General features: G+C 43.8%; 1 protein-coding gene across 3 annotated transcripts; it reads left to right on the top strand.

The window, feature by feature from the left end:
• The first annotated feature begins 48,923 nt into the window (after positions 1–48,923).
• Positions 48,924–120,852, top strand: col6a2 (collagen, type VI, alpha 2). 3 transcript variants are annotated; one of them, XM_048534026.2, is made up of 29 exons: positions 48,924–49,190; positions 56,967–57,113; positions 58,895–59,514; positions 67,778–67,798; positions 69,255–69,320; positions 72,167–72,220; positions 72,315–72,359; positions 76,194–76,220; positions 77,466–77,492; positions 78,053–78,097; positions 82,668–82,721; positions 86,124–86,186; positions 87,665–87,727; positions 91,332–91,385; positions 93,655–93,690; positions 94,031–94,093; positions 94,826–94,888; positions 95,782–95,844; positions 97,081–97,143; positions 98,314–98,364; positions 99,983–100,018; positions 100,720–100,782; positions 100,992–101,054; positions 102,436–102,471; positions 103,806–103,851; positions 104,837–104,989; positions 106,066–106,518; positions 106,831–106,869; positions 110,720–112,277. In XM_048534026.2, exons 2-29 carry the CDS (start codon positions 56,996–56,998, stop codon positions 111,007–111,009), a joined length of 2,775 nt encoding a protein of 924 aa, XP_048389983.1. In that variant the 5' UTR covers positions 48,924–49,190; positions 56,967–56,995; the 3' UTR covers positions 111,010–112,277. The 3 variants fall into 3 exon arrangements, with proteins under 3 accessions (XP_048389983.1, XP_048389981.1, XP_048389980.1); XM_048534024.2 differs by lacking the exon at positions 110,720–112,277 and adding an exon at positions 117,761–120,852 and having other exon boundaries at positions 48,925–49,103; XM_048534023.2 differs by lacking the exon at positions 110,720–112,277 and adding an exon at positions 117,761–120,852 and having other exon boundaries at positions 48,925–49,190.
• Positions 120,853–144,179: the final 23,327 nt, after the last annotated feature.

Raw genomic sequence — 144,179 nt, 5'->3', positions numbered from 1 at the left:
CCTCCGGGTGCTTTAGTTTCCTCCCACAGTCCAAAGGTGTGTAGGCTAGATGGATTGGCTATGCTAAATTGCCCATAGTGTTCAGGGGTGTGTAGATTGGGTGGGTTATAGGGGGATGGGCCTGGGTGGGATGCTCTCAGTGTCAGTGTGGACTTGTTGGCTGAAGGGCCTGTTTCCACACCATAAGGATGATGATGGTGATGATAAAGGGATGATGATGGTGATGATAATACTGTCAGTCTCTGAGGTTATTGAAGTCAATATTGGGACCTCTGAGGCTGGAAAAAATATTCCCTGTGTTAGTTACAAATTAGCCTCCTGATTCAACAAGGTTGCTGTATGGGTCCTTTGTCTTCTTCAGCTTTAATATGAGCTTGTGGTCTTCTGTGCCTAGATCACTTCATTTTGGAGATATCTGCCAATGTCTGGGCTGGGGTTGAGCTCAGGAGCTTTGTTAGAGAGAATTAATTCCACAAGCTGATGTTCTGCCCATGGAATCCCCCTGCCTCATTGAGAAAGCCATGAGGAGTCCAAGTGTGGCTGGGTTGGAAATCCCCTGCCATTGAATTGCCAGCTGTGGCTGGATGTAATTCAGGAGGCAACTCAACTGGGTGCTGTTCCACTGTCTGTTAAAAATCCCTTTTTATTCTGTTAATGATACATTTGTGACTACTTCCCGTAAAGAAAGTGACAAAAAAATGGGCATTTTATTAATGTCCCTGTGATGTTAATTTGCTCACCATAATGTCCGGGAGGTTAATCTTAATTCCTGGAAGTCCCAGTATCAATTTCATCTGGACATATGTTGTAAAATCATGTTGTCCCTAACATGGTTGGCTTATGAGCTCAATAGAATCCCTGTTACACCTAACTGATTTAAAGGACATAATTTAAAAATAATTAGATGACAAGCCATTCCACTAATCTATAGAAGTAGCAAGTAGGTCATTTTACACGGCTTATTACCTCTCATGCATTTGTGAAGGATGTTCTTAAACACCAGAAGTCAGTCACATTGTAAGGAGACAGCTGGCTCTTTCCTGCATGGCAACCAGTTCATCGTCTGTCACAGTTTCTGTGTTCGTTATTCAGAAATACTTAGAATCATAGAATTCCTACAGTGTGGAAGCAGGCCATTTGGCCCATCAAGTTCACTTCAATCCTTGAAAATCATCCCATCTAGACCCACCCCCCACCTCCCCTACCCTTGTATACCTGCATCCCTGGACAATATAGGCAATTTAGCAATGGCCAATCTACTGAGCTTGCACATCTCTGGACTATGGGAGGAAGCTGGAGTATAGAAAGATCAGCGTTAACATCACAGCATTACAGATCTTTCTAAGCAGGACAACTTCATGATGGGTGCAATAGACTGTCTTTACCATATATACTGCTTGTGTTTTGCACCCTGGTTGCAGTATTAACACAGTTTACTAAATCTAATGCCTGCAGATGTCTGCTCCAATGGCTAGATATTTACTGCTAGCAGTAAACAATGTTGTGAGATTTCTGTTCTTACACTAGTAAATGGGATTAGTTTAGTTTGGGAAATCTGGTCAACATGGATGAGTCGGACTGAAAGGTCTGTTTCCATGCTGTATGACGCTATAACTCTAGGTCTTTTTGGAACTCTTTGATAGGTGTTCAGGCAATCACTTACTCCATAATCCGCACTAGCAGCTCAACCTCTGAAATGTCATATTCATTGCTCATGTTATAGCATCTGCTGACAAACTGATGTATTGATTCCTGTGGCTTTTACCTACAGCACGTTAATTCTATGTAATGAATCCTAAAGGTGACTCCCAAATACAACCTGCCTTCTAGAGTATTCCACATACTTCTATAATCTTAATAAAACCTGAAAGAACTGTGGATGCTGTAAAGCAGAAACAAAAACAGAAATTGCTGGAAAAGCTCAGCAGGTCTGGTAGCATCTGTGGTGAGAAATCAAAATTAATGTTTTGGGTTGAGTGACCCTTCCTCAGAACTATAATCATCTGGTATTCTTCAGATATGCCTGAGGGATTGACTTTGTTCAACCCCCCGTTCATAACTTGCTTAACTGGTTCTTAAACATAACTGGATTCTTTGTTTAAACAGTTTAAACTTGGATAATAGATCCATGACTTTCTAGTTCAAGTTGGTGGGGGAAGGGTCAAAATCTATCCTTCTGCCTTCTCTTTTGTCTTTTCACGCTGTATTTAACTTTGTACACTCAGCACTACGCTTAAGGTTCTTTCTGTTATTGGCTAGCAATTTATTCTGTTGGATCTGCGCTGTTCCAGAAAGCAGCTCCCTTTTTTATCATGTTTAAATGTAGGTATGTTACCTATTTGTTCAAAGTAGAGCTGACTCCAAATAACTGTTCAAAATCAAAACAATCTTTAGATACGGTAGGTTTGATGTGATTGCATGAATTTGGCCAACTCAGAGGTACTCACAGTTTGCAAAGAATTCCCATTTCCTTCTATTTTCAAAATTTCTGAATTTCCATTATATTTTGAGTGCTGTTGTTTCCCTTAGCCTCCTAACTTGCAAGGCTGGTGTCTTCAATGTTTGGTTAAAATCCCAGCTGTGCACCATATAATAATAGTCTTGTGTTAGCTAATTGATTTATGTGGATCCTGTTTATTTGAAGATCTTTGGTGGTTTTATTTACAACTACACTAATAAAAACAGTATGGAGTAATCTCTAGATACAGTCTGTTTCAATGGTGGCAGTGCAGAGAGCCTGTGCTCATGTGACAACATCTGGTACTAGCTCTTTTACATATTGAGTTTTTAAAGGAATACCACTCCAAAGGTGATATCTATGTGGTGAGAAACCCTTTGAGGGATTTTAGTGTGAAACAGGTTGCATGATAGTAGGGATTATCATGTTTTACTTAGAGTGAAGAAAAATGTTGAATGTACCACTATGTTGACTACTTGAAGCTGGAGGTGTGTGGATTTGTCTGTTCAGATCAGCTCAGGCCTCAAGTTACTTCTTTAGTATTAACAGAATATACATGACCGTATTGCAGCAGAAATTTTCACCGTCAGCTCCTCTAGTTCCATCCTACTCTCAGATTCTCTCGCACATAACTACTGAGGGCACAGTTACATCACAGCATGTCTCAATGGTTCATCTGCATTTTTACAAAAACCCATCTCTACAATTAGATGATTTAAAGGGAAGCTACATGAATACAGATGAATGGAATACCATTCTGATAAGGTGAGGGAAATAAGGTTGGAGTTGGCTTACCTAGAGCAGAAATACTGGCTCAGAGCAGTTAATGGCCGTTTTTTTTCTATATATTTTATGTATGTCTATCTGGAAAACTAAGAATATCAACCATCAACTAGAAAGTGAGCTGGACTAGCAGTATGAATACAATGGCTATGAAAGCAGTCCAGAGGCTAGGAACTCTGTGGTGAGTAACTTAAGTCCTGTCTCACCAAAGCCTGCCCAACATTGACAAAGTACAAGTCAAGAGTAAGATGTAATACTCCCCACTTGTCTAGACAAGTGCAACTCCCAACAACACCCAATGAACTGAACACCACCAGGACACAAAATTTACTCCCTCTATCACTGATGCTCAGTGGCATCTGCAAGCGCACTGCAGCAATGCACTCATTCTCTTGCAACAGCATCCCTCCAAACCACACCCATTTACAAAGGCAAGGCAGCAGATACATGGGAACATAACCACCTGCAAGTTCCCTTCCAAGGCACTCACTGTCCAGATGTATGTTCCTTCAATGTCATAATCCTGGAATTCCCTCCCTAAAGGGCATTATGGGTCAACATACAGCACATGGATGCAGTGGTTTAAGGCAGCTCATCACCACCTTCTCAAGGGCAACTAGGGGCAGGCAATAAATACTGTCCAACCATTGACACCCATGTCCCACAAGTGAATTTTAAAAAATTCCTATGTGTGCTTGATCCCTTTGAAAAATGATGCAACAGTGACAAAATACTGCACTTCTATGTTTTTCAAAAGCTTTATATTACTTGTTTTGGTTGTTCATGAGTTAGAAAGAAGAAATTGAGAAAAAGTTACAATCTGTGCACAGCATATTTCCAAAACCAGCATTGTCATCACAGAATCCCCACAGTGTGGAAGCAAGCCATTTGGCCCATCGAATTCACACCAACCCTCCGAACAGCATATCACCTGAACCCACGCTCCTCCCTGTGACTCAGCATTTCCAGTGGCTAATCCACCTAGCCTGCACATCTCTGGATGCAATGCGCAATTTAACATAACCAATCCACCTTACCTGCACATTTTCAAGAAACCAGAGCACCCGGAGAAAACCCACACAGACATGGGGAGAATGTGTAGACTCCTCAAAGGCAGTTGCCCAAGGGTGGAGTTGAACCTAGGTCCACAGTGTTATGAGGCAGCAGCGCTAAACCACTGAGCCATTGTGCCTCGCTGAAGTCACAATAATCACCGGGATAAGGACCAGATAATCTGTTTGACCAACTTTGACAGAGGGAGAAATTTGGGGAGGTTGTACATTGTCCTCACCTGATACTTTGCAATGGAATGTTGTTGAAGAGGCAGTTTTCCCAGTGGGCGACTGGGGCTTACACAAAATAAAATCACAAACAACAATCTAACTTCTATCGGTGGCACTCCATCCTGATGGCTAAACAAGAGGACAGCATATGGATAATGAGAAAAGAAAATTTGGTCTATTTAGGAACCTTTATAATCTCAAAGGGCTTCACATCCAAAGGAGTACTTCTTTTAAACGTGAGCATCATTGTTGTACTGTAGGAAATGCAGCAGCCTGTTGGCACACAGCAAGCTTCCACAAACAGCAAGAAGATTAATTAGCAAATAATCTGATTCAGTGATGTTGACTGATGAATAAATGTTGGTCAAAACACCCAGACAGTCTCCTTGGAATCATATATGTTCCCCTGGGAGGGCAGACACAGCTTTGGTTTACTGGCCCTTCTGAAAGACCGTATTGCACTTCCTGCATTGAGAGTGCCAACCTAGATATGTCTTTGGAAAGAGATTTGAACCCATAGTCTTATAATGCAACAGTCAACAGGTTAAATTTATTCTGGCCTGACATTTGATTACTTTCTGAAAGTGGACTATGAGTTTCAAGAAATTGCCAATGTATGTCACACTCCTAACTGGCTATACTCTTTCCACTTGAGTTGTAGTCACATTGAAAATTGTCCATGATGGTTTTCCATATCATTTCAATCGCTGTGCTACAACAGACTACCCTGACTACTCTGCTTTGGAAACTTCCAAGTTTACAGGATACACTAATAGCAAACAGATGACAGTGTTGCATAAGCAGCTGACAGGAAATGAAAGGCTTGAATTTTCCAAATTTACTTTTGAAAGTACCAGCAGAAGTTGACTGATATCTGGCGCAGCAATTAGCCCAGAGTGGAAACAATGAAACAATACAAAGTTCACTTGTAGAGAGAGATCGACTTTGTGGCAATAGAAGGATGCTATTGGCTCAGTAAGCTTATACCAATTTCCTTTTGTGCAAATTTTGAAAGCCAAATATATCTACACTTGATGGATCAAATGGCTTCATCCTGTGAATGACTATATATGCTTGTTAATGCAATGATTAAAATCACTGAATCACCAGGCTATCAAAAAGTCTCAGAGTTAGGACACTGAGAGAACACTTCTTATTCTTCTTTTGGTTTGAAAAAGACTATAGAACACTGTCTAAATTAGATACAGCTATTCCCTGAGCCAACTTCCACAAAGAATGAGACAAGGCTCAATCTTTCAAACAAGTGATAGGCCTGATTTCCATGCCGAGAACCTGGCTGAAAGGACTTCACGAAAATACTTAACCAGCAAGGGTTGATGGGACATTGTATGCCCTGCCAGAAAAAGGATCAAATAGTTATGAAAAGGGGAATGGATCAATGTTTTGAGTGGAACCAATTACCTCAGTTGGTTAGATGGTCAATATGTATTTCAGAGCAATGCCATCAACACACACACTCAATTCCCATTCGGGCTGATATGGACTTGGAACCTGTTTCCTCATCCTGCCACAAAGAGTGTAATGCAATGGGAAACGAATCATTGACTAAAGTTGTCAAGGAAAATAATTAGAGTGGTGTTTTAACTAACAATGAGCCCAGAAACTACCTTTGAGTGGAGCACGTATGGAATGGAATAGAATACTTTGTAGAAGGTGGATAAAGGTTAACTGATCTTCCCAAGAATCAGAACAGGCTCAATGGATCAATATGATGTCCTGTAGTGCTGGGAAGTTTTACACCTCTTTTCTAAAGGTTACCAATATGCAGCTCATTTTTGATGTCTCCATTTAGTTTAACAAACCATGCTAAGCAACTTTAAAGAGTTGCAGGTGGCCTTTGATCACTTAAAAGTGTTTCCAAAAACTTCCATTCAGCAATATCATTCAACCTTATACACTTCTGTCTTCTTCCTTCCTCTCCTTATTCTTTCACCATTGCCCTTTTGGAGAAAAATTAATCTGCTGATACAGTGAATACCATTGATTCATCCCTGTTGTGTTGCAATGGAACTTCCTGAGGAATTCCCTGCATTGGCTGCAATAGAGGGGGAGATAGACAATGGGATTTCACACACTCATGTTCATTTTGTCTAACCAGAGATCATTCTGATGTGATTTGATTTACTATTGTCACATGTACCAAGATATAGTGATAAATATTGTTTGTGTGCTAACCAGACAAATCATACCTTACACGAGTACATCGGGGTAAGAGATCAGAATGCAGAATATAATGTTTTACATCTACAGAGAAAGTTCAGAGAAAGATCAACTAGAATACTTGAGAGTTCCATTCATAAGTGACCGCAGCAGGGAAGAAGCTATTCTTAAATCTCTCGAAACATGGTTTCAAACTTTGTATCTTCTGCCCGATGGAACAGGGTGGAAGAGAGTATAGAAAAGTATTAAACTCCAATAAAAATAATAATAGAACAGAAAATAAATTATGAAGACAAACTATTAAGTAATATAAAAACAGACAGTAAGAGTTTCTTAAATATATAAAAACAATGAGAAAAGCCAACAAACATAGGCCTACATGATAACAAACCTGGGGAATAAAAATGAGGAACTTGGAAACGGCAGAGGATTTGAAATAAATACTTAAGGGCAATCTTCACAATGGTAGACGCTATTAGCATTCCAAAATTACTAAATAATCATGAGCAAAAGGTGGAGATGAGATAAATACAATAACTATCACAAGAGACAAAGCACTAGGGAAACTAATGAGGTAAAATGTGGGTAAGTCCCCTGGACCCAGTGGGTTACACCTTAGGATATTAAAGGAAGTAACTACAGAGGTGGTGGATGCACTAGTAGCAATCTTATAAGAATTCTTTGATTCTGGAATAGTTCCAGAAGCTTAGAAAGCTGCCAATGAAACACCTTTAGTTTAAAAAGAGAGAGAGACAAAAATGAAGTAATGATAGGCCAGTTAGCTTAACATCTGTCATTTGGTAAACATTCCAGTTGCTTATAAAGGGTATGGTAACAGCGAATTTACAAATACATAAGATAATCAAACAGAATCTGCATGGCACTATGAAAGTGTAATCAAGCCCATCAAATTTATCAGAATTTTTTGCATAGGTTCCATGTAGGGTAGATAAAGAAGAAAGAATAAATGTAATATGTTTGGATTTCAAACAGGCTTTCAATAAGGTACCACGTATGAGTTTACTTCATACAATAAGTGTCCCTAGTGTTTGGGGTAATATATTCACGAGAATAGAGGGGTGGTTAACTAATGGAAAACAAAGATTTGGCAAAAGGGTCATTTTCAAGACAGCAACCTATAACTAGTGGTGTGACACAGGGATTAGTGCTGGAACACAATTAATTTACAACATACATTAATGAATGGATGAGGGAAATAAATGTATAATCACTAGCTTTATGGATGATAGAAAAATCTAGATATGCCTAATGCTGCTCTTGGCATCCATCTTCAGAGTGGCAAACTAACCCAATCGTTGGATGTGATTGCTATGACAGAAAACAATAATGCTTATTAAAGTCCATCCTGATCAAAGGCACCTAGTGAAGCACTCAGCTCCCCTTTCCTCCAGTATTCCTTCAATGTTTGGCCACATTAGCGGAAGTGGGATGATGACTACTCTTACATCACTGCAGTACCAGGCCAGAATAATCAATCTTAATATTCCATTGCATTATTCTCACCAATTTCATTCCTGGTCTTACACAATTTATGGATGTATTTGAATTCAAAATACCTTGATTTCAAGCCAAACATAATGAATTTCTCTTGTGCTTCTTGATTCACACTGCAGAATGTTAGTAATCCCGTTGAACATTGAACCAAGACTAACATTTTTTTCTCTTCCATTTCCCCTTGTTTTCCCCTTCTGTTTCCAAGCAACTGTGTTGTGTTGGGAGCAATGGGTGCATAGATGACGTGGCTGCAACTTTCTGATGAAATTATGATACACTTGGCATTGAGCTGGTGCAATACTTTCCCACATTTTGGTGGTTTTCCTTGCATTTGTGGTTGAATGGCCAATCAACAAGTCTACAAATGAGTCAAAATTATCATTCATTCCTGTAAGTGCCCCTTAGTTCTCTAAAACATTCAGCTCTGCACAAGGCTGAAGTTTTGCTATCCCCTTCAGCTTCTAACTTCATGCTCCTTTACTCGTTGTGACCTGTTGAATACACATTGGCTGTTGCACTCTTAACTTTCACCTCTTTCTTCAGTAATCACAAGCTTCTTGTGAAATGCCGACAGATTTTAGCTCATCCCCAGAGAGATGTTAACTGTGTCTTAAATAATTGCAGGCTTTATTGCTGTTTCAATTGGGTTCTAACAATATGTTTTGCATTTCAGTGCAGTTGTTAAAATTAAAGACATCCCTCATTAGCGCTGTTGCCTCTTTCTATTTTAAGGAAGTTACACAACCTGTTGCTCACTGCCTTCCTCTCCATATCCCCCAACTTGCCACCTCTTCTACTCACCTACCTACCTCCTCAATGCTGTTTCAGGACACCTACCTTCTCCATCACCACTGCCCTCCCCAAAACACTCATTCAGCAATCTTGCTCCCACCACCACCAAACCCCCCACCTTCTGTTAACTGATCCTCCCTTGTTTAACCAGCCACCGGAAGACCATCCCACTCCCTGCCACTCGCAGTCCCTCTCATTCACTCCGCCACTCCTTCTTGCCAGTCCCTCTCCAGATCTCTTGCTTATAACAAGGTTTGAGGAGAGAGTGCAGCAGAGGGAATGGTGAGTGGGAGGGCCAGCTTTCAGGAGAGGCAGTGAACAAGTGAGACAGCAGGTGGAAGGTAATGGGTGAGCATCAGAGACAAGGAATCAGAGAGCAGAAGGGGCAGAAATTGAAATAATTAGTACTTTTAAGTTGCGAAGAGTTTCCTGAGACTAAGCAACATGGTCATAATGAGACAGAGACAGAGTGACTTACTGGGAATTTGGGTCAAGTTGCAATCCAACCGGCAAATTTTTTCCAAGTTTAGTTTTACAGTGCAAGGCAGAATCAGACTGACAACGATTAGGCTTTAAGGAAGTTAGAATAGCCCAGTTAAAATTCAAGGATCTCCACATGGGGATTTGAGCTCACATTTCCTGGTTTATTAGTCAAAGTATCTACTTTGGTTGGTCAAGGTTCATATTTTACTCTGATTCTGTTTTAATTCAGGTAGCACCCTCAATTATTCACAGGTGGCTTTTGTCCAGGGAAGGTTAAGGAGGCAGGTCCCGAGACTGCCTCAGCCGGAGCATAGATTGAATCTCAAGCTGTTGGCATTATTCAAACTTCTATGCTAAAGTATTCATTAAACTTTAACAGAATTAGTCAGGAGCTTTCAGAAGTTGCTAAATAAAAACAGAAAGAACTGTGGATGTTGTAAATCAGGAAAACAAACAGAAGTTGCCAGAAAAGCTCAACAGATCTGCAGCAACTGTGAAGAAAAAAATCAGAGTGAACGTTTTGGGCCTGATGACCCTTCCCCAGTTCTGAGGAAGTGTCACTGGTCCCAAAACATTAAATCTGATTTTTTCTTCACTGATGTGGCCTGCTCTGCTCAGCTTTTCCAGAAACTTCTGTTTGTGTTCCTGCTTTCAGAAGTTGATTGGGAGAGACTATTCACAGGTAAAGAGACAACTGGGCAGTGGGAAACTTTTAAAAATGGGATAATGAGGCTTCAGAGGCAGTATGTTAGTGTGAAGGGCAAAGCTGGTAGGTACATGGAATGCTGGATGACTAGAGAAATTGAGGGCCTAGTCAAGAAAAAGAAGCAGTCTTATATCAGGTATGGACAGCTGGGATTGAGTGAATCCCTGTAAGATTATAAGGGCAGTATGAATTTACTTAATGAGGAAAGAAGGAAGGGACACGAAATAGCTTTCGGCAAACAGAGTTAAGGAGAAACCAAAGAGATTCTACGAGTGCATTAAGGGCAAAAGAGTAATTAGGGAGAGAATAGGGACTTTTAAAGTTCAATGAGGCCTTCTGTGTTGTGGAGCCACAGGAGATAGGTGAGATACTAAATGAATAACTCACATCAGTGTTTATTATGGAGAAGGACATGGAAGCTTGGGAACTTGGGCAATAAATAGAGATGTCTTGAAAAGGGTTCATATTACAGACAAGGAGGTGCTGGAGGCCTTAAAACACATAAAGGTCAATAAATACTGGTGGCCTGATCATGTGTTTCCTGAAATCTTGTGGGAAGCTAGGGAAGAGATAGCTGTGCAATTTGCTGAGATATTTGTATCATTGATAACCATGGGTGAGGTTCTGGAAGACTGAAGGTTGGTTTTCTAAGATTACAAACGGATCTTAACCAAATGGGTCAATGGGCTGAAAAATGGCAGATGGAGTTCAATTTGGATAATTGCAGGGTTTTGCATTTTGGTACAACAAACAAGGGCGGGGCTTATACAGTTAATGGTAGGGCCTTGGATAGTGTAGTTGAGCAGAGGGACCTAACGGTGCAGGTACACAATTCCTTGAAGTTTGTGCCAAATATATACAGGGTGGTTAAAAAGGTGTTTGGCATGCTTGCCTTCATTGCTCAGTCCTTTGAGTATATGGAATTGGGAAGTCACATTGAGGTTGTACAGGATATTAGGGAGGCCTCTTCTGGAGTACTGTGTCCAATTCTGGTCACCCAATCATAGGAAGGATATTATTAATCTGGAAAAAGTTCAGATATTTTCAGGTATGGAAGGTTTGAGTTACAAAGAAAGATTGGATAGGCCAGGACTTTTTTTCATTGCAGCGAAGAAGGTTAAGAGGTGACCTAATAGACATTTATAAAATAATGAGGGGTATAGATAGAGTTAATGGTGGCTGTCTTTTCCCTAGGAAGGGGGATTTCAAGACGAGGGGGCACATATTTAACGTAAGAAAAGAAAATGTAAAAAAGACCTGAAGGATAACATGTTCATACAGAGGCTGGTGTATGTATGCATCAAGTTGCCAGAGGAAGTGATGGAGGCAGGTGCAATTACAACATTTAAAAGGCATCTGAATGGGTATATGAATAAAAAGAGTTGAGAGGAATATGGGCCAAATGCTGGCAAATGGGACTAAGTCAGTTTAGGAGGTCTGGTCGGCATGGATGAGTTGGAAGGAAGGGTCTGTTTCCATGCTGTTTGAATCTATGATTCTATATGACTCTATAATGACCATTAACAACGGGCAACTGGCATTCAGTTGACTCAGTTGGAGATGAGTGCAGTGTATTGCCCCTCCAATGCATACTGATAGAGTTCTTATAGTTCAGTCAGTAGTGCCCCCTACCTCTGAATTAGACTACCTACAGGTTCAAATCCTACCCAAGCAATTATTGACCAAGGAAGTGCATTCATGACATAATTGAAACAGTTTGATTATCAGCCCACCAACCATTTTAACACTTTGCCACTACTCACCAAAGTAAAATATGTGCTTAAGGATACAAAATGCTTAAAAAGAGAAAACATCGATTGACTCTCAGTGTGAAAGACTCGGTTCTGAGAAAATGGAACCACTATTTCACTGAACCCTATGATAATGATTTCGGTCTTTGAAGCATCTCATATTGTACCCCTTTATTTTGATTTGCTTATGCTTGGTTATGATTTTAAAATTATGATTCATTAAGTTGCTGATGATGCACATTGGGACATTGGTAAACAATATGATCCATAGTCTATTTCCATAAGCAATGACGTTAATGGATTCAAACAAAGAAAAGTAGTGATTAGATTGGTGAATTCAATGTCAAGTCAAATTCAGAAAGAGAAATTATGAGTGGGATAGTAATTAATTAATTTGGATAGTAATTTAATTAGGAAAAAGGAATCAGATCAAAAAGGCAAAGAACAAGATGTAAAGTTTTGGAAGTCATAATTTTTAAAATGATAAAGCAAATTCACTACCTGAAGGAATGATAGCCAAGGCCTAGTATAGTTCACTTTCCAGGCAAGAGAAGTTGATTACCAATCATTAACAATTATTACACAGTCAAAAGGAGACTTACAATATTGTTTACTAGACACCATATTGTTGTGAATTTAGTGGAAAATTAATATGCAAATGCAGAAGCTTTATAAAAATTATAAGCGCGAACTAGAGATTTGGAAATTGGTCTGCAACTTAGTGATTCACATTTCATGGAATATTTAGAGTCATAGAGTCATACTGTACGAAAACAGATCCTTTGATCCAACTGATCAGCGCCAATCAGACATCCTAATCTGACCTAGTCTCATTTGCCAGTATTTGACTCATATCCCTCTTAACCATTCCCATTCATATACCCATCCAGATGCCTTTTAAATGTTGTAATTGTACCAGCCTCCACCAGCTCCTCTAGCAGCTCATTCCCAATGTGCACCATCCTATGCTTGGAAAAGTTACTCTTCAGGTCCTTTATAAACCTTTCCTCTCTCACCTCAAACCCCTATGACCTGCAGTTTTAGAATTCCTCACACGAGGAAAAAGACCTTGGCAATTTACCCCATTCATGCCTCTCATGATTTTATAAATCTCTATAAGGTCATCTGATTCTCCAGGGAAAATAGCCCCAGTCTGTGTAACCTCTCCCTATACCTCAAACTCTCCAGTACCGGCAACATCCTTGGAAATCTTTTTTGCACCTTCTCAAGTTTAACAACATCGTTCCTATTTAAGGCAACCAGAATTTCTCATGATAAGTTGCTAACTGATTCATACATTGATATCATGGAGTAGCTTTCAGATGTTAATAACTTATCAATTGTCTTTGTCAATGGATGAACCCTGAGGAGAAAATGATCAATTTTATGGTTCAATTCACTGACAAACTTGGAACTTGATAATTAAGACAGTTAGGATCTTGCAAATTTATCTTAATCCTTTCAGAATTGCTCAAACCAATCTGTCCATTTGAAACCAATTATTCCACTACATTTCATCCAACTGATGGGGCATCATCTGTCAGGCTGTGAGACAGCTTTCCAAAATAAAGAACAAGCTCAAAAAGAAAATAAAATTTAGGGAAAATCCTATCTGATGCCAAATCCAATTTAATGCGACACAGCATGCTGAGGCTATCTATCCAACCATTCATCACCATCCACTGGCTGGTTGAGGAACCTGTTAATATTCTTGCTTTGTTCCTCAGTAAATATGAGTGTGAGGGATGAATGATGATTTGGAGCTAGGGTTTGGAGGAGTTGGGGGTGTCATTTGATACTTTGTCTTAGCGTCGTTACAAATTGTTTTCCAGCCGCATTTTTCCCATTGACACAGCAAAATCCTCCTTACTGACATCTGGCACCTTGGGCCAAAATTGGGAAAACTGTAATACAACAGCCTGACATAGTCATCCTCACAGAATCATACCTTGCAGGGAATGTCCTCGACACCACCATCACCATTCCTAGATATGTGGTGTCCCACCAGCACGACAGACCCAGCAGAGGTGGTAGCACAACAATGGATCAGATCTGAGCTCTGGAGTCCTGCCACGTCCAGTTGTGAATGGCAATAGACAATTAAATAACTCACTGGAAGAGGGGGCTCTACAAATATCTCCATCCTCAATGATAGTGGAGCCTAGCATATCAGTGCAAAAGATGAGGCTTAGGCATTTGCAACAATTTCCAGCCAGAAGATCCATATCGGCCTCCTCCTCAGAACCCCAGCATCTCAAATGTTAGTCTTTGCCAATTCAATTCGCTCTATGTGATATCAAGAAATGATTGGAGGCACTGGATACTGCAAATACTGTGGGTCCTGACAACATTCTGGCAATAATACTGATGACTTGTGCTCCAGAACTCATTGCATGCATAGCCAAGCTGTTCCAATTTTGCTACAATATTGGCATCAACCCAATAATGTGGAAAATTGCCCAGGTATGTCTTCTACACAAAAAAGCAAGATAAATTCAATCTGGCTAATTAACACTCCATCAATACACTCTCGATTGTTGGTAAAGTGATGCTCTGTGGTGTCCATTTTGGGTCCGCCCGTGACCACTTGAATCCACAGGTGAGGTAGGAGTGAAAGTCCTTAACATCAAGGATGCATTCAACCAAATGTGGCATCAAGAAACCCTAGCAGAACGGGAATCAGTGGGAAACTCTCTGCTGAATGGAAATCGGTCATTGGAACAGGGCATCTCTGCAGCTGTTCATCAGGGTAGTGTCCATTTACACTACACAAATGCTAGACAATGATTATCACCAATAAGACTGAATCTAACCACTACCCTTTCATAGTGGGGTCACCACTGACCAGAAACTCAACTGGATTCACCATATAAGTACAGGTGAGAGACTCAAAATCCTACAGTGAGTGACCCACCTCGACTCCCAAAGACTGCCTGACATCTGAAGGCACAAGTCAGGAGTGTGATGGAATATTCCTCACTTCCTCACAAGAGACTTGACACCATCCAGGACAAAGCAGCCTGCTGTAGTGGCACTACATCCACAAGCATCCACTTTCTCCTCCACCGATGTTTAACAGCACTAGTGTGTACTATCTACAAGATGCCCTGCACAGCCTTAAACACTACCTTCCAAACCCACAACTAGTTCCAGCTAGAAGGACAAGGGCAGCAGATACATGAGAACACCACCATCTGAAGTTCCACGCCAAGCCACTCACCATCCTGACTTTGCCGTTCCTTCACTGTCACTGGGTCAAGATCCTGGACTTTACCTCCCTAATGATAGAACATAGAACATAGAACAGTACAGCACAGAACAGGCCCTTCAGCCCACAATGTTGTGCCGACCATTGATCCTCATGGATGCACCCTCAAATTTCTGTGACCATATGCATGTCCAGCAGTCTCTTAAATGACCCCAATGACCTTGCTTCCACAACTGCTGCTGGCAACGCATTCCATGCTCTCACAACTCTCTGCGTAAAGAACCTGCCTCTGACATCCCCTCTAGACTTTCCAGCAACCAGCTTAAAACTATGACCCCTCGTGCTAGCCATTTCTGCCCTGGGAAATAGTCTCTGGCTATCGACTCTATCTATGCCTCTCATTATCTTGTATACCTCAATTAGGTCCCCTCTCCTCCTCCTTTTCTCCAATGAAAAGAGACCGAGCTCAGTCAACCTCTCTTCATAAGATAAGCCCTCCAGTCCAGGCAGCATCCTGGTAAACCTCCTCTGAACCCTCTCCAAAGCATCCACATCTTTCGTATAATAGGGCGCCCAGAACTGGACGCAGTATTCCAAGTGCGGTCTAACCAAAGTTTTATAGAGCTGCAACAAGATCTCACGACTCTTAAACTCAATCCCCCTGTTAATGAAAGCCAAAACACCATATGCTTTCTTAACAACCCTGTCCACTTGGGTGGCCATTTTAAGGGATCTATGTATCTGCACACCAAGATCCCTCTGTTCCTCCACGCTGCCAAGAATCCTATCCTTAATCCTGTACTCAGCTTTCAAATTCGACCTTCCAAAATGCATCACCTCGCATTTATCCAGGTTGAACTCCATCTGCCACCTCTCAGCCCATCTCTGCATCCTGTCAATGTCCCGCTGCAGCCTACAACAGCCCTCTACACTGTCAACGACACCTCCGACCTTTGTGTCGTCTGCAAACTTGCTGACCCATCCTTCAATTCCCTCGTCCAAGTCATTAATAAAAATTACAAACAGTAGAGGCCCAAGGACAGAGCCCTGTGGAACCCCACTCACCACTGACTTCCAGGCAGAATATTTTCCTTCTACTACCACACGCTGTCTTCTGTTGGCCAGCCAATTCTGTATCCAAGCAGCTAAGTTCCCCTGTATCCCATTCCTCCTGACCTTCTGAATGAGCCTTCCATGGGGAACCTTATCAAATGCCTTACTGAAGTCCATATACACCACATCCACAGCTCGACCCTCATCAACCTTACTAGTCACATCCTCAAAAAACTCGATAAGGTTTGTAAGGCATGACCTACCCCTCACAAAGCCGTGTTGACTGTATTTGATCAAGCCATGCTCTTCCAGATGGTCATAAATCTTATCCCTCAGAATCCTTTCTAACACCTTGCAGACGACAGACGTGAGACTTACCGGTCTATAATTGCCGGGGATTTCCCTATTTCCTTTCTTGAAGAGAGGAATTACATTTGCCTCTCTCCAGTCCTCAGGTACGACTCCAGTGGAGAGCGAGGATGCAAAGATCTTCGCAAGTGGCGAAGCAATTGCATTTCTCGCTTCCCAAAGCAGCCGAGGACAAATCTGATCCGGGCCTGGCGACTTGTCAATCTTAATGTTTGACAAAATTTTCAGTACATCAGCTTCCTCTATCTCTATCCATTCCAGCATGCACACCTGCTCTTCAAAGGTTTCATTCACTACACAGTTCGATTCTTTCGTAAAGACAGAAGCAAAAAACTCATTTAGGGCTTCCCCTACCTCCTCAGGCTCCACACACAAGTTCCCTATGCTATCCCTGATCGGCCCTACTCTTTCTTTGACCATTCTCTTATTCCTCACGTAAGTGTAAAATGCCTTTGTGTTTTCCCGGATTCCTTCTGCCAAGCCTTTCTCGTGCCCCCTCCTGGCTCTCCTCAGACCATTTTTGAGCTCCTTCCTTGCCTGCATGTAATCCTCTCTAGCTGAACTTGACCCTAGCTTCCTCCACCTTATGTAAGCTACCTTCTTCCTTTTCACTAGAAGCTCCACCGCTCTCGTCATCCAAGGTTTCTTTATCTTACCCCTTCTTGCCTGTCTCAGAGGGACATATTTACTCATCACTCCCAACAACTGTTCCTTAAACCATCTCCACATGTCTATAGTTCCCTTACCATGGAACAACTGCTCCCAGTCCATGCTTCCTAACTCGTGTCTAATCGCATCATAGTTTCCTCTTCCCCAATTAAATATCCTCCCATTCTGCCTAATCCTCTCCTTCTCCATAGCTATGTAGAATGAGAGAGTGTTATGGTCACTATCACCAAAATGCTCTCCCACCACAAGATCTGATACCTGCCCCGGCTCGTTTCCGAGCACCAAGTCTAGAATGGCCTCTCCCCTCGTCGGCCTGTCAACGTACTGCGTTAGGAAACCCTCCTGAACACACCTTACAAAAACAGCTCCATTCAAATCTTCTGCTCGAAGGAGGTTCCAATCAATATTAGGAAAGTTAAAGTCACCCATTACAACAACCCTACTGCGTCCACACTTTTCCAAAATCTGTCGACCTATGCTTTCTACAATCTCCCTGCTGCTATTGGGGGGCCTGTAGTAAACCCCTAACGAGGTGACTACTCCCTTGCTGTTCCTAATTTCCACCCATACTGACTCAGTAGGCAGATCTTCCTCGACAATGGAAGCTTCTGTAGCTGTGATACTCTCTCTGATTAGTAGTGCTACACCCCCTCCTCTTTTTCCCCCCTCCCTATTCTTTTTAAATGTTCTAAACCCTGGAACATCCAGCAACCATTCCTGCCCATGAGAAACCCATGTCTCTGTTATGGCCACAACATCATAGCACCAGGTACTGATCCATGCTCTAAGTTCATCACTTTTATTCCTGATACTCCTTGCATTAAAGCAAACACACTTTAACCGATCCCTTGGTTCCTTCCCAGGAAAATCCTTCCCACTAGCTGGTCTACCTCTTGCTACTGCCTCACCTGCATCAACGCTCACCTCTGGTACACAGCTCAGGTTCCCACCCCCCTGCCATACTAGTTTAAACCCTCTCGAACTACTCGAGCAAACCTTCCACCCAGGACATTGGTCCCCTTCCAGTTCAGATGCAACCCGTCCTTCTTGTACAGGTCCCACCTTCCCCAGAAGGCATCCCAATTATCAACATATCTGAAGCCCTCCCTCCTACACCAGCTGCGTAGCCACGTGTTCAGCTGCGCCCGCTCCCTGTTCCTCACCTCGCTATCTCGTGGCACCGGTAGTAAACCAGAGAACACTACTCTGTTCGTCCTGCTCTGCAGCTTCCATCCTAACTCCCTGAAATCACTTTTTATATCCTCAAACCTATTTCTGGCTATATCATTTGTGCCAATATGTAACACGATTTCTGGCTGTTCACCCTCCCCTTTCAGAACTTTATACACCCGATCGGAGACGTCCCGGACCCTGGCACCAGGGAGGCAACATACCTTCCGGGAATCCCGATCTTGCCCACAAAATCTCCTGTCGATTCCCCTAACTATCGAGTCCCCTACCACGAGTACTTTTCTATTCTGCCCCCTTCCCTTCTTTGCCACAGTGTCAGGCTCAGTGCGAGAGAACTGACTACTATGGCTTTCCTCTGGTAGGTCAACCCCCCCAGCAGTATCCAAAACGGTATACTTATTGCTGAGGGGAATGCCCACAGGGGATCTCTGCACTGTCTGTCTGTCCCCTTTCCTCCCCCTAACTGTAACCCATCTATCCTCGTCCTGAGCCTTAGGAGTGACCAACTCCCGATAACTCCTCTCAATTACCCCCTCTGCCTCCCGAATGATCCGTAGTTCATCCAGCTCCAGCTCCATTTCCCTAACACGGTTTTCAAGGAGCTGTAGCTGGGTGCACTTCCCGCAGATGTAGCCAGCGGAGACGTGTGCCACATCTCCCAACTGCCACATTTTGCAGGAGGAGCAAGCAACTGCCCTAGCATCCATACCCCACTTATCTGAACACCCACTCAATACTAAAGCAGAAAGCTCACTTCAAGTAATAATAACAAATTAATAACAAACTTATGTTCAATAGAGAAAGTTTAGAATGAACCTTACCTTATTAACTAGGTTAGAGGAGGAGGATATTGTGGGTCTACCCACAGTACATGGACTGCAGCAGTTCAAGAAGGCAGCTCACCACCACCTTCTCAAAGGCAACAGATATTGTCCTAGCCCTTGATGCTCACCTCACAAGGTAAAAGGAATGACTTCAATTTTCAGTTTCCTTACCAAGCTTTGATAACTTCAGGATGTTCCAATCAACTTTATAGTTGGTAAAAAAAAACTTGTGAAGCACAGCTACCACCATCATGTAGGACACACAACAATCAATTTGCATGCAGCAATCTCCTCCCAACAGCATTGATAATAGCCAAAGTGTGAATGAATGAAAGCCAAACGATAAAATAGAAATTATCACAGAGCTTACCCTTACACATCTCCTGTCTCCTGAGTACATGCAATAGTGCAGTCCTATTTTGAAATTATCAAGTTAACCAGAAGGCAGAATCAAAGAGGCGCTGCACAAATAAAATTAAATCCTCTAAAAAAAGTGACATATTAAATCAAAGCATAATTTCAAAGCTCTCAGGTTCCAGAAGACCTCAAATGTGCCGTAGACATCACATTCCTCTTCACGGACATTTGGTATGGGCATAACCATGGAAAGAGAGTAAGGTAACCAGGTCTAACAATCCTTTCAAGGTCTAATGCCTGGACTTGTCAATATTCAGGTTGGCCATGAATCACAGAGTCATACAGCACAGAAACACAGTCTTCGGTCCAACTCATTCACGCTGACCAGACATCCCAAACTGACTGAATCCCATTTGCCAGCATTTGGCCAATATCCCTCTAAACTCTTTCAATTCATGAGCCCACCCAGCTGCCTTTTAAATGTTGTAATTGTACCAGCCTTCACCACTTTCTCTGCTAGCTTGTTCCATACATGCACCACCTCCTTTGTGAAAAGTTACAACTCAGGTCCTTTTAAAATCTTTCCCCTCCCACCTTAAAGCTATGCCCTCCAGATTTTGTCATCCCCCCGCCAAGGGAAAAAAAGACCTGGACTATTCGTCCTAACCTTTTAGATGGTCTCCTGAGAACCTATAAATTAGGGGAAATCAAAATTAACTCAGGACGTTCCCCTTTCTGGGCACTGCAACACAAATCAAAGCATGAAAGGAAACTTTAGCAAAGGTAAAATTTGATTTGGGGAGTGATGGCACTCTGCAGTCCCCTGCAGTGCTCATTGGTTGTGTCTGGCCTCCAGCATGCCAGTGGGCACCCACGTGCTCCCTTTCCATGGACAATCTGGCACAAATGGGAGACAATCAGGTCTCATGACCACCTCCAATGGTCAGCTTGGCTAGGCCCAGGAGCTAACCCATGATGCAGTGAAGTGGAAGTGCTGGTATTGGACTGGGGTGGACAAAGTCAGAAGTCACACAATACCAGGTTGTAGTCTAACAGGTTTATTTAAAATCACAAGCTTTCAGAGTGTTGTTCCTTTGTCAGGTGAAGTGGAAGGAAGCAAACAGGCATAGAATTTGTAGGCGGAGAGATCCTCACAAGATAATTCTAGTGAATTAAGTGTGTCAAAAGATACTACAAATGGTGTGAGTAAAGTTTCATCAGCTGAGTAGCAAGTGAAGGAATGCCCTATGATCTGAAGAATTGAGGCAGCGATAATTCCAAAAAGTCAAAAATAAGATGACGCTAGAGACAAACCAAATGGCTGGGATAAGAGTCACATTAGGGTCTAACCAAAGTAATGAGTAATCCAAAACCAAATGCAATTTAAGGTAGAGTGATCAGAACAAGTTATCAAGGTGATGGCATCAAAGCAGGACAGTAAGGAAGATTTTACAAACACAGTACAGTCTGTTGGGGTTACATGTAGCACAACATGAACCCAAGATCACTGGTGAGGTTATTTTCGTGGGTATGGTACTTGGCTATCAGTTTCTGCTTGGCGATTCTACGTTGTTGTGTGCCTTGAAGGCCGCCCTGGAGGACGCACACCCAAACATCAGAGGCTGAACATTCTTGATCACTGAAGTGTTCCCTGACTAGGAGGGCACACTCCTGCCTCGCGATCGTTGCGTGGTTTCCATTCATCCGTTGTCGTAGCATCTGCATGGTCTCGCCAAAATACAAACAGCCTCCTTCTTGACTTCAGCGGCAGGAGAGTTGAGAGCAGGAGCCAGGGCGCAGCCAGGAAGGTAATGTTTCCCTTCAAAAAACATGCCTCGTGAGTCAACAGCTTTCTTGATTTCAGTGATGGGAGAGGGTGAGCACAAATCAGGGGGCAGCCGGGAAGTGAACTAATATATTCAGGCATTGGCTAAACCAGAAACACTACATGTGTAGTGTCTCCCACCCATCCTCCTTCTCTAACCAAAAAAAAGACTGTGTTGAGGGTCAGAAAGGTAAACTTGCTTTTCTTTATTCTTTTGGCAATCTAGAGTAGAAGAAATGGAAGCTAGGGCATTTGCATGCTCCTTTAGAGGGCTGTGGGAGGTAAGGGTCACCACTAGTGTCCCTTCTGACTTCACCTGCGAGAAGTTCACCCAACTCCAGCTCCTCACACACCGTGTTAAGGAAGTGGAGCTGGATGAACTCCAGATCATTTGGGAGGCTGAGGGGGTGATAGATAAGAGTTTTGGGGAGGTTGTCACACCCAAGTTACAGGGTAAAGGTGACTGTCAGGAGAGGGAAAGGGAATAGGCAGATGGTGCAGGGATCCCCCTTGGCCATTTCCCTCAATAATAAGTATACTGCTTTAGATACTGTTGGGAGGTGAGCAACCTACCAGGGGAAAGCCATAGCGGTCAGGTCCCTGGCACTGATCCAGGCTCTATGGCTCAGCAGGAAAGGGGGGAGAATAGGACAGTGATATTCAATGGTTAGAGGAACAGACAGGAGATTCTGTGGTACCAAGCAAGACTCCCAGATGGTACGTTACCTCCCAGGTGCCAGGGTCAGGGATGTCTCGGATCGCGTCTCCAGGATTCTTAAGGGGGAGAGTGAGTAGCCAGAAGTTATGGTACACATTGGTACCAATGATGTAGCTACTTAAAAAGATGAGGGCCTGAAAAGTGAATATAGGGTGTTAAGAATGGAAGCTAAGAGCCAGGACGAGCAAAGTAATAATCTCAGAATTACTACCAGTGCCATGGACAAGCAAGTCCAGGAATAGACATCAAGTGCAGCTGAGCATGTAGCTACAGAGCTGGTATAGGAGGGAGGGCTTCAGATGTGTGGATCATTGGGATACCTTCTGCAGAAGGTGGGACATATACAGGAAGGATGGACTGCACCTGAACTGGGGGGGCACCAATATCCTGGGTGGGAGATTTGCTAGAGCTCTTTGGGAGGGTTTCAATTAGTTTGGCAGAGGGATGGGAACCGGAGCTACAGATCAGAGGATGAGGTAGTCAATGTACAGGCAGATACAGCATGCAGAGAGTCTGTGAGGAAGAATAAACAGTTGATAGGGCAAAGTTGCAGTCAGTACGATGGGTTGAAGTGTGTCTATTTTAACGCAAGAAGTGTCAGGAATAAGTGTGACAAACTGAGAGCATGGATCAGTAGTTTGAACTATAATGTTATGGCCATTACAGAGACTTGGAAGAACACAGGGGCAGGAATGGTTGTTGCATGTTCCCGAGTTTAGATGTTTCAAAAGAAATAAGGAAGGAGGTAAAAGAGGTGGGGAAGTGGAATTGCTAATCAGGGATGGTATCACAGCTGCAGAAAGGGAGGTTGTCGAGGAGAGTTTGTCTCTGAGTCAGTACGGGTAGAAGTCAGAAAGAGGAAAGGAGCAAGTCACTTTATTGGGAGTTTCCTATAGGGTCCCCAGTGGAACAGAGACGCTGAGGAACAGATTGGGAGGCAGACTGTGGAAAGGTGCAGACGTAATAGGGTTGTTGTCATAGGTGACTTCAACTTCCCTAATATAGAGTGGAACCTCCTAAGTACAAATAGTTTAGATGGAGCAAATTTTGTCAGGTGTCCAGGAAGGATTTCTGATTCAATATGTAGATAGGCTGACTAGAGGAGTCTGGGGGGATTTGGTGATTGGCCACGAACCGGGCCAGGTGTCAGAACTCTCGGTGAGAGTGATCACAACTCATTGACCTTTACTATAGCCATGGAGGCAATAGGAGTGGACGGAAGGGGAAAGTATTTAATTGAGGGAGGGGGAATTACAAAGTTATTAGGCAAGATTTGCGGAGCATAAATTAGGAACAGATGTTCTCAGGGAAATGCACATCAGAACTGTGGAGATTGTTTAGGGAGCAGTTTCCGCGAGTACTGGATAGGGTTGTCCCAATGAGGCGAGGAAGGGATGGTAAGGTAAAGGAACCTTGGATGACAAGACATGTGGAACACCTAGTCGAGAAGAAGAAGGAAGCTTACTTAAGGTTGAGGAAACAAAGATCGGACAGGGCTCTAGAGGTGTACAAGGTAGCCAGGAAAGAGTTGAAGAATGGATTTAGGAGAGCTCGAAGGGGTAGGAGAAAACCTTGGCGGGTAGGACAAAGAAAAACCCCAAGGCTTTCTATACTTATGTGAGGAACAAGCGGATGGCCAGATTGAGGGTAGGGCCAAGCAGGGATAGTGGAGGGAACTTGTGTGCGGAGTCAGAGGAGGTAGGGAGGTCCTTAATGAATACTTTGCTTCAATATTCACCAGTTAGAGGGACCTTAACATTTTTGAGGACAGAATGAAACAGGCAGATATGCTCAAACAGGATGTCAGGAAGGAGGATGTGCTAGAAATTTTGAAAAACATGAGGATAGATAAGTCCTCTGGGCCAGACAGGATATACCCAAGGTTTGTAGGGGAAGGGAGGGAATAGATTGCTGCCACTTTTGCAATGATCTTTGTGCCCTCACTGTCCATTGGAGTCATACCAAGATAATTGGAGGATGGCAAATGTTATTCACTTGTTCAAGAAAGGGAATAGGGATAATCCTGGGAATTACAGGCCAGTCAGTCTTATTTCTGTGGTGGGCAAATTATTGGAGAGGATTCTAAGAGATGGTATTTATGAGTATTTGGAAAAGCACAGTTTGATTAGAAATAGTCAGCATGGCTTTGTGGGGCAGGTCATGCCTCATAAGCCTTACTGAATTCTTTGAGGATGTGACAAAACACATTGACGAAGGCAGAGCAGCGGATGTGGTGTGTTTGGATTTTAGCAGGGCATTTGGAAAGGTGCCCCATGGTAGGCTCATTCAGAAAGTCAGGAGGCACAGGATTCAGGGAAATTTGGCTGTCTGGATACAGAACTAGCTGTCCAATAGAAGACAGAGAGCGGCAGTAGATTGAAAGTATTCAGCCTGGAGCTCGGTGGCCAGTGGTGTTCTGCAGGGATCTGTTCTGGGACCTCTGCTCTTTGTGATCTTTATTAAAGACTTGGATGAGGTAGTGGAAGGGTGGGTTAGTAAGTTTGCTAACGACACAAAGGTTGGTGGAGTTTTGGAGAGCATGGAGGGCTGTTGTAGGTTCCAACGGGACATAGACAGGATGCAGAGCTGGGCAAAGAAGTGGCAGATGGAATTCAACCCAGAAAAATATGAAGTGATTCATTTTGGAAAGTCGAATTTGAAGGCAGAATACAGGGTTAATGGCAGGAATCTTGGCAGTGTGGAGGAACAGAGGGGTCTTGGGGTCCATGTCCCTAGTTCCCTCAAAGTTGCTACCCAAGTTGATAGGACTGTAAAGAAGGCGTATGGTGTGTTGGCTTTCATTGGCAGGGGAATTGAGTTTAAGAGCCACAAGGTTATGCTGCAGCTCCATAAAACCCTGGTTAGACCACACAATGGAATATTGTGTTCAGTTCTGGTTGCTTCATTACAGGAAGGATGTGGAAGCTTTAGAGAGGGTGCAGAGGAAATTTACCAGGATGGTCCCGGACTGGAGGGCAGGTCTTAAGAGGAAAGGTTGAGGGAGCTAAGGAGGATGAGTGGTGACTTGATAGAGATGTACAAGATGATAACAGGCATAGATAGAATTGATAGCCAGACACGTTTTCCCAGGGTATAAATGACTATTATGAGGGGGCATAAGTTTAAGGTGATTGGAGGAAGGAATAGGGGAGATGTCAGAGGTAGGTTCTTTACACAGAGAGTGGTAGGCACGTGGAATGCGCTGCAGGCCGGCAGTGATAGTGGAGTCAGATACTTTAGAGACTTTTAAGCAACTCTTGGATAGGCACGTAGATGTTGGTGTAATGTAGGGTATGCAGGGTACTTTGTTCTTAGTAGGATAATAGGTCGGCACAACATTGTGGGCTGAAGGGCCTGTACTGTGCTTTACTGTTCTATGTTCTCTATATACATATGCTCCAAGATAATCAATCAACACCTGCCACCCAGTGACCCTTAACATTCATTAAACAATTCACATGACATAGCTATAGAATTAACACAGGCTTGTGATATTTGTCAGGTTATGTCAATCCGGTCACTGGGCAGAACATCCAAACCATCTTCAAAACATTGCTCGTGGATAATATACAGACTTTGTCTTTATTAACTCACCGGATGAGGGCTATACCAGCATTTATTGCCCATCCCTAAATGCCTAGAGGGCAGTTAAGAGTCAAGTGCATTGCTGTGGGTCTGGAACAATGTAGGCCAGACCAGGTAAGGATGGCAGATTCCTTCCCTAAAGGGCATTAGTGAACCAGATGGGCACAGTCGAAAAATGATCATCATTTGACTCCAGATTTTTTTTATTGGATTCAAATTCCAATTTCTGCCATGGCATGATTTGAACTCAGGTCCCCAGAATATTCCTGGGTCTCTGGATTAACAGTCCAACAATAGAGACCTCAACAATAATACCCACTGGGCTAACACCTCCCCTTAGAAAACAAACAAAGCCCCAGATTAATATTTCACCCTGAAAGGCAACACCTCTGACAGTGCAGCAGTATTCTCAGTGCTGCATTATGTTGCGTAAGGTAATGTTCTGAAGGGGTTAAATGTCCAAGTTAAACTGGCTTTACCCATTCTGTTGATGTCACACATCACACATGCTCTAAGTAGAGACTAGAAATTCATCTCGAGCTTTCAGAGGGAACACATATATCTACAACAGTTTCTTTAGGTCTTAGTGGTGATGCATGGCAAAATGCAGGTGTGCTTATTGCAATCATGCAATAAACCCTCTAGTTATTGAAGAACAGAGCCTCTTCTTTCGATACTCTGTGGTAATTTATCCCCTAACGCAGAGCGCTTGATGGGCCCAAGGGCAAAACAGCAACCAAAGAGGATTGGTGGTTGCTGCATGTGGAACTGACTGAAATCATGAGGAGAAGAAATGCAGAAGAAAAGAACGAAGGAAGAAAAATTCAAACAAGTGCATTTGCCACCTCGAGTTTATGAAGACTCAGGTGGTCAGGCAATAGCTGAAATGGAATTGTTGACAGAGATAACAGTAGCTGAGGTAGCAGCAACAAAGGCAAGCCCAGTGTTCCAAAGGCAAAACTTCATTTAGAAACTAGCAAAAAGCACTGAGGTGAAGAATGTGGATTGGAAAACAGAAAAAAAGCCATTCACACTTCGAAAATATAGAAACCTTAGCAAAAGAACCTCTGTGAGGGACAACAGAAGGTTGGTCTAACAGTTTAAAATGGAAATCTCCAAAGGAATTACTTCCTGAAAATTGCTGCAAAAACTAAAAGAAAGGCAAAGGAGTGTAAAATAGAGTTCTCATCTCTTAAAATGAGCACTGTCACCACTGACATTGAGATCAATGAGGCATAGCAGCAAAGAACAGTGAAAGGGCCAGACTGCAAATTTAGAACTAGAACTGCAGAGTCAGGAAGGTCTTAGAATTTATTTAAGGTAAAAATAAGCAAATGTAAACTAATCTAATGAGAGAATCTTATAGAAGTAGAAAAGTCAGGACAAGTAAACAATTTAACAGGGCTGAGACTCAACAATTAAGCCATGATTTTAGCAATAAGATTTAGGAAGACTGCATCCAGAGAGATTTAATTAAGAAAATTGTGTACAAGACAATGTTTAGTGTTTTAGGCTGTGATAAACAGGAAATCATGCATTTTACCTATGAAGAAACAAAAAACATCTTAGCTGCAGAAGGTAAGAGAACTCCAGAAGAAGTACACAGATACTGTATTATTAAGAAATAGATTTGAAAAACTTGAAAGCTATAAATTACTATAGTACAGTCTGTTAGTGCGATTTAAAGCTTTATTGAAAAAATTAATACAGAAATACAAAGTTTAAAAGGTGGACAAATACAGAAAATACTGCATAAGACCATAAAATATCACACCAGAAATAAGCCATTCAGTCCATCAAGTTCATTCTGCCTTCCAATATAATCAGAGTTGATTTGATAATCCTCAATTTCACTTTCCCGCCTTTGTCCCACAACCCGTGATTCCCTTAATGATTAAAAATTTGTCTATCTCAACCTCGAATGCATTTAATATACTGCAACATCACTGCAGTACTGTCCCAGGACTTTACAACAACAGCGAATACGCATTGACTGATATAAGAATACAAGAATAAAACCAACAGCTTCTATGAGACAGTGTCAATGCTACGGAACATTAAAATCGCACACATGTAATCAATAGCTAGCCAGGATTAAAGATTACAAAATCTGCTGAACTATAGGTCACTGTCACAGAATATGCAGAAACAGGACACTGTTTGAGGGCAGAAATAATTCAAAGTCATGTTTACGCAAAGATATCAATGTTGTAACAGTCAAGGAAAATGTGGAGCTGGAAAAGCACAGCAGGTCAGACAGCATCAGAGAAGCACGAAAGTCGACGTTTCTAGTCTGGACCCGTCATCAGGACTTGAAGCATCTGCAGTCCATACTATCTCCTAATGCTCTAACAGTCCCACTTTCAGCAACAATACTTAAAGGAAATCAACGATTCAGGTGATCTGGATTTCACGTAACTTATTAATGTCAGTGGACATTCTGTTAATTTAAAGCTTGACACAGGGGCATGTGTCAATGTCCTTTCACATCAAATTCCATTGAAAGAAGAGGTTACAGCCTACAGATATGCGGCTGAATGTGGTATGAGGAATGGGCCTCAACATTAAATGGATAATATAGACTACATTCAGTGTAATACGCTCAAATTGTGAAGAAGGCATAAGATAATCAAAGTCAAGAAGGCTACCTCTTGAATAGGAGCGTGTGTATGGTTCTACATATTATTTAACACATCAAAACGCAAGGATGACACAGCTATAGAAGTTACTTTGAAATACCCTAAATTGATACTCTACTTTGATACCCTAAATTGTTCAAAGGATTGGACAAATTCAATACTGAAAACAGCATAATGTTCAGTAAAAATATGAAGCCTTTACATCTCTACACTCCCAGGAGGTTTCTGCCCTCCTCATGAATCATGCTCAGGAAGAACTTGAGCAAATATTCAGAAAGGAAGTCATTTTCCTGTTGAGCAGACCAGTCGAGTGATGATTGGTTGAGTTACAGTACCCAAACCCAACTGGGACATTTGAACTGAGACCATTTAACAAAGTTACAGAAATTCATCCACTGTCTACAGTTGGCAAACTTTTAACCAAATTGTCTAAAAATAGAATGTAATCATGACTGCTTAGTCCATTTATCTCTCCTTTTAAGGGGTATTGTTTCAGCACAAGGGCTGCCATTAAGGATTGTCCAGGCCCAGAAATCTCTTGATGTACTTCAAACAATGGCAGAGGTCCCCTGCAGAACAACACTCATCAGCCTTAAAATGAATGATGTGGACTTCTTCGATAAGGTCAAATAACACATTCAGGTTAGCGTGATATGGTGGCCAAGAACCCAATACAAGATCAACCAAATACAACAGGAACAAAAGACGGATTGTAAATGTGTTGCCATTTGTCAGTAATTCATCAAAGTTTGGACAGGCCATGTGGGTTGGCCATGATGACCCATTTTGAGCATCACCAGCATTTCACTAGTATAGATGTCTTTTCAGGGTTTCATGAAAGTTCATGGCAGAAAGGCACCCTAGACAAAATACACCAGTGCACACATGGAAATTACCAATTGTAGAGCCAGACCTTGGTCACTAGCACAGTGCCTAGAAGTTTCAATTGAGATTGAGGATTTCATAGCTAACTGTGAATCTTGGGTTAGTCAGGAACCTGAACAGTGGGAGTCACTGAGCCCCATTACTCTCCACTCCAGACTATGGGAATGAGTGGGCACAGACTTCTTTCTGATGAACTCATTGCTGCCGATGGTTTTACTTGGTGGATAAAAATGAACCACAGCAGAGGCAGTTGTCAAGGTCTTACATGAAATATTTGCTGCACCATGGAATCCCAGATGTAGCCATACAAAATGATGGGCGCAGTTTGTTAACAAGCCTATTTGCAGCCAGTTCAGCATGTAACAAATTCACTCAGATTCCCCGTGGACAAATGGGAAGTCAGGTGTTGGGCTTCAGATGGTTGAATGCCATTTTGAAGAAAAATACTGATCGTTATAGCTTCATACAGCCTTGTTGCTGGTCCACCCAAACCCAGTGTAACTTATCACCATCAACTGGAATAAGTACCCCTGTGTACTACTAAAGACATCGACTGTACAGCTGAGCCCCCAGGTCTACAAAGACCAGTGTTAAAAAGAGTTGTCTTATCAGAGTCGCAGGCTACTCATTATTATAGACATAAGTTGGGCTAAGGGCCACAGATACGGATAAGGGATTTCTACAGAAATGGTACAGTCATCCAGGTGTGAACGGATCATCATTATTTCATAAAAGAAACCAGAAGAACTGTGGATACTGGAAATCTGAAACCAAAACAGAACCTTTTGGAAAATCTTGGCAGGTCTGGCAGCATCTGCACAGAGAAAGAGTTAAAGTTTTGTTCTTGAGAACATCACTTCATACGTTGTCTCCACAGTTGAGGGAGATGTTTGGAGGAGCCTCAGGAACACTCATTCATTGCCGAATAATTATCCACCTTAATTGGGACACATCCAATGAGAAATGTTAGAACAGTAACAGTTCACGGACTCAATCATGGTCAAGCTCCGAATCGAGGTTAACAGTTCTCAAGCAAAAGGCATATAATCTCCCAAGTCCAAGGATGACATGATCTGGAGGAACTGTGAAACATCCAAACTGCTTGCATATGTAAAGTCAGAGATTTGGGGGGGAGGGAGGTAGAGATGGCTGTGATATAACAACTGTTTAATGAGTTACCAATGACGAAGGCAAGAGATGTTAGGGGGCTGCAATGCTAGGGGCTGGGGTGGGGCCAGAAGATCTGGGCTAGGAGCACCATCAAGCCGTGTGGTTTCTGCCCCTGTTCCTTGATGAGACAATGAGCCCACACAACCATGCCTCAGAGGAGGATGCTGCCCACACATACATGTCTGATCCCTGGGTCCCAGCTCAATCAGGCAAGCAGAAAGTCTAAACTTGTCTCTTTGTGTTAACGGTATTACTTGAGGCAAAGCAATTAAGATTGGCTCAAGAGTTACTATGATTGGACAGGCTCGTGTTACATTGTCAGCTGGGATATGACAGATTTTTGCTTGGGGTGATTCAAGAGCGAGAATACCATCAGACAATTCACTTTTCCTTGAAGCAAATCAAGGTTAAATTATATTACATCAAATCAGCAAAGACCTCAAACAGAATCGTATAGTATTGCTTTGAGTATACTGCTAAGTAAGACCAGTTGCAGGCCAGCGTTGAAGGGAAATCTATTGACTTTCAAACTGCACATGTCTCTAATCAGAATGGTGCTTGCCCCAGATGGAAGGGGTGGCCTAGTCATATTGGGCCTGTGGTTTGGTTTGTGCTGACAATAAAACCCTCATTACATTAACCCTTCATTGGTCATATTAACATTCCCACATGAAGATGATATTTAGACTGTAACATCTTGTTTTACTTTCCTCTGAATTGAAGTCTGTACTTACTCTCTCCTCACCCACAGCTACCTCCCCCTCCCCATAAACTCAGCCACCCTCCCCTCCCCCACTCCACCAATTTGAGGGAAGCTGAAAATTATAGATTCCCATTGCTCAGCATTGCTTTGCTTTAAGATTTTTAGTGGTGTTTTATACTAATGACCATTAAAGGGATGGAAATGCCCTCCTAGTCTTCCTGGATTTCAACCAAAATTGTTGTGAAATTACAAGGACAGTGTTCCGGGGCTCAGTGTATATCATCCAGTCTACGTCTCTTTCTTCTCAATCCCAGCCAAATGCTATGGACTTCAGCCAAGTCTTTCGAAGGAAAGAGATATTATAGGTGGCATTAGCACCTAGACTTGTCACCAAATAAAGCACACCTCAATCCCCTTGAGTTGGACTTGAACCCATCAGCCACAAACAACAGATCCCTGTACACTGCCCATCCCTGCCTCTCACTTTCCAACAAAGCCTTTTTCCTCAGAAATTGGAAACTTAGCTTAATAGGATCATGCTACACCATAGAAAGAGGTCAATTATCCCACTACTCCTCTGCTGGCCAAGTTCCAATGCCACTGCCCTTTGTTGTGCAAATGTTTCTTTCTCAAGCATATATCCAGTTCCCTCTCAGACGTTACATTGGGCCTGGTTCCGCTAGTCTTTTCAATTGTCTGTTCTAGATCTCAACTCACTTTGTTAAAAATAATTCTCCTTTCTACCCTCTGGTCATCTTGATCTTCCCTACCCTCTCACAATGGAAACTGGTGCTCAGAATCCAAATATCAAAACCCTGGACAACACTCATTAAATCTTCCATTAAACCATTCAGTTCCAAGGGGAACAGTCAACCTTCATCTTTGTACATAATCTCATTTCTGGTACCATTAAAGTATGTCTAATTTGCCACATCAGTAAGAAACTGGTAAAGATGTTGGCAATGTTTGTCTGCTTCTCACACACTTTAGCTTCTTTTTTTAAACATTCATGGGTCACAGTGCACCACTGGCTCGACAACATTTATTGCTGGACCATTTCAGAGGGCAGTTGAGAATCAACCACATTGATGTGGGTCTGGAGTCCCATGTCGGCCAGACCAATTGAGAAATAGCAAATAACCTCCCTGAAGGACAATAGTGAACCAGATGGGGTTTGCTGACAACCAGCAATGGTTTCACAGTCATCATCAGACTCTTAATTCCAGATTATTCTTTCATTTATTGAATTCAAAATCTGTCATGACAGGATTTGAATCCAGGTCCCCAGAGCATTAGCTGAGTATCTGGATTAAGACTGAAGCGATTATACCATTAGGCCATTGTCTCCTCTTCTGCCAACATCATAAGTCACTGATCAGGCCTCTGCTTGCGCTCATTTCTGGTCACTGCATTTTGGGAAGGATGCTAAGGCCATTGAAAGGTTGAAGTGCTATTTGTTAGAATAATGGCAAGGGTTCTTGAATGGGAAAACTTTGTGCCTCTTTGGAAGAGCACAGTTAGGATCTCATGTGTAGTGGAACTTTGGATTGTTTTGTCAAGGGGGCAGTGGGACAGAACAGAAAGTGAACACCCATCTTGCTCCTGCTCCCCTCCCACCCACTGTTTGTCTGACCAAGTATTGGAGAGACCCAATGAACAGCCAGAGGTGACATGTGATGGAAGGCAGTACTCCTCGCCCAATCCAGAGTCCACACCAGGATGTCATGTGGATAGCAGGGTGAAGCTGTGAATAGACAGACGGTCATGGCTACAAGCTCATGGTGTCTGAATCTGTTTTGATTTCAGGGCACAAAAAAGTCAACACGCATACAGGTACTGCCACCTTCACCGATCACACACCGTCCAAATGTTTGAACCTTTACTTCTGCCAGTGTGCCACCTCATTTAATCATGCATGGTATGTGGCCATCCCTGGCTAGGCTAACATTTATTACCCACCCCAGTAGCTCAAGGGACAGCTAAGCGTGACCCACATTGACACGGGTCTGGAATCACAAGTAGGACAGATTAGGTAAGGATGGCAGATTTCCTTCCCTAAAGTATATGAGTGAACCAAATGGGACTTTCTACAACAATTGACAGTGGTCATAGTCACGATTAAGAATTGAATTCAAATTTCATTATCTGCCTTGGTGGGATTTGAACTCATGTCCAAGAGAACTGGCCTGGGGTATTGGATGGGTAGTCCAGTGATATTACTGCTACTCTATCATCTCCCCTTTGTAGCTACTATAAAGCACTCACAAACCTCTTTGATATCCATAGAATAGAGCAAGCTGTGAATAACTGCATACAGTGATGAATTAACTCTACTGTTTCTTTATTGGTCATGTCAAAATGACCTTCCGGCTCTTGAGCCTGCAGTTTCAGAGACTGGCACATTGGCACTGTCTTGCGCACCAGAGTCACTGTGTTCATGCATGTGAGGGTGACGATATCCAACCAATACGTGGCTCTAAAATCCTCTGATCCTCCATGATAATACACACCCTATCATTCTACCCACAACTAAGGCAATTGTACCAGACATTGGGAGAAGCCCCAAGTTACAAATAAACAAATGAAAAAGTACAGCGCAGGAACCAGTCCTTTGGCCCTCCAAACCTGTGCTAACTATTGTGCCCTAATTAATCTAAAAACAAACCTGCCATTTTTTGACCCGTATCCCTCTATTCCTTCCCTATTCATGTACCCATCTAGTTGCCTCTTAAATGTCTTCAATGTGCCCGCTTCCACCACCTGGTAGTGCATTCCAGGCTGCCACCACACTCTGCTTGAAAAAATTCCTTCACACACCTCCACTATTTCTCCCTCTGACCTTGAACCTGTGCCCCCTTGTAACTGAAACTTCAACCCTGGGAAAAAATCTCTGACTATCCTTCCTATCTGTGCCTTTCATAATTTTGTCGACGTCTATCAGGTCTCCTCTCAGTCGCCATCTTTCCAGTGAGAACAATCCTAGTCTTTTTAACCTTGCCTCATAGTCAATGCCCCCTGTGCCCTTACTACCAGCCTACATATGAGGCAAGTCCGGAATCTCCCAGCTGAACATCATCAGCCTTCTGAAACAAGGGCTGCCTGGAGTTTAGTCCAAGCTGGAATTACATTGCAGTTTCAACAGAGAATTTCCTCATGATTTTTCCCACAGGGCTCTGGAATCATCCAAAGTTAGTGAAAACTTGTGCTGCAGCTTTCATGAACTTTCATGAACTATTAAATAGGCTTCCAATGTGTCTGTTCTGTGAGTTAAACAGCGTCAGAATTGCTTGGACGCCATAAACAGCAACAGTTAAAATTTATATTGAAACTCTGGTGCCAACAGGTGATCATCCATTCAGCAGATACTCAGGAACAGTTGCTGCTTTTGTCATATTGCCAAGTTACAGTGTAACGTAAGCTGCAGAAAGGGTTGCCATTTCCCCCAACATCCTTGTGTTGTGGGATGAGGGGATTTCAGAAGTTAACTCCAGAGGGGCTTTACTTTCAACAATAAATCACGTTCAGATGGTCACTTGAATGCAGAAAAACATCAGAAGGCATTTTGCAGACATAGCAATTTTTATAAAAAATGCCAAAAGACAGCGATGTTGTCAAGGGTGATCAAAGCCTTGGTTTCCTAAAGGAGTCAGTAGGAGAGTTTAAGCATGGAATTACAGAGTTTTGACAAGAGACACAGTCGCCAACAGTGACGCCAAGGATCAGCAAACTTATAGGACCCACAGCTGGGGCTGGGAGGGTTGTGGAGGTCAAAATGGGCCAGAGTTATGGGGCTGGGGGCGATTCTAGAGATAAGGAGGGACAGAATTGAACACAAGGATAAGAATTTTAAAAACAAAGGAATTTGGTGGGCCAGGGATGAAGAGTGACAGATTCGCTAAGCAAAGGTTCAAGAGTTTTTGAGCATCCATCACAGCATTGTATGGTTTATTTTTGGTAGGAATGGTGTGCAGTGATATTGAAAGTAGCATGAGACTGGGAAAAGCCAAGAGATTGGCACTAGATAGCAGAGTCCAACCAGATGATACAGCCAGTACTGGCACTCTGGGCCAAATGGCCTCCTTCTGCACTATAAAATCTCTACAGTGTGGAAGCAGCCATTTGGCCCATTAACCAACACCCCTATTCCTATGACACTGCATTCCCCATGGCTAATCCACCTAGCCTGCACATCACTGCAATTCAGCATGGCCCATCCATCTAACTTTTGCATCTTCCCACTGTAGGAGGAAACTGGAGAACCCAGAGGAAACTCACACAGACACAGGGAGAATGTGGAAACTCCATACACACAGTCACCCGAGGGTGCAATCGAATCCAGGACCGCGAAGCTGTGAGGCAGCAGTGCTACCCACTGAGCACTGTGCTGTTCCTAATGATTCTGTGATTGTTGGGTCTATTTCTCCCCAGAATCTAAACTATAACCAGATAACATATTTGTCTCTGTGATAGGACGACAGCTCTCAAATACGATCATCAGAGTGAAAAGTTGATCCATTTAAGTCAAGCTGTTGGGTCTCAGAGCATGTTCATTGCTTTCATATCATAATGCAGAGATAAGTTGCCTTGCTGGTGGACACATTTTAAAACTCAGGGTGTGGGTGCGTGGCAGCAGCAGCTTGGGGCAAGAGTGGGAATAGCGGCCCAGTGTGGAGCGTAGCGGCAGCCAGCAGTCAGACCACGTGGAGTCCCCCTGTGCTGGTGTGCCTTTGGAAAAAGACTGTGATGTTTGTCTTTTAAACTTTGCTTCTTGTTTTTTCTGACTTATGGTCACACTGTGTATAGTCGTAATGTAACTGTTTTCCTCAATTCTCTATTCCGTAACTAAGGATTACATCCAGGTATCTTTGTATCTAAGATGGCACTGTAAGTGGCAACTTACAGACTTTTAACTGTACTCATTTTGGTACACGTGACAATAAAGCCAATTCAATTCAATTCATGTGGCGTAGGTTAGAGGAGATGAATGGTCTTCTGGTTACAATTTGCATGTTCACATAAAGCAGATCGAAGAAGTACAGATCTGAAAATCCAAGAGACTCCAGTCCACATTAGAAAGGGCTCCTCTACAATTGTCTCTGGGTTTCCACCACCTCACTGACATATTGGACCGTATGAGTCAAATCTTCTTGGGTTAACAGAGTAATTGTTGTTCCTGAATCCGAGAAAGAATTTACAACAGACCCCAACTCACAGCAATCTGTTATTTCCAAATCCAATCACCAACCACTGACTTTTTCTAACCAAGATTCCTTGTTGGCATTAGTTTTAGAAACTTTTTTTTTGCAACTCAACCTCATTTAAATGGAAAAAAATCCTTCATAAGCCAGCTCTTAACTGGAGACAGAAACTGTTGGTGGTAGTTACTCACTGAATGAAATATTTCACTGCAGCCAGATGGTTTCTATTTTTGTTTATCATCTCATGAAAGCAGTCTCTGCACAGAAGAGATTTAGCTTTTTAATAAGAAACAAATTTTCCCATGAAATGAGATTCATCAAAGTCATCCGCAAATAGGAAAGAGGCTTCGTTGGATTGGAAGGCTCACTACACGATCTCCCTACGTTCTTTCTTATGAATTGCTCTTTGGTTGCCTTCTCTAACATTGGCTCCCCATCCGAAAATGCGTTACTTTTCAAAAAACTTAGCCTTGTGTCCAAATCTTTCCAAGGTCTCGCACCTGTCAACCTCCGTAGCATCTTCCAGAGCCACACTCTTCTGAGAAATTCTGACCTCCTTGATTTTCATTGCCTCACCATGTCTTCAGACACCCAGGCTCTGAGCTCTGGAATTCTCTCTTTGCCTCTCAATTGAACTCCAGTGATCCAACAATCTTTAACATCCAACATTTATTCAAGACACTTCTTTTTAAAAATCCTTAATGCATTGCTATCCATAGATGTTGCAGAGAATGGAGCAGTTTTCTATAACAGGCTACTGAACTACTCATTGCCTTTAATCAAACCCATCTATTTAGTTCCTTGTGTAATAGTTAAAGATTCATTTTGGAAAACGAACTGGCTTTGCTTTGGGAACATTTCTGTTTTACAGGTTACTCAATTGCTGTGCATTGTCTATGATTCGAATCCATGGGGAGCGTTCCCTCCTTACTCATATTTTATATCCTAATAAATCATCACCTGCCTCCTCAACAGATGTATAGAGAAGCTGCCCAGTGTACTTTATTTTCTTCTTAGGCAGTCACGCAGGACAGACTGTGACTTGCCTCCATTCGGTTTGATGAGTTCAGAGTCAGCTCATACATCCACGGCTTGACATACAATCTCTGCCATGTGCATGTGTGTGTGGGAAGGGGTGGAGGTGGAGGTGAGGGTGCAGGTCCATTTAAGGGGTTGGGTAGATGAATTGTTTGGGAGTTTTCGCCCTTGCTCTGATAGCTCAACTTCACCTCTGCACTTTCCTGACAAGAGATCCCCATGGGCTCAGTCCCTAGTTGGAGGAGCCCCCCTCCATTGGAATCATAGAAGTTTCACAGTGTGGAAAGAGGCCAGTCAGCCCGTCGAGTCTAAACTGGCCCTCCGAAAAGCATCACACCCAGGCCCAGAACATGCCCCCACCCTGTTCCTGTAGCATGGCATTTTCCTTGGCTAATTCACCTAGCCTGCATATCTCTGGGGCAATTTAGCACTGCCAATCCACCTAACCTGCACATCTTTGGCTTGGCAACAGACCTGGGGTTCCTATGAGTTGACATGAGCTGATTGACCTCCTCAGGGAGGCTTCGGGGCATCTCTGCAGTGTATTCATCACCTTCCCGGGAGATGCCTGTCTGAGTAGAGCGGTTGCTTAGGGGTTCTGGTGTCAGGTCAATAAACAACACAGTTTAGTGCGGCACAGTGGCTCAGTGGTTAGCAGTGCTGCCTCACAGCACCAGGTTTGATTCCACGCTTGGGCGACTGTCTGTGTGAAGTTTGCACGTTCTCCCCAGGTCTGCATGGGTTTCCTCTGGGTGCTCCGGTTTCCTCCCACAGTCCAAAGATGTGCAGGCTAGGTGGATTGGCCATGCTAAATTACCCGTAGTATTCAGGGGCATATAGATTAGGTGGGTTATAGTGGAATGGGTCTGGTTGGGATGCTCCAAGGTTCAGTGTGGACTTGTTGGGCAAAAGGGCCTGTTTCCACACTGAAGAAACTCTATGATTCTATGAACAACACATCCCACCTAGTGGAGCAGAGTGATTAGCTTGGTACTGGGTAACTTGGCTTGGGACAGTATGGTGCTGTTGGACCACTTTTCTTGTTAGCAGATTTGGAGGATCTGACGTGGGTATTGGGGGTAGTACTTGTCTGCTGTAAGTTATCCAGCTTCTCAAAGGCACTCAAATGTGTGGTAATGCCTACTGCCTCGTAAAGTAGGACTTACATCTTAGTTTTGACAGCTTGGTTCTCAGATACTGAGCTGGCAGTTTCTTGAGGTGATTAAATAGGTTGATGCTGGATATGTGGCAAACTTACTAAAGGTTGCGGGGGTGGGGGGAGAGTGTGGTGGGGGGCAGGTTTTCAGAAGTGGGTGTCAGAGTGGGATTGTAGGCTTTTCACACACTCCCACCCAATGCTTGCACTCGGCCTTCACCTGGCAGATGCTCAAACTGGTGGCCCCCTTCGTGAATGCTTCTCGTCCAAAGAGATTCGCATGAATTGACAGGGACATTGCATTCTGTTCAGGGAGACTTTCAGGCCATCCTTGAAGTGTTTTCTCTGCCCCTCCTGCTAATCACTCGCCATGCCAATGTTCAGAGTTGTTTAGGGAGTCATGTGTTGGGCCTGAGGACAATGTGGCCCATCCAACCACAGCTGACCTACAGTGCCTGGATGTTGCAGATGTTGTTTCAAGACAGAATACTGGCATTAGAATATCTATTCTGCCAATGGATTTGCTGGATTTTGTAACATAAACTGTTAAACCAGCCAAGTCGCTGTTGCCATAGCCAATGGTGGCAAAGCTGACCTCAGTGAGTCAACAGTTGACCTCACTTGCTGCAGAAATTGACAGTGGAACATTTTATTCACAAAATACTTTAAAGAAAGATGTGCATTTCTGGAGCACCTTTTACAATCTTGGGTCATCCCAATGTACTTCACAGCCAATGAAGTATATTAGAAATTATAGATATTGTTGTAAAAAAGGAAACACAACAATCATAGAATCCTGGAGCATGGAAACAAACCCTTCAATCCAAATCATCTGCACTGACCAGATACCTTAAACTGATCTGGTCCAATTTCCAGTCCCATTCATGTACCCGTCCAGATGCCTTTTAAATGTGGTAATATTACTCACCTCCTCTGGCAGCTCATTCCATACATGCACCACCCACTGCATGAAAAAGTTGCCCCCTTAGGTCCCTTTTAAATCTTTTCTCTCTCACCTTAAACCTATGCCCTCTAGTTCCAGATTCCCCCATCCTGTGAAAAAGACCTTGGCTATTCACCCTATCCATGGCCCTCATGATTTTATGAATCTCTATAAGGTCACCCCTCAGCCTCTGAAGCTCCAGGGAAAATAGTCCCAGTCTACATAGCTTCTCTATATAGCTCAAGCCCTTCAATCCCGGCAACATCTTTTGCAAATCTTTCCCGCACCCTTTTAAGTTTCACAACATTTTGCCTATAGCAGGGCGACCACAATTGAATGCAGTATTCTAAAAATGGCCTCACCAATGTCCTCTACAGCCACAACATGACATCCTAACTTCTTTACTCAATGCACTGACCAATGAAGGCAAGCGTGCCAAACACCTTCTTTACCGCCCTGTCTACCTGTAATTCCACTTTCAAGGATCTATTTTTGCATTCAGCAAGCCCCACAGTGATGTGATGATACTAGATCTTCTGTTTCATGTGATGCTGGTTAAGGGATAAATATTGAATAAGATGTTAAGGAGCACACCTCTTTCTTTCCCAAAGTGGAATGCCTTATGCCCAGCTGAGTGGGAGTTGGGCAAAAAGTGCAGAGTCTTCTCTGGCCAGTGATAACTGTTGCCTGTCTCCAAGTTTAGGTCCTCTGGCAGTTCTTGCTTTATGCAAGTTCTCACCAAGCTACACACAGCAGAGAATTTGTACATCTACAACACTTTAAAAGACCCAAAGATATCCTAAAATGCTTCCCAGCCAAAGCACTTCTGTAGTACAATCACAGCTGCAGTGTAGGAAATGCAGCATTCAATCTTCACCCAGCAAACAGACTGGGGAAATTGGTGATGTGGTGGTAATGTTATTGAACTCATTATCCACGAGCTGTAGGATATTACACTGGAGGCACGGGTTCAAATCCCACCCCAGGAAATCATAAAATCTACAATTCAGCTAATAAATCTACAGTGTTAAGTCAGCCTTCGTAAGCCATCGACATTTGTTGTCAAAAGTCTACCTTTTTCACCAATACCCATTAGGGAAGGCAATCTGCACATGACTCCAGGCCCACAGTAATGAGGTTGAGCAAGCTACTTTTGTTCAAAATGAATTAAGGGTAAACAATAAAGAGCATAGGATCAGGAGTAGGCCATTTGGCCTATTGAGAACTGCTCCGCTATTAAACATGATTGTGACTGATCTCCATCTTAATGCCACACTTTAGATGTCTCCCCAATCCCCTTTGATACTTTTAGTCTCTGGAAATCAATCTATTTCATTCTTAAAACATATAATAACTGTTAATTCAGCCAGTGATAACCATATCCCATAAGAAAGATATGTGACCATGTCCCTTGCTTTAAGTGGCAAGGCAAAACTAGCGTAGAGGACCTGTTCAGGGATTATCAAGCACTAGGAAAGAAATTGAAGTACAGGTCCTCAACGGTCATAATCTCCGGATTACTGCCCGAGCCATGTGCCAATTGGCATAGGGATAAGAAAGTTAGGGAAGTAAACACGTGGCTAAGGGATTGGTGTGGGAAAGAGGGATTCCATTTCATGGGACATTGGCATCAGTTTTGGAACCGGGGGGTGTTGGTGGGATCTGTACCGTTGGGACGGTCTCCACCTGAACCGATCTGGAACCAGTGTTCTAGCGAAAAGGATAAATGGGGTGGTCAGTAGGACTTTAAACTTCTGAGTCAGTGGGGAGGGAAAGCAAAAGCGACGGGGAGTATGGAGTTGAATGGAAAGATAAGCAGCAGGATAGCATGTATACAGGTGGGTTTAAGCTCAATGAAGACTAGGAATGTAGCAAAAAGGAAAGATAAGTTAGGACATCTTATGATTTCCAACATCTCTAATAATGATAAGAAAGTTAGCATTAAGGCACTTTACCTAAATGCTCGTAGTGTTCGTAACAAAGTTGATGAATTAATGGCACAAATCATCTTGATTGATTATGATGTGGTAGGCATCACAGAGACATGGCTGCAGGGGGTTCAGGACCAGCAGTTAAACATCCAAGGATTTACAACTTAGCGAAAAGACAGGGAGGTGGGCAGAGGGGGCGGGGTTGCCCTGTTAGTTAAGAATGAAATTAAATCTATGGCACTGAATGACATAGGGTCAGATGATGTGGAGTCTGTGTGGGTGGAGTTGAGGAATCACAAAGGCAAAAAAAAAACTATACTGGGAGTTATGTACAGACCTCCTAACAGTTGTCAGGACCAGGGACGCAAGATGCACCGGGAAATAGATAGGGCATGTCAGAAAGGCAAGGTCACAGTGATCATGGGAGACTTCAAATGCAGGTAGAGTGGGTGAATAATGTTGCCGGTGCATCCAAAGAAAGGGAATTCATGGAATGCTTCCAGGATGGCTTTTTGGAACAGCTTGTGATCGAGCCCACAAGGGAGCAGGCTATTCTGGGCTTAGTGCTATGTAATGAGCCAGACTTTATAAAAGATCTTAAAGTAAAGGAACACTTAAGAGGCAGCGATCATAATATGGTAGAGTTCAGCCTGCAATTTGAAAGAGAGAAGGCAAAATCAGATGTAATAGTGTTACAGTTAATAAAGGGAATTACAGGGGCATGAGAGAGGAACTGACGAAAAGCGACTGGAGGCAGAGCCTAGCGGGGAAGACAGTAGTGCAACAATGGCAGGAGTTTCTGTGTGTAACTGGGGACATAGTACAGAGGTTCATACCAAAGAAAAGAAAGATTATCCGGGGGTGGGGGGAGGGTTAGACAGCCATGGCTGACAAAGGACGTCAGGACATGTATCAAAGAAAAAGAGACAGCCTATAAAGTGGCCAAGAACACTGGGAAATCAGAAGATTGTGATGGTTACAAAAACAAACAAAAGATAACAAAGAGAAAAATAAGGAAGGAGAGGATTGAATATGAAGGTAGTCTGGCCAGTAATATTAAAAATGATAGTAGAAGTTTCTTTCAATACATAAGAAACAAACGCAGGTAAAGGTAAAGGTAAAAGTAGACATTGGGCCGCTCCAAATTGATGCTGGGAGGCTAGTGATGGGAGATAAGGAAATAACTGAAGAGCTTAATAAGTACTTTGCGTCAGTCTTCACAGTGGAAGATATGAGTAGTATCCCAACAATTAAGGAGAGTCAGGGGGCAGAGTTGAGTATGGTAGGCATTACAAAAGAGAAAGTGCAAGAAAAGGTAAAAAGTCTAAAAATTGATAAATCTCCTGGCCCTGATGGGCTACATCCTCGAGTTCTGAGGGACGTGGCTGAGGAAATAGTGGAAGCGTTGGTTGTGATCTTTCAAAAGTCACTGGAGTCAGGGAAAGTCCCAGATGATTGGAAAATCATTGTTGTAACCCCCTTGTTTAAGAAAGGATCAAGACAGAAGATGGAAAATTATAGGCCGATTAGCCTAACCTTGGTTGTTGGTAAAATTCTAGAATCCATCGTTAAGGATGAGATTTCTAAATTCTTGGAAGTGCAGGGTCGGATTAGAACAAGTCAGCATGGATTTAGTAAGGGGAGGTCGTGCCTGACAAACCTGTTAGAATTCTTTGAAGAGGTAACAATTAGGTTAAACCAGGGAAACCTGGTGGATGTTATCTATCTAGACTTCCAAAAGGCCTTTGATAAGGTGCCTCACGGGAAGCTGCTGAGTAAGGTGAGGGCCCACGGTGTTCGAGGTAAGCTACTGGCAATGGATTGAGGATTGGCTGTCTGACAGAAGGCAGAGTGTTGGGATAAAAGGCTCTTTTTCGGAATGGCAACCAGTGACAAGTGGTGTCCCGCAGGGTTCAGTGTTGGGGCCGCAGCTGTTCACTTTATACATTGATGATGGGGGCATTCTGGCAATGTTTGTCGATGATACCAAATTAGGTGGACAGGCAGGTAGCACTGAGGAGGTGGGGAGGCTGCAGAAAGATTTGGACAGTTTAAGAGGGTGATCCAGGAAATGGCTGATGAAATTCAACGTGAGCAAATACGAGATTTGGCACTTTAGAAAAAAGAATTCAGGCATGGACTGTTTTCTAAATGGTGAGAAAATTCATAAAGCCGAAGGACAAAGGGATCTGGGAGTGCTAGTCCAGGATTCTCTAAAGGTTAACTTGCAGGTTGAGTCTGTGATTAAGAAAGCGAATGTTGTCACTTATCTCGAGGGTTGGAATATAAAAGCAGCAATGTGCTTTTGAGACTTTATAAAGCACTAGTTAGGCCCCATTTAGAGTACTGTATCCAATTTTGCACCCCACGCCTTAGGAAGGACATAGCGACACTGGAGCGTGTCCAGTGGAGATTCACATGGATGATCCCTGGAATGGTAGGCCTAACATATGATGAACGGCTGATGATCCTGGGAGTGTATTCATTAGAGTTTAGAAGGTTGAGGGGCGATCTAATAGAAACATACAAGATGACTTAGAAAGGATGAATGCTGGGAGTTTGTTTCCATTAGGCGGGGAGACTAGGACCCGTGGGCACAGCCTTAGAATTAGAGGAGCTAAATTTAAAACGGAAATGAGGAGACATTTCTTTAGCCAGACAGTGGTGGGACTGTGGAATTCATTGCCACGGAGCGCAGTGGAGGCCGGGACGTTAAATGACTTCAAGGCAGAGGTTGATCATTTCTTGACTTCGCAAGGAATTAAGGGCAATGGGGAGCGTGCAGGTAAGTGGAGTTGAAATGCCCATCAGCCATGATTAAATAGCGCAGTGGACTCGATAGGCCAAATGGCCTTACTTCCACTCCTATGTCTTATGGTCTTAAGTGTGGTGGATTAAGGCATAAATGTTGGGCCAGGAAACCAGGGAGAATTCCCCATCTCTTTGTGGAGGTAGCGCCATTGATCTTTTACAGTTACACAATGAGACAGGGGCACAGGTGTGTCTCAGTTTAATGTGCCACTGGAAGGACAGCAACTGTGTCGGTGCAGCACTTCCTTCGAATGCTGAAGTATCAGTGTAGATGATCCATTCAAGCCTGGAGTAGTGCTCATATATCTATTGTCAGTTTGACTCAGATGAGGACCCTGTCAACTGAGTAAAGGCTAACCACAGTATTGCCTTGTAGGATTCTTAGGAATTCAACTGGAATTCCAGCTAGGAGCACAGACTCTGGCTGAACAGGTACAGGTGTCCTTCCCAATTCTGGTTGTCATGTCAGCTTTATTCTGCCAATCTGACCGAAATAAAAACCCTCCACAGAAATGGCTGCCCAACTGCGGCTAAGATTATCTGTGGTGTCAAATGATCAGGGTTGCTCTACAGTGCAGGTTGCCAGGAAACCTGATGGGAATCTAGAAATGGGGGTCAGCAGGTCCTTCACCTGTGGGCATAGATGGGCTGAATGGGCCTCAAATGTTGGAATTAGGATCAAGGTCAGGCAGTCCATTGGAGGTATTCTCTAAAGGCGGGGGGGGGGGGGGGGGGGTTGCGTTCAACACATCTTCACCTCTCTCTCCCCATCATACAACACTTCCATCCTCATAGTGACGACTCAAGATCACATTTAATTGCTTTCAGCAAACATTCCAAACCATAGTGATCCATTGTTTCCAATTCTTGGGTCAAAAACCATGGCCAGTGTTATATGGTCTGAATGTTCCCTATATGTTCATATATATCATGAACACTTGGTTTTTATTGAGACAAATATCTTGAAGTTTATTAACAACACAGACCATCTACTCTTTTATAAGTACGCAGACTTATACATTGATTGGGTTCTATGCTGACTGACATTTTAGACACACTGTTCAATTGTAACTGCACATATGGTTGATGGACTACTGATAGACTGACAGACAGATAGTCGGGCTGACAAACTGGCTGAAAGTACTTTGCTTTCCTGGGGTTTGGATAATCGCACAATAGGGAGGAAGTATAAAATTGTCAAGATGTCAGGAAATATTCCAAAATCCAATCTAGTAAAATGGAATTCACCTTGGGGCTGTCAGGCTGTACTTCAAAAAATATGCACGCTACCCTACTAACCGAAGTGGGTTTTCGTAATGCCGCCAAGGAGAAACTGTTTCCACAAGCTCAAGGGTCAGTAACCAGGGGAGACAGGTTTAAGTGCAACTGGGAAAAGAATTATCAATGAGGGATTGGGGAGTTTTTTTAAAACTCAGTAAGATATAATATGGAATGTCCTGCTTGAAAAGTTTGTGGACGCAGATTAAATCACAACTTTTAAAACGGAATTTGATAACTAGAACATAGAATAGTACAGAACAGGAACGGGCCCTTCAACCACCACATCTGTGCCAACCATGATGCCATTCTAAACTAATTCCATCTGCATTATATGGTCCATAACCTTTATTCCCAGCCTGTTCTTGTGTCTATCTAAATGCCTCTTAAATATAGCTATCATCTCTGCTTGTACCACCTCTCCTGGCAGTGTGGTCCAGGCAACTACCACCCTCTATGTAAAAAACTTTGCTCACACATTTTCTTTAAACTTTCCATCTTCACTGTAAACATACACACCCTACTATTTGACATTTCCACCCTGGGAAAAAGACTCCAGCCATTCACCCTGTCTATGCCTCTCATAATTTTATTTACTTGTGTCAGGTCGCTCCCACTACCCCCCCAACCCCCTTAGCTTCTGATGCTCAAGTGAAAACAATCCAAGTTTTATTAGCTCCTTATAGCTAATCCAAGCGACACCTTGGTAAAACTCTTTTGCACCCTCTCCCAAACCTCCACAATCCTTTCTATAGCATGGCAACCAGAACAATACACAATAATTGAAGTGTGGCCCAACTGAAGTTATAGACATGCAACATGATTTGCCAATTTTTATACTCAATGTCCTGACTGTTGAAGGCAAGCATGCCGTTTGCCTTATCACCTTTTAATGCTACTTTCAGGGAGCTACGGACTTGCATCCCAAGATCCCTCACATTACAATGCTCCTAAGGGTCTTGTCATTTACTGTATATTTTCCTCTTGCATTTGACCTCCCAAAATGCATCATTTCACATTTGCTCAGATTAAACTCCATCCACCATTTCTCTGCCCAACTTTCCAACTGATCAAAACCATAGATCATAGAATCCCTGCAGTGTGGAAGCAGGCCCTTTGGCCCAACAAATCCCACCGACCCTCACAGCATCCTATCCAGACCCATCTCCCTACAAACCACCTAATCTACACATGCCTGAACACTACTTCATGGCCAATCCACCTAATCTGCACATCTTTGGACTCTGGGAGGAAACTGGAGGACCCGGAGGAAACCCATGCATACAGAAGGAGAATGTGCAAACCACACAGACAGTTGCCTGAGGGTGGAATCAAACCCAGGTTCCTGGCGCTGTGAAGCAGCAGTGCTAACCACTGAGCCACCATGCCGCCCACCTGCAGTATCCTTTGATAACTTTCCTCACTATTCACATCTCCACCAACTTCTATGTCATCTGCAAACTTACTAATCAGACCGCCTACATTTTCATCCAAATCATTCACATATATTACAAACAACCGGGGTTCCAGCAATAATCCTTGTGGAATGCCACTGCTCACAGACCTCCAGTCAGAAAAACACCCCTTCCAACTGCTCTCTGTCTTCCATGGCCAAGCTAATTTTGAATCAAATTTATCAACTCATGTCTGTCCCATGTGACTTAATCTTCTGGACCAGCCTACCATGAAGCACCTTGTCAAATACTTAAATAAAGTCTGTGTAGACAACATCCACTGCTTTACTTTCATCAATCATCTTTGTCACTTCCTCAAAAAACTCAGTCAAATTTGTGAGTCAAGATCTCACCTCATGCAAAGCCATGCTGATTATCCCTATTAGTCATTCTTTTCCATATTTTATATCTTTTTACATCCTGTCCCAAAGTATCTTCTCCAATATTTTGTCCACCACTGATGTCAGGCTTGCTGGTTTATAATTTCCTAGATTATCCCTGCTACCTTTCTTAAACAAAGGAACAATATTGGCTATTCTTCAGTCTTTTAGGACCTCACTTGTGGCAAAAAAGAATACAAAGATCATTGTCAAGGCCCCAGTAATCTCCTCTCTTTGTTCCCTCAGTATCCTGGGATATACCCCTCAGGCACTGAGGATTTATTGACCTTAATAGTTTCAAGTCTCCTCCTTCTTAACATCACATTACCTGGAATACTAACATACCCATCCCTAATCTTACCATCATCCATGTTCCACTCCTTGGTGAATATCAATGTGAAGTACTCATTCAGGACTTCAGCCACTTCCTCTGGCTCCATGCATAAATTCCCACCTTTGTCCTATAAAATATGTACTAAATGTCTCCTTAATTCTACTTGTGAAGAACATTTCATGGTCCCTTTCAGCTCTTCTAATGCCTTTACATTCCTCAAGGGACTTGTCTGATTTCAGTTTCCTAAAACCTACATGCGCTTCCTTTCTTGTTTCAACTTTCAATATCTCTTGTCATCCAGACATCCTGAATCTTACTATCCATATCTTTCAGCCTCTAAAACTTCAACACTATGATCAACCAGACTTTAAAAGACTCCAGTTCTGAGCAAGGGTCACCTGACCCAAAACATTAACTCTGTTTTTTCCTTCAAAGATGCTGCCAGACGTGCTAGGCTTTTCCAGCAACTTTGGTTTCCATGTTTAAAAGACTCCCACATGTCAGATGTGGGTTTACCCGCAAACAGCCACCCAACCTAATTTCTCCAGTTCCGGCTTAATACTGTAGTAATTAGACTTTCCCCAATTTAGCAGGTTTCACGTGGGAATCAGTCTTATGCTTACCCATAACTATTTTACAAAATAAGGGTGTGTATGGGGGCCTAATTGGGTTTTGATAGAGCCAGCACATAATGGGTTAAATGGCCTCGTTCAATAAGACCGAGACAGTATACTCCAAACTCCGAACATTTCAAGTTGGTCACTGAGTTCCCAAAGCAAAAAAATTTAAGACTTTTCAGAAACTCGTGGAGAAACGTTTTCCAGTAGCCTATTGAGACAAAAAAACACAAATCCAGAAAGTTATTAAAACTGAAAGAACTGCGGATGCTGTAAATGCGCAACAAAAACAGAAGTTGCTGGAAAAGATCTGGCAACATCTGTGACGAAAAATCAGAGTTAATGTTTCAGGTCCAACGACCCTTCTTCAGAACTGGCATACCTGGCACAAAGAAAGATAATGTGGTTGTTGGACATATTAATCATCTCAGCCCGAGGACATCTCTGAAGCAGTCAGAACTGATGCTTGTTGAAACCAATTCCGGTGAGGGCTGACTTGGTTGTGAATGGCTGGAGACACAGCGCCGCCTGATGTGCGGAGCAGGGATCTGCCAGCCAGGGGTGGTGGTTGCAGAGGGACCCTGGAAGGGGGGTTCGAGAGGAGTGTCCAGAATGGATCTTGGAAGGCAGTTCAGGACCGTTGAGCTCCTCTATGTAAGCGAGTTGAGCAGAGATTGATTTTTCTCAGGTCCTCCCAGTCTCGAGTCGCGCAGCTGTAAGCCTGCATGCACTCTTGCTCCCTCGCGAAAAAATTCTTCCTAAAATCCTGCTATTCCCCATTTCTCATTCTAACTGTCGGTGAACGATGTAAAAAGGTAGGACAATCTCTGAAGAAACATTAGTTTTTTTATTTGAAGATCTCATCGCCTTTCCAGCGAGGAAGATACAGACCAGATTGGCAGGTAGTAAAACTTCTAAGCGATTTCCGAAACTTTGCGGAATAAAAGTAACTTTACTCTTAGAAGACTGTAACCACAGTTTGTAGGCAGTGTAGTCTTTTTTCAAAAGTGGAAAAGGAAGTTTTATACATTGTTGGTTTACGATCGAAGCTAAAATCGGGGCTAAAGAATCTTTCTCTAAAACTGACCTTTATAAATTAAGACTGTGAACACAAGTGGCTAGGGACAAAATCTTTTTAACACATTTTTGAGATGTTGACTGCTTGTGGAATTGTTCAGTTAAACCTTGTAATTTTGTTTTAAGGCTTAACGTCTTTTTAACCGATGACACGTTATCAGCACTGTTAACCCTTAAGAAGGATTGGGATCAGGAGAGGTTAAGGAATAGAACCCCCCTTTTAAAGCGGTACTGTAACTGGAGCGGTTAAATGCAAAATGTTGAGTTGAATGCAAATTGCATGGGTCCTGCTGAAGTTAATCGCAGAAAAGTGCCCATTTTGTTCCCCGTCCACTCAGCAGACTTAAGGTATTAATTGTAACCCTTATTTAAATAGTTCCTTAGAATGTAGCATACAAAAATGAAAGTCAAGCAATTTGTCAGATTGTGAATCCTCCCGGATCTCTGGCGAGCGTTGTTTGGGGGCTTAAGACTTGTACATCTTTCTTCTCAAACTATTTTCTCCCCAAAACATCTGATTGTGTTTCATTTATACCATACTGACAGGGATAGGTTTGTGAGTCGAACAAATCGCTCCGTTTCTGAGCAGTTTCGAAACATTTTTTTGTTTGAATATGTGTTTGTGGTTTATTTTAAAATCATACTCCAAGCTCTGGAAAGGACATTTCCTAGAGATCAGCGTCCTCTAGTGTCCTCACTGTGCACCGCAGCTCTAAGGAATGCCATAACCATAGAATTGCACTTATTAGCTGACATATGGAATCACTTTAATATTCTATTGGTTGTTGAAATATATCAATAGATTACTATGGACATGAGAGCTGCCTCTTCTGTTGAGGCGTTGTGTTCTTGGGAACGCCATTGTAAACGGTGTCAATTATCAGAACATGAACATGAAGCAAAAAAAACCCAAAGAACTGCAGGATGCTGTAAATCTGAAAAAAAAAGACATTGCTGGAGAAATTCAGCAGTTCTGGCAACTTCTGTGGACGGAAAGCAGAGTTCACATCTCAGGTCCACTTCTGAAAAGGGGTCACTTTCTGTTTTCGTTTCAGATTTTCAACATCCACAGTTTTGTTTTATATCATTACAGTTAAGCTTTGAGGCAGATGGGTGTGTTGGGGATAGCAAGATCCCTTCCTCAGGCATTGTGTTACTGTGTGTGTGTGTGTGTTTGGCATGGATGGTATGCTACATCAATGTGATTGAACCCCTCACCTCCCTGCCCCAGCTTTGAGTGGCTTTCGTCATCTGTAATCAGCTGCTGCAGTTTAGGTCTTCAGTGCTAGGGCACATGGGGCAGATGAGCCAGGACAGTATGCCATCCCCCAATGCCCAGTTACATTCTGAGTGTCCAGGCATCCAGCAGACTTGGACCAGTCTTGATAGTGGGTTTCAGTGGACAATGTGCCACCAAGTAGCGCTATTTCAAACATGCAGCCAGCTGGGAAGAGGGATGGGAGTGGGCGGCTCCACAATCATTAGTGGGACCCTATTTTGTTGGAACTACCCGAGCATTGCACAGGGTTCAGAGTATGCTGCCTTAAATCACCTGGTTAGCCCCACTGAGGAGAAAACAAGAAACTGCATTTACATTGTGCGCTATCATCATTTTGTGATGTCCCAAAGTGCTTTTCAAACAACAAAGCACTTTTAAATGCAGTCATTGTTATAATTTGAAATACTGCTGCTGTTTTGCATAATGCAAGATCCCACAAACAGGTCATTTGTTTCCAACGATTTTTGGTGATAAATTTCATTCTGAGAGAAGGTTCACCCCCACCACCCACCCCCAAATCGTGACAAAGAAATTATTACTTTGAATGAAAGATATGAGATAGGACATCAGCTTATCATCTCATCTGAAGGACAGTACCACAGACCAGTGCAGAACTGGGACAATCAGCCTAGATTTGAGACAATAACATTCTGATTCAGAGGTGAACGCACTACCTGCTGAGTGATACCTGACTCACCAGTGGCGAGTATCTGGGCATCGGGCACCTTTCCACTTTCTGGCTTGTGTGGTAGGCTCCCACTATGGGACTTTATTTGCTGCCTTGCTCCATTACTGGGCGTGAAAGCAACATCTACTTGCTTTGCCTTCAGATTCACTTTCCAACCGGGGGCAGTTCAAGTTGCTGAGATTCTTTCTGGATGTTGCCACAACCTGTGTTGGTCAGATGCAAGATCATTGTATATATTCACAAGGCTGACTTGGGGGCTCTTGTCATAGGGTCCCTGTGTTGTCATTGACTTAATCAAGCCCAGACAGTCAGATTCTTGTATGATTCTGGAGCTGAAAGTGTTAAGTTATGAGTTTTGCTTGCATAGATTAGACTTGTGCCCCCTTGAGTATTGCCAATTAAGGAATTAAAATGATTAAAGGATTTAATAGACTAGACAGACAAAGTATTTCCTGTGATGGTAGAGTCCAGAACAAGAGGCTTTACACGGAAGTCAGGGCTTGGTTAGTGAGGAGTGATATTAGAAGTAATGTCTTAACTGTAAGGGGTAGTGGTTATCTGAAAATTATCCTCAAAAAGCTGCTGGGGTCAGTTGAAAATGTTAAAAGTGAGATGGATAGGTCTTTGCTAGGATCCAGGGTTTTGTAAACATGGAAGAAATTGGGTTGAATTTTGACCTCCAACGATTTAGTTTACTGGAGCTCAAACAGTCGCGCGCTCTCCTCTGACCTCTGTTTCCTATGGAGTCTCACTTCTGGCAGAAAACGAATCCATTGTGTGTGGGCCCTCCTAACTGTCTGCAAAGAGTTGGTCGAATGATAGTTCTGACAGCCTCCTCCAGCCCTTGGAGGAGTTCTTCATGCCTCAAGAAACAGGCTCCTTCATTGCTCGACTGCATCCAACATTAACCTTGAAATGGCAAGCACCCATTTCTCTCTGTCTTACACCTCCCTGTCACATTGATTGATGGGAATTAGCATAAAGGACACAGACAAAGTATAGATCACACATCCTAACTTGAACAAACTCTCTCACATCTATTTCTATCCTTCACTGTAGCCCGTTTCCTGACAGTTGGTTGACCAGAGGTGTGGAGGCAAGTAGGGTCTGTTGACATGGAGTGCCGTTTTGTCTGGGATCATCAAATACCTTCTCCAAGTGATGGTGTTCTTGGTCCAGCTCCCAGGCTAATTCTGGGGAGTCATGGCCTCATCGTCTTGGAGCCCAGAAAGAAGATTCATGGGAATGTGACATGTGGTCGATGATCAGCTGTGATCTAGAGCAATCTTGAGGGGTTGAATGGCCTACTCCTGCTCCTAAGTTTGTATATGTCTATTTTTGATGATCCTTGAGGAATGGCTAGACAGGATGGGCAGGTCTCTGCACAGGGTCCTCCTGTCTGCTGAAACCCCAACTGACAGGGGGAGAAGGCTACCTTGTTCTGTATAGACACAGTGCAGCAAGACCAACAAAAGTTGGAGATGCACAGAGAGAAAGTGCACGTGAGCCAGAGAGGTTTAGGAAAAAGAATTCCAGATTTTAGAATCCAGATAGCTGAGGAATGGCTGGTGGTAATGGGGCAAAGGTAATCAGGGATTTGCAAGAGGCCAGTAACAGCAATATAGAGATCGAATGTGAGGTGGGAGTTGGTTATGGAAATGGGGAAGCTGTGGAGGAAGTTGAAGATGAGGATAGACAATTTAAGCATTTAGGTGATGCTGGATTAGGAGCTGATGTTGGTCAGTGAGCACAGGACAGCTGGATGTGACTTCTCATAACTAATGTACAACTCATGGGTGTTGTTGATCTGTGTGCAAAACAGGCTTCCCCTAGGGATGGAGGAGAGGGACAGGGTAAAAGAAAAGTTGTTCATCACAGCCTAGGCAATGGGAGGTGGGAGATAGTGACCTGACCCATAATTGATCTCTTTCTCTTCCCTCTCTTTCTCAAAAACTTGGAAATCAGATTGTGAAGTGTCTAGGACAGAGTGGATAGACTTGGGATCTAGACTTAGCCAGTTAGACGTGTGCCTGGCACAGACTAGAAAATGCAACAAAGTTTTGGTTCAATTCAGTACACAGTCTCTCTGCTTCAGCTCATCACTGCCTCTGATCCCCCTAAGCTTGGCTATTCCAGCACTCTTCTGACTGGTCTCACTCTATCAAAACACCACTGCCTTTACCCTAGCTGGCACCAATTCTCAGTCACCTTTGGTGCTGTGCTTGCAGTCCCTTATTGATTTAGCTTTTCTCATCCTCGTTTTTAGTTGTCGCCGTGGTCTCCCTATTTCTGTGAACCCCCTCAATGCTCCACCCCGGTCATGTCCTCCACGCGCCTCCGATAACTGGCTTCTTGTATTACTCCAGTTTTCTTCACTGTATCACTGACAGCCATGCCTTCAGCAGGCTCGGCTTGAAGCTGTGCAATTCTGTCTCAATAATCCCTTTGTCCTCCTCGAAGACACTCCTTGAAAGTGACGTCTTTGTCCAAACATTTGGTCATCTGATTAATGTCTACTTTGTCTCTTGCTGTCAGTTGCTGCTTGATAACAATCCTGCGAAGTGCCATGTTAGAAGCACTATATAAGTGCTTATTCAGCATAAGGACTTGTGTACAAGACTGAAGAGCAGGTGAAACTTCTACTATGGAACTCCAGCTGAAACAAATGGGTATATCTCAGTAATAACTTCTACATATCGACATTATTCTGGTCTCAGTGCACAGATATCCACATTTATCACAAAATTACAATTAAGACTGGTGTTGAAATTGTGTTTTTAGTGGTTTCATATCTGATACAGTTGAGAAAAGCTGCAGGACATTTTCTTCCTCTGTGCTGCAGTTTTCCAGATCCCATCTTCTGCAGGGTGCGGGGAATGAGTAATAGCCTCCACTGATACTCATGGTAGTTGCTGCCATTTCCAGAATGACAGAAAGCAAAGGAGGCTATGGAGAGGAACCTGACAGTGATTAAAATAGAGGGCTTTCGATGCAGTGCTGCATGCTGGGTAAGCCTGGCCTTCATTGATTTTGACTGGTGCTTCAAGAGAAAATTCTCCAGATTCCCACTCTTGATGCATCCCTTGCTGTGCCTGCTTTGGAAGTGGCTGAAGTCTATGATGAGGTGTTGTTGCAGATTTGCAAATAAAGTTTTTTTTATATACAGCAGTTCCTGCGTCGTGGACTAAATGGTGGTTCCTGTCATAAAACACAGCAATGGGACCTCTCTTTAAATTCTAGAGAGCAGTTATTGTCTTGCTTAGACTTATGCCAAAGTGAGAATGGAAAGAAACCACAATTTTGCCCTGACTACATTCTTTGCTAAGTAGGCAACATGTTAATAGTTGACAGGCATTGTGCTGTGTCAAAACAATTCTTCATTCGCTAATCTGTGAAAAGTAATGGCCTCACATGACTCAACAATGTTACAAATATGCAAGGCATCAAATCATATGTGTTCCCATTAAAGATATCCAGTGTCATTGAAAAAGATGTGCATATTTTGACTTAAAATTTGTTAAGAAATTCTCCCTTGTGATTGATTCTAATCTTTCAAGTCTCCTCTCCATCAGTAGTCACTTACTCCCAGATTCCAATTCTATCTCTAACTCTCCAAAAAGCTTCAATGCTAGCACTTACAAAGCCCTGTCTGTGCCCACTCACCCCTCATTTTACTCTGTCAAACCCCTTAAGAATCTTCTATGTTTCTATGTTTCAATTTTTCTAAATTCCAGTGGGGATAATCCCATCTTTTTCAACCTTTGTTGATAACACATTCCTTCCCAACCAGGGAGCATCTAGTGAACCTTCTCTGAACTGCCTTCAGGGAAATACTTTTTTTCCGAAATAGGTGGACCAAAACTGCTCACAGTACTCCAGAACATGGTCTCGCCAGCACCTTGTACAGTCGCAGTACGACTCCCCTACTCTTAAGACTCCAGGCCCCTTGAGTAAGATTTGACATTCCTTTAGCCTTCCAGATTACCTGGTGTACTTATGTACTAGCTTTCTGTGTTTCATTCACAAGTACAGCCAATCCCTTCATGTTGTAGCTTTTTGCAGTTTCTCTCCATTTAAATAATATTCTGTTTCTTTGTTCTCCCTTCCAGAATGAATAGCTTTAAGATATTCTATTTGACAACTTTTTGTCCACTTACTCAACTTGTCAATATCTCTCTATTGTTTGTATGCCTCTCAACCTTCCTTTTCACCAATTTCAGTGTCATCAGCAAATCTGGCTGCAGCACATTCACTTCCTCCAGATCATTAATATTTATTATAAACAGTTGCAGCCCCAGCACTGGTTACTGTGGAACCTCTAGTTACAAGTCACTAACCTGGAAAAGAACCTCTTTGCCCACTCTCTAGTTCCACTCTTTTGGCCGATTCTCTACCCATGCCGATGTACTTTCTCTAACACTAAGGGCTCCTGTCTTATGACTTAACCTTTCGTAATTTACTTTGTCACATGCTTTCTTGAAGTCAAAATACAACACATTTACCAGTTGCCCTCTAACTGAGACATCATCCAAAAAAAATTCTAATAAATTAGTCAGGCATGATTTGCCTTTCATGAGGCCATGCGGACTTTGTTCGATTAGATTATGATTTTCCGAATGTTCTGCAATTACTTCCTTAATAATCAATTCCAGTACTTTTCCTTCAATAGATGGCAGGCTAATTGACCTCTAGTTACCTGCTTTTTGCTGCCTTCCTCTTTTTGAATAGGGATGTCACGTCAACAGTTTTCCAATCCTCTGGTACATCACCAGAACGCAGGGATTTTTGGAAAATCACTACTACTGCATTCACAATCACTGTAGCTATGTCTTTTAGGATCCTAGGATGTGAGCCGTCGGGGCCAGGGACATAGCTGTCTTTAGCCCCATTAGCTGACGATACTTAATTCATCCTCTATCTCCTTTACTATTAATGAGATGTTTGGCATATCTTCCACCATAAAGACTGATGCAAAATCTTTGTTTAACTCCTCTGTCATTTCCTTGTTCCCCAAAACAGACTTCCCAGATTTGCTTTCTAAGAAGACTATGTTTACTTTGACCTCTCTCTTCCTTTTTACATATTGAAAGAATTGTTGTATTTTAAAGCACATGATTGGATCCAGTAATGTTCTTGGTCTTGCTGTGCTGCTAAAGACTATTTCCAGAGTCGACCACGGTAAGGAAAATTTACTTCAGAAACGCCTTCCTATGGCTTCATCTTGCCATGAAGCTGCAAGACAGAGCAAAACCAAGTGATATTACATCACTTCCTGTGTTGGTGTATACTGTCTCATTACCATATCATGTTAGACTTACCCTAGAATCTCAAAATCAGTGCAGCACAGAAGGAGCCCCATTCAGCCCATCGCCACTGCACTGTCTCTCGGAAAGACCAATTCACTGTGTGCCATTCTCTCTGTACCCCTGCATTTTATTTGTTTTCAGGTAAAATCTAATTCCTTTGAAGGTTTTGATTAAAATTGCCTCCATCGAAATCTCAGGAAGCCCACTGCAGAAGCTAAACACTCACTGTGAGAAATCTTCTACCTCTTTTGGTGTTGCCTTTTTAACCAGTCAGCCTGTACTACGGTTCTACATTCTGAATTTCTGATTTCTTCTGCTGTCTTCACAGGGTGTTGCTGCTGAGCTGCAAAAGGAAAAATGCACCCAGCATTTCTCACATTGCTGCTGACCATCTGGGGATTCGTTGACCCAGTGAGAAGTCAGCTCGACAATTTCAGGCCAATCGATCCTACTCCTAGTCCGGAGGGGTGTACAGGTAGGATAAGAGAAGCCCCTGATGTCTGACACTTACCACTGATCGTTTTGAATTTGATTACAGGCAGGTGAGGGGTGTAATTAAGGAGGATCATGATGTTGTGGTTAAAACTGTGGATTAGTAATCCAAAGATCCAGGCTAATGTCCTAGAGACATGGGTTCAATCCAACTACATAATTTAAAGAAAATCATTCACACAATATGGGCATTACTTGCTGGGCCATCATTTATTGTTCATCCTTAGTGCTGTCTAGAGGCCAGGTAAGAATTAGTCACACTGCTGCCGATCTGGAGTCACATGTAGGCCGGACTAAGTAAGGGGAGCAGATTTCCTTTCCTAACATGCAATGGCAAACCAGATGGATTTTAACAACAACTGGCAATGGTTGCAATTAGACTAAACTATTTTCATTCCAGATTTTGTTTACTGAATTCAAATGTCATCATCTGTCATTGATGGAAATTGAACTCATGTTTTCATGAGGTTCTGGGTTACTAATTTAGTAACTGGGTTACTAATTTACCACTACGCCATCGGCCATTGAAAACTTAACAAAAGCAGGAATATTAAGCTAGTCTTAATGATGGTGATCATGACAACAATCATTGTTTGTCATAACAAACCCAGCTCATTGGACAGCGTCTTCCAGAGAAGGAAATCGTGCATCTTTACCTGGTCTGGCCTACATGTGACTCCGGACCTACAGTAATGGAATGAAATGGCTGCTCCCATATGAGAAACAGTCAGGTTTCACTTCTATGAATCAAATGAGTATTGAAAATTGGACAGTTTCTATAATGGTGGGGCAAATTAAGGTTTTGCATCAGGATAATCTACTCCAGTGCCTTTTTACGAGACAAGAAAGTGGATTTGAAATTTTAGGTCATAAGTCAAGAATGGCTAGCCATTCCGGTGTCATTGAGTATTCAGCGCCTGGTCAAAAGGGAGCTTTCAATTAATAGAAGGCAGAAGAGTGGGATAAGAAGAGCTTGAGACAGTAGGCACAGACATGATGGGCATTTGTATTCATTTGTCATTTTAGGATGCTCCAAAGCCCAAAAACACGAGTGAACTCTGACCTCTGCATAGCCTGTTCTCCTCCAGCCCACAATGTGGTGCTTTTGTTGGCCATTATGTGCAACCCCAAATAGCTTCCCCTGACTCCTGATCTTCTTCCTGGAAGCGTTTATAGTTGGGGGGGGTGGGCAGACCTTTAGAAATTGGATCACCTCTGGCGAGGGTTGTCATTCACCATTACAGTTTTAATGACTCAACCCAAGAGGGAATGGTGGATGCGGGTACTGTTGTCAATGTTTAAAAGACATTTAGATAATGGAATGAGTAAGAGATGTTTGGAGGGATATGGACAGAGCTCAGGCAGGTGGGGCTAGATTAGTCTGGGATGATGGGTGGCATGGACAGGTTGGACCGAAAGGTACATTTCTGTACGCGAGACTCCTCAAGGCTTTATTACACGACCTCTTCCTTCCACCAGCTCCACCCAGCGACGGCCTTGTTATGTATAAATATAAAAGCCTACCTTGAGCAGCAGCTCAGTTTGTATTATTCCCGCAAATCCCCTTCCGATTGCCTTCTGAAAAAAAGTATGGCTCAATCTGACTCTTCCGCACTCCCTTGGGAGGCGGTGCATCCCAAATTCTCACTGCTCGCTCCGTTTTGGTCTTGTGTAGAGAAATATTTCTGTCCGAACTTTTGTCCTTCCTTTCGTGTGTGTGTGTTTTTTTTGTTTAATTATCAAATTCATCCGGTGGTCTTTCAGGGAAGCAGGAATGTCCGGTGAGCGTGTACTTTGTCCTTGACACCTCGGAGAGCGTGGCACTGCAGACCCGTATCCAGGGCAACCTGGTGGACAACATCAAAGCCTTCACCAAGGACTTCGTCAACAACATGGTGAACGGTGCGTTCAAGAACCGGGTGAAAATCGCCTGGGAGTTCGGCGGGTTGCACTTCTCCGATCGGGTGGAGGAGTTCAGCCGGATCACCTCGAGCAAGGACGAATTCCTGGCCGCGCTGGACCGGGTGGACTACATCGGCCGCGGCACCTTCACCGACTGCGCCCTGCACGAGATGACCAACAACGTCAAGCAGCAGTCCAGCCTCGAGTCGCGCAACCGCTTCGCCATCGTCATCACGGACGGCCACGTGACAGGCAACCCATGCGGCGGCATCCAGCTCATGGCGGAGAGGGCGCGCGACGCCGGCATCAAGGTGTTCGCCGTGTCAACCGACGACCTCCAGCACGCGCAGTCCGAGCAATACGAGCAGGGTCTCAAGACCATCGCCAACTTCCCGCACGAGCTGTACCGGAACAAATACACGGCGACTTCGACCGACAGCGCGGTGCCGGCCAGGACGATCGATCGGATCATTAGAGTCATGGTAAGGATCCGCACCCGTGATTTGGTGTGTTCTGCTCTGGTTTGGTTCGGCTTTTGACTTCGGGCTGTCACGTCTCCGTGTCACCTTTCGATGACCGCCGTATCAGCCATGATCGAATGGCGGTGCAGGCTCGATGGGCCGCATGACCTAATTTCTGCTCCGTTGTCTTATGGCCTAATGTAGGCACATGGCGGTCTTTAAGCTAGAAGTGATGGTTAGCTTAGCTAGCCCAAGCACATCAGTTCCTGTTCTGGCTGACATAGGCTTAAACTCACTCCCACTCTCGTGAGTGCAACATAGTAAACCCCCCGTGGACAAAAACAGTGAAGGAAACAGTTCAGGGTGAAGCATCAGCTTACAATGTTGTGTGTACCTGTCTTCAGGCAGAGGGCACGTTAATTACTGACTGTATGAATTAACTAAGCAGATGACTGGCTGACTGAATGACCATGAATTGGCCAACTGACTGAATAGATGAACCGGTTGACGGAGCACGCTGACTGACGAATGAATGAATGAATGAATCAATCAATCAATCAAAATACTTTTAGCATCCTTTGCTACATTTAAATGTAAAATTCTTGTATTTTGTTCAATCAGTTCGAGTTAATAGGTGTTGCGAGCTGGTAACGCCAGATTTATACTGTGTGCTGTGCATCTGCCTATGGGCAGAGCTTTGTTCTCAGCGAGCGATGCACACGGGTTTGGGGGAACTGCAGATAATCTTTGCTGACCAAACCTTGATGTAAAAGAGATTCATCAGTCACTCTTTATTAAATGCCCATTGGACAGGCTTGTGCAGTGGCCAGCCCAAGCGGTGTGTCAGATTGACCTACTAGTGTGCTGTGGGTCAGGGTGTCAGCAGCGAGTCGATAGGTAGTGCACTCACTGCTCAATCAGAAGGAAATGGTTGAGTCCCCCTCCAGGGACTTGAACACACACTCCTGGTCGACAGCCCAGTGCAATTCCAAGAGAGTGATGTACTATTGGAGGTATAATCTTTCAAATGGATTGTTAAACCAAGGGTCCCATCTGACCCCGTAGGTAGAATTGAAAAGCATTATCGTGCATTTGGATGAAGTCAGTCTAGTCCACCTAGCATCCCGGTCAATATTTATCACTCTACTGAAACAGATTATCCAGATATGATGACTTGCAATATGTGAGAGCCTGTTGAGAGCAAAATTGCAGTGGGAGTTTATATGTTAAAAAGCACTTTACTGCCTGTAAAGAACTCTGGGTTGTCCTGCGAGGTGCTATAAAGTGCAAGCTTTCTTTTATGATTATGTCTGTCCTTAGTTACCCTTGAGAAGGTGGTTTAGAGCTGTCTTGCGGAACTGCTGTAGTTCATGTGCTTTAGGTAAACCCACAATGCTATTAGGGAGGAAATTTCAGGATTTCAATCCAGCGACAGTCAAGGAACGGAGTTGTATATCAGGGTGGTGAGTGACTTGGAGGAGAATTTGCAAATGGTGCTGTTCCATGTATCTGCTGCTCTTAGCCTTCTAGGTAGAAGTGGTGTGAGAGGATTGTTGGTGAATTTCTGCAGTGTACCTTGTAAGTGGTGCACACTGCTGCTACTGACCGTTGGTGATGGAGGGAGTGGATGCTTTGGACATGGTGCCAGTCAAGCAGGCTGCTTTATCCTGGATGGTGTCAAACTTCTTGAGTGCTGTTTGGGCTACATACATCCAGGCAAGTGGGAGTATTCCATCGCACTCCTGACATGTGCCTTGTAGATGATAGACAGGAGGTGAGTTACCTGCTGCAGGATTCCTCAAACCAGCTGTTGTAGCCATTGTATTAGTAAGAATAGTTCAGTTCAGTTTCTGATCAACGATAAGCGCTAGGCTGCTTTTCGAAAGTCAGCGATGCTGGTGTCATTGACCGTCCTTCTGACCAACAGGAGGCTAAACTCTTGCAAAATATTTGGAATACCTGGGCCCATTCTCACGGAACAATTACTTGTCCGCTGCCATTTGGACAGCCAGCTGAACTGTTTGGTTTTAGCTGGTGAACTAGCGAGCTTGCTGTGTACGTAGGTACGAGCTTTCTCCCGATAGTGGCAGTGCAGATTCACAGTGAATGGTGTAACTCTGGTGCTGTCAGACTGAGAAGACAAAGGTAGTGTATCTGTCCAGACATTATCAACAAGAAGATAGCTTGCAGTGATATTAAAAACAGTGCAGTAACTGTACTCCAAAGCCCAACTTGTAAAGGGTGACGAATCCCTCAGTTTTATAACAGCCAGTGGTTCAAGATTAAAAGTGGGTAGCTGTACAACATTAAGAATTGACAGTTCTTCAGAGTTTAGATTTCCATTTGAATCCAATTAAAGACAGGAAGGTCGACATAAATCGGTTGTACTATTCCAGCATGTTAAAGAATCTTAGCCCTGCAGCTTAACAATTGATAGTGCTACAGGTTTACTATTAAAATAGATGGTTAAATCAGGGTTAAATTTAGCTATTGCTACAGAATTGAGAAAGGACTACTCAAAGGGGTCATTGTTCGAGATGAGGATTAATGGTTCTCTGCAGTTGAGGATTAGCCCAATTTCAAATTTTGACAGTTCGTAAAGGTTTGAATTGGATGTTTCACGGGATTAGAGGTTCATGACTGTAAAGGGTTAAACATGAATGGTTTGATTTTGTTTGGCCTGGACCGGTTGGACTGAAGGGCCTGTTTCTATGATGTATGACTCAATGATTGGCGTGTGTATGTTGGGGGTATTTGTAGGTTGATAATCAACCTGTTTGGACACATTGTGAATATGATATCCATGGCCATCAAATCCTGAAGTGAAATTTGAACCAAGATCATCTGGCTCAGAGTTAGGAAGGTTGTCAAGTGCATCTCAAGACCATCTCCATTGACAACCATACAAGCTTAAAAATCTACATTCTGTACATGAAGGATTGACAGTTTGATAGGGTCACAGACTACCAGTTTTATAACATTGGGATATGCAGCTCAGTTAAATATTGACGATCCTACAGGTTCAAAGGTATCAGGTCTGCAAGGAGGCAACACACAGTTTTATATGGTCACAGACTGACAGTTCTACAGGGTGGTGGCTGACAGTTTGCAATGGTTCTAGACCCTTCAGAAGGGCTGTTCTGAAAGGTTAAGTACTAACAGAACTAAAGAATTGAGAATTAATAATTTACAAATTTCTGGGACAAAACAATTATAGTTATCCCGATTAAGGATTGGTTGTTCTACAAATCAAAGATTTATGGTTCTACAAGATTCTGACTCTCCGTCGACCACACTCTCATTATCACTGTCATTTTCCACTACTCTTCCCTTCTGACACACTTGCTCTTCCTGTTACCCTCTTCCCTTTGATAATACCTTTTCAATATGTTTGTGTGACATCACTGAATTCTCCTTCTTAAGACCCGGAGTCTTTATCAGAGAAGGTCTCTTCGCTAACTCTCCTTACTACTTTCTTTGGATTACTCAATTCCACTTTGAGCTTCACATTGTAAATAATGTACAGTTCTAAAGTGCAAACAATGACCAGGTTTAACAGATTAATTACGTAGGGTTCTACAGTATGAACACTGACTAGGTTTAGCATATTAGTGACATTTCGTTATGCAGAATAAATAATGAACAAGTTTAGCAGATTGTTAATGTGCAGTTTGATGGAGTAAGCCATGACCATGTATACCAGATTAATAACATATCTCTACTGTGTTAATAAAATACAGGTTTACCAAATTATTAATGTGAAGTGTTACAGAGTAAACAAGAACTGGGTTTTCTAGGTCAATAATGCACAGTTCTAAAGTGTAAACAGTCCTCTAAGTAGAAACATATTCTCCAAGCCCACTCAATCCAGATTAATAATGCACAGTTCTACAGTATAAGGAATGAAAAGCTTTACCAGATTTATTAATATACAGGTCTACAGTGTAAACCATGACTAGTTTTAACAGATTAATAATGTGCATTTCTGCAGTACAAACAATGAATGCGTTTACCAGATTTATTAATTCTACAGTTCTACATTGTAAACTATGACCAGGTTTACCAGAGTAACCATAAAACCATAAGATGTAGTAGCAGAATTCGGTAAGTTGGCCCTTTGAGTCTCTTACACCATTTGATCACGGCTGATATGTTTCTTAAACACCTTGTCCTGGCTTTTCCTCATAACCTTTGATCCCCTTTCTAATCAAAAACTTATCTGGCTTACCTACACTCAATATCTTAGCCTCCGCAGCCTTCTGTGGCAATAAATTTCACAGCCCTTTGACTGAAGAAATTCTTCCTCATCTCAGTTCTAAAAAGTCGTCCCTTCAGTCTGAGGCTGTGTCCTCTGATCCTAATCTTTCCTACAAGTGGAAGCATGTTCTCCATGTTCACTGCATCCAGGTTAACAGTGTACAGTTCTACCATATTAACAATGGACAAGTTTAGCACATTCAAAGTTCTATAGATTTAAGATCTAACAACCTTAGAACCACATACAGTATTGATCAGTTCCATCATGTCACTCACAGATATGCTCAGGCCACTTCTGGGTATTTCTGTATCTTGCTGTCCATCCATGCCCTCCTTCCTGCAATTCTACTTCATTCTATTGTCAGCCATTAGTGGAAAAAGAATCGTTAATCCCAATGCACTTACCAAATCTCAACTATCTACCTTCAGTCTACCACTCACTGAATATCTATGGATACTGATAATATCATATTTTATCATATCATATCATAACAAACATATTTTGTGCCTCATCCTGTTTTAGCCATTCACATCTTTACTCTCTCATTGTTCCCTCTGCTCCCTTGCGTCTAAGCAAGGCAAGTTTGAATGACAGCCTGCCTTAGGTATCCACTCCCACATCTGGCTGGTATATATTAAACACGGTTGGTTTCTGCACAGTGTTCCTGGGACCATACTGAAATAGAACAGTTCACTCTCTGCATCTATTCTCAGTGACATGTTGTTTAACTTGCACACTTTTTCTTCTGCCTTTACCATTTAGTCATCGCAACCAGTTTGAGGAGGAGTTAATTTTTGCTTTGCCTTGAAGACCAAGACCATCCAATCAGCTGCTTGCATCCCTTCCCCTATTCCTCTGAGTCATGCATCCCCCAAAATTCTCTCCTGCCATGGTCTAAGCTAGTATTTTTCTCTAGGATCTCTCCTGTCTATTCTTACACCTTCCCTGAGCTCACCTTGTCCATGATACCCACCCCTTCTCCCTTGGTATCTAATTCTTTTCGTTGGATGTGGGCATGGTCACTGAGTTGGATGTTGTTGCAGGCAAGGCCAGCATTTGTTGCTCATCCATAATTATCCTCAAACTGATTGACTTGTTCAGCCATTGCAATGGATGATTGAAAGTCAAGCACATTGCACTGGGTCTGAACTCACATCACGTAAGGGTGGCACATATCCTTCCCTCAAGCATATCAGTTGACCTGATGTATTTTTATGACTTTCAGCGATAGCTTTACGGTTGTTAGCTTGGACCTCTGGATTACGGGGTCTGTTACCTCACCGCTGTCTCCTCTCTCAGTTCTTTTCAGTCCACTGGCCCAGACCTACTGCTGTTTGAGTGATGTCTTGATTGTCCTCAGATCGTTCCATAGTTTCACCCCTTGCTATCCCTACTCTGTTCAGTGTTCCTATAAGTCACAGAGATTTCTCGATCCTTCCAGTTCTAAACCCCTGCATATCACTGGGATTCAGCACACTCCCATTAGCAAATGCTGCTTAAAATCTTGGACCAAGTTTTGCTTATATCAGCTTATATGGGACTTTACAGGAGAGTTACTGATTTGAAGATGCATTGTGAAAAACAAGTCATTGTTGTTACATCAAGAACCCTAGCAATTAAGGACGCACTGGAGTCCAGGATGTGGTGCTTAATGGGCTCACTGATGGGGAGTTTGAAGATGGTCCTTAGGGTAAGAAGACAGGTCTTGAACCACCCCTGTCAGAAAGGGGGTGGGATTGAAACCCTGTACTGTTGGTACCAACCTAACCCATATCAACCATCCAGTCAACAGGGCCAACTAGTCCCCTCAAAGGAGTCAAAGTTGCTTTGGCATCGTACTGGATTGGATAGTGATGATGGGGGCTCCAATTTCCTTCGATCCTGTTATGTCTATCAGCAACCTATAAGGCATCAATAGACAATAGACAGTAGGTGCAGGGGTAGGCCAGTCAGCCCTTTGAGCCAACACCACCATTTATTATGATCATGGTTGATAATCCACAATCAGTATCCTGTTCCTGCCTTATTCCCATAACCCTTGATTCCACTATCTTCAAGAGCTCTATCCATCTCTTTCTTGAAAGTATCCAGAGACTGGGCCTCCACTGCCTTCTGGGGCAGAGCATTCCATATATCCAACACTCTCTGGGTGAAGAAGTTTTTCCTCAACTCAGTTCTAAATGACCTACCCCTTATTTTTAAACTGTGTCCTCTGGTTCTGGCCTCGCCCATCAGCTCCCTGCCTCCAGAGTGTCCAATCCCTTAATAATCTTACACGTCTCAATCAGATCCCCTCACACCCTTCTAAACTCGTGTGTACAAGCCCAGTTGCTCCAATTTTTCAACATATGATAGTCCCACCATTCTGGGAATTAACCTCGTGAACCTACGCTGCACTCCATCAATAGCAGGAATGTCCTTCCTCAAATTTGGAGACCAAAACTGCACACAATACTCCAGGTGCGGTCTCACCAGGGCCCTGTACTGCTGCATAAGGACCTCTTTGCTCCTATACTCAATTCCTCTTGTTATGAAGGCCAGCATGCCATTAGCTTTCTTCACTGACTACTGTACCTGCATGCTTGCTTTCATTGTCTGCTGTACAAGAACGCCTATATCTCGCTGTACTTCCCCTTTACCTAACTTGACTCCATTTAGATAGTAATCTGCCTGCCTGTTCTTGCATCCTCCCTCACCTTGGTGAATTTGAATGCTGCCTGAAACTTAGTTATCTATTTATACCATAGTCAATTTCTCTAATACCCTCCCCCCACCCCCCCCCCCCCACCCCAAACACCCCAGTGCCTTTTACTGTGACAGTACAAGCGCAAGGAAAAAGATACAAAGTTGCTGCACCCCAAGTACTCTTTTTGGTTAATTATCCTCACCCTTTTCTTTAACTACTCTTCTGCTACCCTTATGGAAGAGGTTTGGATTTACCTTTTACGTTGCCTACTAATCTATTCTCATAATCTCTCTTCCCTCCTCTTGTTGTCTAGTATCCTTCACAATCTAACAAATTCCTCTTTAGATAGCTGGAAATCGCACCTTCCAAAGTGTTAGATAGAACAAGCTCCATGAAAGCAGCCAGCACTGATTTGTTGGAACCTGCTTCTCACCACAACTGGAAACCAAACAGAAACTTTATTACCCAGTTGGATGTTTTAATAACTATTCACCAAACGTCTCCTCCGTCCCAAATCACACCCAGTTACTAACTAGGAATGGAGCAGCACAGAAAGGAAAGGATTTGTCTTTTGCTTTAAAATCCAGCCATCTCTTTTCCTTTGGGCCTGCCTAATCCTGGAGACTCCAGGACAGCCTTGGTGGTTTGGCAACCCCTGTGTTAACTCCTGCCCAATTGCATGTCCTCATTATGGGATCTGGTGGTCTAGGAGTGACCTGACTGATACCACTTAGCATTACTTCAGAAATCCTTCCACACTGCAGTTGAGCGAGGGACATATCAGTCATGTCTTGGAATTGGATAGGTTCCAAGTGAACCTACTTTAAAGTTCAAGAGCAGACAACGTGTCCTGAGGATCACAGTTCAGTGAAAGGAGGACAGATAAATCCTTGATAAGTTGATGCTGCTGCATTGCCAGATGCATCCTGCTATGAACAAAATCCATAGGTCTCCATATGGCTCTCAGATGTGAATAAGGAATGTTGAATCCTTCCCTGCTTGGCCAGTGTCAGTATTCAACCATAAAATCTGGACCTGCATTTTGAAAGCCCAAATCAAAACCAAATAAAATCTCATTTAACATAGGATGGCTTGTGTCTGCAGAAACAACAAGACCTAAAGGTAATACGAAGGATTTGAGCTATTGTGTGCAGCACTCATTCTTGTTTCCTTTAATGATGCAATAAAGGTTATGGAACGTAACCCAGCCTCCATCCCAGCACTGTTAGGTATGCTGTCAAATGTGCTAATAACTTGCTTCAGGATAAGCCATTGTTTTAATCTGACTTGTTTGTCTGTGAGGTCTATTGATGGGTTTTCAACTGGTTTATGTTTTACAGAAAACAGAAGCCTTCAATGACGTGAGTACAACTACATTCTTACTTGACACTTTTTCTTTAGACTAACCTACATTTATGTCAAATCAATAAGCAATAATAGATTCCTGCACGTTCGGTGAATGATGGTGGCTCATAAAGCCACATTTTGCCCCACAGGCTATTGTTTACAACTTCCAACTTGAGTATGATTAGTTTTCACAGAACTGTTACAGTGCAGAAAGAGGCCATTCAGCCCATCACGTCTGCACTAGCTTTTGAGCATTTTAATTCAGTGTCAATCTCCTGCCCTTTCTTTCCCACAATCCTCGACATTGTTCCTTTTTGATAAATAAGCATCCAATGCCCTCAACTGAAACTCTCTTCACCACACTTCCAGGCACTGCATTCCATTCTCTATCTACTTGCTGCACGAGAAAGTTTTTTCCTCACTTGCTTCTTTTACAAAGCTCTTTAAAAATGTTGCTATCAAGCCCTCAGTCAGTTTGCAAGCAGAAACTGTTTCTCCCTATCTGCTCTGTCTAAGCCCCTCGAGGTTTTGTAAACTATCAAATCGTCCACTTAGCCTTTGACAACCTTCAGGTCCTGGTTCTATATAGTACCAAGGAGGCAAGGTTGGCTGAGGGGAGATTTTCTTCAGGCCCTGGGGATTTTTGGAAGTTGTGTTGTTCCAGTAATTCTGTCTCCATCCTCTTCGGCTTGCACTGCCACACAGTGTGCTTGCAGTGTTCAATAGACTTTTCCCCTCCTCTACCTGCTCTCATAACCCTCCACAATCCCAGCTAAGATGATAACTTCTCCGCTTCCATTGGAACCAGGTAAGCTTTCCTTTTAAGAGTTCAAAAGACTCCGCTGTAGTTTCTCTTGTTTCGATTTAATTCCTCATCAGGAATTGCCTTTGAAACACAAGGCAATTATAGTGGGGATTAGGCGGTTAATTGCAAAAATAGCGCAGAGAAAGGGAAACCGGGTTACCTCAAGATGGGTGTGGAGTGAAGCCAGCAAGTGCAGTTTGCAGTGTTCCAAATTGAGCCAGGGAATAAACTGGTTTAGGGCGGGTGCTGTCAATGGAATGGGGAGAGGAGAGTGAAAGAGAAGAGAGTAAGAGAGGGCAAGTCAGGGGGAACTGCTCAATGTTTGCATCTTAGGGTGGTAAAATGAGATGCTTTTTGTGTTGCTGTTAAGTTTTATTCCACAGCGTATTGGATGCTGCTTGCCCATACTGTTTTCAGTGACTACCAGTTGTGTTTGCTTTGGAAGTTTCTGCTTACTCCTTCTACTTCTTATGTTGTGAATGTAACAAAGATGCATTTGGTGGTTACAGTGAAGAAAGGCAAGTTATTCTTCAGTTACTTTGCTCTAGCTTTCTGTCATTGATTATAGTCAATTAGGGATTATTCAATACAAATCTAGACCTGGTTTGAATATGGATTGGTGATTATCCGTTTCCCTTGTTAACTATTACACTCTTGACTTTCAGTGCTATAAAATGAAGTGTCTGGAATATCCAGGTGTATCTGGATTAAAAGGATTCAAAGGAAGAAAGGTAAGTGAAACCAAATTGTCTTTCATTTGAGAATGAAGGAGGAACATCAAACTGCAGTCTGAGAGGATTATGCTGGGGGTCTTTGATTCAGTGGACATTGTACATGGACTCCCTTGGTTGTTGAGGGATGGTGGAGCCTGATCCCTCCTGAATTGATTGTTCCCGCGCATTGGTGATGTGGCGAGATGGTGGAGACCATTCTCACGAAATGTGGATCTCACTGTCTGAACCTAGTCTAAGATTTCAAGAGAGGTTCCAGGTCCAGAGGAGCAATCCTGAGGCAGTATGTTGCCACAGCTGGACATACTTGTCCATTACTTTCCAGTTTCTGGGAGGGATGGAGAGAGTTGAGATGTTAGCAATCAGCAGCAATGAGGCTGGAGGAGTGAGGAAACGTGGCTCCAATTGTGTTGAGGACAAGCGAGGGCAGTGAAAAATGTTAAGGCTCAGAAATAACTAGAGAGGCCCTCTAGTCAGTGTAAGTGAAACAACCAGTTGTGGCTTTGGTTAGAACGTCTCCGTCAGAGCTAACCCAGCGGAGAGTTTACTGCTTTAAGCATTTGAGAACGAAAACGAGCTCCCGAGTGCTACTGATGCCAACTGCCCGCAAGCCTCTGTGACTGAGTCCAGCCAGTATCGATGACTGAGATGTGCACCCTTCTGGGATAACTGACCTCTCCTGAGCTGGCAGCAGGAGCCTGCACTTTGGCTCGAGTGTGTGGCTGTTGGGTGAGCTCGCAATGCCCTTTTATCACATAACAGGCCCTCTCGTCTATTAAATGGTCAGTCCGTCAAGGTCCCAGAGGACCAAGGCACAGCCAGAGGAGAGAACAACACTGGGAATTTGCGGGAACCTCGCTTTGAAACATGTAGCACACCCAGCTCCTTAAAATGTCACATTAGTGCCTCAAACCCAACTGTGATACCGATTGTATCAGAGATAATGGGAACTGCAGATGCTGGAGAATTCCAAGATAATAAAATGTGAGGCTGGATGAACAACAGCAGGCCAAGCAGCATCTCAGGAGCACAAAAGCTGACGTTCAAAGCCAACCTTCAGTTCACCTGGGCCATCTCCAGCACATCCCTCACCTTCCTGGACCTCTCAGTCTCCATCTCAGGCAACCAGCTTGTAACTGATGTCCATTTCAAGCCCACCGACTCCCACAGCTACCTAGAATACACCTCCTCCCACCCACCCTCCTGCAAAAATTCCATCCCCTATTCCCAATTCCTCCGCTGCATCTGCTCCCACGATAAGACATTCCACTCCCGCACATCCCAGATGTCCAAGTTCTTCAAGGACCGCAACTTTCCCCCCACAGTGATCGAGAACGCCTTTGACCGCGTCTCCCGTATTTCCCGCAACACATCCCTCACACCCCGCCCCCGCCACAACCGCCCTAAGAGGATCCCCCTCGTTCTCACACACCACCCTACCAACCTCCGGATACAACGCATCACCTCTGACACTTTCGCCATTTACAATCCAACCCCACCACCCAAGACATTTTTCCATCCCCACCCCTGTCTGCTTTCCGGAGAGACCACTCTCTCCGTGACTCCCTTGTACGCTCCACACTGCCCTCCAACCCCACCACACCCGGCACCTTCCCCTGCAACCACAGGAAATGCTACACTTGCCCCCACACCTCCTCCCTCACCCCTATCCTAGGCCCCAAGATGACATTCCACATTAAGCAGAGGTTCACCTGCACATCTGCCAATGTGGTATACTGCATCCACTGTACCCGGTGCGGCTTCCTCTACATTGGGGAAACCAAGCGGAGGCTTGGAGACCGCTTTGTAGAACACCTCCGCTCAGTTCGCAACAAACAACTGCACCTCCCAGTCGCAAACCATTTCCACTCCCCCTCCCATTCTCTAGATGACATGTCCATCACGGGCCTCCTGCACTGCCACAATGATGCCACCCGAAGGTTGCAGGAACAGCAACTCATATTCCGCCTGGGAACCCTGCAGCCTAATGGTATCAATGTGGACTTCAAGAGTTTCAAAATCTCCCCTTCCCCTACTGCATCCCTAAACCAGCCCAGTTCATCCCCTCCCCCCACTGCACCACACAACCAGCCCAGCTCTTCCCCCCCACCCACTGCATCCCAAAACCAGTCCAACCTGTCTCTGCCTCCCTAACCAGTTCTTCCTCTCACCCATCCCTTCCTCCCACCCCAAGCCGCACTCCCATCTACCTACTAACCTCATCCCACCTCCTTGACCTGTCCGTCTTCCCTGGACTGACCTATCCCCTTCCTACCTCCCCACCTATACTCTCTCCACCTATCTTCTTTACTCTCCATCTTCGGTCCGCCTCCCCCTCTCTCCCTATTTATTCCAGTTCCCTCTCCCCATCCCCCTCTCTGATGAAGGATCTAGGCCCGAAACGTCAGCTTTTGTGCTCCTGAGATGCTGCTTGCCCTGCTGTGTTCATCCAGCCTCACATTTTATTATCTTGTGATACCGATTGTTGCTGGTTCACACTAAGGGAGTGTGATGCAGTCAAAGGAATCCATTCTTGGGTGGGGCATTAAACCGGGGCCCTACCTAACTTATTGACTGGAGATAATAGAACTGGAGGCGTTCCTCACAAGTATCCTGGCCAACATTCATCCCTTAAGCAACTACAGATGAACTAATTGCTCATTGTTGAAGATCGTGGAATGCTATTAAATGCATAACGGACACATGCTTCACCTATCTGATAATAATAACTGCACTTCAAAGTGAGAGAACACTCTGGGGCATCTCCCAAAAATAAGATAAGTTGCAATTATAAATGCAAGTAGAAACATGAAATAATGTAAATGTGTAATCTTTGACCCTTGTAGGGAGAAAAGGGAAGCAGTGGTGAGAGGGGTGATCCAGGACCATCAGGACGGCAAGTAAGTCTTATTGTTTATCAAGAGATTTATGTTTGCAACGGCAGCTTTGTATTCACCATATGTATGAATAAACAGTTTGTTTCTTCTTGTGTAGGGCGATCCTGGTATCGAAGGCCCCATTGGATTCCCTGGTCCTAAGGTAAGAGATGAAGGCACTTGTTTACTGCTTTCCTGGGCCTTGTGGGGCTTCTAGGATTCCACCAACTCATGTTCCCCAGCCCACAGACCTGAGGGGACCCTGCTAATCTCTCCACACCAAGGAATCTTACCTTATTAAACTCTGCTGCTTGTTCATTTCTCTTGACTGCAAAAATAATTGTCTTCTTCTCAGCCAAAGAGTAAAACAGCATGGAAACAGGCCCTTCAGCCCAAACTGGTTCACACTGACCAAGGTGCACACTCAGCTAGTTCCAATTATCCACATTCGGCCCATATCCCTCCAAAATTCTTCTCATCTATGTACCTATCTAAATGTTTTTAAATATTGCCATTATACCTGCCTCAATCACTTTCTCTGGCAGTCCATTCCATGTTGGCATCACTTTTCATATGAAGAAGTTCCTTCAGGTCCTGCTTAAATCAGTCCCCTCTCACCTTAAACCTATGCCCTCTAATTTTCAATTCCCCATCCCTGGAAAAAAGACTTTATGCATTCATCTTACCTATGCCGCTCATGATTTTATGCACCACGATACATCAGCCCTCATTCTCCTACATTCCAAAGAATAAGGTCTTACCCTGGCCAACCTCTTCCTATAAGTCAGGTATACTAGTCCTGGCAACATCCTCATAAATTTTTTTAGAACAAAGAACAAAGAAAATTACAGCACAGGAACAGGCCCATCGGCCCTCCAAGCCTGCGCCAATGCAAATCCTCTACATCTTAAATGTCGCTATTGTGCCCACCTCTACCACCTCCGCTGGCAATGCATTCCAGGCACCCACTACCCTCTGCACAAAGGACTTTCCACACGTTTCTCCCTTAAACTTTTCCCATCTCACCTTGAAATCGTGACCGCTAGTAACTGAGTCCCCCATTCTGGGAAAAAGCTTCTTGCCGTCCACCCTGTCCGTACCTCTCATGATTTTGTAGACCTCAATCAGGTCCCCCCTCAACCTCCGTCTTTCTAACATAAATAATTCTAATCTACTCAACCTCTCTTCATAGCTAGCACTCTCCATACCAGGCAACATCCTGGTGAACTTCTTCTGCACCCTCTCTAAAGCATCCTCATCCTTTTGATAACATGGTGAACAGAAGTGCAGAATGTGGCTATTTGGCCCATTTGAGTCTGCATTGACCCTCCAAGGGTGGGAAGTCTTTTGTGCAGAGGGTAGTGGGTGCCTGGAACGCGTTGCCGGGATTAGGAATACACAGTATTCCAAATGTGGTCGAGTGAAAGTTCTGTATAACTGCAACATGACCTGCCATCTCTTGTACTTGTACTCTTGTACTCAATGTCCCATCTGATGAATGAAAGCATCTTTGCACACTTCGCGGTTTAACAATGTCTTTTCTATAACTTGGTGACCAAAACTGTACACAGTACTCCAAGTGCGGGCCTCACCAGCGACTTACACACTGTAACATAATGTCCCAACTCCTATACTCAATGCTTCAACCGATGAAGGTCAACATGCTAAATGCCTTCTTCACCACCCTGTCCACCTGTGATGCTGCTTTTAATGAACTTTAGTGTACTCCTAGGTCCCCCTGTTACACAACACTCCTTAGGACCTTACCATTTACAGTACAACTTGGTTTGACTTTCCAAAGTGCAACACCTCACACCAATCTGTATTGAACTGTATTTTCCAATCCTCAGCCCACTTCCCCATCTGACCATTTTTGTCATCTTTGATCACCTTCCTCCCTATCAATGATATCTCTGAAATTTGTATCATTTGCAAACTTACTAATCATGCCCTGTACATTCGCATTCAGATCATTTATATAAATAACAAAAGTCCCAGTACCAACCCCTGTGGCACACGACTAGTCACAGCCTCCAGTGCATCACCCTCTGCTTCCTATCATCAAGTCCCTAAACTGCTTTCTCTACAGATTTCAACATGTGGCAGGTGGGTAGGGTGATGTCGTGTGGAGTATGGGTGGCACGGTGGCCCATTGGTTAGCACTGCTGCTTCACAGTGCCAGTGACCTGGGTTCGATCCCACCCTCGGGTGACAGTCTGTGTGGAGTGTCCATATACTCCCAATGTCTGTGTGGGTTTCCTTCAGGTGCTCTGGTTTCCTTCAAAGCTGAAAGATGTACCGGTTAGGTGGATTGGCTGTGGTAAATACAGGCAGAGGGTGGGATACTCCTTGGAGGGTCATTGCAGACTCAAATGGCCACATTCTGCACTGTAGGGATTCTATGATTCTGACGAGTGTTATAGCTTTACACTAGGCATAGACAAATGTGCTAAATGACTTCTGTTAAAGTGAGGCTAAGTCACATGGAACTAGAACCTAGGTCCAAATAAGACGTCTTTCTATAGTTATGTTCACTAAAGCTCATCCACTGTTGTTCACCTATGAGAGCATAGTCCTCTCAATGGTTCAGGGAGTGTTGGGAGGCAGCATAGGCAGGGGGTTGAAAAGAGACAGTGGGCTGATCCTACCTGGTTGAAGCAACATTTTGATTAGATGTGTGACTAACATTGAGGCTGCAGTCACACCGCGGTGTGGAGTTGGCCAGCCACTTCGATTAAGTAGGTTTAGAATGCACAGAAGCTCCATCCACATCTGTGTGTTGCACTTTTTTAAAAAAAGATTACCAGCCCCATAATTTTAATCCCTTTGGGTTTTCTTTGCAATCGGTTCTCATTAAGAAGAGTGGTATTTAATGACCATCTCTAATTACCTGGTTGTGGGCCTCATTTGATTTGAGAATTCCCAAAGTATACCAGAGAATGCACTTTCATTTGAGTTTTTATAATAATCAGACTGCTTTACCATTACTTTTATGGGTACTAACATTTTGTTTCCTTTTTTTGTGTAAGTCAAATATTTCAACTTTCAAAAACTGTATTCAAATTCACAAACTGCTGTGGTTAGGTGATTAGGCCCTACTTTTGAATTTCGAGTCCAGGAGCACAACCGTGGAATGCCTAAATACAGGTTGCCCTGAGTCTACTGGACATGAATCCATTCTAGCCTGAGTTTCTGACTCAAGGAGCTTACAGGAGTAAATTCCTGTGAGGAGTGCTTCTCCAAGGCAAGAGTGCTTGGCGGTCAGAGTAAAGGGGATCTCAGAGCATAAGGGGGAAATAGTTATTATTTATTGTTAGCGTGTGCTATTAGATGATGCCCAATCACATAGAGCCGGAACCTGAGGGGGAGAGGTTCTGGTGGAGTCAATAACCCACTTCCACCCAAGTCACTGTTGTTGGGTCTGCATGTGCTGCTGCTGTACACCAGACATGGAACCCTAGAGCTGTTGGCCACCATCTTTGTCGTCCTTTGAACTCAGTCCTTGATCCCAGCAACGGGCCCTCGTCAAGTGTGCGAGCAGAGGGCAGGTCAGTCAGGGCTCTGTGAATATTGAGGGTGCACGTCAGAGATCAGACTGTTCTAACACTCGATATCTGATCCATTCAGGTGTAAAAATTGGCACAGGGCTTATGGAAAGGGTGGCATAAGGTAGCCCCCACAGATGCCAAGGTGGTAATTGAGCAGTGTCGACCACCTAGTTCTCATTTCCATTGACTTGAATGGGGTGGGAATTTAGCACATTCGACACTTGCAGGGTGGCAGGGGTGAATTACTCTGTGTAAGAATCAGCCATAGGTATATAACAACAAGCTGTTCTGTTCCTTGGGATTACCTCTCATAATCACGTAAATATGTTATTTTTTCTGCCCTTTTAGCAACACATGGCTTGGACAATTGGTGTGCACTGGATTGAGGCATGCCAGTATCTTGTGCTCCGATTGGCTATGTTAATATGTCTCTTTTCTTCCTTTCACAGGGTTATCCGGGAATTCTAGGTGAAAAGGTAAGACCCTTTTTTTATCAAATCTCCAACTCTGACTTCCAAGCAGAGCTGTCACGTATTAGAACCCAGCTGGCATCATTAATGTGTCTTTGAAAGTTTGGCCCCCCCAGTCCCTCCAACATGTTCCACAAATCAAGCATTGTGCCCAGGGTACTAACTGGGCCTGGCTAGTGTGCGGCCTGTGCCAAGTGTTATGCTACTCCTGGACCTGGATTCCATTGGGACGCTATAGGTGCTAAGTGGGCATCCAGTGTGCAGGCCGCAAGTTGGGCGTGTGGTACTCAAGGGACACGTCCTCCTCACTGTTGGCATCGTGACATGCAGTGGAGACTTGAATTTCTCGCCAACCTTGAATGGAGGAAATGGTTGTAGCAGGCAGGGTTGTAGAGAATCGAGAATAAAACTGAAAGGGGTGGGGCTAAAAGCAGGACTGTCAGTGGCCTCCAAAGGTGTTGCTTAGACCCACCCAGAGCCGAATGAGCTCTCTGGTTTGAGATCAACATCAGTTGGAGGATCCCAATTAGAGTAGACCTAGATCAGCCTATTTCAACAAGCTCCCAGGTGAGCGTTTGTTACCTGATTCAACTTTGGGTAGCATTGTTTGGTTTTGGCCATTCACAGCCTAATGTTTCTATTCTGTGTCATGTCCATTGGGCCTGATCCTACTGGGAACAGCAGTAATTGTACCCACCCTGGAAAATAGGAATTTAGAACCTAACAAAGTGATCACACGTCAGTTAGTTCGTAAGACTGGTGGCACCTGGTTCAACCTCTCACTGACGCCATTACAAGATGGCAACAGGGCCCAATGCAGATTACGTCAACCAACAGTAGTTTGAGACCGTACCACCACCCTCTGTGGAGGGACTCCAGTCCCACCAACCCTCTGTGCTAGCACCTTCTCTTCATGCAGGTGGGAGCAAGCATCACATGGTGGGAAGATGTGGGATTTTGAAATTACCCAGAGAAAGCTGAAGTCCAGGGGAGAGCACAAGAACCCCAGCACAAAGCTGAACTCCGTCACACTGGCCTGTTCCAAGGTTGCAAGAAGGAACAATTGAATGAATTTGGAGAAACGGGTCAGTCATGAGAGTTTCTTTTTCATAATCCATGTGCCTTAATGACACTGCAGAGTGGGGGAGATTGTCCCCCTGAATCTTTCTGTTCATTCACCTCAATCCTTCTGGGTTTAAATTTAATAATGATACTTATGATGTATGAACATCTTCCTCTTTATGATTACAGGGTGAAATTGGAGCTGAAGGAAAGAAGGTGAGATCTCTTTTGTGAGTTAGACTCTGTCTGTCTCATGTTTACATTCATGCTGTTTCGCTCTCTTTTGTGGTATCTTTTGCACTTTCTCACATTATCCCTCTTGCAGATTATTGTTCTCGCTCTGTCTCAAGCTCAGTCTCATGCTCTCTGAGGATGTCCCTCACTTTCTGTCATGTGCCACCTCTCACATGCACACTCCATCTCATGCACACTCTTTTACATTTCTTTTGTGCTTCCTCTTACTCTCTCTCTCTCTCTCTCTCTCTCTCTCTCGCAGGCACACTCCTGGTGTCTTGCACTCATCCTCACCAACTCTCTTGCCCTCCTGTCACTGTCACTCATTCTTATGCTGTCCCACATTCTGTCTTCCTTACTCTCTCTATGATGCCGTCTCTCTCTTACTCTCAATCTCTCATCTTCTCTTTTGTGCTCTCTCTCATGCTGCCTCCTGCTCTCACTGTCTCTCATGAGCTACATTTAATACTTTACCTGTTTTAGATTGTGAGCCTGTCAATGAATCCCTAACACTATCTCATTATTTCTCATGTATCCTTTAGGGTATTGCTGGATTACCAGGTCGAGATGGGATTAATGGACAGAAGGTAGGTGCTTTGATCCCATACTGGATGAAATGAATTAAACACTAATGGCCATGCTCAGTGACATACCACAGGGATCAATTCTGGGTCCTTTATTGTTTGTGATATTCATAAATGTTGTGGATGAAAATGTTAAGGGGGAGGAGGTGGTGGAGGATTAAAAGTAAATTTGCAGAGGACACAAAGATTACCTGGGTGGATGACAGTGAGAAGGAAAATGGAAATGTTGGGTTACAGGAGAATATAAACAGATTGGTCAGATGGGTAGATCAGTGGCAGACTATTTATGCCTGATAAATGGGAGGTGATGAAATTTGGAAGGAGAAACAAGATAAGGACACTTGGGAAGCTGAGGGGAAGGGAGGAATCTTGTGGTTCTTGTGCCTGAAAGGGGCAGAGCAGGTTAATAGGCTCATTAAGAAGGCGTACAAAACACTTGCCTTTATTAATCAAGGCATAGAGTAGAAGAGTTGGGAGGTTAAATTGCAGCTGTACAGGACTTTGGTTAGGTCACAACTGGAGTATGTGTGCAGCTCTGGTACAAAAAGGATGTGATTGCACGAGGGGAGAGTGTGGAGGAGATCCACCTGGGATGGAGCAGTTCGGCTATGAAGAGAGGCTGGATAAGCTCAGGCTGTTTCCTTTGGGGTGGAAAAGGTTGAGGGAGGCTCTGTTTGACTTATGTAAGGTGATGAGAGGCAGGGTGAATAGAAAGGAGATAGTCCCCTTAATCAAGGGGTTGCGGATGAGGCGGCACACTTTTAAAGTGAGATGCAGGAGATTTAGAGGCTATTGGAAGAAAACCTCTTCCACCCAGAGGGCAGTGGCGGTTGGTAATGCACTGCCTGGGAGGGTAGTTGAGGCAGGAAACCTCACAACCTTTAACAGGTACTTGGATGAGCTCTTCAAGTGTCATAACATTCAAGACTGTGGGACTAGTATAGATTTAGTGTAATTTGGGTGGTACAAACTCAATAGGCCAAAGGGTCTCTCCCGTATTGTATGATTCTGTAGTCAGGAATGTGTAGATTCTAGTCTGGTCTCAAACAATACTATAGAGTCTATAAGTTTCTCCGCCCATACGTCAATCAACAAACATATAGATTTGGACCCCATATACAAACCCATTTGGATCAAAACCGGAAATGACAGCACTCACCATAATGGACTGTACAGTGTAAATTCTAAGCAGAGTAGGATAACATCGTTTCATCAGAGGCTCCACTGATGATGTCACCTAACATGGTGACAAAATGTCTGAACAAAAACAGCCAGCTCAGTGACCATGTCAACAAACCTCAGTACTGTAGAGCCCCTGGAAGCTCTTTGGAACAGCTTCAGGAAAAGGTAAAGTCAGAAGAAGTGAGGGAAATGTCAAGCTACAGGGACAGGGGAGTGTTTGGATAAGAATAAACCAAGTGAGCCCTGAAGAGTCAATGACAATAGCAAAGAGAATTAGTCAGTAAGGTGACACAAGCTAAAGGCATGGTAACTCTGAAATATTTGTGACAAATTAGATGAATTAATAACAAGGATAGAAATTGATGGATTTTATTTAATAACCATTACAGAGATATGGTTTGAACATGATCAATGTTGGGAACTAGATATTAAATTAACGGCTTGAAGAGAAGGGTAAATTGGGAAAGGAGAAACAGCTGCCCTAATGATAAGGAATGAGATAAAGATAGTGAAGAGAAAAGTATATTGTCTCAGAAAATCAGGAAGCAGAGTTAGAGCTAAGCAACAGTAAGGGGGAAAAAACAATGGTTGGAATTAATTTTTATTAGTAGATTTGGAAATTTTATTAAACAACATGAAGGTAAACAAACAATGGATGCCTTTTAGAGAATAATACATAATTTGACAAAAGAAGCTATTTTTAATGTACAAAAATCCCACAGAGTGATCCGCCCGTGGGTTGACAAGGGGTGTTAAACTTAATGTCAAACCACAGGAAAAGTTTATAATGCTGCCAAAATGACTAGTGAGCCTTAGGTTTGGGGGAATGTCAGAAATCAACAATCAAACACCAGAATTTATTAAGGAAAGAGAATATCAGCGTAGACTACAAGAGAGATGAAGAACAGATTGTAAACATTTCTATAAATGTCAGTAGGAAAAGTTTAAAGGAAGTAAATGTGGCTTCGTTGGAAGTGGAAGCAGAAACTGTAAGGAAAAGGCAGAGACTGCAAAAACTGTCTTGTAACATCGTTCTTGCGAAGATTTGTAGCTCGAGTTGTGGAGGAGGTTGTTGGCTTGCTTGCCGAGCTGGCTGGTTATCGCACAGAAGTTTCATCGCCATGCTAGGTAACATCATCAATGTGGCCTCCGATGAAGCGATGTTGTTCTAGTCTGCTTGGAATTTATATGCTCTGGCCTGTGAAGTTGGTTTGTGTCATTTGCAGTTCTTTTTAGCATGGGTTTGTATATGGGCTCTAATTCTACATGTTCATTGATCGCATTATGGGTTGAAAACTAGGCCACTAGGAATTCCCCATGCGTGTCTGTGTTTGGCTTGAGCTAGGATGGTCACATTGTCCCAGTTAAATTGATGGCCTTCATGGTCCATGAGCACTGAGATAAGGGAAAGTTTGTTGTGTTGTTTTGCTACTAACTGATGTTCGGGTATCCCTCCTGTTTGGCCGATGTAATGTTTGTTGCAGTCATTGCAAGGTATTTTGTAGACTGTGTTGCTCCTGCATGTATGGGGTTTTTGGTCATTGTGAGTGTTTGTTGTTGTGAGACCATACAAGGCCTCACACCTAACATGCATTGTCTGACCTAAAATGTCACCTCTTCTTTGCACTGATAAAACCTTTAGTTCTCACAGGATAGGCACATGAAAGGAATTCATGGATTTACGTATACATATTAATCAATTAAAACCTTCTAACTGATTGAAGAGTTAACAGCATCTTAGGTTTGTTTAGTACATCCTCATCAATGGTGTGACTCTTTGATCTTTTACATTCTGATACTCTTTCACTGTCTGATACCACTCTCACACTAACACCTGAAAATGGAGTAAGACTCCAAAAGCTTGTTTATTCAAATAAATCTGTTGGACTATAACCTGGTGTTGTGTGATTTCTGACTTTGTAACAGTCTTCAAAGCAGAAACTACAGAACATCTTCCAGAAATAATGAGGAACCAGGGCATTGGTGAGAATGAGGATTTAAATAAACCTCGTATAAGTTTTTTTTAAGTACCAGCAAGTTTTGTGGAACTGAGTGCAACAATTCCCTGGAGCTGATGAAGTGTATCCAAGGATTTAAGAAGAGGGCAAGAGCTGCAGTGATAGTTGATCCATTGATCTTTATCTCAGATTTTGGAAAATTCTGTAAGAACAGTTCCCAAGGATTAGAAGGTAGCAAACAGTATGCTGCTAATTAAGAGGAAGAGACAAATCACAAAGCTACAGGCCAATGAGCCTGACATCAGTAGCTGGAATTTGATATTAAGGTATGTCATTGAATGTAAGTGGCACTGACAAGGCCAGATTTATTGCCCTGCTCTAATTGCCCTTGTGAAGGTGCTAGTAAGCTGCCTGGTTGAACCTTGTAATACAGATATTCTTATAGCACTTTTTCTCCTGTAATGGCTTGCTCACTTACTTCAGAGTTAGCAGTGAACCAAACTGCATTCACAGGTAGGCAGACTGGATAAGGACGGCAGATTTCCTTCCCTAAAGGACAGTTGGGAACCAGATGGGTTTTTACAACAATCACTGGTCACTGATTAAAATGAAATTTTATTCCATATTTATTAATTAACAGAATTTAATTTACTCCAGCTGCGGTGGTGGAATTTGAAACAAAGGAATCTTATTGCAGTTTTGCAGAGTATTAGCGATGCCACGCATGAACAAGTGTGTGCAATTTTCTTTCCTTACTTAATGAAAGACAAATCTGCCCTAAAGGTGATGCAGTGAAAGCACACTAGACTGGTTCCTTGGCTGAGGGGAGTTGACCTGTAAACAGCAATTGAGAAAACTGGAACTGTTTTACCTGGAGTTTTTAAAAAATGAAAGGTGATCTAATTGAGGCGCACAACATTCTAAAGAAACTTGGCAGGGTAGAAACTGAGAAAATCTTTCCACCGAATGGGGAATGCAGAACAGGGCGCCCATCACTAATAAGGCCAGCTCTGGGGGCAGTTAAGAGTCAGTCACATTGTGGTCGTTCTGGAGTCATGTGTAGCCCAGATAGTATGTGGGTGGCAGATTTATCTTCCCTGCAATGTCTTTCGAACAATTAACAGTTACAGTTGCTGAGTTTAGTTTCTAATTCTAGATGTATTCACTGACGGCTGTCATAGTGAGGATTAATCTCAGAACTTCAGCCTGCCCCTCTAGATCATCAGTTCAGTGGCAGTACCACTATCTAACAACATGATATGGTGTATATGATAAACTTTGTTATTACACCTTTAGCATGCAGTACCATATGTCTGTTGTGTATAGATTTGGATCATGTAGCACAGTAAATGTAAATACTGCTGGTAAGATTAGATCATTCAGAGAAATTGGAGTGAACTTGGTGTTTTTTTCCTTTTGTTTCTGACTTTCAGGGAAAGCTTGGACGTATTGGACCCCCAGGATGCAAAGGGGACCCTGGTGACCCGGTAACTGAATCACTGTTGTCTTTCGGAGAATTAATTCAGTTCACCATCTGACTTAACCCTCATTACCTTCAGGGTTTTACTTTATGCTTGTCATTCAAGGAGTCCTCTTTTAGGCTTGTTTGTAATCAGCTTTGAAAATTTGCATTTAAAACGTAGACTCTAAAGTTCCCCTCTGCCCAGCCCCAGTATAATTGGGCAGGGAACCACAAAAAGTCTCTCGCATTCACCTTTCTTTACATCTCATTCTTTCCCTGTCGCTCAACCATTGTTCCTTCCTGCCTATCTTTGCTGTTTGCATTTATCAATCTCTCAGACCATATCCCTGTAAAGGTCCGTTCCTCAGACTGTTGATGCCGAATTCAATAACATCGCACCTTTGTTGCATGCAGAGCTCTGCCCATCTGATTCCAATGCCCTGTCATCTTGATTCACTCATGACATTTTATGGAATAATGAAAATCTTGCAAATTTCAGCTCTCCAAATTATATTATCTTCATACCAAGCCAGTGGAAAAAACACCACCACCACTTCATTCTGAGTTCACTCATTAATTTTTCTTCATGTATAAATATTCTTGACTGAAATATTTTTTCTGACTTCAAGTGGAGTTCCCACATGCTTTCCATAACAAAAACCTGTCAGCCAGATGCTTGCTTTCCCCCTCCATACTGAATGCTTCTCACCAACTGTTTAAGCTTATGAAGGTCCAACTTTGTCCAGATTTCACAATAGTCCTTGAATAGTTGACGTTTTTCTGGTGCAAGATGAAAATGAAGCTGGTAAAATCCTTTTGGGCATTTACTACTGTGTAAATTCCCCTTTTCTGTCTCCTAAATGGCAATTGACTTATCCCCCCCCCCACAACCATGCTGCTCCCACCCATCCCTTTTTTCTGTGCTGGAGTTGGTCCCCTCTCCAGCTCACTTTTCCAAAGCCATCTCCCTTTCGTGCAGCTAGCTGAACTTTTTAAACTGAATGTGAACATGATTTTCTGATTTACTACCTCTGCTCTTTAACCCACTGTTGATTTGATGTTGCGTTTTTATGCGGCGTCTTTAATGTTATAAAGTTACTAAAGGAGAAGGATACATAAGATGTGAGGTAAAGTCATCGAACTTCTCTCCCTCACTGACATGATCTGAAGATATTGCTGGCATGTTCCATATTTACACCACTGACCCAACTTCCTCCAGTGAAACCTTGAAGAAAACCAAAGCCCTTGTATTCGCTCTCAGCAGTAGCCTCCATTCCTCACTGCAGATTCTATCCCCTCTCCAGTAGTCTTTGTTCCAGGCTATACGTAATTTTGTCGCCTTATTTGACCCTGAATTGAGCCTTTGACTCCCACATCCTCCATTTCATTAAGATTACCTGCTTCTACCTTTGTAGTAACTGTCTCCTCTGCATCAGTCCACCACCACTGAAATCTCATCAATGTCACCTCGAGACTACTCTATTCCATTTCTCCCCAATGTAATATTCCATCATCTACCGCTGTTCAAGTTCAGTGCATTTGTATCCTAACACACGCTATGCTCTGTTCATCTATCAGCCCTCCTTGCTGGTTTAAATTGGCTTTTTTAAAAATTCATTAATGGGATGAGGGCATTGCTGACCAGGCAGAATTTGTTGCCCATTCCCAATTGCCCAGAGAGTAGTTCATAGTCCACCACATTGCTGTGGGTCTGGAGTCACATGTAGGCCAGACCAGGTGAGGACATTAGTGAACCTGATGGGTTTTTCTGACAATTGACAATGGATTCACAGTCATGATTAGATTGTTAATTCCAGATACCCATCTGCTGTGGTGGGATTCCAACCCCAGGTCCCCAGAATGTTATCTGGGTCTCTGGATTAAGAGTCCAATAACAATACCGCTAGGCCATCGCCTCCCCAATAGACTGTACACTGTATTCATGCTTCATTTTAAGACTACTCAAATGTCTCGACCATCTCCTGCTTCCGTATTTCTTCGTCTCTTCCTACTTTATAGCCTTGCAAGCATTCTGTGTTCTAGCTTCTTATTCAGCCCCTGTCTCTTTGTGCAATCATTTGGGGGCCATTCAGCTATCCATGTCCCAAACTCTCAAGTTTCCTCCCGAAAGTTTCGGCAAAAACCCTTCCATTGATTCCTTTGGCTTGATATCGACTTTTGGTCTAACGGCAGTCATGAAGCACTTTGGGATGTTTTACAAAGTTAAAAGTACTACATAAATGCAAGTTATTGGGCAAGCCAATTGTAAAGGTATATCCCGTGACTGACAGTAACGCGGTCATTATCTCAAAACCAGTTAATGGAAGCCCATTGTGTGCAGCTCACTTTGGAGATCTGGTGGGGATTCATGAACGCTTCAAGTGGCAACAGCTAAAGCTCAATTCATCACATGCCATCAGTCATTCAGCAGAAACAGGTACCCTTGTTTCTAAATGCTGCTCAGCATTCTTGTATTACTGCAGTAGAGACATAACACTCTGAGGAATGGACCTTTACAGGGATATGGTCTGAGAGAGGTTGATAAGTGCAGACAACAATGGTTGAGAAACAGGGAAAGAATGAGATGTAAGGAAGAATGAATGCGAGAGGCTACAGTGATCACCTGCCCACACCCAGCATCAGCCTGTGTTCACCTGGTTTCTTACATAGCAGACTCCCAGAAACCGACCTGGCTCTTTGGTGATTAGATTCTTTAACTGGCCGGTGATGATCGCTCAAATCATGAGCTCCCTGTTGTGAATGTCACCTTTCACCCGTCGCTCAATGGGTAGCTCTGAGTCAGATGGCCGTCTGTTCAAGTGGCACTCGAGTGAAAATATCTAGACTGATACTTGCCCAGTGCTGCTCTGTCAAAGGTGCTATCTTTTGAATGAGATGTTAACTAGAGGACGCATCTGCTGTCTAAGTTGGGAATATAAGATTCCATGGCACCGTTTTGAGGGGGTGAAATGGAGTTCTTGGCTTCCTGGCCAGCTTTTACCCCTCAGCAACATCAGTTGGGACATAGATTGTCTGGTCATCATCTCCATGCTGGTTGAATAAACTACTGTCCTTAAATTGGCAGTTGCATTTCCTACATTAGAATAGCGAGCATGCCACAGAAGTGCTGAATCAGATGAGACTACCCAAGGAGTTGACTGTGGAATTGAAATGGGAGTGATTCAGGGGCATGACTGGCAAACAGTTCTAGGCTCAGACTCCCATGTGCTCAACAGGTCAGTAGTTATATTGAATGAAAGATATGCCTGAAAGATCATTTCAAAATGTTGCCCGGCTGACTGGCGACCAAGGTATTACCAAAGAGCTGTGTATTTGTGGCTGCCAGAGTTAGACAGGGTTAATCAGTGCTTCTTGTTCATTATCCAACGTGCTGTGTATAACAAGGCTGTCCTTCTGTCATTCACAGGGAGCCCCTGGTTATCCTGGAGAAGCTGGTGAGCGAGGATTTCCTGGTGACCCCGGGGCTAAGGTTTGTGTGTGTGTGTCTGCTTATTGGGAAAAAAGGAACTTTTTCTTTTACTTATTAGGTCATTCAGTGAGCATTTAAGCTGAAAGAAGAATCTGTTTCACCAACAGTGAATGCTGAAGCAAAAACTAATGTTTTGGTTGGCTCTCTAATGTCAAGGTCAGAAGTCTATGGGTATGGGTCGTAGAGGGTCAGACCCCTCTGTGGGAACGGATGTTCCTTTCCTGTGATTAAGGTCACAATACTGGGAAGTTGGAGCTCCACCTAACATTCAACCTTAATCCAGGTACCTCGCAAAGGTGGCATGGTTCATCCATAAATCAGAACCCAGTGTTCCCTCATTCCACAACTTCCCTGAGACTAAAGAAAAATTGATGCTGATGTTAGAAAACGGGAACACATTGGGATATCAGTGCGTTTGGGCCTGTTTTTTATTTTGGGCCTAAGATCCAGCACTTCACGGGTACTTTTCATCTCAATTTTTGAGGTTCGCTGGAAACTGAGCTTGGGGACTCTGAACCCTTTCCTATTAGTAGATGGTGCCTCCACAGGGACAACCTGCGCATTGGAGATGTCAAAGATCGAGCTGTTCATCTCATTAGCATCAAATTGAAGCTAAACCTTGAAGACAGGGGGCCGGAGGAGGCAATGAGGGGAAAGGGGGCATCGATCCAACAACTCTGGAAGCTGGGAAATGATTCTGCCTTCCAAGCTGTGATGGTAACTGAGACGTCCCAGAAGTGTAAGGCCTGGTGTCTGGCCATCTCGTTGGTTTCCAGTTTCTGTTAAATACATATTAGGTTTCTAATTTAAGATTTAGGTAGCTCCCCTGTATCCCTGAAAAGTAAATCAACCCAATTTTAGGTCAGACCGATTTTTCAGGCTTTCTTGGGTCGAGAAATCCCCAAAACTGGGCCTTGTTGGACGTGCACCAAGTACCACATTTTTCACCCATTAAAGAGATTCCATTCTTTCTCGGCCAAATAATGCCTTTATCCTGATGAGCAAACAAGAATGGAACTGAGTTTGCTGAAAGTATGTTTAGCTTCCTGCCCAACACTAATACAATAGTGTCTTTAGCTTGGAAGTTTGTCTGAGTGTATTTCTAGCACCAAATTCCAAACAGCACTGGGTACCCTGAAAGGAGATGAGAGATAAGATGAAATAGGATATGAGAAGGCTTGCATGAAAGAAAACACCAAATTGAGAGTATTCCATCACATTCCCAACTTGTGCCTTGTAGGTGGTAGTCAGGCTTTGGGGAAATAGGAGGGGAGTAAATTGTTGCAAAGTTCCTAGTTTCTGGCCCAGTTCAGTTGTCAGTAACTCCCAATGTAATTTGTTGCCTCTTTTATTCTTTGAGGATCTCCTTTAGTAGAATCTACTGAGCCAATCCAATTTTCTAGACCCATCACAGTAGCAGGTCCAGTGGATCTTCCCAGCGGACGAACTGTTGAATAATGCTGTCTGTTTTCTTTCAGGGAGATGTCGGGCGCCCAGGAAGAAGTGGACCTCCTGGTGATGAAGGAGCCAAAGGTCCTAAAGTGAGTATGGTAGAATTCATAGCCTGTTTGGACAGTTATTGTAGAGGTACAAGTATTAGGCAGCATCACGGCTAAGTGGTTAGCACTGCTTCTTCACAGTGCCCGGGACCCAGGTTTAATTCCAGCCTCAGATGACTGTCTTTGTCGCGTTTGCATTCTTCCTGTGTCTGTGTGGGTTTCCTCTGGGTGCTCTGGTTTCCTCCCGCAGGATGTGCCGGTTAGCTGGATTGGCCATGCTAAATTGTCTTCATGGAGATTCCTGTGATGGAATTGATCTTTGCACCAGGGAAAGTCCACAGCTACCTACATGATATCCAGCAGGTTGAGAAACCATTCCTTGTTTCAGGCTTTCATTGTAATGACTTAGAACATAGATTGTCCATAGTATTCAAGGATGTGTAGGTCAGGTGAGTTAGCCAAGAGAAGGGTGGGGAATAAGGAGAGTTGGTATGATGGGAGGCAGAGGGTTGGTGCAGACCTGATGATCTGAATAGCTACAATGTGCAATGTGAAATTTCTATGAACCTCTGTATTGTATTAGCTGCAGATACAGGAGATGAAGTTCTGGGATAGCATTTTGGTATCTCTAAAGACAAAAGCTGATAAATTGAAGTGCTTCCTTCAGCAGCAGTTTCATGTTGCACTCTTAACCCATTGAGGGTATTTTTTTTCTGGGCTATCTGCAGAGGTTAGCCTGGTTCGGCCACATCTGGAGTATTGTGACCGGTTCTGGTCGCCTCATTACAGGGAAAGATGTGGAAGCATTGGAAAAGGTGCAGAGGAGATTTACCAGGATGTTGCCTAAAATGGAGGGAAGGTCTTACGAAGAAAGGTCCTGACAGCTTGGACTTTTCTCTTTAGATCGATGAAGGATGGGACGTGACTTGATAGAGGTGTATAAAATGATCAGAGGTATAGTTAGAGTAGACAGCCAGAGACTTTTTCCTCGGGTGGAGGTAGCTTCTACGAGGGGACATAGTTTTAAAGTGAAAGGAGGTAGATATCGGGGAGACGTCAGAGGTAGGTAGAGAGTGGTAGGGGCGTGGAATGCATTGGCGGAGAGGGTAGTGGAGTCGGCCTCCTTCGGGGCATTTAAGTGGCAATTAGATAGGCACGTGGATGATAGTATAAGGTAGGGGTGGAGGTTAGATAGACCTTAGGTCTCGGGTAAAAGTTCAGCCAACATCGTGGGCCGAAGAGCCTGTACTGTGCTGTACTGTTCTATGTTCTAAGTCATTACAATGAAAGCCTGAAACAAGGAATGGTTTCTCAACCTGCTGGATATCATGTAGGTAGCTGTGGACTTTCCCTGGTGCAAAGATCAATTCCATCACAGGAATCTCCATGAAGACTAGTCCGTGGTGTGAGTTGGCCTCCTATAAAATTTTAGGACTGAGTTCAGATACCGCCTATGGTATGAATGGTTCTCTATCTGTTAGTCTTGTGTTGAGTTGGTTTTGAGGAATTTCATCCTTGCTGTTAACGCCTCTGGATTAACGTCTCGTTCGTATTAGATCTGGGAATGGTACTCAATCAGTGGTGTGGGATATGGACAGTTGGTACCCATGCAGTTCGGAGATTTGGTTTGGAACAGATGCATTTAGAGGGAGATGGAGGAAAGAGGAGTTCAACAGCTCACTTAGAAATTCTGAATCTAACCGGGACCGATCAGCAGACATTTGGCAGAATCGTCTGTTTGTAATCGGGTCTCCCATCCATATTACTGGTTGGGAGAGAGAGGAAGTGCAAAGAAATACCTGTCAGAGTGGATTCAAATTGTAAACTATCCATTCTCCTGTATTAATTTAATGATCATGTGAAATGGAAGTGTCCAGCTTTCAAAGTATTTCTCTGAGGCAGAGTTGAGAAGACATTTTTTGTGTGTGTGTGTGAGAGAGAATAAGTTCAGATAATTCAGGGTGGCATATGCAGCTAGTCTAACGCTGTGTGAAGATGTCCTACAACATCAGAAACTGAGTGTGTTTCTTAGTGTTCTTCATGTTTGACATGATACACTCACTGACTTTCAGGTTGCCCCACAGAGTCACTGGGAGCTGCGGAACATTATAAATCATGAGCTGCCGTGCTGTCCCAGTGCTCAGGGTGGGATATCAGACCATGGCTTAGTCAGAGGGATGAATGGCTCTTCTAAATGAAGTATCTGGGTGTTACACTTTTTTTTTCTTTGCAGAATCCGTTTAGCTAAGTATCTGTTACGATAAAATAGATAGAAAGGAACTTTCCCCTTGACATATAGATCAATGACCCAGGGGCATAGATTTAAGGTAAGGGGCAGAGGTTTAGAGGAGAAAAAACATTTTCACCCAGAGGCTGTGAGAATCTGGAACTCACTGCTTATCAGGGTGGTAGAAGCAGAAACCTGCAGAACAGTTGCGAAATATCCAACTGTGCACTTGTGATGCCAATGCATGCAAGACTATGGACCAAGTGCTGGAAAATGGGATTAGATAGTTAAGTGGGAATACAGCAGGCCAGGCAGCATCAGTGGAGCAGGTTTTGACTTTCGTTGGTTTTAGCCGATGCATATTCGATGGGCTAAAGGGCCTTTTTCCTGTGCTGCAGGTACTTATGACTAAGTGTCAACCAATCAGCTAACCATAAAATTGCTCAATAGGAGGGGCCACTTAAAGCTTTGCTTCCTGTGTGACAGCGTGAAACCTAATCGGGTGGATTTTGCATTGTTGTATAACCCAGTGGAGTTTTGTGGCATTGTGAATAAATATAGGATCTGGGGGAGCAAGGGTGCTTACAGTGCTAATAAACCAGGGCCTGCTCCTGTCGAGGAACCTGGGCTCATTGGTTGAGTACTCTGTCAATCTAGGTGATCTGCATCCAAAGCCAAATCGGCACATACACAATCCCAGTTGACAGACAAAGTGGGTCTGTTATTCTGAAAAGCTGCCATCATCGGCCAGTGGGAATCATCAGATTCTGTTGGCCTACCTTTGTTTTGTGCCGGACAGTGGGGATTCTGAATTGCTGGAGGCTGCAGACTGGTACGTTGAGGTCAACAAAAGCTCTAAATTTGCTTCAGCTCCACCCTAGAATGCCCATCTTACTTGATGGTGTTTATGACCTATCCCTGAGCCATTCTGAGCTATCATGCTGTCTGCCCTTCTTGTGGATTGTATCTCATCACTGCCGATACTTCCCTTGCCTTCCACCCCACCCATACATGCACATGTGCATACATATGTACACGCACGTGCGCACACACTGACACTCACACTCGCGCTCTGATGGTCCATAATTGGTTAACAAAACCATGGTTGTAACGTGCTGTCATTAGCAACCCGAACGTTTACTGGGCTTAATAATTAAAGACATAGAGTGCAAAAGGTTTGGTTGAACCTGTCTTAAATAGTTCAACCCCAGCCTCTATATGGTTCCCAATCATGGCCACCCAAAGGAAATGAGGGGCAGTGTTAAAACATGGTGGGGAGGGCGTATGAGGTGACTGGAAACAGACCAAACATCAGGCCCTATGATGTTTCTCCCAGGTTCCGGATTGAGACTGAAAACGTGAGCATTAATAGACTGTCTCTTCAGATGCCTTTATTTAATGGCTTTTGTTTTCTCTTAGGGTTCAGTGGGACTTGATGGACGTCCAGGCCTAATGGGCCAGAAGGGTGCGAAGGTAATTTTTAACTTTTTGAACCAAAAGCAAGATGGTAGGGTCTGAGTTAACCACTGTCTTCTAACACTGGTGGTTGAATCTGAGTTCCTGGGTTTGTTGTAGTGTAAATAGGTATGAGGAAGTTATACTTTGTCATGATGATTAGAGCGTTGGTGGAGAGATTCTGTTGGACAATGCTTTTGTACTCAAATTTAATGATTACTCCACTCTCATATGTGGGGTTGCAGGGGTGGGTCTGGGTGGGATGCTTTTTGAAGGTTAGATATGAACTTGATGGGCTCAATGACCTGTTCCCACACTGTAGGGATTCTGTACTTCTTACATAATCTCTCAGACTAGTCTTGACTCTCTCACTGCTATTTTACTGTCTGGTGTCCGTTTCTCCCAATTTTTCTTGGAAACTGAGTGTAGCTTTGATTGTCAACCTTTTGTTCTCTCTGATCCTTTCACTGTCTAGTCTTTCTTTTTTCATAGTTTCTTCCTTTTGTTTTTGTTACATTCCTTTTCCTCTCTTCTTTCTTCCTCTCTTCCTCGGTCTGCTGTTTCTCTGTCATCCTGCCTCCTCTTTCCTGCACCCTACGTTCTCCTTTTCATATTTTCCTTTTGTAGATACAGCTAATCATTTGTTCACCCTCAGCTTTTCTTTATCTCCACACTCCCCTTCTCCCTCTCCCTCTCCTTCTGGCTTTTTTGTATCTCTTGAACTCCGTAACCTTCACTCCCTGACTGCTAAAGAAAGCAGTTGAGGCAAAAAAAAATTGAATATTTTCAAGAACGATTTGAAGGATAAAGCAATCAAATGGTATGGGGTGAAAGCAGGAACAGGGAGGATGATCAGCTATAATCGTATTGGCTAGGGTTTCAAGCTCAGTGAGCCAAATAGCCTGCTCCTGGTCTTATTTTCTGTTTCTATCCATCTTGCTCCATCTCCACTCTTTTTGCTGGTACTTCATTCTTGCTTTCTCCCCGTTTGTTCCTCTGTCCTTTATCTTGAAGGAATACTTCTTATCTTCCTTTTACTCTGGCATTAAAGATTTATTCTTTAAATGCTGCATCAGGTTAATCTTCTGAATCTGTTGATAAAGATGCCCTGAATAAAAATACTTGCTGTCTGTGGTTTGCTCCCAGCTCATTGTTTCTGTATCAACTTGTAAAACTTTAGAATGCGCAACTGTAACCATAGTAACAGTTTAAAGGAAACGTCAGGTGATTCATTCACAATATATTTTTTTAACCATTACAGCCACCAATCCTGACTTTTCATCAAGGGCTTCGGAATCTGCTGCTTGTTAATTGTAATCCTGACCCAGTCTTCCTTCCCATTAAGAAATTATTTGTGTTATAGAGACTAAGTAGTTGGGTGAGGGGGTGCTGGGAGGAGGGAGTTACCTCATTGATCCCAGAATTTCCAGTTAAGGTGAATATGCAGATGAAGCATGCATCTAGCCAGTGGGCCAACCTGGAGAAATCGGAAAACCCATCCCAAATGTGTGGTGCTTTTTTAACATTCCTTCCAGCCATTTTTGCCTCGGGTGCACATTCAGCCTGCACCCATTGCATCAATTGCTCCAATAATTCTTCCCGTTATGTTGTTCTGTGGGGCCCTCTATGGATCTAGGGGCCGCTAAAAATTGTTGTGACTCCTATGAAGAGAGAAAGAAACCTTACGAGATTTAAGGCAATTAGTTTCAGACAGCACCTCACCTCACTACTGACCATATTTATGCATGCCATTGGAGCCATTGGCTATTTGAGTGCTTTATCTCTTAATCTGACGGCTTAAGGTGGGGTTAAAGAGTTGTCCTCCTTTAAACTGCAAGTTGGTAATGTATCTTCCATAAGTGCAGGAGGTCCCTGTTCCAGACTGATTTGATGGCCCTGTCTGTGGGATTTGTGATGGGACTGGCATTCGTGACTGCAGGAGGCATTGAGTGTTGTTCCACCCTTTGCGCTGGCAATGACCCTTGAGCTCTGAATCCCCCACATTCAAAACAGAGGCCTGCTCAGTGCTCAGGGAGGTTGAAGTCCTGCTCCTGGAGCTTTGGCCGAACGTGTTTGAAGATGGGATGGGAAGACTGTGGGCGTGAGGGGTTGAGACAAGTGGAGGTGTCAGGCAGACTGGTGAGCCAGTCTGCAGCTCTGTTTGCCCCAACATGGAAATAACTGTGCCGTGATCGAGTAAGGAATACAACTGCATGAAACGTCGGAACCAGCCGGCGTAGGTTGACTTCTTACTGACTGACATTGCCTTGTTTGTTTTACTTCACAGGGTAACAAAGGCGTTCCTGGGCCCAAAGGAGATGTGGTAATCTTTAATCTCTTTGTCATATTATATGGTCTATTTCCAGGCGTTGATGAAGAATGTGCACTTTAGAGAGACGCAGTTATGTCTGTGTCAGCACATCTTGTGTGCAGTGTAGTGCACATGTACATTGGCAAATTATGCCTGTGCCCAATTTTAAATCACTCAAAACATTTTGAGTTAAAATTGTGGCCTGTACAAACCCAGACCCATACACGGACACATTAGAATTAAGAGGAATTTGCATTAAACATTATTTGCAAGTTTCTAGTTAGGCCTTGTCTCAGTGCCCATACGATGGGAAGTTCTCAACTTGTATTGTTTTTTCATTTCTGAACATTAGGGTCGCAGAGGTGACACGGGATCTAAAGGCGCTCCTGGGCCAAAAGGAGATGTGGGAGAAAAGGTGAGGACAAATTTTGTTTTGTCTCTCCAGTGCTTTCTTATCAACAACGCCGGTTAAATGTGGAAGGGAGAGGAAGCTCAAGGAGAAGAGTAGAGGTTTTTGCATGAGCTTTCCCAGCATTTGGAAACATCAGTTGGCAGAGTAATTGATTTACTCAGCTGTGCAGTGCCAGGATTGTTGTTATCTGGTGGTAATCATCATATTTGCTAGCTGGTGGCATTGCCCCTTTCAAAGTGGTAGCTGTTGCCCACTGGGCAAGGTTATTGTAGTGTTCCCAACATTTCAGTTTCACTCTAGAATGTCCTGGACGTGGCTAGGACAAGGTCATCAGGTCATATATCACCTGTCTCGGCATCTTCTACAATCGTTCCTATTCAGTCCGCCATCACACAGCAAGGAGTTCTTGGACAGAGATGGTGAGGTGGCAATTAAATGCAGGGGTTCGTACGATTAGACCTCCAAGAATCCACCCACTTTGAGTTGGCAACTCTTAAGTTACCAGGCAAGACTTTGCAGAGTTGATGCCAACCTGTTTTGCCAGCCTTGACATTGGGGTAGACATGAGCATGGAATTCCGGGCAGTCATTGAACAGGGTAGCTTTCCTGTAGCTGACATCTAACTTGAACATTAGCCTACGTGTGACAGTGTAGCAACAATCATGGAACACTGTGCTGAAAGTTGAAATTATCATGCCTTTCGACTCAGTGACCATGCTCTTGATCTGCTTACAGGGCGACGTTGGAAATGAAGGGGTGCGAGGATTGCCAGGTGAAGGCGGACGCAAAGGTGAAAAGGTAACGGCCAATATTGAATATTCTGAATGGCTTGGAACTGTGAATGAGCAGGGAGACTTGGGTGGTCAAACTGCAGAATCACTAAACAGGGCGTATGCAAAGGAAAGACTTAAAAAGATACTGGAATGTTCACTGTTCTCTTGGATGGCTGAAATAAGTGTGAGAGCTCTGGAGCCCATCTGAATTTGCCCTTCAGTTCTGGGTATTGCCCTTCAAGTTGGGTACAGTGGCCTTGAAGAGGAGAAGTTGGAGGGCTTACGGGGTATACAGTGCAGGTTGACCAGACTGATACCAGAACTAACGTGGTTGAATTATGGAAGAGGACAGTGTCGACTGGGTTTGGATCCTCTTGAAGGGATTTCAGAAGGAATCTGAATAGATTTAAGCCTGAGGTGACAAGACAATTGCTCCCACAATGGTTACTGGGAATCTGGAACCCTCCTTTGCCAGAAGCCATGAGGCTGGAAAGGGGTTTAGGGATGGGAGGAACATTTGAACATTCCAAAAACTGAGATGGATCCATTTTCCTCAATTCATCAAGGGATGTAGGCCTAAGGTGGATTAATAGAAACAGCCTGGATCTAATTGATTGGCTCATCAGTTTTGAGTGGAGTGAGTAGCCTCCTTCCTGTTACAATGAATAGAAGTCTCTCCTGGTCTTACTGCAGCATGAGGGGCTTTTCTTGGGATTTGGTGCTAAAATATTTTTGACCAACATTGCCACGCTAGGGGGAAGATCTGTCACAGTCATCTTGGCCTGAAGTGGGCAGAAGCTTTCCTCTCTGTTTGGCCAACACTGGTTGCTCCACTGGCCATCCGGAGTTTTGTGCTGGTCAGAGCAGGGAAAACACCCATTTCCTCTTCACTCATTGAAATCTTCACTTTGATTACAGGGAGACATCGGACTTCCCGGACCAAGAGGAGCGCCAGGGTTACCTGGAGGGCCAGGCTTGAATGTAAGTCGCTGTTTCTGAGCTTGATAACCACTGAGTACTGTGTGGCCCAACCTAGGGGTGCTAGCTCTGGTTTACCTCCACCTCTGACTTTTCTTTCTCTTCACCCAATTCCCAACATTCCTACAGCTCAAAAATATAAAGACTTCAGAGGGAATTGGAGAGCGTCGTGTATTTGATATTCCTTCCCCTGTCCTCCTACATTATTTGCAAAACAGGCCTGGGCAATGAATTCCAGGATGATCTGGCAGTCCTGTCTACTTTGGCCTATCTCATTATTGGCACACAGAGCTAGCTGCGAGCCTATCTTTGAATGTCTTTTTTATTGCAGTAAGCAGTCTTTTTCTCAACACGAGTCAGGTTTGGGAGCTCTGGTATCATAAGAGGGTTGCATCGCTGTACATAGGTAGTACCTGTCTTCAGAGAACTGAGGTTCACTGAGGCCATCAGTAACATTGCTGAGTGGTGTATTTTAGTTCTGAAGAGGAATAATCATTGACTATAACTTCATCAGTACCAAACCGTTCCATAATCTGTGGGCTGTGCTATGGGAGGGTGGGTGGAGGCAGTTGAATGAGAATTGGGTTCATTTACCCTGCAACTCTGAATATGCAGAGTCCAGACAGCTGCAGGACTGCTAAGTGCTTGAGGACTGCATCCCAATTGCATTGAAACATTTTGGACCGTCTAGCCCATGCATCTCACACCCATTTGCATTTTGTGCACTCTGCTCCTGTATGATCCACCCATTGCCTGTGTGCGCCTTGTCAATTCAAAGTCTTCCAATGCCCACTCACCCAGTATTGACCACATACAGACCCAATGTTCACTGCTATAATAAGGATGGCTGTCTGAAACTGTTGGTTATCCAGGATCATGTCAACATGGGCTGAATTGAAAAAGGGTGTGACTAGCAAGGTGGCAAGTTATGCTTTCTGAAGGTGAGACAGGGAACGTATCTGCACCATCAAATTGTTACAGTGGAAAAGAAGGATATTCAGCCCATTGTTTAGTGCCCTTGCCTTCACTGTCTATGCTTTCTGGTGCCAACAAAGGGGAACCTTCCCAGCCTGTCTTCTATGTGCATATGGGGTTCATCTCATCTGGGCTGCCATTTTGCCTCTGTTATTGAGGTTATCCAGCCAATGTCAGATGGATGCACCTCAGTCACAAGAGCTATTTCCGACATTGCTCAGGAAATCTGCAACCCACTTAAAATCTGCTTTTCATCTTCCTCAGGGATCGCGAGGCGATGCTGGTGAGATTGGACCAAGGGGAGACATAGGACCACCAGGTCCGAAGGTAGGCAAGCGGGATTGTTAAGTTACGGAGATGTGCTCAGCTGCAAGGAAGAAAGCAAAGTTGTTAAATTGTGCAGGGTGTCCTGAGAGTAAGATGAACTAATAATAAACTATATATTGTATTGCCGTAATTATATTGTAACAACTTATTTGCCCAAAGCTCAATGGATAAGGATAGGAGTCATTGAGGTCTATAATACGTAAGTGTTTCTTTAGGACATCCCTGTTGTTTGTTTAGCTAGATTTATTCTACCCTATCAACCACTTGGTTTCATGTACTACCTGGGTGTATATTGGAGAGAAGAACAATTTTTATTGTTCACTTGTGATACATGGGTGTCACCAGCTAGGCCAGCATTTATTGCCCATCCCTAATTGCTGCGGGTATTGAGTAGCATGTAGGCCACACGAGGTAAAGAGGGGAGTTTCCTTCCCTAAAAGACATTAGTGAACCAGATGGGTTTTTCCTACAATTGACTCACTTTTTCCTGGTTATCATTGGACTCTTATTTCCAGATTTTTGCTGAATTCAAATTCCACCCTCTGCCATAGTGGGATTCAAACCCAGGTCCCCAGAACATTACCTGGATCTTTGGATTTCTAGTCTAGCAGTAATATCACTAGGCCACTACACCTCCCCCATGTGAAAGACTTTCAAAAAAATGTGATCATCGGATGTGGTAGTGGGGATGGGGAGGTGCCAAGATCTTTCAGGAGAGAAAGGGGAAGGCAGAGAGTAAAAAAATGACATAGAGAGATAAGGCTATTGGATTGGGAGAGTGGTCGGAAGACAAAAAAAAATTGTCGAAGGGTGGGGTTGGTATTGGGCGGTGGAACTGATATAGGAGAGAGATGATCAATCAAAAAAGGGAGGAACCCTCAGTGAGCCTGATTTTTGGTGTTCAGTACTAAATCTGAGATGGAAGATAGCTGCTTCATCTTTCTGCCTTAACATTCACATAAGTAAACATTTTAAACCTCTGATTTATGCTGGTGGTTTCCGGCTTTTCCTTGAACATTAGATCTCATGTATCCTATGTTTTCTTGATGCGACAAGTCTTTGAAAGTATCTTATTGGTATGAGGTCATTTTTTAAACACAACTCTTTCCATCTTTTAAATGTTGTGGCTTTGTGCTTTCAATTTGACTCCCTTCTTGAATTTACTTTAAGGGTGACAAAGGAAGGCAAGGATTCAGCTTCCCTGGACCTAGAGGAGAGCAGGTAACTTTATGGATGAGATTTTCAGCATGTTTGCATGCTACTTATTTGGCTTGAGGCCTGAGCACTCCAGGTACAGAGCAAAATCATTTCCAAGCACAAAGCCCACTGACAAAGTGTACAAATTCTTCAAACAACGTAACCCAAGAGTATTTTAACCTCATCTTTGGTAAACCTTTTAAGGATTGGAAATTGTGCTGTAGGAGCACCAGTTGCATTCATCCGAAGTGTGAACAATTTCAATCATTTCGTTGCAAATATAATAATGCCCCTGCAGTAACAAAGTCTGCAAAAGGACAGCAGGACTTCCTCATGGCCTGTCCCTTTTCATCCCAGGAAGCCATTCAGCCCCATCATTTCTGTGTTATCTTTTAGGGAGCACTATCCAATTTCTTCCAGTCCACAAGATCAGTGAGGTCAGCATGGCCTGGTCTTGAGCCAGGTTCTGTTTTGACCTGCACTGTTTAAATTTGGCACCAAGTTGGGAAGCGTTTTGCTGATTATTCTGTCAACTGTTCCATCAGTGCAACACACGAAGATCCTTTAATAGCCAGCTGCAAGAATGGGTCTGCAATCCAGCAGAGTGGGAAAGAGTTGGTCAGTGATATTAGTAATAATTGTTTTCACTGTTCAGGCCAGAAGTGGTCTGTTTAACAAAGTTTATCACTTCCTGGAAATTGGATCTTGTGCACCTATAGAATATAGAACAGTACAACATAGGAACAGGTCCTTTGGCCCACCATGTTGTGCCAAACAAGACACCAAATTAAACTCATCCCTTCCATCTGCAGTAGGTCCATTATCCCTCCAGTCCCTGCATATTCAGTTTCTTATCTAAAAGTCCCCTAAACTCTCCTATCGTATCTGCCTCCACCACCAGGCCTAGCAGCATGTTCCAGACTCTTACCACTCTGTGTGTAAAAAAATGAACTTGCCCCTCATATTTCCTTTGAACTTTCTCCCTCTCACCTTAAATCATGCACCCTAGTATTAGACATTTCAACTCTTGGGAAAAACTATGTTAATCATTTGATATTAGTAAAGTAATAATAAAGTCACTGTTGTCCCAAAGGACCATAGGGCTGCTCTCTCGTTAAACAGTGAACGAGAACTGGTTATGGTTCAACCTGAGGGTCATCATGCCACAGGTTATGGGTTGAGAAGGAGAATCCTTCATGATGACCTCAGCCAATGTGAGAATTGAACCCATGCTGTTGCCATCACTCTGCATCATAAATCAGCTGTCAGACCCCCTTATTTCATATTCGTCTTACACAGCCAAAAGTCAACCTGTTTGACATACAATATGATGAGGGTTTGATTTGGATTGAAACCATTCTTTCTCTCTGTTGCCATCGCTTTAGAGTTCTGAGCACAGTATTTTTTATAAGACAGTCACCAATCCATAACTCATCTTGCTCGCCACCAATCAAATCCATTGCTTCCTTGTTCATAAACAGCCAGCGGCATCGGTGTTCTCACAAATCGAGCGTCTTACCTGATACACAACCAAACTTGTTTCTGTTTGTAATTGATAGCCTTCATTCCCCTTTCCTTGCAGTGTTCTCCTTTGCTCAGTGATCCACAACAGCTCATTACTGTGTGTCTTTTTGCTTTTCAGGGTGACGAGGGAGTAAGAGGGCCACCTGGATACATGGTGAGTGAGGCCTCTGTTGGTTCAGCGCAGGGTATTTGGTGAGCTAATACAGAAGTGGTTTTGTGCAGTTCATTGTAAAAGGTGGCAAACCAAAGGTTCAGGAGGTGACTGCAGTTATGACTATTCTCGTTGCTCTTGCTTTCGTGCAGTTGTTATAATGTAGTGGAATGGAAGACACAGTGTAACCTCACTGTGACTGAAATTGCAGAGTTCATCTCTGGCTGTGACAAGTGCTTCTGATCTGCTGCACTCAGATTGGTCTCAGCAGGATTTTAGCATGCATAAAACTTGGAAAACAGATTTCCCGGCTTCGCCTCCAAAATGGCCTTGCTCTCATTTTAAGGCACATCCTCTTGGTTCGTCCCCTTCCTGGGGCATCAGGGGGCGGAGGGATTGACTTTTTCAATCATCTTAAACTGCCTCAAATGGATTATCCCTTAATCCTATTAGATACAGACGATGACAAGACTGTGGAACCACAGTGTAGTCACTATTGTAGTCCAGAAAACACAGATGAGCAATTTGCGCAGAACATGCTCCCACAAATAGCACTGTGATGTTGAGTAGCCAACCGTCGGAATAGTTTTGCTGAGGCGAGGGTGTCTGGAGTCTCGAGTGTCAGAAGCAGGTTTGAAGAATAGTTGTTCAATGCAGAGCAAAGTTCAATTAGCCCGATGTTAAGACTGAGCTTTTCTCTACAGGGTAACAAAGGAGAAATGGGAAACAAAGGAGAACAGGGTCCAAAGGGTATCCCTGGTGAACCAGTAAGTATTCCCCATGTTTCCTCCTCTCTTATTTAATCAATTGAAGATGTAAGAAAATCCCTTCTACACTCTAGGCCAGTTCAAAGAGTTTCCTGTTCCTCTTCAGCCATACATTGCCAGTTCCTGACCAAGTCATCAGCCTTTTGAAGCAATTGCAATTTCGATTTACATGAGGAATGCGTCACACCGTGTTACTCCTTTCCCTCTAGGGTGACCCGGGACCAGTGGGTGAGCCAGGAGAAAGAGGGCCCCCAGGAGACTCCGGTCCAGAGGTAAGTGCCACTTGTTTACACCTAACCAAGGATTGCAAGTTTCTCCAGATTGGATTTTGCAGTGTGGCAGACCTTGTGTCACTGGGATTTGAAGCCACAAACTGGCAACGCAATTTAAGGTGAAGCAATCTGCATCTGTCCTCTTGCAATTCAGCATTTACGGAGACTATATTCCAAGCTCTGTGCTGCGGCTGTCAGGAGCAGGAATGAATCCTTCACCTCTTGACTCAGAATTGGCCTTCCTACTGTCAAACCAAAGAATCATGCTACTCCAAATGACCCAAGGCCTCGTTTGATTCCCCTTGCTCTTCTTGAGCTGGGCCTTTTCTGATCAAGTAACTTCCAAGCACTCTCTTAAAAGACTTCAGTATCCCATCAGGAGAGGAGCTTGAGTTGAAGATCCAGGGTCCTCTCTCAGAGTCCTTTTAGTGACGATGATGATTAGCCACAACCTAGAAAAATGTCGCCATTTCACTCGGAAAATTTGCAGGAAACAGGAATGCCAGGCAAATATTAAGCAGTCAGCGAGTGCAAATCCTCACTGGACTGGTAAGAAATACAGTTGTGCTCCGATCACCGTCAATGAAAACAAAGACCTGAATTTACAGATGTCCTAGGGTCTGTTCTATGAGGAGGAAATGCATTTGCATGCTGGGAAGGTGAGAAAATCAGGGTACATTCCTCACCACCAATAGATAATAGGAACTAAAACATCCCCAAAAATGGGATTGGGCATTAGAAGACTGACAGTTGGGATATGTTTGTGAGCAAATTTCATTTGACTCCTAATAAATCAAGGGCTTTGTAAGAGCTGGACAGAGCCTCATTGTGCCAATTCCAGAAGTTGCTGGAACCCAGCGAGAGAGAGACCAGAATTTCTGATCTCACATCCAGGTGGATCCAGGCCTGGATCCCAAAGGATGCTATTCGTAGCGTTTGCATACACTATGTTCGGCCATGAGCACAATCAGCAAAGTTTATTTTGGGTCCTTATCCAGTAAAGCAGGCCACTGGCCCAAAGCCTACACTTCAGGCCCTCTCTTGCTTTGGCCAATGCTGAGCTAGTGGATTTATCCCCTCCCCCCCCCAAGGCATGTAGGAAAGTAGAAAACAGCTTGCTCATCAAGTCTACCATGGATTTAATCAAGCAAACTTGCCCAACGAGTTTGCTTAGTCCAAAGAACCTCACAGCTCCACATCACTGCAATTGTGGGATGTTAGGGCTGGGAGAGGGGAGGGCATTTTTCAAAGCCAATTAAACTAGTCGAGCTGTAGCATTAGAAGAGAAACATATTGACGCAGATGCGGAGGCACACTATTCTGCATGTAATATTTCCCTTTAGTTTGAACTAAATGTAACTTTTTTCTTGTTTGGTTTCAGGGTGGGCATGGGCCTCCAGGAGATCCTGGCCTAACAGTAAGTACCTTCTATTGAACATGTTTCTTGGCCAAGGGCAGACAGGGTTCAGGGAGCTGTCCCTACATTAGAGCCATCAGTTCTGTCCGTCTGTATTCCGAGAGCATTTCACACCACACCCCTACCCCCGTGACCCATCCTTAGCCTCTCACCATCAGTCAGCTGACACGTGCATGTTTGGAGAGTCCTGCCCTCTCAGCCAGATCATAACCATCCACCTCTTTGCTGTTTGACTGGATGATTCCTGACTGTCCAGACATTATCCCTCCCCAGCACCAAGTATTCCTGGCGATGAATGCAAAGGTCCACAGGAAGTGAATAAAAAGCACCTTTTCCAAAAAGAAAAAATTGGTCCTACGATATTACTCCTGAGAATTTTTCAGTCAGGGCAGTGGGACTGAGATTGAGCTTAAATTGCTGTAGACTTCAGAACTGCCCAACTGCTCTGTATCTGAATAATGAAGCCCTAATATAACTGATGTTGGAGGGACAAACAGCTCCTCCATAGTGTCAAATAAAGGAACTGCGAAATAGCAGGCAGCTTGCCCAGAGAGGGAGGTTGAAGAATAGGTAAATAGGACTGGGATTAGTTAGCTGAGTCAGAAACTTGACCAACTTGAGGGATAGGGGGTTAGATACAGCACTGTTTTGTTTAAGTATATTCTTAAACTCTCTGACCCCACCTGGTCAATCCAGCCATTTTGCATTCATTCCAAGCCATGCCCAACTTGAGGGCCTGGATCGAGGGGCTTTCCAACCCTACAGGACTGGAAATTTCCAGGAATTGGAAGCTCTTCGAGTAATTCGGAGATAAAATCACATGGGTATTTAAGATGCCTGTGTGCATCTTTCTGTTCTAGAGTTGGGAAGGACTTGGACTGTGCTGTCGGAGGAGCCTCACTGAATTGCTTTGGGTATATCTCGCAGACAGTGCACACAACTGACACCGTGCTTCAGTGGAAGAGGGAGTGGATAGCAAAGAATCCTCCTTTCTGGTTGTGGGAAGGCAGTCTCCCGGGGGGGGGGGGGGGTGGACCAATGGCAGATGTGTTTGGACTGCACTTGTTTGATGAAAGATCCAGAGATCCAGCCAACTGCAGTCGACAACCCACAAACCAACACCTTAAGCTGTGGCTAAGAAAAGCATCAATCAGTATCAATGATCCCTCATTACTGTCCTCAGATCCATATCCTGAATGCACAGATTCTCCCTCTTCAGTACATATTCACAGTTTTCTGCTTTGCCTGATTGTTTTACAATTTGCTGGTTAGGGTGACCAGGTTGGGTTGATTCCTCCCTCCTCAGTAACGTCTCCTGATCTCCATTTCCCTAGGATTGTGATGTGATGACTTATGTCCGGGAGACATGTGGATGTTGTGGTAAGTTCATCTTGATGATGTTGAAGCATTTAGCACGCAGTCAAATTCAGAGACCTTCCCTCAGAAAGCCTTGCTGACAGTAAAGTGAAAATGTCAGCAGGGAACCATGCCTTATAGGAATGTAGCAATAAAGCATGAGCAGTGTGCAGCGATCTCTGTTGGTACATTCTTTTCCCGGGCAGGTACCACACAATGATCTAAACTTAGACATCTGTACATTAGGAATCTCGTAGCTGGAGGTTGCACTGAGTAGACCTTATTAACATAGGGTACTGGGTAGCTTCCTGACTCCAATACAGACCATGAGTCTGGAGTTTTACCCAGACCCAGTTGAGAAGACTCTGAGCTGCCTATGTCTTATACTGACTATCAGATCCTTTGGAAGTATCAACCTGGTGTTGTTTATCAGCGTCACCTTTTGAGAAACATGGAAATGAATAGTAGAGGACTGAGCCACTCACAGATTGCCAACCCCTTTTTAAACTCTTGCCAACAAGTGTGTCAACTTAGAGCTAAAACATCACATATCACCTTCTGTCTTCCATAGGTTAGTCATTGTACAGGTAAATGTAGCTTGGGAAGGACCAGCATCTTTGCATTTATGTTTGTCACAGGTCTCCATCACTGATGGTTTTCCTTCCCTCACAATATTATCCATTGATTGAATAATCAATTCCAATATTATTGTGTCTTCTGACCAATGATAGCAGGAGGTCTATAAGATGGACCTTAGCATGTTTCATCCATAAACTGCTACACACCTACATTTCTTGAGACCACTAGTTGGTCCGCTTAATAAGTGATCAATCAGGTGGATTAATTAATTGGATCAGTCAAATTTGCTTTAACTGCTTCCTTCAATTCTACAAAAGTGCTCTGCAGGCTTCCTCATGTAATGTACCAAATTTAGCGTTGGTGAACTCAATTGATCCCTTACTTATATACCATTTCCTTCTCCTTGTCCTCTCTTGACCCTTTCTTTCAGACTGTGAGAAGCAGTGTGGACCACTGGATATTGTATTTGTGATTGACAGCTCGGAGAGTATTGGCCTGACCAACTTCACCCTGGAAAAGAATTTTGTTATCAATACCGTCAGCCGATTGGGCACAATCGCCAAGGATCCCAAATCTCATACAGGTCAGTCATTCCAGGAAGAGTCACCCTCTTATATAACCCTACTTCCTGTTCTGGGTTGTGGGAAACATTCTTCATTAATGCTTTGAAAAGGAAAGCATTTTTAAATGGACTTCAGGGATAATGGGAACTGCAGATGCTGGAGAATCCAAGATAACAAAGTGTGAAGCTAGATGAACACAGCAAGCCAAGCAGCATCTCAGGAGCACAAAAGCTGACGTTTCGGGCCTAGGCTCTTCTAGGCCTGAAGCGTCAGCTTTTGTGCTCCTAAGGTGCTGCTTGGCCTGCTGTGTTCATCCAGCTTTACACTTTGTTATTTTAAATGGACTTGTCTGTGTTTCTGAAAGTTTGTTTTTTTTTATCATGAAGCACGCAGTGAAAATTTTCTTTTGTAATTTGAAATGATGTACTTTTGAACTGATAAGGCCTATCACTGAAGTTATGTAGTGAGAGTAACAGTTGCCTGGCAAACTTGAGTCTGAGACAAGCAGTTGATACCACCCTGAGTGATGATGGAGATGCTCACAGTCAGCTTGTTTTGACATGATTAATGTTTAAAACTTCTGTGATTTTTGGAAATCCCCTGTCTTCTCAGCACCCTGCACAGCCCAGCGACATTGGCACAATCTAGAAAGGATGGTCTCTCTCACCCACACCCATTCACCCCCACACACCTCAAACTCCCCCTGAGACCCAGCCTGAAGTGTCAAAATAGTTGTGCCTGACAGTTCGCTGTCTAGGTTGTCTGTGCATTCAGATACTACACAATACTACTCAACAGCCTACAACAAACTCCTATCGGATCACTCCTGAAGTCTTTTGTGAGCCAGCTCCCACCCACTGTGGTTGCAGGTCCAGTGGCACCCACTCCCTGTCCCTCTCGATGTTGTTAACTTTCCACTGGTGTGTAGAGCAAGGCTTAGAGTGTGGACACCATTGTACAAAAGGAATTTGACAATCCCTTGCAGAAAGCACACTGATGTCCCTCTTACCTGGCACTCTGTACCTTGCTAGTTCTATGTTTGTAGTCTTTGTTTATTTGCTGATTGTGTTTCAGCTTGTTAATTTGTGGCCTGCAGGAGCCCGCATTGGCGTCGTCCAGTACAGTCACGAAGGGACCTTTGAAGCAGTGCAGCTGAACGATCCCAAAATCAACTCGCTGTCATCCTTCAAGGAGGCTGTGAAGAAGCTTGAGTGGATCGCAGGTGGCACATGGACCCCATCTGCCCTCAAGTTTGCGTACGATACGCTGATAAAGGCCAACAAGCGTGACAAGGCCAAGGTCTTCGCTGTGGTGATCACTGATGGCCGGCACGACCCAAGGGATGATGACTCGCTGCTCACCTCCCTGTGCAAGGGCGATGTCATTGTCAATGCCATTGGCATTGGGGACATGTTTGCCAGGGCGCAGGATGATGAAACACTGAAGTCGATTGCCTGCAAACAGGACGGGCGGGTGCAGAAGATGAACCTTTTTGCAGATTTGGTGGCTGAGGAGTTCATTGATCAGATGGAAGAGCTGTTGTGCCCCGGTATGTCCCATTCACTGGAAATGGCCTCCTTTTCCAAAGAGTTTAATGCCGCAGTCCCGCAGGAATCTGCAAGGTGGGGTGGGAAGTGGTTGCTGGTTACAAAATGCTTGCTCATCCTGGCACCAACCCTGAAGTCCCTGGCATGATCTATGAGGTTTTGGGGTCTGGGAGCATGCCATCACTTTGTTTGCAGCCAGCTTTCCCCAGGGCTACCTTCAATGGATCTTCAAATGACCACCCCAGGGATATAAGCTATTATTTCTTTCAGACCCTTAATGCATATGTTTTTTACATGGTGTTCTTCTCTTTCAGACCCCGAGATTATCTGCCCTGATCTCCCCTGTAAAACAGGTAAGTTGCAAGCATGTCAAACATATTGCTCAAAGGGTCTCACTCTGAGGCCACGGTCATTATAGGTGGACTATAGACAGACCATATTCACACCACGTATGAACTAGATCAAAGACCAAGTGATAGTCAAGTCAGGGAGATAGGAATGAGGCTGTCTTTGCTTGCACTTCTGCCGCCTATACCTGAATTCCACGGATGCTGCTGCTGCATGATAGTTAACTGCCTTTGCCAGTTTTACTGGTTTTTCCATTCTGTGCTGGGGTTAGTGGATGTAAGGCAGGGGTCAGTAAGTAAAACTTGGTGTCATTCAGGAGTCATACAGCAGAGGGTCGAATTTGACAAGCCAGCCAAGAATGTGGTGAAATAATCCAGCTCTGGAGGTGACATAGACCTGGATGGGGGCTTCCACAGCCGATCAGCTGAAGCAGGAGCAGCAGCAGGTGAAGTTACGGAAGTGGAAGCAGGCAATCTCAGAACAGATGGAAATGGCTGCCTTAATTCCTCAATGGAAGGACATGAGGGAAAGATATGAACTGTCCTTGCAGTGAATTGGACATTAGATAGAAGCTTTGCTGGAATGGACATAAGATCCTGTAGCTGGAATAGCCCCTCTAGTTTGCTGTGTCATTTAGCACGATCATGGCTGATATCATCTCAGCCTCACCTCCACTTTCCTGCACATTCCCCATAACCCTTCAACTCGTTATTAATCAAAAATCCAACCCATTTCCTCCTCAAATTTACTCAGTGTCCCAGTGTCCACTGCAATGAATTCCACAGATTCACAACTCTTTGAGAGAACTATTTTGTCCTCATTTCTATTTTAATTCTATCACCCCTTATCCTAAAACTATGACCTCTTGTTCTGGGTTGCCTGACAAGGGGAAACATCCTTTCCTTATCTACTTTGTCAATCTCGTCTTTAGCATCTTATGTACCACAATTAGATCTCCTCTCATTCTTCTAACTCATTCTTCTAAACTTTAGACCGTTTAAGCCTAAAATGCTTATCTGTTCTCATAAGACAATCCTTTCATCTCTGGAATTAATGTACTCAACCTTCCTGAACCACCTATGATGCAGTTTTGTCCCTTCTCAATTAAGGGGACCAAAATTATACACAGTCCTCCAGATGTGGTCTCATCAATGCCTTATACAATTTCAACAATATTCCTCTACTTTTATACTTTATTCCTTTGGTAGCAAGTGCCAAAATTCCATGTACTTCCCTTACTTTCTACTGTACCTGCACACTAACTTTCTGCAATTTATGCACAAGGACACCCAGATCCCTCTGTACTGAAGCATTTTGAAGTTTCTCCCCATTTAGATAATAAGTTGCCTTCTGGCCAGAATGGATAACTCACACTTATCTGCATTCAACCGTATCTGCCAAATTTTGGTCCGTTCAGCTAATCTATCCTTATCTAAATTTATTACTTTTTTATTGCAGCTTACTTCCCAACCTAATATAGTGTCATCTTCAAATTTGGCTTCAGTACCTTCTATCACTGCATCAAAGTCATTACTATAGATTGTAACTAGTTGGAGCCTGAGGAACCAACCCTGTGGCATCCCGTTAGTTACATCTTGCCAACCATAAAAAGACCAATTTATCCCAACTTTAAATGTTCACTCCAACACCACCTAGGCCAGCACTTATTGCCCAGAGGCCTGTTAAGAGTCAACTATGGATTGGTTATCACATTTAGGTTAGCCTAGTAAGAACAGCAGTATCCATCCCTAAATGATGGGGTTTTTTCTCCCTGAACAATTAATTCGTTGTCATCATTAGATTCTTAATTCTGGATTTCTGTTGAATTCAAACTTCACCATCTGCCTGGGTGGGATTTGAACCCCAGTCCCCAGAACACCTGGCTCTCTGGATTAATAGTCAGTTGATAATACCACTCGTCCAGTCTTCTGTCTAAGGTAATAAATTACCCCTAACTTCCTGTGATTTTACCTTGTGCATTAACCTTTTGTGTGGTACCTCTTCAAATGCTACTGGAAGATGTGCTACAGCCACAGGATCCCCATTATCCACTTTGCTTGTTACATCTGCAAAGAACTCCAGCAAATTACTCAAACGCTAATTACTGATCATAAAACCATACTGACTCTGATGGTTTGCATTTTGACTCTGCAAATCTTTCATTATTATTTCCTTAATCATGGATTCTAACAATTTCCCATCAGCAGATGCTAAACTAACTAGTCTACAGTTTGCTACTTACTGCCTCCCTGCAATGTTGAATAAGGGTGTTAAATTAGCATTTATCCAATCCGCTAGAACCTTTCCCACATCCAGGGAATTTTGGAATGTTATAACAATGTATCTAATATTTCTGCTGCCACTACTGAAAATAACCTAGGGTGTAAGCCATCCAACTCCTGGGAATTTGTAATCCTTCAAACCCAATAGTTTCTCAGTACCTTTTCCCTAGTGTTTTAAGTTCCTACTTTTCTGTAATCTCCGAATTACATATGGGATTCTCAAATGATGAGATTCATTATTCACCATGAGTTTTTGGTATGAGACACATGGATATTGACGATGGCAATCATGCTGTCTATGTGTAAGTCTGACCGGTGCAGTGTTGCACAGGGGAGCACTGGTGAACCATCTCATTACCGAACCCCCTGAGCAAACAGAAGGCAGTGGGGGAATAGATGAACAGATTGAAAGTTGGGAGTTTATATACGCCCGCTCAGGTGGCCATACCCGTTGTGATGAAAGAAAAATCGAGAATGCTGGAGAAACTCAGCAGATTTTGCAGCATGTGTGGAGAGAGAGAAACAGAGTTAATGTTCTCAACTGCTGGTCTGACTGTTAAGAACTGAAAGGTTTCCGTGATGCTCTTTCAAGGAAGCAAAGAGAGCCAGTAATTGTCCCTGCACCAATGCTTAAATGGTTTTGTCATTTACTTCATAACTGTCGTAAAACCTCAGTGAGCTTTTTCCTCTGAAGTGCCCATTAAACGCTTAGGGACATTGTTATACATTTTTTTCATGGGATGTTGGTATGGCGAGGAAAATTTGTTGTCTGTGCCTGGCGACCTGAGTGATTTGCTTGGGCCATTTCTGAAGACATTTATGAATGAAGCCATGGGTCAGGAGACACATGTAGGCCAGAGTGGCATCTGATGACAGATTTCCTTCCTTGTGGAACCTAATAGAGTCTTCCAACAACCAAGACAGTTTCATCATTTCAGTTCTAAATTTATGAATTTAATCGAGTGTCAGTTCTACCAGTGGTGGAATTTGAATTTGTGTCGGCCTGAGCATTAACCTGGGCCGCTGGATTACTAACAAACGCTGAAAACACTGGAGAAACTCAGCAGGTCTGGCAGCATCGGTGGAGAGAAGTAAACGAATTACGTCTCAAGTGCTGGGGTTCTGGGAACTGCAGATCTGCAGAAGAATCATACTGGACTTGAAACATTAATTCTGTTTCTCTCCACTGATGCTGCTAGACCCGCTTAGTTTTTTCAGCATTTTCCATGTTTGTTTCAAATCTTCAGCATCAGCAGTATTTCACCTCTGGACTGTTAGTCCAATGGCATTAATACAATCTTCCCGAGGTGGTGAAAGACACCATATAAATGCAAGGCCCTTTTTCTGATTGCCTGCCTGCCTCCTTGTCTCTTTGAAAATGGGATCCTCTGGCATTCTTTGCTCCTGTCCATAACGAATGCACTTCTGTTTCAAAGTCTCACTTAGATGTAGAATTGTAGGTCCAACCTATTTTGACAGAGACTAGGTGAGTTAACTTGCGACTGAGTGAATGGTATACCCTGTCAGCCAGTGTCAGCGAGCCTAAAACTGTTTCTTTTTTAATCGTTTTCAGATATCTTAAACAGTAATGCCGCAAACCCAGATATCCCACCCTCACCTATGCTTGGGACCTACCCACATAACTGGTTACAGACAATCCAGGAGCTTAGATCAGTCATGCAAACTACTGAGCTCCCAGACAGCTACAACAAACTGGTAGCAACTTTGGCTTACACCGCAGGGATGGCCAAATTCTCCACCGGAGAGGAACGAAAAAATTGGACAAACCTATTCATAGATTCTTTTAAAATGATCTACAAGGATATAACAGGGAATGCTGACAAGGCTATGAAGCTCTGCTAGGTGATTGGGCTGAGGGATGCTTCTGTGGTTTATGTCCTGCTGGGGTGCGTACAGTTCATACCAGCCTCATGGCATGGGAGGGTAATGAAAAGCTGGCTTGTCTCGCAACTTCTTCTTCCTGGCCTTGTACCCATTCACCAGTGGCCATTTGTAGCTGGTCAATGGGCGAGGTTGGAAAGGGGTCAAAGGCTATTCTGATGCAGAGGTTTGTGCAGCTCATTCTAGACTGTGGCTTGTTTAGATTGAGTCCCAGGACAGATCCCCAGTTTGCACTGCTTAAAGCAGCTCACTTACCACCTGCAATGAATTTATGATCCATACTGTGGCCATAAAAACAAAAAAGTACTGGATCCATCAATCTGCTGCTGTGCACTTTAGCTGTGCAGCAAGGCCATAGGAACTGTCTTGTGGTTCTCCTTGAATCCGGACCTTGCATAGGTCTGTTGTTTGGGTGATGGCAGAGGAACTTAAAACATAAACTGCCCAGCCTAGCTGTGAAGCAGCTCCAGATCCTGAGAGCAGACATTGCTGGAAGTGTAAAGTCAACCTTTCAGCGACTGACATGGAGACCCTCCAAATGGACACAGGACATAGGGGGTGGGGGATTGGCTTTGGGTGTGTTCACCCATGTGACCTTCCACATCCAAATTCAACCCCACCTACCTCCAAGGCCTCCCACCATTGATTGGCTTGCAGCTCTTGGCCTTCCCAGCCAATGGAGAAGCAACTCTTGAGTATCTCATTGGATGAAGTTTTACCATCAAAGAGCCTTTACCATCCCATCTCTGATATTTAATGAATAATATTTGACAGGAATCTTTCAAATAAAAAGACAATTGCACGCAATTCTTTTTAATGCCCCTCAGATTTTTGGAATCACTCAAACGGCTTAGAAATGCAAGAAGGCTACTTGGCTCTTCTAACTTCCCTACCATTTGTTTAGGTCTGTTGGAGCCTCAATTCCTATCTTACTGCCAGCTCCTCCTTTACTTGAGACTTGGCAACTCCTGTTAGTGTCAAGTGAGATTCCCTGGAATGCTGAGAGGCCAACGATCTGTATTGTGCTCCCAAAGCTGTCTGATTAAATGTTTGCATTTCTAGTGTTCTCCATATACCACCACCCCCCCCCCCCCCCCAACTCCCGACTGCTCTTAAGAGGAGGGACTTGCATCTGCTGCCCTGTTGTTTAGGCGATGCGCACCTCTGCCCTTTCAATGCAGCTTTCAACTTGTAAATGTATCAATTAATAAACTTCTTATTTGATTCTTGGAGGCTGGCTGATGCTTTAATAGAAAAGACGAGAACAAACTTGCATTTGGATAGCACCTTTCATGACCTCGGGAACTTCAAAAGTAATGTTTGCCGAATGAAATACTTTTAAAGTTCTGTTGCTGCTGTGATGTGAGGAATGCACACTGCCAGGTCCCACAGACAGCAAAGTGATGACAACCAGAGGATCTGTTCTGAGTGAGGTTGGTCAAAGGATTAATATCAGACCAAAATGCCAGGAAGGTCTTTTCGTCAAAATAGTGACTTGAGATATTTTTATGTCCAGGGCAGAAGACAATGTTTCAAATTAAAATCCTTCATTCTGAAAATGACAGCACTCAGTCCCTCTGCACCATACTGGTGTGTCTCTGGAAATTATGTGTTGAAGGCTGTGTAGTGGGACTTGAAGACTTCTGGCTTAGAGGCAAAGGTGCTACCCACTATGCCACAAGTTAGAAGACAAGGAGGGCTTTGGTTTTACCACAGGTCATTTGGTAGACTTGAGTGCATGGACTACAGGTTTCCAAACATAGCCCAACACTTACACTTGTGATTCGAGCTGCACATTTTGGATTATACAGTTTGCTGTGAACATGTTCATCCATTAATCTTAACAAACTGGGACTCCAAGTCAGTGCTTCCCAAAGTGGGGTTCAGGGCCCCAGATATAACCTCTGCCCTAATCTAATGAAAGATGTTCCCACTTTCATGGGCACTCCACCATATGCTCCCTTCCCTCCCACCCACACAGACACACTAAGGAGTGACAGGAAGCTCGAAAAGGGTCACAGTGGAGTAATAAAAACAGAAATAGCTGGAGAAACTCAGCAGATCTGGTAGCATCTGTGGAGAGAAATCAGAGTTAATGTTTTAAGTCGAGTGACCCTTCCTCGGAACAGTGGGGACATGTTTTGGCCATAACAACTGGGTGCTCAGTGATACTTGCCGTGCAAAGTCAATCCCTGTTCTCCATTGGATGTGGCTGTTCTCGTGGCTCCCTGCAATAACAATGATGGCTTATTAATCTGCAACACAAGTAAACATGAAGCAGACTCAGCCAATCCCTGGATTGGGGAACCAATTGTTTACTGTTGGTGTACACCAGAATGCATTTGGCACTCCTCTGACAGTAGACAGAAACATATCTTCCCTCTTGTGCTTGGAAATGTTGCTAGATCTGCAGATTTTCTTTTTAATTCATTCACAAGATGTGGTTGTCACCAGCCAGGCCAGCATTTATCCAGCTAATTATGGCATTAATGAACCATATGGGTTGTTACATCAATTGGCAATGGTTACATGTCACCGTTTTATTTCAGATTCTGTTGTGTTTAAGTTTCACCATCTTTTATGACGAGATTTGAACCTGGGCCCCAGAACATTAGCCTGTGCTTCTGGATTACTAGTCCAGTGACATTTACCACAATGCCACTGCCTCCCCATATGTTTCCAATATATTTGCATTTATTTTTTAATTCATATCATACTGAGCTCCATCTATTGTACATTGAGGAATAAAGTGTTGTGGGTATGTGGGAGAGTTAATTTGGGGGTCTGTAGGCTTTTGGGACCTACAGTGTATATGGGACCTGGGGTACAGAGGGAAAGCATTTATGTAAATTTTCACTGACACACAGGCATCTGAAATGGCCACCATTAGCTGATCTTAGTTTCCTCATCTGGGGATGATCTAACAAGTGAGATTGTGAGGCTAGGAAGAGCCTTTCCCAAACCTTCAGGCTCCCAAATTTCAAACTAGACAGACCAAAGGCAGAAGTGCAGAGTTGCTGAGGCGTCAAGGCCGGAAGGCTCTGTCACTCTGAGGCCATGTGTGACACACTTCATGAACGTGCACATTCCAGGTTGTCAATAAGAGGAAGGTCTAGTTGGGAAATTTGGTTACACCTGCTTGAATCTTGGTTCCCCGGTGGACTTGTTAAAAGGCCAGTAGTACATGACGAGCGGAAAGAGGGATGGTGATGGTTGCTTAAAGGTGTCTGTTTCCATGATGCTGTAACAGAACACTATTCCACTGCAGCAAAGCCATTAGTCAGAAAGATGTGGGTTTTATTGAATAGACCGTCAGAGCTATTAGTGAGTGGAAACCATTTTCTGATACTGAGTGGAGAGCTAATCCAGTCTGGGATAACTTCAGGACAATGAAGCTGGATCTCTTCATTAATTCACCTGGAGCTTTTGTGGCTTTTGTCGGTTCCACATTTTCTGTTCTAAATTGAGATCAATAAATGAGGAGCAAAAGGAAAAGCAAAGAAAGCTTTTCCTTATTTCTTAAACAACAATCCCCTGTGAGAGAGGTAGAGATAGTGGGAGTGTCACTGGACTAGAAGCCCAGGCTAATGGGACATGAGATCTAATCAACCCTAACGACTGACAGACAGAACTTAAGTACAATTCAGCGATGGTGATCATCAAACTACCATCGATTGTTGTAAAAACACATCTGTTTCACAAATGTCCTTTAAGGAAAGAAATCTGTCATCCTTACTGGTCTGGCCTACATGTGATTCCACATCCACAGCAATACGGCTCAATGTTAACGTCCCTGTATTTAGGGATGGTCAGAAAATGTTGGCCTAGCCAGTGATGCCCGCATCCTATAACCAAAAGGAAAGAATTCTTGAGGGGAAGAGGCTCACCATTATTGATAGTGATCTGAACAATTTGTTAACTCACCCAATGGAAGGGAAATTCGGAGCCCGATGTTAAGTCAGGCGATTTCACAGATTCTATTATTCAAGATTGTATCCAGTTTCTGTCACTGACTAGGTGTGGGTCGTGTTAATATGGTGTGGACCCCGGAGAAATTACATTTGCTGTTTCCGGATCCTGGGACATAGAAGTGTCACAGCTGCTTGTAATGCAATCCAATAGAAGCCAATACCCATTTTCCAGATGTAACCTGGATCTCTTGTTTGGTCTGTGGAGACATTTTATGACTCCTTAACCATCATCATTATCATTAACAACAACACAATAAGTCAAGTGATATCATTGTGATAAAGTCATTGGACTAATAACCCAGAACCTGAGGCTAATGCTTTGGCAACATGGGTTGAAATCCCATTGTGGCAGAAGGTGAAAATGAATTCAGTTTTTTAAAAGTCTGGAATTAAAAGCTGAGCTAATGACTTGTCAACTGTCATAAAAGCCCATCTGCTTCTCTAATGTGTTACCAGGCCTAGCATACATGTCACTCCAGACCCATAACTGTGTGGTTGATTCTTAACTGCCCTCTGAAATGGCCATAGCTAGCCTTTCAGATCAAGGGGCCAATTAGGGATGGGTAATAAATGCTGACCCAACTAGTGATGCTGAGCGAATATAAAACGAAGCCTGTGGATATTCCCTTACCAGTTTGGAATAAGGTGGCTGAGGAATACATTACATGCAAATGCTGTAACCCCAGTCTTCCAACGATCAATTCAGGAACCGTCCGTTTTAAATTGGAAAGTTGTAAATGTCACTTCATCGTTGAAGGAGAAGTGAGGGAGAGAAATCGAGAAATGATAGCCCTTTTAATCTAACCTAATGTGAGGAGGTTATTAGAATCTGTCATGTTCAGAACATTGCAAGACGATCAGAGAGAGTCAGAATGGATTTGAAAGGAAAGGAAAGTTATTTAAACAAGCCCAGCTAGGTGTTTTGAAGCTTTGAAAGTGGTAGAATTGGAGGGCATGGAGCATGAATACACCTGATCTGGGTGTCCAGAAAGCATTGGATAAGATTGCACAAAACACAGTCAGCTAACATGAAGGGTCAGGGAATTGGTGGCAACATATTGACCTGGTTATGAGCCATTGGAAGATGGAGATTGTGGATGAGGAATGTGTGCTTGAATTAAAAGAAAATGGTACCCATAAGAATCTGTGTGGGGGCCTTTAATAATTTCTAAAGAAGAGTCTCGACCTGAAACATCAACTTTGCTGCTCCTCTGATGCTGTTCGGCCTGCTGTGTTCATCCAGCTTCACACCGTGTTATCTCAGATTCTCCAGCATCGACAGTTCCTACTATCTCTGTAACACCTTCAATAATTCCCTGCATTTACTAAAAGCTTGATTAAAACATATATCCAAGAGCCAGCCATCCATCCAAACCTGCTGATAAACAGAGGGAAGTCATGTGATAAATAGTATGATCAGAAACATTATGTTGAGAAATTGCTAGATTAAGTGAGTGGACAAAACTGTGGCAGATGAATATCGATGCAGTGAGTTCATCTGAAGTAAAGGATAGATGTGACTTTTTTGTCAATTAAGTAACTAACAGGCAGTGGAAGGCTGAAGGGGGTTCAAAATCCATGTAAACAGATCACTTAAAAGTCAGATACCAAACAAAATTACAAAAGCAAGTGGCCTGCTAGCCTTTGCACCTATAGATTAGAATCACGAAGAAGTCTTCTACTGTACAAAACCATGTTTAGACCACATCTGAAATATTGTATATTGACCTTGGAAAGAATACAGTGAAGATTCAGCAAAATACTACCAGAGCTTGGAGAGGGAATTTGTCAAGAGAGACTCATCGAATCAGGGCTTTTATTCTCTGGAATGTAAAAGTTTTTATTTAGGGATGACTTGATTGGCATTTTCAGGACTCTGAAACTATCAGGTAGGTAAAGAAAGATGTATTCGCCCTGGTGGGGTGGAATGGGTGGGTGGGGAGAGTCCAGAACAAGTGATTTAACCTGAAAATTAGACCTTCTTGGGGTAACGTCATGCAATGTGTTATTCATTGTGTGAGATCAGGGTCAATTGATCATCTGGGAACAGGCTGATAGATTTTCTTTTGTCAGGCCGGACCATTGTGAGCTGACAGTCGGAGAAGTCTTTTTGGCATTGGTGCAGAAGCTCTGGGGCTCAGGGAGCGACAGCTTCCATCTTTGCTGAGTTTGATTGCTGAGGGTACGGAAAATCCATTCCCTCGAATGAGGGAACCAAGAGCAAAGACACAGAGTTGGAGCTGAAGGCCGGACAGACAATCTGTGTGATTGCTGCTGCTCTTGAGGGCTTGCACTGTAAAAATTGGCCGCCAGGTTTGCACTATAATGAAGTTCTTCCTTGATTGTCAAATCTTGAAAAATTAACATCAGGCCCACACTGCGTTCTCCGTCACCACTCCTCTCTGGTGGAGGAGCCCAGACAGACAGATGGAGCTGGATAAAATGGACCTGAGTTCAAAGTCAGCCTCTGGTGACATGGAGTCTGCACGTTCTCCCTGTATCTGCATGTGTTTCCTCCCACAGTCCAAAAATGTGCAGGTCAGGTGGGTTGGCCGTGCTAAACTGCTCATAGCGTCCAGGGATTTTCAAGTGAGGTGTTAGCCATGGATAATGTGGGATTTTGGGGACAGGGTGGGATGCTCCTCCGAGGGTCTTTGCGGACTTGATGGGGCTGAATGGCCTCTTTCCGCACAATGGGGATCCTACATTTCTATGATTCTACTCTCTGGTGCCTTTTCTAGAACTGGCGGTGGCACCGTGCATGCAACGGCCCGTAGACCTGGTCTTCGTGGTTGATGGCTCCGAGAGGATGGGCAGCACCAACTTCCGGCATGTGCAGGAGTTCATCCAGAAGGTGGCAACAACCCTGCCCCTGTCCAAGAGCAGCAGTGATGCCATGCGGGCCCGCATCGCCGTGCTGCAGTACGGCAGCGAGGACGAACAGCAGTTAGTCTTCGGGCTGAGCCACAACCTCACCACCATCCTCGACTCGCTGGCTGGCATGACCTACCTGGACTCCTCCTCCAATGTCGGCTCCGCCATCATCTACGGCATCCGCAACCTGGTCCAGAGGCCGGGATCCACGCCCCAGGCGGCGCGCCGGGGGGCTGAGCTCTCCTTCGTCTTCATCACTGACGGCACCAGTGGCAGCAAGAGCCTCGGCGAGGCGGTGGACTCCATGCGCAAGCATGATGTTGTGCCCACGGTCATTGCTGTGGGGCCTGAGGTGGACATGGATGTCCTCTTGCAGATAGGCTTAGGTGAGAGGGCAGCCATCTACCGAGCTGCAGACTACTCCCAGATCCTGCAGCCCAGCTTCTTCGACAGATTGTACAAGTGGATCTGTTAAAGACTTCAAAGCCAACTTCCTTCTACCCCATCCCCCACACCCTGAGAAAATCATGTAAAATCCACCCTTTCCTGTTTTAGTTTCATGTTATTCAGGAAAAGGTAAACCAAGGTGCTTTGTTTTTTGTAATATATATATCGAATTATTTTTTATCATCGTTCTTTCTATTTTCCCCATTTGTGTGTGTGTGTGTGTGTGTGTGTGTGTGTGTGTGTGTATATGTGTGCGCACGTGCATTTTGATCTTATTAGGCCTCAAGAGGAAACCGCTGCTCTGGTTGCCAACTCTGGTCCTTTGTCAGACTGACCCGCTGATCCCCTGCCCAAATTAGCCAACTGGCTGATCGATACATTTTTCATCATGCTGCCTGGGTGAGTCACCTGGCAGTCCACAACCTGACGGACTCATACTTGATTAAAACCGGACAAGATTGTGGCTGATCTGATGCTCCTCAGCCCCACTTTCCTGCCCTTCTCCCAGAGCCCTCGATTCCCTCACTTGAATGATGCAAGTATACACTGGGATAGTAGTAGTGTAGAGGTCAGTGGAAGGCAAGAATTCCAGGAGCGTGTTCAGGGAAATTTTCTGCAGCATTGTGTTTCCAGTCCACAGTAAAAAAGGACCCTCTTCCTGGAGTGAGGAATATGTTTCCAGTTTTGTTTTGTCCCATGTTGATGGATTTTAAACATCTAGAGTTCTTGGCAATTAATAATCCCCTAAAGAGTTGGCAACCCTCCAGCTAGCCAAACAGACAGACATTTCCCTTTGCTTGGACAGCCAACGCTGTTTTGGCTGTTTATTTTCTTTTCCTGTTTCATAAATGTTTCGAAGTGTGCACCAGTCAGAATTTTTACCCCACAGAGCTTGGATTGTCCTACAGGGTCTGAGAGGTGCCATTGTCACTTGCATCCTCCCTCCCTCCCAAGGAGAGAAAAGATTTGTTTGTGATTAGCTGAATGCTGTGCATACCATAGAGGCCTCAGTAGTGTGATCTGGGATCTACTAGATCGCCCCAGCCTGACTGACGTCCCCAGCACTGAGTGCTGTAAATAGTGTTGACTGAACAGCAATAATCAGAAGCCTGTCAAAACTTAACATTTGCTCGCTGTAAATGGCTGCGTTGCATTGCATGCAGACACCAATTTGGCTTACCACCTGGGTACACGGTGAACGTGAGACATTGCACTGCATTAGAAAGTTAGAGAAGAGCAATAAATTCTGGCTGAACCTAACCAAGCCAACAATGTGGACAAAATTTTCCCAGGTGGCAGTTGACGCTGTGAAGCCCTTCTGCTATGGCTTATGGTTGGTGCTGGCTGCTGTTTTAATAAAGCTGGTCACTTCATGTGCAATCATGTACGGTTTATTTATGATCCGCAATTTCTTTGTGGTAGAGAACTGTATCAGGTGTTACCACATTTCACCAACGATGGGGCTGTGAGATTGAATAGCGCATGTAGTCAGTTATTGGGGTGGGAGTTGTCTGAGTGAAACAAGGAAGAGAGTGAGATGGCAATAGCTGAACTTGATCTGAATCTCCAACACCATGTTTTCAAAGGCATGGCAAGTGTGGGAAGTCCAAGTAAAGTCTGCTTTCCTTTGCTGTGAGGCGTTTTGTTTGGTGAGGGGTGGTAGGTGTGGGTAGGGGATCTTTGACAGTGGCCCCTTCTTGCCAGCAAGGTGGTGCAATTACAGTGGGTAGCGAGAAGTTGGCATCCACCTGAAGCTTAAACCCGTTGAAAAATTAGAGGCAAAAAGACAAGGTGCAAACAAATATCTCCCTTGCCAAAGAAGGAAAACCACCTTGTCCCTGTTTTGAGATCTCTAGGGCGTGCCGGAATGAAAAAAGCACAGCAAGCCAGTCACCATGTGAATGAGATGTGCAGAGTCCTGGCTACAACCAGCCCCAGATCCAGGGCGGTCATTCCCACTAAAGAGTCTCTGCCCAAATTGATCTCCGTCTCAGACGCCAGCACACCTTCCATGGTGTGCTGGCGTCTTTTACCATTTTGTCTCTCTTGTAGCATTCACCAGTTCAGTCTGTGTGCCCAGTGACTTTGTGTTCACCTCTCCCTGCCACCTGGTATCAACCAAGAATAAATCAGGTCCCACACCGGCACCTCAGCGCACTCCCTCAGAATGAGACTCACCCAGAGGGTGAAACCAGTTTTTAAAGAAAGAACTTGGAAGTTAATACACTGCTCCTCTCTCTTGGAAGATAATGGACGAGGCTGGTCCATTCACCACTTTTTAATGTTTTTACCTTTCGGACATCTTTGGTGGCTCAAGACACCAAGGCTGTGTCCCTGTTGTAACTGCGCATTGCAAACCACAAAGCTTTGTAATATATATTTCTAGTGAACATTGCAATAAAGTAGTCCACATTGTTTGTAACAAAAATGTCTTTTTCATGCGGCTTGATGCATCCAAATTTGACTTGTCTGTACCGAATACAAGATCAATAAATGGATTTTCGAAAAAAAATTCCCTACAACTTTTGATCTCCTTTTGCAGCTCACTTCCTGAAGTTTTGCTGGATGCTCGTTCAGAATCATAGAATTGTTATGATGCAGAAGGAGACCATTTTATCAACCTGCACTTTACCAACATCGTTACCCTGTGCCGATCTCCTGTTTTATCCCCAACCAAATAATCCTCCAATGCCCTGAACTGAACCTGCCTCCACCACATTTTCAGGCAGTGTACTTAACCATTGTTACTTTGCACATCACTTTAAATCTATGCCCCCTTGTTTTTTCTCCTTTATGAGTGCAAACACTACTTCCTATCTACTCTACACAGCCCACTCATGATTGTGAAAACCTAACAAATCTTCTCTCAGCTGTCTTTTGTCCAAGGGCAAACATTCCACCTTCTTCAAACTATCCTCATCACATACATTGCTCATTCATGAAACCATTCTTGTAAACTGCATCTGCTCTCTGCAATGCATTCACATTTTCTCTATAAAGTAGTGCCTACAACCGTACACAATACTCAATACTCCATCTGAGGACTAACCAGTGTTTTATACATGCTGAATATGACCTCCTTGCTCTTTAATAAAAAGACCCCTTTCATAAAGTTGAGGCTTCTTAACTGCTGTCTCCACCTGTCCTACCACCATCAGTTATCTGTGTACATTTACACAAGCACCCCCCCCCCCAACCCTGTTCCTGCATTCCCTTTAGAGTGTACAGTTCTATTTTATGTTATTATTCTGTTAGCCTCTCAGGATTGTTCTTGCAGTGTTGTCTCCAGGATATCTGCCTGTGCCATACTGGTGCCCCAGTGTGCATGCAGCTTCATGTCGACCTGTCCATTTGCAGTTATCTCTATTTATTTAGCTTTTCAGTCAAGTCTCCCTGCTGTGCCAGTGGATCATGCCCCACTTACAGAGTAATTGTAACTTGTAGTTTCCCAACTGGCTTCTGCAGTTGTACGTCCTGTTGCTCACTCTCTCTCACATGCACCTTTGATGACCCCATCCTTGTAGAGACCCTTTCTCTGACTTGCTGCTTCCAGTCGCCCAAGGGGTTGCAGACTTTAAACAGAGGCAACACTCCTGAGTCTCAATCTCCTCCAGAAAAGTTTGCCTTGTACCAGTCAGCTGAGCAAGACTTGCTGAAAGGAGCTGTGTTCCTGTACAGAAGCCTTTGCCCCCTCACCTTCAACCTCCAAATAGCGAGTGTAAGGAGCAGTGATCACAAGTGAAACACCAGGAAGACTGTGAAGCCATGCTGTTTGGCTCCCCAGTTCCCCTCACTGCTAACTCTGTTCCCTTATCACAGACTTCCTCCTGCCTCCTGCCCACTTTTCAATTCATTCACATGATGTGGGGACCACTGGCTGGACCAACATTTATTGTCTACCCCTAATTGCCCAGAGGATAGTTGAGGGTAAACCATGTTGCTGTGTGTCTAGATTCACATGTAGGCCAGACCAGGTAAGAGCAGTTTCCTTCCCTAAAGGGCATTACTGAAACAGATGGATTTTTCCAACGATTGACAATGGTTTCATGATCATCCTTAGACTCTGAATACCAGATCTTTTAGTATTCAAATTCAAATTCCACCTTCTTCCGTGGCAGGATTTGAACCAAGAGTTGAAATTTTCTCCCAATGACCAACACATTCCTCCTCTGTATAAACTACGCTCTCTTTCAAACACTGAAATTGTGCTTGCAGTTCCAAGCCATTGACATACATGGTTAATTATCATAGTTCCATCACTGATCCTTGTGAATTAGATTATGACCAGGTTAAGAGGGGTGATCAACTCCACTCATTTTGAACCCTATCTCATCACTCGCTCTGTTAATGTTCATTATCTTTTAGCACCCAGCTATCACATTTCAGTTGAAACATGTTTAACTTGAGCAGAATGATGGGAAATTAATTAGAAGATTTTCTGGAGTCAAAGGAAGAAGGATTTTATTACCCAGAAGGAAATAATATAACAAAACTTCATACTCAGATGATAAGCCTACAAAGAAGAAGGGGTTTCAGGCTGACTGCACAAATAGGAAGCTACAGGCAATTGCAGTTGAAGGTATTTTCAGCCCTTGAATTCAGGAGTGGATCAAACTATTTCACTATTAAAGTCAGAATTGTTAAGCCCGGAAACAGGCCCTTTGGTCTAACTCTTCTATACCAACCAGATGTCCTAATTTTCCCCATTTGATGATATGGATTTGATGGGTTGAGTGGCCTGCTTCCACACTATAAGGGTTCTATGTTCTATGTTCCATTTTCCAGCATTTGGTCCATTTCCCACTAAAACCTCCTATTCATGCACACATCCGAATTCCTTTTAAATGTTGTAATTGTACCAGCCTCCACCACTTCGTCTAACAGCTTATTCCGTACACGCACCGCCCTCTGCAGGAAAAACCTGCCCCTTAGTTCCCTTTTAAATCTTTCCCCCTCACCTTAAACCTATACCTTGTAGTTTTTGACTTACCCACCCCTAGGAAAAAGGCCTTCACTATTCACCATATCCATGCCCTTCAGGAATTTATAAACTTCTTTACAGTCATCCCTCAGCATCCCATGCTCCAGGGAAAATATTCAGGCTCTCCCAGTAGCCCAAACCTTCCAAGCCCTGGCAACACCCTTGTAACTCTTTTCTTGTTCTTCTGTAAAGGCGAGCTTTCTGATATCTGGAGCTCTCATTGAATTTTTGTTGCTGTTCCATTCTCTTTTCATTGGTTAGTTTCTTGATGCGTCACTGAGTTTCAGTGCCTGTTATTAAAATGATAATTCTGATGCAGCCAGTAATGCTCTGGGTTCAACAACACTTGGAGGAGGCTCAGAGCATGGAAAGGATGCAGGATGTAGGGGACCACATCCAAAGGATGTATTCTGGGTGGCAGAATTCAACGTCCATCACCAAGAATTGATTGGCAGCAGCACTATTGACAGAGATGGTCAAGTCCTCAAGGACACAGCTGCTAGACTGGTCCTGCAGAAGGTAGTGGGAGAACAAACAAGAGGGAGAAACATACGCGACCTCCTTATCAATCTGCCAGCTGCAAATGCATCCATCTATGACAGTATGGTAAGAATGATCACTGTATCGTCCTCATGGAGACAAAGTCTTGACATTGAGAAAACCCCCTATCGTGTTGGGTGGCACTGTCACTGTGCTAAATGACTTTGAAGGGATACTAAAACTCAGACCTAGGCATCGTGAGATGCTGCGGCCCATCAACAGTAGTAGAATTGGACTCCAGCACAATCTGCGACCTTGTGGCGTGATATCTTCCTCATTCAACCATTACTATCAAACCAGGGGATTGAGCCTGGCTCAATGGAGAGTGCAAGAGAGTATGCCAGAAGCAGCACAATCCTAAAAATGAGGTGTCAACCTGGTGGAGCCACCAAACAGCACCACCTGCATGTGATAGACAGATCTAAGCAATCCCACAACCAACAGATCAGATCTAAGCACTGCAGTCCTGCCACATCCAGTCATGAATGGTGGTAGACAATTAAACACACACTACAGGCAAAGAGTCCATAAATATTCCCACCCTCAGTGATGGGGAGCCCAAAACATCACTGCAACAGGTAAGGCGGAAGCATTCGCAGCAATCTTCAGCCAACGTTGCTGAATGGATAATCCATCTCAGTCCTCCAGGGGTCCCCAGCATTACAGATACCAATCTTCAGCCAATTCAAATCATTTCACATGATCTCAGGAAATGTTTGGAGGCACTGGATACTGCAAAGGCTATGGGCCCTGACAACTTTTTAGCAACAGTATTGCAGGATTATACTCTAGAATTTCCCATACCCATAGCCAAGCTGTTACAGCTACAACACTGGCACCTACCCAACAGTGTGGAAAATTGCCGAGGTATGTCCTGGGCAAATCCAGAACAAAAAGCAGAACAAATCCAACCCGGCCAATTATCACTCTATCAGTCTACTCTTGATCATCAGTGTTATCAACAGTGTCATCAAGCATCACTTGCTCAGCAATAACCTTCTCAGTGATGCCAAGCTTCGGTTCTGCCAGGGTTAATCAGCTCCTGACCTCATTACAGACTTAGTTCAAACATGGACAAAAGAGCTGAACTCCAGAGGTGAGTTGAAAGTGACAGCTCTCAACATCAAGGCCACATTCAATCGAGTGTGGCATCAGGAAGCCCCAGCAAAACTGAAATCAATGGGTATCAGGGGACAAACTCTCCGGTGGTTGGAGTCATACCTGACACATTGGAGGATAGTCGTGTTTGTTGGATGTCAGTCATCTCAGATCTAGAACATCTCTGCAGGAGCTCCTCAGGGTAGCATCTGAGGATCAACCATCTTCAGCTGTTTCGTCAATGACCTTCCCTCCACCATAAGGTCAGAACTGGGGATGTTCGCCGATGATTGCACAATGTTCAGCACCATTCATGACTCCTCAGGTACTGCAACAGTCCATGTTCAAATGCAACAAGATCTGGACTATATCTGGTTTGAGCTGACAAGCGGCAAGTGACATTCGCACCACATAAGTACCTGGCAGAGACTATCACCAACAAGAGAGAATCTAACCACCACCCATTGGTACTTAATGCCATTACTATCACTGAATCCCAGACTGTCAACATCTTGGAGGTTACCATTGACCAGAAACTGAACTGCGTGCTACACAAACTAACAACGAGGACACTTGCAGTTGAATCTCAAACAACTTTAAGTTGGATTGATCGATATTACGAGTGGCCGGGACATCACAGGGCTTAAAAACAGTCCCTTTTCAGTTCAATGGATTTCTCAACCACAAATGTTCAGCAAGTCATCATGAATTGTATGATAAATTTAACAGAAAGAAATTCTGTAACAGAACAATTATCTTTCAGAAGGCTGTCATTTGGTACATAAAGGATGGCTTTGATAATAGTCGCGTCTCAAAATGATAAACTGTACTATTGGACCACAATTCATATTTTCTGTTGCCCTTATGGATGTAAGGCTGCTCATTGAGAACTATATTTTTACAGACAACATTAAATGTTACTTGCACAGCTGAAGGATTGGAGAGATTTTTTTTTAAAAATTAGCCCTGGGGTCTGCAAGATTGAATTCACAAACCTTAAAGACAACAGATGGAGAAGGCCATTAATGTGGCATAAATTGGACTCTAGGGTATATTGTTAAAAACCAGAGTCCTTTCTATCGTGCCAGTTTATCCCTGCAGTGTTTTTGTCTTTAATGTGCAGATGTATAACCCATTGTACTTGGTATGAAAAATCAGCAGAAATCCTTAGTGAGATGATTTATCTATGTTTAAATAGCATTTAAATCTGAACTGTACAGCACCGACAGTTCATGGAAAACCACAGCAATACTGTGGGAGGAATGAGTGTGGAACAAAAGCTCTGATCAACACTAACTTCATGTTCCCTCTTAACTGCTGATGGAAGTGTTGTGCAAATTGAAGAGATGACACAGTGTGGAGCTGGAGATACACAGCAGACCAGGCAGCATCAGAGGAGCAGAAAGTTGACATTTCGGGTCAAGACCCTTCTTCATCAATTTTCTGCTCCTCTCATGCTGCCAGGCCTGCTATGTCCCTCCAGCTCTACACTGTGTTATCTCTGACTCCAGTATCTGTAGTTCTTACTATCTCTCATGCGAATAGAATATTCTTGCAGCAATGGGAACATGTTAACGTGAGCTGTTGCTTAAAGGGAAACCAGTGTCTTTCTACATCGCCGAATGGGCCATCCGTGAGATATGCTGCTAAACCCGATGTTGTGTAGGTGGATTGTGATTCAAGCAGAGTTCAGGCCAACGGCCTGCTGTACTTGGCTGAAAGCGGGATCATTTCTTTGAAATGCCACACTAATAATTCTGCTGCTCACGAAGGAACGGGTCAGGACAATGGCATCGACAAGAAGGACTTAGATCGCGGATTGAACTAAAATGCAGCAGACGACCATTTGTCCCTACGGGCCTGTGCTAGTTCCAGTGAAAGAGCTGGTGGATTAGTCTCACAAATTGCCTTTTCTTCCCAGCCCTCTACATACTTCTCGTCAAGTACAGGCAGTCCCCATGTTGCCAAAGTGTTCCATTGTTGAAACACAGGACAATGTACAATGGTCATTCATAAGGAAATGTTCATATGTCGGATCTTTAAAATGACACCCCTATCCGGGATTGTGTGTTCATAAATACGGGCGTTCCTGTGTCAGATGTTCATAAATGGAGAATGCCAGTGTTTATCATGTCCCAGGAATATTGTGTCCAGTACTGGTCCACAACCTAACCCAGATCTCATCCCATGTGCTATTTCATCACCATCCAAAACCTTATTCCACTCCTTATCTGTATATTGGTACAAACCCTTAACAGTATTAATCCTCAACCATCTGCAATTGCAAATACAAACGGCTCACATCCAGCTTCGTGAAGAAGAGCCTCCCTGCCAGCTTTGTGCGTAAATCATCTAAGCAGGGGACCGGGTATTTATCCAGCCCATGAAAAGTGGTTTACTATTTGTTTAAAATCCGGCAAAGGTGAACCAGGCTTCACGATTGGTACAACCGGTGATGCTCATTTTGCAAACTGCACTGGTTTGATGATTCCTTCACTTTCTGGCCTTCTGATTTCTTCCTCTACTTTTGCCTGTGAAGCAATTGGAGCTGGGCAGGCCTTGCAGAATCGTGGGGATTGCGTCATGGCTCAGGAAGCCATTTTCTAATTGAAAAACATTGAGCCAATCTAGGTGAAGCTTTCTCAACCAATTTCACTGCATCAAGCTCAGGCCTGAGCTTGTTACTACGATCAGTGGTAACTGAACCCCTAGCAGGGAGTCTATGGCCTAGGGTATTATCGCTGGACTGTTAATCCAGAGACTCAGATAATGTAATGGGAACATGGGTACGAATTCTGCTTTGGCACATAGTGGAATTTGAATTCAACAAAAAAAAAATCTGGAATCAAAAGTCATACGATGACCATTGTTGATTTTTGGAATAACCCATCTGGTTCACTAATGCCCTTTAGGGAAAGAAACTGCCATCCTAACCTGGTCTGGCCTACATGCGACATCAGACCCAAAGCAATGTGGTTGACTCTTAACTGCCCTCTGAGCAATTAGGATGGGCAATAAATGCTGCCTAGCCAGTGACGCCCTCAACCTGTGAATGAATAAAAATAAAAGAACCAGCTGCTTCTCATGAGACCAGAATTGAAGTTGTCCCCTCTATAAATGTTCCCTGGTCTGTGTCTCAGTCTAGCTGAGGTCTTTGCAAACATAAGGGTTGGAGTCCAGAGCAAATTTTGCTAAAGACTGGTTCTGAGATCACTGAAACGGCCACTCTGGTATCAGCCTCCGGCAGAATCATGTGACCATTTCACCAGACGTTTGTTTTCATTGGCTTTAATTTGGATGTCGCTAAACATTTTAATTGCTCCAAGCCATATGTAGGGGGATTTTCCAGGGTATGCAATCTCCCAGGTACCAGTCTATGAGTTCTCTTATTCATGTCAGGCCTTGTGGGAGTCCTTTGTTGTCTCGAGTCAGTACACCAGCAGCAAATACAATGGCATGCTGGCCAGGATCCTGAGGAAAATTTTAACTGTTTAGCCAATGCTTGGCTTTGTTTTGGAGTTTTGCTGTGGGCTGACCTACAGTCCCTCCTTTCAAGATACATCCTGAGTGAGGCTACGCAATTGCTTTCACTTAAGTGGTGATCCCCAAGCTCAGTTGGACCCACAAGGGTGTCCACTTCCATCGGAATCCCCTGCAACTTGTATGCTCCATTTGGCCTACTGCTTGACTTAAATTGGTCAACTTTTCACCGTGATCTTCGTATTTGACAGCTGCCACCCCATTGTAGAGACAAACACTTTATTTGGCTATTGTTTAGACTTCTAGGGAGAAATAAACCTAAGAATCACAGAATCACTCAGGGCAGCACAGTGACTCGGTGACTCGGTGGTTAGCACTGCTGCCTCACAGTGCCAGGGACCCCAGTTCAATTCCACCCTCGGGTGACTGTCTGTGCAGCGGCATTTGCACATTCTCCCCGTGTCTGAGTGGGTTTCCTCCCACGGTCCAAAGATACGCAGGCTAGGTGGTATGGCTGTGGGAAATGCAGGTCTACAGGGATTGGGGGATAGTTCTGGCTCAGATGCTCTTTGGAGGGTCAGTGTGGACTTGGTGGGCTGATGGCCTGCTTCCACACTGGAGGGATTCTATGAAAAAGACAAAGGCCAGCTGTTCAGAACAGGGAGCCATATGTTACGTGGCTGCCTGATGTTTGGAATGAGCATTTTGCTTTGGAGTAACATTGCAACTCTGAGGAGAATCAGCCAAAGTTCAATCTGAAGTCATTGTGCTGGCGCTGATTCGCTGTAAATCAATCACTCCTATTGCCAACCATTACGAACTTAGAGCTTGGACACTGACACAGCTCATCCTACAGTTTTAGCTAAAGGATTATGAGTGCATTTTCACTGCCAATGAGATGTCACCGAGGGTCAACAATCCTCAGAAAGCTTTTCTTCCATCCAAGCTGTTCTTTGGGGGGGCCGATTGCAGCAATCCCCTGACCGTAAAGGACAGGGCCACTGAGATCGGAATTCCGCTCGGCAGGCTCTGGACCATCGATATCAACGTCTAGATTCCACAGGAGGAGCCAGACGATTAAAGGCCAGTATGTGAGGCTCAAAGGGGGTGTCACGTTTTGGACATTTTAACAACTGGGTTTGACATGTTGTCAGGAGTAGAAATCTAGAGGATAATGCAGCTGGGGTAGGGAGACCACTGAAGGTAATAGTTCTGGGTCACAGCAGGGTAAAGCCTTTATCATCAGCCAAGATCAAATAGCACTGCAGATTTGGTGGGCCGAATGGCCTAATTCTGCTCCTGTATTTTCAGGCCTTAGGGCACCTAGGTTTGTTTTTGGCATGGCTGGGGAGGTTGGCATTTGGAGCCTGTGAGTGGTTGGCTGTAAGCCATCTTCTGGAACAGCCACAGTCCATGTGGGTGAGGAAACAGAGTAACGAGGAACGACAACTTCGTAAAAATGGCAAAAATGTAACTCAGTCACTTGGTAAGGAAGGACTGAGCTGTGATTGGTGACACAAGGGCCATTGTTATGGACCAGACCAGATCTCTCCACTCCCCCTTCCAAAGTACGACAAGTACAGCCTAAATCCTAACTTGTACATTTATTTAAAGGCAGGTGTAGGTTGTTGTGTTCCGGATTGGTCCAACACTCGGCTTTAATCAAAATATGCTTTATTCTTACAACGCATTAAAATAGGAGTGAAAAAAGAACTGGCATAACCTTAACTCTATTGGAATATTTAATCAGATAATACATTGTTAAACCACAAATCATCAATAGTTCCAATATGTGCAGCATCCAATAAACAGACCCTTCGAATCATAGAGTAGAATTACTGTAGTGTGGAAGCAGGCCATTCAGTCCATTGAATCCACACCGACCTTCTGAACACTATCCCTGCTTTCCCGTGGCACCATCCCCCCAACCACCACCCTGACACCATGGGCAATTTAGCATGACCAATCCACCTAATCTGCATTATCTTTGGACTGTGCGAGAAAACCGGAGCACCCAGAGGAAACCCACGCAGACACAGGCAGAACGTGCAGAAGTGCAATTCAGACAAACAGCTATGATTCTCATGCGTCGTCCCTCACCAGTACAGAAGAAACAAACAACTTGATTTTTCAGAGGAAACCTTGCTGTCTAAGGCTTTGTTTCAGCACAGAACTTAAGCCTTTAGCTCAGTAGCCATCAGGCAACTCCTCACTAACTAACTAAAAGCAAAATTAAACACTTTCCTGCGTTGGCGTGTGCTTGACCTCACCCACTCACGATTCTTTCGCCTCATTCTGACAAAAAAAACACCCGGGGGGATAACTCCGAGTCATTTTTCAACTGGCTGTCTGAAGGCGATATTTCAGCACCACTGTGATGATCCCCTCAAAGGACAGAACACATGCCTTATGGGCACAGTACCATCACATCAGTTACCTTTTAGGTGCTTGGGTAACATAAAGTGTAAGAAATGAGAGCAGGAATAGATCTTTTGCCTCCAAACCTGCTCCACTATTCGAAGTCATACAGCATGGAAACAGACCCTTCGGTCCATGCCGACCATGTTCCCAAACTAAACTAATCCCACCTGCCCGCACTTGACCCATATCCCTCCAATCATTTCTTACACACGTACTTATCCAAAAGTCTTTTAAACGTTGTAACTGTGCCCCCATCCACCACTTCCTCTGGAAGGTCGTCACACACACAAACCACTCTCTGTGTAAAAATGGTTCCCCTCGCTTTTTAAAATCTTTCTCCTCTCGCCTTAAGTGAATGCCCCCTTGTCTTGAAGCCTCCCATCCTAGGGAAAAGACACCCACCATTAACCCTGTCTGTACCCCACCCCCCTCATGATTTTACAAACTTCTTTAAGGTCACCCCTCAGCCTCCCACACTCCAGTGACAGAAGTCCCAGTCTATTGAGCCTCTACTTATAACTGAATTCGACCAGCATCCTTGCAAATCTCTCCTGAACCCTCTCCAGCTGAATAATATTTTTCCTATAACAGAGCAACCAGGATTGGACACAGTATTCTAGAAATGGCCTCACCAATGTCCTGTACAACCTCAACATGTCATCCCAACTCCTACACTCAAAGGTCTGAGCCTTCAAGATTGAATTTCCACTTTCTGCTACTTTCGTCCCCTCTCACCATATTCCTTGATCTGCTGAGAGACAGAAGATCCATCCATCTCAGCATTAAATACGTTCAATGATGAGGTAATCGCGACCTAGCAATAGGAGAAAGCTCTCCTCATCTCAATCCCTTCTCCAGAGACTGTGACCCGGTGCTCTAGATTCCCCAGCCAGGCAAAACCACACCTCAGTAGTTGTTTGTCCAAACCACTTCATCGCCTTGACATTTCAATGAGGTATCTCCAGAAGGCACAGGACCAAGTCACTCAGCCCCTCATCTTAGGACAACCCTCTTATCTCAAGAGCCAATTCTGTGAACCTCTGCTATACCATCTCCAAAGCAAGTATGACCTTCTTTAAAAATGGAGTCTAAATCTGCTCACCGCAGTCCAAGTGCAGTCTTGACAAAAACCCTGTCTAACTACACCTACACTTCTTTGTTCTGTCTCCTGAACCTTCTCCAGCTGAATAATATTTTTCCTACAACAGAGCAACCAGGATTAGACGCAGTATTCCAGAAGCGGCCTCACCAATGTCCTGTACAACCTCAACATGTCGTCCCGACTCCTACACTCAAAGACCTGAGCCTTCAGGATTGAATTTCCACTTAAATACGTTCAATGATGAGGTAATCACGACCTAGCAATAGGAGAAAGCTCTCCTCATCTCAATCCCTTCTCCAAAGACTGCGACCTGGTGCTCTAGATTCCCTAGCCAGGCAAAACAACACCTCAGTAGTTGTTTGAACAAACCACTTCATCGCCTTGACATTTCAATGAGGTATCTCTAGAAGGCACAGGACGAATTTGGATAAAGGCCAACATGCCACTTACTTCTTAATTGTTTGCTGTACTTGCAATTGCTAACTTGTCACGTTTCTTGCATGAACACACCCAGGTCTATTTGAATATCAACATTTGGGAGTTTCACCTATTTTTTAAAACATTCTGTTTTTCTATCTTGCAACCAAGGTGAGTATACTCATGCTTCTCCATATTATGTTGGAATCGTGGGAAGAAATATATTCAGCACGTCTGTTATTTCTGCAGCTATCTTTTTGAGGTCTCTGGAATACATGCCATCAAATTATGGGCATTCGACAGATATTAACTCTCAAGTTCCTCAAATAGTTTTTGTCTACTGATATCATTTCTCAATCTCATTAGGCCATTGCTGACTCTCTGCCTATGTATGTAATGACTCCTTTTGTGGAGTTCAGTAAATAATTGTTCAGTATCCGAGATTTCCTCATTCCCATTATAACTTCTCCTGTCTCTGTCTCTAGGAGATCAATATTTCCTTTACCTACTCCCTTCCTTTTTATATCCAGCAAACATTGTTTTAACTGATACCTTATCAACCAGCACCCTTGAGAAACCAGCAAAAATTATATAACTCAGATACTGCAATCTACTCCTATGTCTAAGTATTTATCCTGTAAATAAAGTATAACAGTGATGTGTATTCTCCAATGCATTACAGTTCTATTATTTACTGTGTGTTTTTACATTGATCTTAGGAGGTATGTTGATGTTTTAATGTAGATTTTTTTGAGGGATTTTGATATCTCAAAGCTTCGCTTGATCAGGGTGTTATTGTCTAGACCAGACCCCCTCAAACTATTTTAAGAAGGCAGCCTAGACCCTAACTTCTTCTCATTTTAAAGGTAGATGAGAAGTGCATGTTCCAGATGTTCCAAACTGGCCAACTTCCTCGACATTAAACAAAACAATTTATTTAAACGCTACAGGTAAAATACAAATGAAAGACAGGGACTTAGGAATAATAACTACAGGAAAACGTAACTAAATAATAGATTTGGTACCTGTCACTAATTAATTGTTCTAATATGGGAACATTCCATAAACACATCCCTTGGCAAAAAGGTAAATTCAGACACAGATTCTTACAGGCAATTTTCCAATCCAAGAGGAAACAACGTCAGGAGAGATTTCAAAGAATGTAGCAGCTCGGAATCATTTTACTGAAGCTCAAACTCTTTTGAGACCCAAACAGTTTCTGACTGCTATAGCTAAGGAAAAATAGAAAGCTCGATCTGTGAGAACTGGCCTCTCCTTTTCAATTGTTACAATTGTTAAAAAAAAACCTAAAGGCCTCTGATTGTTACCATTAGCCATCTCCTGTAGCCACTTCGTCACCTGTGCCTTTACAGCTTCTCCTCAAAAAAAACCCCAGGGCAAAATAACCTTTTTAAAGTGACAGCATCATCACAAGGGTTTACTGTGGTTATGCATACCTCTTGATTATCCAGAATATTTGACAACTACACCCATAGGTGCCAGTTAATAAAACACTTGTTGTACTTGTAAATAATTTTGTTTACCTGTTTTTATAATCCCTTTGAGTTTAAACTCTTATTAGTCTCTTTCTCTGGTCACCCATTGGCTTCTCAAATGCTCCTAATCCTCAGGCTCACTAGGATTCCTTGCAGCTTTATACGCCTCTAAAAACTTAAAGCATAGATATAGCACTTTAACGTTCTCAACAATTCATCCAAGAGAAGGACAACTCCAAACTCACTTGCTATTTTTGTGATGCATTGCACGAATGGAATACCAGCTAATACCCTTAACTTCCCCACTGGTGGATCTCGCTACGTTTTTGATCTTTACAGAATGAAGTTTCACTGAACATTTTGAATTGTTTCTTTAAAGGTTTCTCATTGTTTATTTGCTGACATACTTTAGCCCACTTGGCCAAACAACCATAGCCAATAAACACCAAAAGAACTGCGGTTACTGGAAATCAGAAACAATATCAGACATTTCTGGGGAAGCTCAGGAGGTCTGGCAGTGTCTGTGGAGAGAAATCACAGTTAGCATTTTGGTTCCCATGACCCGTCCTCGGAACTGACAGTAGGACTGCATTCACTGCTCACGATGCAGTCTCTTCTAAATTGGGGCAGCGAAATGTAAACTGGGCAATCGCTTTGTGGAACATCTGTATTCTGTCTGCAAAGAAGACTGAGCTTCCAGTTGCCTGTCACTTCAACACACCACCCTGTTCCCTGGCCAACATCTCTGTCTCAGGCTGGCTGCAGTTCTCCAGTGAAGGTTAGCGCAAGCCAGAAGAACAACGCCTCATTTTCTGCTTGGGAACCCTACAGGCTTCTGGACTCAATATTGAATTCAACAGTTTTAGGGTTTGAGGCGCCTTCTCCCATGTCCTTAACCCAACCCCCACACAACAGGCCTTGTCATCACATGGTCTGCTATTGCATGCAACCCATTGTTAGCCACTGATAGTCCCCATTAGCTGCCATTCATTCTCCCAGCCTGACCGCAATCCCATCCTTTGTCCATCCAACTACTCTTCTCTCTCTTTGGGCTCTATCTGCATCTATAGTTTACTCCTTACCCTCTCCCTCTGCCTTACCTTCTGTATAAAAACCAACATTTTCCTAGCTACCAGAGATAATGGGAACTGCAGATGCTGGAGAATCCAAGATAATAAATTGTGAAGCTGGATAAACACAGCAGGCCAAGCAGCATCTCAGGACCTAGCTACCATAAGTTCTGAGGGAGGGTCACTGGACCCGAAACGTTAACTCTGATTTCTTTCCACAGATGCTGCCAGACCTGCTGAGCTATTCCAGCAACTTCTGCTTTTGTTCAACCTCAACCAATGTTCCCCTCTTGCCAATAGAATTGGCTTAAAGTTTAAAATCCTGTTTGGAACAGGGCTATGCCTCTCTCAAACTTAATATGGAATTTAATTGAGCTTAGCAATGTGCCATTTAGCCCTGTAATCTTATGGAATATCACCAAACATCTACTGAAGTCATTAATGCTGGACTAATTCTCTGTAAGTGAATCATTCCTATTGCTATCTATTGGGAATAGAGATTAGATTTCAGATGCTTTTTGACTTAAGACACTTCACTGCATTGTTAATTGATAACTAACTGGGGGACCCTGGGGTCTAAACTCGGATCTCTCTGTGTTTTGTAACTTAAGTTGCAGCTGGACCAGTTTAGGGAGAATACTAGCCTCGGAAATGTTGCACAAGATCTCACATAATCAGCTCAACAGAATTTATATCCGGACTAATCAGTCAGAAACAAAGCTCTACATAATGAGGAATATTGAAAAGGGAAAAAAAGTGTAATAAGAACATATAACATTTAGAATATACAGTGCAGTAACAGGCCGTTCAGCAAAAATGATCTATGCTGGGATTTGTGTTGCACACAATTCTGTTTCGCTGGTTGTTAGATCCTCCCAAAATCTCATCCGTACTGAGTTCATTTTCCCATTATGTGCCCATTCTGCGAGTTTGTTAATAACTTCATTAATAGCTGCCACAATTATATTAGGGATCTTTTGTACTAAACTGCTTGCATGATCTAAAATGCGATAAAACTCTCATGGGCTGCTTTGTCCTGTAGATTACAGTGTCAAGTGTATTTGTAGTACGTTACATTGTGCTCACAAACTCAATTGTTTTAAAGGGCAATCCTGCTCTAGGGGCTCACTAACAGACACATTTGTAAGTAAGCAAGGTAATCATAGCTTCATGAATTGTGATGAGCTGAAAATATCTACTCGAACACTCAAAGTTGCCTGAAGTAACTGAAGCTCTTTACCTCAGTGTAAGCAGCTCCTTGGTAAATGTCATCTTTTATTATTGTTACTGCTTATTGGCTCAGTGTACCGAGTTATGGCCACAAACACTTCCATTACACTGTATTGGAGAACGTGGAACAGTGCAGTCCAGGAACACCCCTTTGGCCCATGGTCTGTACTGACCATGTGCCATTCTAAATTAATCCCATCTGCCTGCACATGGCCCATAAACCTCTATTCCTTGCCTGTTCACATATCTGTATAAATGCCTTTCAAACATTTTTATTGCATCTACTTCTATCACCATCCCTGGCAGCACATTCCAGACACCCACCACTACCTGTGTAAAAAAAGCTTACCTCGCACATCTCCTTTAAGCCTTCCCCCTGGCTCACCTAAAACATACACACCCTAGTATTTGATATTTCCACCCTAGGGAAAAGGCTTTCACAACCTACCCTGTCCATGCCGCTCAGAATTTTATATACTTCTAATGGGTCATCCCTCGGCCTCTGACAATCTAGAGAAAACAATCCGAGTTTGTCCAATTGCTCCTTACAGCTCAAACACTCCAATCCAGGCAACATCCTGGTAAATCTCTTTTGCACCCTCTCCAAATCCTCCATATTGTTTCTATAGTGTAGGGAGCTGAACTGCACACAATACTCTAAATTTGGCCAAATAACAGTTTTATACAGCTGCAACAGGACTTACCAACTTTTATGCTTAATGCCTGACTAATAAAGGCGAGCATGCCTTATGCCTTCTTTACCACATTATCCACTTGTGTTGTCACTTTCAAGGAGCTATGGACTTGCATCCCAACATTCCTCTGTAACTCAGTGCTCTTGAGGGTCCTGCCATTTATTGTATGCTTTTTTCTTACATTTGACCTCCTAAAATGCATCCCCTCACACTTGCCCAGATTACATTCTTTCTGCCAGATTTTTGCCCAACTTGCCAATTAGTCTATGTCCTGCTGTATCTTTTGAAACCTTCATCACAACTCCACCAATTTTCGTGTCACCTGCAAGCTTACTAATCAGACCACATACATTTCAGTGGAACAGCACTGGTCATTGATCTGCAAGTCAGAAAAACACCACTACACCACTGTCCTCTGTCTTGTGTGACCAAATAAATTTTGTACCCAACTGACAACTCACCATGGATCCCACATGACTTAATCTTCTGGACCAGCCTACCATGGGGGTGGTTATCAGATGCTTCAGTAAAGTCCATGTAGACAACAGCCACTGCCCTATCCTCAATCATCTTTGTCACTTCCTCAAAAAAACTCAATCAAATTTGTGAGACAAGACATCCCCCTCATAAAGCTATGCTGACTATCCCCAATAAGATTAGATTAGATTAGATTAGATTCCCTACAGCATGGAAACAGGCCCTACGGCCCAACAAGTCCACACTGCCCCTTGAAGCACCCCACCCATACCCATCCCCCTATAACCCACACACCCCTGAATACTATGGGCAATTTAGCATGGCCAATTCAGCTAGTCTGCACATCTTTGGACTGTGGGAGGAAACCAGAGCACCTGGAGGAAACCCACGCAGACATGGGGAGAATGTGCAAACTCCGCACAGATAGTTGCCCAAGGCTGGAATCAAACCCGGGTCCCTGGCGCTGTGAGGCTGCAGTGCTAACCACTGAGCACCGTGCCACCCTAAAGTATTAGTTTTCCAACTGTGAACAAATCCTGACCTTAGGAATCTTTTGTAATCATTTCCCCATCACTGATGTAAGGCTCACTGGCCTATAATTTTCTGGATTATCCCTGATACCCTATTTAAACAAAATAACAACATTGGCTATTCTCCAGTCTACTGGGACCTCGCCTGTGGCTAAAGAGAATATGGAGATCACTGGCAAGGGCCCAGCAATCTCCTCCATTACCTCTGCCAGTATCCTGCGATAAATCCCAATAGGTCCTGGGGACTTAACTACCTTAATGATTTTTCAAGACGCTCCTTCTCATTATCAACATACTCCTCTCTAATCATATCATCACTCATGTCCTTCCCCTTGGTCAAAACTGATGCAAAGTACTTATTAAGATCATAGAATTGCTACAGTGAGGAAACAAGACCTTCAGCCCAACAAGTCCACTGTGGCCCTCAGAGCTTCCCATTCAGACCCATCCCCGATAACCCACCTCATCTACACATCCCTGAATGGAATGAGCAATTTAGCACCCAACCTGCACATCTTTGGACTGTGGGAGGAAACCACAGCACCTGAAGCAAACCCACACAAAACAGGGAAAATGTGCAAACTCCACATAGATAGTTGCCCCAGGGTAGAGTTGAACCCAGGTCCCTGGCACTGTGAGGTAGCAGTGCTAACCACTGAGCCACTGCGCCACATGTTTTGTTAGATATATGTTTAACATAAAATCTCCACCTAACCATTCCATTGCTCTATAAATAGACACTTGTACTTTCATGCTTTCCTGTACTGCAGTCTCCTTGATGTTAACTATCCCCTGAATTTGTTGTCAGCAAATTTGGAGCTTGTTGTGTTGATCCTCAGGCTAAATCTTCAATGTAAGTTGTGAACACTGGTGAATACAGCCTCGTATTGATGGTGAGGACACCTAAAAAGATGTGAATATAGAAGGTATGGTCAATAACTTTACAGACAGCACCAAAATTGGTGATGTAGTGGGCAGTGAAGAAGATTATCTCAGAGTACAAAGGGACCTTGATCAGATGGGCCAGTGGGCCGAGGAGAGGCAGATGGAGTTTGATTTAGATAAATGTGAGACGCTGCACTTTGGTAAGACAAACCAAGTCAGGACTTATACAGATAATAATAGGGCCCAGGGGGGAGTTGCCAAAGAAAGAGGACTAAGGGTGCAGGTTCATAGTTCCTTGAAGGTGGATTTGCAGGTAGACAGGGTGGTGAGGAAGGCATTTGGCGCGCTTGCCTTTATTTATTACAGCTTGTCAGCTCCACTGGCAGTGCAAAGGTTATTGTTCATTACTAATTGCCTCAGTAAAGATGGTGGGAAGTTACTTTCTCAAGTCACTGCAGTCCATATAGTCCAGGTGTGTTACTGTCGGGAAGGGAATTCCAGGATATTGACTCAAAGACAATGAAGTAGTGGCGATATATTTTGAAGTAGGGATGATGTGAGATTTTGAGGGAAATACAGACGTGGTGGTATTCCCAAGGCCCTGCTGCCTCTGTCCTCCTAGGGAATAGAGGTCACAGGTTTGGAAAGTGCTGTTAGAGGGAGCTTGGCAAGTTATTGCAGTGCATTTTGCAGATGGTACACAGTGATGGATGTGGTGCCAGTCAAGTGAAATGCATTGATCTGAATGGTACCAACTTCCTATGCAAATCCAGGCAAGTGGGGAATATTCCACAACACTCCTGACTGGTGACTCGTAGATGGTGGGCAGGCTTTGGGAAGTCGGGAGGTCAGTTACTCGCTGCAGTATTCCAAGCCTCTGACCTGTCCTTGCAGTCGCTGTGTTTATGTAGAATTTGCACATTGCCTTCATGTCCACGTGGATTTCCTCCGGGTGCTCTGGTTTCCTCCCACAGTCCAAAGATGTGCAGGTTAGGTCGATTGGGCAAGGGAAATGCAAGGTTACAGGGATAGGGTGGGTCTGTCTGGGCTAACGTTTGGAGGTTCTGTATGGACTCAATGGGCCGAACAGCCTGCTTCTGCACTGCAGGAATTCTGCAATTCGATGATATGCTTGATACCATCACATTGCCAGCACTTCTAACATGCTCCACTGATCATAAACCGCATTGGGGCGTCCTGAGATCAGACAGCTATATAAATGCACATGTTTGTTTGTTGTCTGCATTTATAAACTGCCACGTTTCCATCAGATTGTAAGTCAGGATTTAAGGTCAGCCATTTTCTGGTGAAGCAGTTGGACAGTGAAGGTGATGTATGTAACACAGTTCAGCAATGTGTCTTCTGTTGACAGGCCTGGCTACTGCCTGTTGAACATTGCTGAGAATTTATTTGGGAGGGCGAGACAAGATATCCCAAGGACGTGGAGCAAACTGCACAGGTGACAGACTTTCCAAAGTGCGGCAGCAAATTGCAGCCTCTTTGCTTGAGCTGTGGTGGCCACGGTCCCACCCTGCCACCAGGGTGGCAGGCTTTCATCAGCTGTTCGACCACTGCAGGTGAAAAGGCCTTGGGAACCAGCTTGTTCAAGTCTTTACCATCATCTGTATTGATTTATCTCTCTCTGACCCTCACTCTATTTTAACTCCTCTCACACTTTTCAATCACTTTCTCTATCTCGTCTCTTCCCTCACTTTTTCTCTCATCTCTCTTTCTCTTGCCATCTCTCTCTTTGACCTCCTCTATCTCATGTCCTGTCACTCCTTTTTTTCTGCCTCTCTCTTGCTCCCTTTCTTTTGCCTCCTCTCTTTCTCTCCCTCTCACCGCTGGATCTCACCACTGCTGCTTCCCTTCTTGAATCTTTGGGGATGAACATGTCGGTGAAGTGTTCACGCCGGGAGGATGTTCCCCTTCAAGTGAGATCCCATACCACCCGGTATTAGAAAGGGCTGAGGTTCCCACAGGGACGGTGCGACCCCTGTCCCTGCCCCACTTGTGTCAAGGCACTGATTCTGAGGGGGCAGTTGGGCTGGTGATGGCCAAGTGAGCAGGGAGACCAGACATCCTGGGAATCCCCACTGTGTTTTCCACCAGCCTTCAGACTAGCATCCCGGCCTGGTCCTTCGTGGTTAGCTGTGCTTCAGTTAGTGGTGATGTCAGCTCAGAGCCGAAAGATCAAAGTTCAAGTGAGACTCCTGAAACACCATCCTCAAACATCACCCCACTAATCTCATCTGGTCATGATCTTGTTAATTTTAAGTATCTGTAACTCGGCACATAGGTAAGATGGTGCTGTAAACCTTATATTGTACTCATTTGACTATATGTGACAATAAAGCTAATTCAATTTCACTCATTACTATTGGTAGGATCTTCCTGTGTAATATTGCCTGCTGCATTTCCCTCCAAACCCCATGAGAAGTGATTGTATTTCATTGGCGACAAAGCGTTGTGGGACATGATGAGAGGCGCCACATCAATGCAAGTTTTCTTTTATTTCTATAACTTAGCGTGTTTACTCAGTAAAATTTTCCAAAGAAAGTTTCCCTCTGCTGCCACAATGCGTAATAACAACACAAAACCACAGAGTGGCAGTAGGTGACCATGCCTCTGACCATTGCAGCATGATACAACAACAACTCAGGGACATAGGAGGAGGCCATTCAACCCCTCGAGCGTATTCAATGCAAAAGGCTTCGTGAGAGCCGTTTCTGGTAAACACCAAACCAAGAAGGGGCACATTAGTGGCACAATGAGCAGAAGTCTGGTGAAGAGGGGTAAATGATTTTAAGTAGTACATCACAAGACATGAGTGCAGAACAGAGGGGGCGAAGTTTAGGGAGGGAATTTGTGGAGAATGCCGGGCTGCTGATGATGGAGCAATGAAATCGAAAGAGATTCAAATTGGAGGAGTGTGGAGGAGATGACAGAGATAGAGAGGTCAAGGCTATGGAGGGATCTGAGTTTAAAAACTGGATGTGTTTACAGGAATTGGGTGCAACGCAGGTTAGTGAGGACTGGGCCGATGGTCAAATGAATATATGGCCATCAGATTTGTGGAAACTTCAAGGTCAGATGGAGGCCAGGCAGGACATGTTGAGATAGTCAGTCATGGAGGTCTACAGCAAGGAAACAGGCCCTTCAGCCCAACCTGTCTGTGCTGCCCAGTTTTAACAATTAAACTAGTCCCATTTGCCTGCATTTGGTCCATAACCCTCCATACTCATCCCATCCATGTACCTGTTTAAATGTTTCTTAAATGACAAAATTGTACTTGCCCTCACCACTACCTCTGACAGCCTGTTCCAGACACTCACCACCCTCTGTGTGGAAAAAAATCGTCCCTCCTGTATCTCTCCCGTTTCACCTCAAACCTACTCCCTCCCCAGCATGGGGAAAAAGCTGTCTCCCTTATCTATGGCTCTCATGACTTTATAAACCTCAATAAGGTCACCCCTCAGTCTCCTATGCTCCAGGGAAGAAAGCTCGAAGATATCACAAAGAGTCCAGACTTTAAAATACCAAGCAGGAGGCATCAAACATTGTCAACAACAACAAAAGCAAAGTTGCCGGAAAAGCTCAGCAGGCCTGGCAGCATCTGTGAAGGAGAAAACAGATGTTAACGTTTCAGGTCTGGTGACTCTTCCTCAGAAGGGGCCCTTTCTGAAACTGGAAACATTAAATCTGTTTTCACCTTCACAGATGCTGCCTGACCTCCAGGGCTTTTCCAGAAACTTTGTTTTTGTTCCTGATTTATAGCATCCACAGTTCTTTTGGTTTCTGTCAAACACAGTCGGTCAGTCAGTAAAGTGATGGAAGGGTCATCAACAACAGTACCATTAAACAGCATCGCTTAGAAATAACCTGAAAGCATCGCTGCACACTGAGCTGGTCAGTGAGGGACTGGAAGGGTGATAGAGCTACGTTGAGGGCAGCTAAGATTGAGGATGGGAGGTTACCATGGTGATTTCCAATTGGGCTATTTCATCGGGAAAGCTGATTGCAGCAATTCCAGGATGGAGCCGCAGAAGAGACTTTTTTTCTTCAAATCATGGGTGGGGCGTGTGCATCGCCAGCTGGGCCAGCATGTATCTCCCGTCCCTACTTGCCCCTTGAGAAGGTGTCGGTGAGCCGTTGCAGTCCTCCTGATGTAGGAAGCTGAGCCGGTGGTTAACGAAAGTAACACCAGAAGAATAGGTTTTTCAGCAGGTCACAAGAAGAAATCATTTACAAAACAGCTGCTCAGAAACAGTGCATCAATTAGAATTTCAAACTGATGAAACAAAGAAAGGTGGAGAACTGAAATAGTGACCATTCATTTGTGTACTGTGCCTTCTCGCTCCTTATTTGAATAAGGTACTAAATTAAACTGGTAGCTCTGTGACTGGCCTTTATAAGAACTGCTCCAAAAACAGCCTCAGGGCAATCCTACCCTGTGTGCAGATCTCTTGACAGGAGAGTGTGCTTAACCAGCTGCCCATGAAATGCAGCTATCTGATTCTCCCTGCGGCAGTGAGTTCCACATTTGAGATAAAGATGTTTCTCTTGGACTCATTACAGTAATTATTTAATTACCAGTTGTTTCAGATGCTCGGTACAACGTGGCAAGTTTCTCTCCATCTGATAACATCCTCCCCGTTGCACACAGTCTCCCATCCTCCTGGATCCCCTTTGTCATGCAGAGACTGCACAGTGGTTGCTGCTCCCAGTGTCACAGTCCGACCTGAGTTTAAATGTCACATCCCAGCTCCTCCATTCAACTCCCCAAAAGGTGACCCCAGCACTTTGTAAATATCTTTCCAATTAGCCTGTTCCGGTTTGATGCAGGGTGGGGCTTGAACACAAGACCTTCTGGCCTAGAGGTAGGGACACTATTACTGTGCCATAAGAGCCCCTTTTTATGACCTTGTTAACTTGCTTTGCTAAATTGAATACTTTCTGAATCTACAGCCCTAAATCCCTTTTCCCTTCTATCCTGTTTACAATCTCATTGTTTCCCAAGGAGAGTACCATTCATTATTCCTGCTACGAAAACGTATCCCATTTCCCTCGTCACTATTGACCATTATTTGCCGGTACACATTCATCAGCAACTTTGTGAAGGCCTTCCTGGGTTTTTGTTACAGTCCTTGTCAGTTTTAACTCCGGTTCAGCGCCACCCTAGTTATTTTGATGGTGAGCGACAGTAGTATCAGTGTTCCTGCCCTGTGGAAAACCATTTCCTGTCTTTACCTGCCTGGGTAACATAAAAATAAAACGAGGCAGCAGTGGGCCATTCAGTCCTTCGAGCCTGCTCTGCTACTCAGTACGATCAGGGCTGATCCTCTGTTTTGGTGCCATGTTGCCATTTTCTCCCAAAAGCCCGTGATGCCATTCAAATCTGAAAATTAATCTATTTC

This window comes from Stegostoma tigrinum, chromosome 7, assembly GCF_030684315.1.
Source record: "Stegostoma tigrinum isolate sSteTig4 chromosome 7, sSteTig4.hap1, whole genome shotgun sequence".
Classification (NCBI taxonomy): Eukaryota; Metazoa; Chordata; class Chondrichthyes; order Orectolobiformes; family Stegostomatidae; genus Stegostoma; species Stegostoma tigrinum.
Note: the sequence above shows the minus strand (reverse complement) of the source record. Positions and strands in the feature narration are given on the sequence as shown.

What these genes read in the sequence shown, in the direction of transcription:
- col6a2 (XM_048534024.2), top strand. Translation starts at nt 56,996, where the DNA reads ATGCACCCAGCATTTCTCACATTGCTGCTGACCATCTGGGGATTCGTT. An exon ending in CAGGACCATCAGGACGGCAA is followed by an intron (nt 72,221 to 72,314) that starts GTAAGTCTTATT and finishes CTTCTTGTGTAG; the next exon opens with GGCGATCCTGGTATCGAAGG. An exon ending in GGAAGAGCTGTTGTGCCCCG is followed by an intron (nt 106,519 to 106,830) that starts GTATGTCCCATT and finishes CTTCTCTTTCAG; the next exon opens with ACCCCGAGATTATCTGCCCT.